Source organism: Amblyomma mixtum, chromosome 6 (assembly GCF_055824585.1).
Source record: "Amblyomma mixtum isolate Tamu chromosome 6, ASM5582458v1, whole genome shotgun sequence".
NCBI lineage: Eukaryota > Metazoa > Arthropoda > Arachnida > Ixodida > Ixodidae > Amblyomma > Amblyomma mixtum.
In genome coordinates this window covers 158,138,362-158,271,251 of record NC_143017.1, presented here as the reverse complement: position 1 = coordinate 158,271,251, position 132,890 = coordinate 158,138,362, and the positions used below count along the sequence as shown (strand labels likewise).

General features: G+C 48.0%; 4 protein-coding genes and 1 pseudogene across 5 annotated transcripts; 3 read left to right on the top strand and 2 right to left on the bottom strand.

Moving 5' to 3' along the window:
* The first annotated feature begins 20,764 nt into the window (after window positions 1–20,764).
* LOC149340953 (trypsin-1-like) lies at window positions 20,765–86,254 on the top strand. Of its 2 annotated transcripts, none has more exons than XM_089549887.1 (8): window positions 20,765–21,362; window positions 67,902–68,029; window positions 73,052–73,222; window positions 74,908–74,984; window positions 77,236–77,336; window positions 80,748–81,016; window positions 82,553–82,710; window positions 83,727–86,254. In XM_089549887.1, exons 2-8 carry the CDS (start codon window positions 67,903–67,905, stop codon window positions 83,883–83,885), a joined length of 1,062 nt encoding a protein of 353 aa, XP_089406013.1. In that variant the 5' UTR covers window positions 20,765–21,362; window position 67,902; the 3' UTR covers window positions 83,886–86,254. The 2 variants fall into 2 exon arrangements, with proteins under 2 accessions (XP_089406013.1, XP_089406015.1); XM_089549889.1 differs by having other exon boundaries at window positions 67,902–68,167.
* A 1,299-nt stretch (window positions 86,255–87,553) lies between these two features.
* On the bottom strand, window positions 87,554–100,411 carry LOC149340952 (uncharacterized). Its single transcript, XM_089549890.1, has 3 exons — window positions 100,238–100,411; window positions 91,192–91,345; window positions 87,554–88,712 (listed from the first exon to the last, which is right to left on the bottom strand). Exons 1-3 carry the CDS (start codon window positions 100,241–100,243, stop codon window positions 88,060–88,062), a joined length of 813 nt encoding a protein of 270 aa, XP_089406016.1. The 5' UTR covers window positions 100,244–100,411; the 3' UTR covers window positions 87,554–88,059.
* Window positions 100,412–100,898: 487 nt separating this feature from the next.
* On the top strand, window positions 100,899–118,442 carry Hmg-2 (High mobility group protein 2). The gene is made up of 8 exons (XM_089549886.1): window positions 100,899–101,230; window positions 101,314–101,369; window positions 102,328–102,534; window positions 104,129–104,246; window positions 106,110–106,156; window positions 108,624–108,708; window positions 111,707–111,922; window positions 116,650–118,442. Exons 1-8 carry the CDS (start codon window positions 101,170–101,172, stop codon window positions 116,790–116,792), a joined length of 933 nt encoding a protein of 310 aa, XP_089406012.1. The 5' UTR covers window positions 100,899–101,169; the 3' UTR covers window positions 116,793–118,442.
* LOC149340951 (5.8S ribosomal RNA) lies at window positions 107,832–107,993 on the bottom strand (annotated as a pseudogene).
* A 2,544-nt stretch (window positions 118,443–120,986) lies between the features above and the next one.
* LOC149340949 (trypsin-1-like) lies at window positions 120,987–128,460 on the top strand. The gene is made up of 7 exons (XM_089551212.1): window positions 120,987–121,038; window positions 122,686–122,789; window positions 123,797–123,891; window positions 124,406–124,484; window positions 125,583–125,766; window positions 127,051–127,187; window positions 128,043–128,460. Exons 1-7 carry the CDS (start codon window positions 120,987–120,989, stop codon window positions 128,202–128,204), a joined length of 813 nt encoding a protein of 270 aa, XP_089407338.1. The 3' UTR covers window positions 128,205–128,460.
* Window positions 128,461–132,890: the final 4,430 nt, after the last annotated feature.

Here is a 132,890-nt window from a genome sequence, read left to right as displayed (position 1 = left end):
AAACACTCAGACAACACTCAACAAAACCCTGGCAGAGATGTTCAAGCGGCATCCTGATTTCAAATGGCTTTACCTCCGCCTCATCTCCAGAAACGGCTCAGCTCCAGGTTTTTACGGGCTACCTAAAATTCACAAACCTGGCGTCCCCCTTCGGCCAATTGTAGACTTCACCCTGTCTCCTCTCCGACGTCTCTCTGACTACCTGCACAAGGTACTGGCGCCGCTCGCCGGCAGAACACCCACGCATGTACAGAATTCGCGGCATTTCGTCCAACTTGTCTCGAACCTTACCGTGGAGGAAGACGAAAGCCTAGTCTCGTTTGACGTGGTGTCGCTATTTACCTGCGTACCGGTTCCCCTTGCTGTGTCCGTTGCTCGCCGCGCACTCGAAAACGACCAAACGCTGCACGAGAGAACTCCACTCAACGTCGATGAGGTATGTCGCCTTCTCGACCTCTGTCTGCGCAGTACCTTTTTCACCTACAACGGAGAATTTTTCAAGCAAACAACCGGAACTGCTATGGGGGCATCAATTTCAGTCACAGTGGCTAACCTAACCATGGAAGACGTCGAAAGCCGGGCCCTCTCCTCCTTTAATCCCAAGCCAAAGTTATTCCTCCGTTATGTAGACGACTGCTTTTGTGTGGTGAAAACCTCAGAGATAGAAAACCTCCAGAGTCATCTAAATTCAGTTGAACCGGCCATACAATTTACTGTTGAACATGAACAGCAGGGCAGCCTGCCTTTTCTGGATGTCCTACTTACAAGGCACGACAAAGGCCTGCAGTCCTCGGTGCACAGGAAGCCAACCCACACAGGACGGTACCTACATTTCGATTCGAACCATCCCATCCCGCACAAAGCATCTGTCGTGACGTCATTACTGAAGAGAGCCGACTCCATATGTTCCTCAAGTGAAGATAAAAGGAAGGAGAAGAACCGAGTCATTTCTGACCTCCAAAAGAACAGCTACCCAAGCTCATTCATCCGGCGCATTATCAGGAAACAAGAAAGGCAAAACAAAATCCGGTCTATTATTTCCTCAGACGCATGCCAGAAGCGGAAACGTGTTTGCATCCCCTACGTGAGAGGCGTGAGCGAGACGCTCGGTCGCATTCTCGGAAAAGAAGGGGTGCTGACAACGCACAAACCGACCAGCACTATCGGTCGCCTTCTCCCCCGCCCAAAAAACCGGCAGCCCAGAGAAAAGGCCCAGGGCGTCGTGTACAAAATTCCGTGTTCCGTCTGCCCGGCGTCGTACATAGGGGAAACGAAGAACTTCGCGGAAAGGATGAACCAACACAAAGCGGACGTCCGTCACATGAATCGTCAACGCAGCGCCGTGGCCGAACACTGTGAAGGGTGTGACCACCCAATTGACTTCGACAGCACCATTGTATTGGAAACGGAAGCTAACCCACGCAGGAGGCTTCTACTCGAGTCGTGGCACATACAGCAAACACGAGAGAATGTTAATCGTTCCCTGGGGACTCTCCCCTCATCCTACGTCCATGGGCTGCGGCCATTGACCCGCAGGTCCTCCACACAGGGGCTTAAAAAGCCAAGCTGCGCTCGCCCGTAGTCACACCGTGAAGAAGGGGCCGAGCCGGTCCCGAAACGTCGTGTTTTTCCTGTATTTTACTTGGTTGGCGTCACTTACCTTCTCCTAACATTAAATTTCCCAACCAGACAGACTTCTGTCGAATGTTTTCTTTTGAGTCTATACGCCAAGACTTCGGCATCGAGACCATGCAGCTAGTGAAGCGATACGTCAACATCACCAAGAGTATTGCTGTCTTCCGGACACATCTAAACTTCAACAAGACCTGCAAGGAAAAGGATGTGATACCCGTGAGCCTTCGCCTAAAGCGCCCTGTAACCACCGCAGAAGGCCTACGGCTGGTGTCCAAAACGGAGCAACAGTTATTAAGTGCGCGGATACACGAGTGCCATTCCGTTCTCCGCAAAAAGGAGCTGGACCGGTTCTTCGCGCGCCGCCAACTAGAACACAGGATGCCTGAGCTCTTCCCGCGGGTGGACGCCTTTGCCACGGAAGCGGCCTCCACTGCAGCCAACAAACATCGTGAGTGTCAAAACAAGAAGTTGTTTGCCCTACAGCAGCGGCAGAAGAAACAGCCTGACCCCCATAACTCTGGCTTTGTAAAGAACCTCTCCTCCCGTCGCTTAACACCGCCCGAATCCTCTGTTCTCGCAAAAGGACATGGATTCAACATATCATCTGGTCCCGCCCTCCCAAAACTAGTCGCGGCTGTTGAAGATGCGATCCAGCACCTGGAGCCGCACGTCAGGGAAGAGGTCCGCCTGAAAGCGATTGGTGTCATCGCCAAGGTACCCCCCAAATTTCCGAGCAATCTGTCTCAACTGGAACGAAAAGCCCTACGCGGTCTCAGGGACGACACCGACATCGTCATACTCCCGGCAGACAAGGGCAACTCTACAGTGGTGATGGACCGACGCGACTACGAGGAGAAGGCGTCAGCCCTTTTGAGCAGTGGGGCGTATGAGAAGGTTCGCAAGGATCCGACTTCAAACACTCAGACAACACTCAACAAAACCCTGGCAGAGATGTTCAAGCGGCATCCTGATTTCAAATGGCTTTACCTCCGCCTCATCTCCAGAAACGGCTCAGCTCCAGGTTTTTACGGGCTACCTAAAATTCACAAACCTGGCGTCCCCCTTCGGCCAATTGTAGACTTCACCCTGTCTCCTCTCCGACGTCTCTCTGACTACCTGCACAAGGTACTGGCGCCGCTCGCCGGCAGAACACCCACGCATGTACAGAATTCGCGGCATTTCGTCCAACTTGTCTCGAACCTTACCGTGGAGGAAGACGAAAGCCTAGTCTCGTTTGACGTGGTGTCGCTATTTACCTGCGTACCGGTTCCCCTTGCTGTGTCCGTTGCTCGCCGCGCACTCGAAAACGACCAAACGCTGCACGAGAGAACTCCACTCAACGTCGATGAGGTATGTCGCCTTCTCGACCTCTGTCTGCGCAGTACCTTTTTCACCTACAACGGAGAATTTTTCAAGCAAACAACCGGAACTGCTATGGGGGCATCAATTTCAGTCACAGTGGCTAACCTAACCATGGAAGACGTCGAAAGCCGGGCCCTCTCCTCCTTTAATCCCAAGCCAAAGTTATTCCTCCGTTATGTAGACGACTGCTTTTGTGTGGTGAAAACCTCAGAGATAGAAAACCTCCAGAGTCATCTAAATTCAGTTGAACCGGCCATACAATTTACTGTTGAACATGAACAGCAGGGCAGCCTGCCTTTTCTGGATGTCCTACTTACAAGGCACGACAAAGGCCTGCAGTCCTCGGTGCACAGGAAGCCAACCCACACAGGACGGTACCTACATTTCGATTCGAACCATCCCATCCCGCACAAAGCATCTGTCGTGACGTCATTACTGAAGAGAGCCGACTCCATATGTTCCTCAAGTGAAGATAAAAGGAAGGAGAAGAACCGAGTCATTTCTGACCTCCAAAAGAACAGCTACCCAAGCTCATTCATCCGGCGCATTATCAGGAAACAAGAAAGGCAAAACAAAATCCGGTCTATTATTTCCTCAGACGCATGCCAGAAGCGGAAACGTGTTTGCATCCCCTACGTGAGAGGCGTGAGCGAGACGCTCGGTCGCATTCTCGGAAAAGAAGGGGTGCTGACAACGCACAAACCGACCAGCACTATCGGTCGCCTTCTCCCCCGCCCAAAAAAAAACCGGCAGCCCAGAGAAAAGGCCCAGGGCGTCGTGTACAAAATTCCGTGTTCCGTCTGCCCGGCGTCGTACATAGGGGAAACGAAGAACTTCGCGGAAAGGATGAACCAACACAAAGCGGACGTCCGTCACATGAATCGTCAACGCAGCGCCGTGGCCGAACACTGTGAAGGGTGTGACCACCCAATTGACTTCGACAGCACCATTGTATTGGAAACGGAAGCTAACCCACGCAGGAGGCTTCTACTCGAGTCGTGGCACATACAGCAAACACGAGAGAATGTTAATCGTTCCCTGGGGACTCTCCCCTCATCCTACGTCCATGGGCTGCGGCCATTGACCCGCAGGTCCTCCACACAGGGGCTTAAAAAGCCAAGCTGCGCTCGCCCGTAGTCACACCGTGAAGAAGGGGCCGAGCCGGTCCCGAAACGTCGTGTTTTTCCTGTATTTTACTTGGTTGGCGTCACTTACCTTCTCCTAACATTAAATTTCCCAACCAGACAGACTTCTGTCGAATGTTTTCTTTTGAGTCTTGCAGCACTGCACGGCTTGTGTACGAAGAGATGATTGTTACTTGTGCAGATAACGTGAATGTTTAAATTTTATGGTTTATTTTTCATTGTTTGGTTTATTGGGGTTTAACGTCCCAAGGCAACTCGGGCTATGAGGGACGCCGTAATGAAGGGCTCCGGAAATTTTGACCACCCGGGGTTCTTTAACGTGCACTGACATCGCACAGCACACGAGCCTCTAGAATTTCGCCTCCATCGAAAATTCCGCCGCCGCGGCCGGTATCGCACCCGCGTCTTTCGGGTCAGCAGCCGAGTGCCGTAACCACTGAGCCACCGCGACGGGACTGACATGAATGTGTAAAGAGAACCCACATTATGGCAGAAAGTCATGGCGGCCGTGAAGCTAGGCGCCACACTTAATTCGCCTATCTGTATCCAATGTCCAGCTTCACCGATAACATATATGACAAATGCTCCATTTTTTTTTTTTTTGAAGGGGGGGGGGGGGTGGCTGAGTCTGGAGGATTATTCTGAATCTCATTTTCGGCTGTCTGGGCAGCGAGATGATCCCCTGTAGCTGATTAGATGACTGATGTAGATGATCCGGGTCCACACTACAGCTGCTAAGCAACCTTTGACCGCCAATCGAATAGTTGGCGCAGACCTAAATGGACGCGGTGGCACAGATTCATCATAACCTGAACTCGCCGATCGCGCCATCTGTAAGTCAAAAGCTAAAACACTCGCCTAGTAGACCTTCGAGACACGCCACACTGGCGGCGCGCGAAATGAAGGTCACTCCTGCGGGACGGGAATCACAGACACCGCTTTGAAACGGACTCAGTGTCGTTCCGTCTTTTTGCGTCAGATGGCGGCACATCGGTTCAGCGATGCTGGAAGTGGCGGCTATGTGTCTGCCTCGCTATGCAGTTTTGAGTACACCACCTTGCGCGCTGCGCAGCCTCTCCTTACGCCGAAAGAGCAAATGTCGTGCCAAAGCTCGCGCGGCTCGGAAGGAAGACAACTATTTAAATGCTTTATCGCCTTCTGAGGAATGGCTGATTAATTAACTGATGAATTAATGAGGTCATGTCATCGCCAGTCAATTGACCCTTGATCCCTCATGCATCTGCACAGTCGAAACATTTAAACTTACAATGAACAGCTTGTTGGTTCTTTTCCGAATTATAGTACGTCTCCTTTCTGTAGCTTGTTCATTTTGCAGTTCCGTGTGTTAAACAAAATACATTTTGTCATCACTACGCTAATCATTGCGAAGAAAGGTGTCACCAAAGATTCCTGCATAACTATAGTCCGATACAACTCAAGAACGAAGCGGCAAATGCCTCTCAAATGAGACCCTCCAGCCAACGGCGCCGACCAATTGTCATGACGTCGTAGTTAATCCAATTAATACGTGGTTAATTCCTTTGCACACGAAAGCCCCCTCCGATACCACGCTAGCAGGTGCACAGAATCAACCACGACGTCATGACAATGGGTCGACGCCATTTGCCGGACGGACTCCTTTGGTGGCATTTGCTGCTTCGTTCTTGAGTTGTGTCCGATTGAAGCAGTGCTGACTGCTCAGCTACAGTTCATGACTGCTGGGAGTAGTGGGATGTGAACGAGTGCGAATAAAGCACTCGGTTAAAGCGAGATGGAAGAGGAATATGCGCAATTCACTGCGAAGACAGTTCTAGTGTCACCGCACCGGAAATTGTCGGTAGGAGTCAAGCCTCCAGCCCAAGCGACGAGGCTCTACCCTCACCTTCGACGTCCAAGCACCATCCGGCAGTCACCTCTCCACTGGAGCATACCCTATAGCTAGGGGCTGCCCATCCACCCAACACCACCCTCGACTCACTCAGCCCACCTTCATCCTCCGGATAAACTTTGTCGTGAGTGTGAAGCCTCGGCTTAGAGTAAAAGCATTAAACTAATTGTCGAGGATAAATCGAACTGCATGCTTTCGTACAATTGTCGCATAAGATGTCTAATCGCCCCGTATTTTTTGCTTGTTTACTTATCCATAGGGCAGGAGAATTATTACAGTGACAATTACATGAGGGTTACCACAGAACACTTATCGTCAAAACCTCTAAAGAAAGCGAAATGCTGCCGGCTTACGTTGAAATGCGTAGCTAATAGTTGAGTTTCCCCTTCACGTGGCGATTTGAGGAAACATTTGATTATGATGAAATCGGATTTCTTGATGGATTGATGGTTCGGACTCGCAAATATTCACATTACTCGACGGCAGGTAAAGAAGGTTAACTATTTATTTACACAAAAATAAACAAGAAGACACGAGCGAAGAGAAAACTATTTACAACATGACTGAACCGTTGATTAGACGAAATCATCCCCCGCTTAAAGGTGCCCTGCGATGTAGATATAGCATGGGGTCTTTATTCTTTGTATGCAGAGTAAGGGACATTGTGAGTCCTGAACGCGCAATGAGATCACCGGAATCATAATATTTGATATTTTAATCTTCGCTAGAAATGCTTGTTTCGAGCCGATGGTGTCTATTCTAGTTCACTATAATGGTGTCGAAACGCGGCGGCCATTTGCGGCAGCGGAAATGAGGTGGCATCCAGATAGGGCGCAGCCTTTGTCATTGGTTGGGCGTCCAGTTTGCATATTGTTCCTTTATACTTGCTAAAAGGATCCAAAATAGTATGTCTCTGAGTACTGAAAGCTTAGCGCATGCCACAAAAACTAGAAAGAAGCAGGGAAAGCGAACGAAAACTAACAAGAATAAAGCTAGGGGTGACACATTCCATTCCGCTTCAAACCTTCGTGGCGGCCAGCGCTGTTCAAAAAACTTAGGCTCAAACCAGAAAGCGCGCGCGTCGAGACCGGCCGTGACCATACCAAGACGGCAGCGAAAAAAAAAAAAAAGCCAGTCGACACACCTTGCCCAAAATTGGGAAAAGAAAGGCCGGACAGGAGACGGGAGTCCAGTTTGGGGGGGAGGGGGGCTACTGCTGACAGCCTTCCAGTCCGACTAAAAAAGAAACTTCGGGGAGCTTCCTTTGTTGTTAGTCACCCCTGCCCTGATTACCGCGTCGCGTACACAGGGTAGGGACCCTACACAGGGGGAAGACGCCGTAAAAATGCAGGGCTGTCTACAGCCCCGACAAAGCAACAACTGCATGCACGCTTCCGCTGCGTGTGCGCTAGGCGCGGTTCTGATTGGTAGCGCCCAGTCTCGGTACTGGGTGAGTGAAATGGGCGAGTGAAATGCGTTTTCGTCTGAGCTTTTCATTTCGAATTTTCAGAGTGGAATAACTTTCGTTTGCATGCTCCGAATTCAATAATTCTTTTTGCTCTGGTCTCTGGAAAGAATTATGAATATATGATGAAACAGGCGACACTTCTCGCCAATCGATGATCAGGGAAAGGAAAATAAGGTTCCGTCAGCTAATCAGAGACTGGGGAAATGATGTCAGCTAATCAAATGCTTGGGAAAGGAGAGGTTCCGAGCACACATACAAACAGCACTGAACTCGCTGCATTCCAAACCTCTCCCTTCCTCTTCGTTTCCCTTTCCGCGCACGTGCATACGGGGACACACGTATGCCACGGGAACAATCAGTGAAGGTTCCTTATAAAAAAAAAACGAAAAAAAAACACGGAAAAACGGAAGACCCATCTGCGCCGCATCGCGTACCGATCGGCCACCGTACACCTGCGTCCTCACAGTAATCCGCAGTGAATCGAGAAGGTAAAAAAAAAAAAAAAAGAAACGTCCACTGGCCACAAACACGGCGACTGCAGGCATTCAAACATTGTACTGCAGAAAGCTGCGCGCTAGTAAGTATCTGTGGTGGGGAGGCAAGACGGAGACAGAACAAGCGCTCTGGCGACCGTGCCGCCAGCAACAATAGAGCAGCCACCGAGTCTCCGTCGTGCGTCCGCGGTTCCACGAATTCGATAACCCTTCGACCGGGGACAGGTGCACATGCCAAAGTCTCACTCCGTGCACTGTGCTGGAGGCTGGATGGCGCATCGGAAAGTTCAGCGAACTTCACACTAATCATTTCAGAAATTGGACTAGAGGCTGTGTTGCACTGAACTGTTGAGTGAGTACTAATCGCCGCGCAAGTATAAAAAACCAGATCTAAAAACCAATGAATCAGCCATAAAATACGAATATCAACAAAATCAAAACCAGATCGAAAGTCGCAATGATGCTCAACTAAATGATATGAAGTTCGGCAGGATGCATGGTAGGGCGATTTAGTGTATACCGAATTCAGTGAGTTGGGATGCGACGTTTACAGGATAAGACGTTTACAGGAGAGAGTCGAAAGTTCTTCTAAAATAAAACTGTTTATTGGGCTGACCTGTGTCCAGAATGGACTGAATGACTCGGCGGCTGCGAGAACAAGCATGCTCGGCAGTCGTCGAACAGAACGCCCGCCGCTCTCGGCCGTGCTCCTTTTAAAGCTGATAGCGAACTTTCGAGATACAGCGTGCAAAGTTACTACAACATTCTGGAACACAGTAGAATCGTCTCCGCCTGGATGCGATCAATCGGGATAAATCTGGTCGCATCTTCCATCACAAACAAAGCGGTGAAGCGACGTGCCGGAAGTTTAAAAGATTGAACAAACGAACACTACTAAGATTCGCGGCAATACGGAGACGACAGGTTGCACTAAAACAGTGCTAACGCATTTATTTCCCCCCGAAAATCAGAATCCCCTGTGCAACACTTCCGCTTCCGTTCAAAACTGTCGCTTTGTACACTGCTAAACCATTTATTCATTATCACACTATAGCTATAGCTATTTTAAGTGCAGAAGAATCTTGGAGTAAAACGTTGTGGGAGTAATAGCTCTTCATACAATAATTTCAATAAGATGTCCTGTCAGCTTTTTTTAGCCTCCCTTTTCTGAAACATGCTTTTCGAACTGTAAAAGTTCCTCTGAAATAGGCTCACGATAACGCATTTTCGGGTAGAAATCAGGTTTAACCTGACTTTTAATAAATATGCTTTGAGTGCAAGAATGGGGTAAAATCAGGTTTTACCCGAAAACGAAGGGGCCTGTATTCCCTGCGGAAGTCAACTTCTTCGACTTCTCTCCAGCTAAATAATCAACTGGGTCTACCTCTATGCCTCGCTGCTCTCTATCTACATCACGAGGTTACCCCTCTCCCCCTGCCCTCCACATCCCCCTACCAATTTTCAGCCGCCGCTGTGACTCAGTGGTTAGGCCTGTGCTCGGCTACTGACCCGAAAGACTCGAGGTCGATCCCAGCCGCGGCGGTCGCATTTCGATGGAGGCGAAATGCTACAGGTCCGTGTACTGTGCAATCTCAGCGCAGTTAAAGAATCCCAAGTTTTCGAAATTATCCGGAGTCCTTTCAGCGGCTTGCTATGCTGTAATCATTGCCTTTGGTAGTTTCTCGCGGACCTTCAATATCCTCTGTCGCCTGCTTTCGCCCACCTCGTAATTGTTTTTTTCCTTACAGGATGTTCGTTCCAGAAACTGCAGCGCCAGGACGAGACGCTACCTTATCAAGACACGTGGCGGCTTCTTTCGCAAAAACTATATCGGGGAATGGGAGGACAGACGCAAGGGAGGAGGAGAGGACTTGATGAAGAAGGCATTATATCGCATTGCATGGGTGAGAGTTTCCTCTGCGGGAAGCGAAAGAAAGAAAAACCGAGGAAAGCTTCGGTAATCGTGTCCTGGAACGGCGCCACGGCGCCCGAGACATGCGCCAAGGTCCGCCCCAGATTTGGTGGTGGTGAAAATATTTTAATGAAATGGTTTAGGAGGTTGTAGCCGTGGTTGGAGCTCTCAGTCCGGAACCCCATTGGCGTAGGCTGCTGTCCGGGCTCTTTCGATGAGTTGCTTTTGACTCTTTCCGTCCGAGCTGGACAGAGCTGCCTCCCACCCCTCCTGCGTTGGCTGGTTATTAACAGTGATCGCCTGATTTCGTTGGCAGGCCCATACCATATGGTACAGGTCCGCCTTCTCCCCGCAGAATTTGCATTGTGAGTCAAATGACTCCGGGTCTATGGCATGCAGTCTTCGTGGGTTGTTGTAAGTGTTGGTCTGTAGCTTTCGGAGGTGTTGTTCCTCCCCTTTATCTAGTGTCTTAGCCGGCGGAGGGTAGACCCGACGGGATAATCTTAAGTGCTGAAGTATGTCATTGTAAGTTAGTAGTGGGGTAGGAGGTTCCACGGCATCCGCACTGGGTGCCCGGGGGAGAAATGCTCGGGCTGAGGCATGTGCGCTCTCGTTCCCTGGGATGCCCTGGTGACCTGGTACCCATATTAAGTGTTTGTGTGTGGGTTGGTAGCCACGGATGTAGCTATCTTGCAGGATTTTAGCTGCTAGCGGTGCGACCCTGCCCCTGAGGTAATTGCGATACGCTGTCTGTGAATCTGTGAGAATGTATATTGAGCTAGTGTGTGTTGCAGCTAGAGCAATCGCCACTTCTTCCGCAGCCAGTATGTCCTGGCTAGCCAGTACTAGTCCGTCGACTGTTGTATTTTGGTGCACTACCGCGACGGCCGTCATTCCCTGCTCGGGACCCGCAGCATCGACATAGAACACGCCCTCGCGCCCGCCGTAGTGTCTTTTCATGGCTTCGGCTCGTGCTTGTCGTCTTGACTGGTGAAAATCAGGGTGCATATTCCTGGGTAGTGGAGCTGCCTTGAGTTGTCCTCTCCATGAGGCTGGGATGTCGGTTTTGGTGTCTAGCTGTCGGGGGCAATTGATGTTTAAATCACTCAGGACTTGTCGGCCAGTTCGAGTTGTGGAGAGCCGCACCACCTGCGCCGTAAGGTGTGCCTCTATCAGCTCATCGATCGTGTTGTGCACACCCAGTCGCAAGAGCCGGTCCGTCGATGTCGCAAGAGGGAGTCCCAGGGCCTTCTTGTAGGCAGTTCTGATTATGATGTCGAGGTTTTTGATGTCACGCTTCTTAAGGCGGAGGTAGGGCGCTACGTAGACGACGCGGCTTACAACGAAAGCCTGCACCAGTCGCAGAGTATCGTCTTCTCGCATCCCCGATTTGCGCGTCGTTATCCTGGCGATCATCCTGGCGACTTGCTCGCTCACGAGCCGTAGTTTCTGGAGGGCAAGAAGGTTGTTGCCGTTGTTATTTATGTACAGACCCAGTATCTTCATGGTCTGAACTTCCTTGATGGGTGAGTTGTCTACGCGGATATTGATGGTGTCTTGATTCTTGCGTTGACGGAAGACTAGCAGTTCGGATTTTTCGGGTGAGCACGTTAGTCCACACGCCCGGGCATAATTTTGAACTGTTGTCGCCGCGGTTTGTAGTTGTTCTTCAATCATTCCCATACTTCCCGTGGTTGTCCAGATGGTTATATCATCAGCGTACAGGGCGTGGCGTATGCCCTGTACCTGATTGAGAAGAGGTGGGAGATTTAGGAGTGCAATGTTGAAGAGAAGTGGGGATAGTACTGCCCCTTGCGGAGTGCCTCTCGTGCCCATCTTCACTTGCGTTGTGTGTTTTGAGCCGGTGCTGATGTTGACGGTTCTGTCCGTAAGGAAATCGCAGATGTACGAGTAGGCTCGCTGTCCGCAGTTCATGCTGTGGAGGTTGTTGAGGATTGTGGAGTGTTTGACATTGTCAAACGCTCCCTTGAGGTCAAGTGTTAGAAGCGCTCGGTTACTGTTTGTGCGTGCGGGATCAATGACTTCACGTTTGATTTGCAGAAGCACATCATGGGTGGACAAGTGTGCCCGAAATCCAAACATCGTGTGTGGCAGTAGCTCATTGTCCTCAAGATAATTGGAGAGACGGGTGTGGACTGCCTTTTCCATGAGTTTGCCTGCACACGACGTGAGGGATATGGGGCGCAGGTTTTCAATGCTGATTTTCTTGCCGGGTTTGGGAATAAAGTGTACATTGGCTGTTTTCCATGCTTGTGGAATGGTGCCGGTACGCCAACATTCGTTTATGTAATCCGTGAGTTGCTGCAGAGCCTCCGTGCCGAGGTTGGCCAGAAGTCCGACAGTAATTTTGTCTTGTCCCGGGGCTGTGCCTCGGCGCATATCTGCTAGTGCTGCAATGATTTCCTCTGAAGTGAAATCTCTGTCTAGGTCTTCGTTCGGTTCCCCACGGTACTCCTTATTGTAGGGTTGTGGGTCTCGCGCGGTGCAGATATAGCGACGCGTGAGTTCATCCACGAGTTCATGATCCGTGCCTTGAAAGCTGTGTAGGGCTCGATGCAAATTTCTGTGTTGTTCACTCTTCGCTTTCGGAGGGTCAATTAGGCATCGCAGAAGGTTCCATGTAGCCTTGGTGTCTAGGCGGCCTTTGAGGGATTCGCACTTCGTTAGCCAATTGGTGCGAGCGAGGTCCCATGCGTATTGGTCTGCTTGAATAGTAAGCTTGGCTATTCGAAGTCTTAGTTTCCGATTGTGTCTTTGTTTTTTCCACCGTTTTATAAGACTACGTCTTGCTTCCCAAAGGTGTAGGAGGTGGTTGTCAACAGCTGGGTGGTCCTCCGTGGTGGCAAGAGACTTTGTGAGCTTTTCTTTAAGGTCGAGAATGGAAGCCGCCCAATCTTCGTAGCTGGTTATTTGTTCGGATGTGGTTAGTTTGGTGTCCTTTCTGAATGTCTCCCAGTCTGTAATTCTGGCTTGCCCTCGTGGTTTGCTGTGCTTGTTGCTTTCGAAGATGGTCTGCAGCACGTAGTGATCGCTGCCTAGGGTCTCTCCTGTATTGAGCCACTCATAGTTGCGGGCATTGCGGACGAGCGTGAGGTCGGGAGAAGTATCCCGCGTTACGCTGGTGCCGACTCGCGTCGGGTGCTGCGGGTCCGTGAGTAGGGTCAGGGCCATGTCAGCGATGGCGGATGCTAGTTTTCTGCCTTTCGTGTCTTCCCTGGGGTATCCCCATAGGGGGCTAGAAGCATTAAAGTCGCCAACTATAGCTAGGGGAGCTTTTTGGGCTTCTCTTAGGGCTTTAAGAAAGATCACGTCGAAGGCTACGCGGTGCTGTTTGGGGCGACTATATATATTGAGTATATAGGTGCCCTTGCTGTTTCTGTGCTGTGGCAGTATTTTTATGAAGGTATATTCAATGTCGCTGTCTAGATTAAGGTCTACAGTTATTGCCGTGCATGATTTGTGGACCAAGATGCATGTCGAGGGATTTGTTTGATGTGTTGAGTATCCTCTGATCTTAGCCTCCATATTCACTTCTTGCAGGGCTATTATTTGCGGCGTATCGGGATGAGAGTCTATGTATTGCTGTAATGTTTCCCTCTTCCGTTTTAGTCCCCTGCAGTTCCACTGTAGGATAATAAGTTTATGTCTACGTTGTGGAGCCATGATGAACACTAGAAACTTGTGCCTCATCATGTGGTGCGCCCTCAGGTTGTAGATCTGGCTGAGTGCTTGGCAGACGACGAGTTCCCATTTTACCCTGCAGCTTTGTGCCTCTGTTGTGAGAACCATCTGATAATTCCTGAAGTTTGCGGTCAATTCTGATCTCCTGCGATTGCATCCTTATTAAAACTGGTTCGAGGTTTTCCATCATGGGTTTAATAACTGATTCGAACATACTTTTGATTGTCGTCTCGATCATAATTTGTAATTTATTTTCAATGAGGTCTTGAATTGTTTTTTCCAAGCGAGTGATGCGTTCCTGGGTTTGGGGGTGCTCTGTATATTGCTGCTTTAGTGCCTGCGATGGTGGTGCCTGCGGAGTTGGTGCCTGGTGGGGTGCGTCTGGTGTAGTTGCTTGCCTCTCGGGGGTGCCAGCATCTAACTGGTGTGGAGACGGAGGGTGTAGCTCTGCCCTATCTTCTTCCATCGGACATGCCTGTTGCGTCGATGGAGGTAATGTGTTGTTTGGATTGACTGCGATGACTAACTGCTGTTTCAATGTGCTATTTTCTGATTTTAGTTGTTCAATCTCTGCTTTAAGTCGTTTGTAAGCCAACGCTTCGGGGGAGGAGGCAGCTACATCTGCCCAGCTCACCTTGCTGCCGTTGCGCTGCTCCTTGTTATGGGGTCCTGTTGTCTTCTCGGCTGGACGACTGCCGTTGTTGTGCGACACATTATCGGTAGTCCCAGGTCCATTGCTTGAAGAGCGTGAGCCCGGTGGTGCTGAGTTGTTGCTGGACTGGTCCTGGTGGGTCAGTCGGTCCCCGCTGCTCGATGGACCTCTGCTGCCGGACCGGTTCCGAAGCCTGGATCTTGACCGGTGGTTGAATTCTCCTGTCTTGGGCTTGGTTTTTTGTGATGTTCGGTACTTGTACTTGCACTGATTCGACCCCATGGGATGTGGACCTTCGCAGACCGTGCACTTGGGTTGGCAGTCGTGGGATTCTGGAACATCTTGCTGACCGCACTGCGGACATCTTGACTTCGAAGGGCAAGGGCAAACATCCGCCCGGTGTCCAAGTTTCCCGCACAGTGCGCAGGCTGGCGTTGTTTTCTTGTATAGGCGTACTGGAACCGCTTCACCATAGTAGAAGACGTGAAACGGAACCTTTCTTCCTTCAAACGTGATGGCCGCCACGTTGGAGGAACCTAATTTTCTCACGCTCACCACTGGTGCGTCCGGGGAGCGAAGCGCGTTCGCGATGTCTTCGTTGGAAACCCTCGGGTCCACTTGTATTACTCCTTTGCAAGTGTCGTCGGAGGGGCGGAGGTAGGAGTACACTGCCTGTGCCTTGTCCCCAAGCTGAATTTCGTGAATTGCCAGGATCTTTCTGATTATTTGGGCGTCTCGCACCCCGACGACGATAATGTTCTGTTCCCATATGGGCCAAACGCTGAGCTCGGCTGAGCCCTTGTCGACGCCAGCAGCAATGTGCAAGGCGTTTCCGACCGCGTTGCTTCCCCTGAATTTGCTGAGATCCAGCGTTCCTTTAGGTTTGATTATGATCACTGCATCTTGCTTGTCCAGACGCGGCTGCGGAGGAGGCTTCCAACGCTTGACTTGCGTGCGGGGCGTCTGCTGCAGCGGCGTATCCCCTGCCGCGGTGACGCGTCCATCTGGCGTTCGACCTTTTTGCCGTGCCGAGTGGTTGTCACGGGCTGATGCGCGTTCCCACTCTTCTATCTTGCGTTGGATAATCGCCTCCGTAACCTTGTCGAAAACTGGGGTTTTCGCCTGCGGCATGGTGACAATCTGCATCCCCTCCGGGTCGTATCCCATCAGGGTCGTCATGGTTTGCGGCAGAATTTGCCCGCGGAGCCGCGGCGGGCAGCTGAGTCGTGGCCTAACTGTTAGGCTTAGCAACTCGCGCGATCCGCTTGGTCTTCAAATTCTCGAAGGATTTGAGAAAACGGTCCCACCTGAACAAGGGTGGGTGGTCTCCTCGTTGTTCTGGAAGTGTAGCCAGATGGTGTCGCAGCGCTTCGGCAAATGCTTCGGGAAAGGATCATAAAATTCGGCGGAGCCGACGTGAGACACGTCCGCTCTTCCCGACTGCTGAGGCGCGTCCGCCCCAGATTTGGATGCACGCGTTCAAGCGCACTTTCAACGCGCAGCACAGCGATGGCGGGGCGTGGCGAGGCGTTGTCGATCGGTGCCGCAGCCCGGAGAGTCGGCTCCCGTCGACAGCCGCTCCCTCTCAAAACTCCTGCGCACCGCGGAGGGCCTCCCTCATTTCTGTGAAATCGCCGTCGTGTACACGGGGACCTGAAAAGACACTTTGGAAATTCTAAAGTGTGCTTGGCGAAAGCCTTGTGGTCAACCCACTGCCGCTTCCCCGAACCGCTTGGCGCGGAATCACTGGGCCGCTTCGGAGCCATGCGTCCTCACTCGACTGCAACGAGACATCCGGCGAAGGAGCGGCGGTGCAGCTGCCACCGCCGACGCGCGCGCGCTCGTTCTACCGCTACTGTGTGACGTCACGGTTGCTATGCACAGCTGCGCTCCCAACCGGCGTGCCGGTTGGGAGCGCAGTTCTAAGGAGGGGAGGAGGTTGCGCCGCTGCGCGGAGGAGAGGCCACAGTTGGCACGATTCCAGCGCACGGACGGACATCGCGAGCAAGGCTTTCGCGTTTTTACGAAGGTGAAATCGGCGCCTGGCCACTTGCCACGATGGGTTTCGGGTGTGGCTTCTGGCTCATCAGCGTGAAGGCCTTATTTCAGTACACGGTCGCATCTAGATGGAGGCGAGGCACGCAAGCACTCATTCAGTACTCCGGAGCAGTAAAATGAAGGAAGGAAGGAGGGGCGGGGGGCTTTGCGTTACCCCAATAAGCTCTAACAACCCTTATCTTTAATAGTTTTTCCTCCTCCTTCTTGTATTGCACTGCTTGGGATTACTTTCAATCAGTGGGAAGTCACCGGAGCCTCAATGCGCGAAGCTGCTGTCTTCACGTCTGCTGGGTCAGTGCTGAGAGTCCAGAACATCCGTGTTCTGATAGTTCGCGGCGCATGACCCCTCGCGCGCTTTCTTTCTTAACCATTGTCATGTCCTTGGTCCATTGTCATAAGACATTTCGTTGGTACAAGTCCACTGTGCATTCCATGAGGAAAGAAGAACATACGTGTAAAATCATCGACAAAAGTTGGGAAAAAATGCAGAGAGAAGGTGCACCATGGTGTCGTATAAATTATTGCCTGAGTGTCAAAGATTCCTGCGGCTCAGGGGTAGAACGGATTCCCTTACCGTTTGCAATGCTGTGGTCAAGCACTAACGCAGGTGGCTACAAGTACTCTTCGCTATCTTCCGTTGAAAAAAATCACTGCTGCTCCATTGTTAAGTTTTTTTGCCCTATTTCCCCTTTTGAGGAAAGGGCGATAACGACAGGTCTTTGTCGTCCTGCTGGTTCGTGTTAGGCATTTTTTTTTTTTTTGCTTGTGGGAGTAGACGGCTAAGGCGAACCCTGCAGGCATCGGTTCTTTCCATTCTAAGTAAATCCATGTTTACTGCATTTTTTTTAGACGTCGGCTTTCCTTTTATTTTCATTTTTTACTTGGGCAGTGCACGCGGGGAAACGCAGCTGCTGACATACCTCTTTCTTCCACATTCCCCGGAATGCGCAAAATACGGGTGAAGAGTGAAGTTTGCTTCGCTCACGGTGTGGCTTCACTTCGCTTAGCTGAGCGCGGGCTACCGACGGACCAGCAGGAAATTCTGGACAGGTGTCTTCCAGAACAGGATCCGGGAAGGGGAGTGACAAAGAAGTACTGAACAACAGCATTTTTGGAGCCACCTGCACTGGCCACTGCGGGTTCTCTTTTATACAAGGCAGTGCGAACAGGTTGTCCAGTTTTGGTCTTCATGAGGCTGTGACATCTGTCTGTGGAAACCCCGTGCGTCCAAACGCAGGTGCATATTCTGAACGCTTGCAAGACTCCCGTTAGCTTTGCACTGTTCGCAAGTGTAGAAATTTTACTTGGGCTACCTTGTCGCTCTTCCAACTTCACACATACGCGGTGGAAAAAAGGACGACGACCTAAGAAAGGTGAAAACGGACAGAAAAATCAGTCCAACATACTGAATGTCAAGTGTAGAAGCTTGAGCGAGTTGGTGGCAGATTATTCTTAAAAACAGCATGAAAAAGACACTGACGCAGAGAGGAGGAGAGAAAAAAGGAGCAATTAAAAAAAAACATTGTTATGATATGGTTACTCCTTTTTCTTTATCTCCTTTTTTCCCGCTTTCGTGCCTTTTTCTCACTGTTCTCTTGTTTCTTGCGCAACCTACTATAAAAGTAGGCTCCTAGCTTGGCCATTGATAAATTGGTTTTTGAGGAAAGGAAATGGCACAGTACTGTCTCACATATCTCGGCGGACACCTGAACCCCGCCGCAAGGGAAGGGATGAAGGCGGGCGCCCCGTGCGTTTCGCCTCCATCGAAACGCGCGCCCGCCGCGGTCGGTTTCGCACGCGGGTACTCCAGCGCTCGGTGGACGAGCGTCTCAACCAATGAGCCACCGCGGCGGGTCAAATTGGCTTCGGGGTATCTTGATGGAGGCGAAACGCAAGAGGCGCCCGTGTGCTGTGCGATGTCAGCGCCCGTGTGCTGTGCGATGTCAGTGCACGGTTGGTTGGTTGGTTTATGGGGTTTAACTTCCCAAAGCAACTCAGGCTATGAGAGACGCCGTAGTGAAGGACTGGAAATTTCGACCACCTGGGGTTCTTTAACGTGCACTGACATCGCACAGTACACGGCCCTCTAGAATTTCGCCTTCATCGAAATTCAGTCGCCGCGGCCGGGATCGAACCCGCGTCTTTCGGCATTAAGGATTCCCAGGTGGTCGAAATTATTCCGGAGACCTCCACTACGGTACCTCTTTCTCTCTTTTTTTTTGTTTCACTCTTACCCTTCCTCCTTTCCCTCACGGCGCGGTTCAGGTGTCCGCCGATACATGCGAGACAGATACTGCGCCATTTCCTTTCCTCAAAATTCAATTTATCAATTAATCTGTAACAGCCAGCGTCTTCGCTTCGGCGGACGTGGTTGTTGAAACGCGCGTCTGTCCTTTCACGCTTTCCTCGCATAATTTTTAACTCTCCTCTATCTGCACGTGGCAGCGGTGGTGGCTCGGCTCGAGCCAGTCGGCAGGCCCGTGCAATTTCATTTTCATCCTCGTTTCAGTCGCAACAACAACCATAAATCGCCAGTTGTATACGTCAGCGCTCGTGTGTACATCTCTTCTTTGCGTGTATTTTTCGCGCTGTTTTAAGACTGACTAGCTAAGTTCAATCAGGAGATTTGCTCAGGCTGGTCAGAATATCCATTTTCGTCTTCCATTCCGGCCCTCATCCATTGTTGATGGCAGATTATGAAGATGATGGTGCTAATATGCATCACGCAGAGGTTTGCACCGTGCCAAACATGAACAACCAGAGTAACCAGCAGTGAATTCTTAATTTAAGACAGCAATAATGGCGTAAACTACGAGTTCCAGGCACCTAATACCGCTCAAAGAATCAACAAGGGAGTTCGGCAGAAAGCAATCTACGTGAAATAATTATTTCAGGTGGGTTTTTCGATAAGAGCTGGAGCTTAACAGGATCTGGAAGGATCTTACATGTCTGAAAGAGGAAAAAAGGAGCGAAGTGAGAAATCATATGGCCAAAATTGGTTTGGTTTGGTTTATGGGGTTTAACGTCCCAAAGCGACTCAGGCTATGAGAGACGTCGTAGTGAAGGGCTCCGGAAATTTCGACCACCTGGGGTTCTTGGACAAAATTATCGAAATACTCCACTCCTTGTACATGAGTGCGTTTGTATCCGCTATGCACCCTGGGCAATCCCCCGCCGTGGGTATGTGCCATTAAGCCTGAGGGCATCATCATCATCATCATATGGAGAAGAGGGCGATATGTGTGTTGGTCATAAGGCGGACGCTGTGTGTGCATCAACGTCATGCTCGTGCAATTTCTCTTTGCATTCCTTTCTTTTTAAACATGTGAGACCAACTTCTCCAAACGTTTAATCCTGGATAGCCTCATAATAACAAAGTGCATAAAAAGAAACGACCATTCATTGTGCAGGCAACAAAGTGACAGCCCCGCTTGCATGACTTCTCCAGTTCCCCAGCGGGCGTTTATTGAGACGACGTACTCGGCCAACACCGGCTCCGTTTGCCAGGCCGGAATTTCCTCATAGAGCTATTGCTCTTAAAAATAAAAAAACTAAAATAAAATACACCACTCCCCCCCCCCCACTCCCGCCCCCCACCAGGCAACAGCGAGCCACACAGTCCACTGATGTGCTAACAACCCTGTCACGGTCGATTATCAAAACCAGGCCACGCGCTGGGCGCATAAAATCAAGCCGTCCATACTCTACTATACCACTTATCCATAAGCGTTATGTAGCGGGCAACCCTCACCTTTCCCGCCCCTTCTACGAGACAAGGCGGAGAAACAGCAAGACCAAAACAGCGCCGCGTTCCGTTCCCTTTCTGGCGGTGGGCCGGTTCGCGGCCATCGCTCCGAGTGCCGGCCAGCGGAGAAAATAAGAACGCCGAACAATAGAATCTGGACGCGAAGATTAACGGCCGAGATGGAAATGGCCGACCTTGCATGAGAGCAAGCACATCCAGGAGAGGGCCTCTAGCAGCCGTTGTAATAAAACGATGGCCGCGCACAGCTCAGCGTGTCTGACAAAAAAGTAACGAAGCAGCCCCGGTTATATCGCGATGTGGAGGGGGGGTCAGCTCGCATCGTAACCTCGGCACCGCCATGACAGAATGGAATGAGATGAGGAGCTGAGGCGCTAAAGCCAAGTAAACGTAACGCTGTGAGCGGAGAGGGGGAAGAGACGACGAGGAAGAGGGTGGCATTGCAGATGGGGGAGGGTGAGGGAGATGCACCTGGGCCGTCGAGGAGGCAGCTCCTCTGGTCGCCGTCGTTGACCTGGATTCGCGAAGTGGGAGGCTTCCCCCCCCCCCCCACCCCTACCCCTCCTCGCTTGACCCCCCTCTTCTTCCCCCACCTGCGCCGTGACGCGATCGGCGGCTCTACCAGCACAACTCCGGTCGTCGCGCGGCGCGCCGGAGCGTCTTGTAGCAGCAGCGTCCTCCCGCGGCCAGAGCGAGCGCGTGCACTTGACCGAGTGACAGGAGGCGACCGGTGGCAGCACTAACCCAAATCCTGCCCGCGGCGGCGTAGTCTCCTCCGCTGGCGACGTGTTTTCAGTGGGGGGTGAAGATAGGCCGGTTGCGTCTACTCCACGCCGTCACCGGCTCCGCTCCTCCTTCATAGACGACGTCGTTTGCGGCGGCTGCTCCCCTTCTGAGTGGCGTGCGACGATCGTTTTTTGAAGTCGTGCCTCAGACATTCGCTGGCTGCCCTGCAGCGAAGAAGGAGAAGGGGATAGCGTTTTCTTTTGCTCATCACCGCCGGTCGAGGGACGAAGAAAGTGCCGCTTGTGTGTACTCGGCCGCCGCGGTGCAGATCGGCCGTTCGGTTTCTTCTGCATCATCTTCGGAGTCTGCTCTTGTGGGGGGGTCAACCACGTGTCCTGCACAGTGCGACTCGTTCCCCAATTTGCGCGGCAGCCGGTGCTCTAGCCGCCGTCGCCGCTATGGCTGCTGTGCTCCGGACGGCCTGATACGTTGGTGTGACTGTGGTCCCGCTCTCACTGACTCTCTGCTCTTCATGCGTGCGAGGAGCCGGCGGAAAGGTGAGCCGACTTTGTTTGCTTCACTGGATGTTTACTGGGCCTTCTTTTGACGTCTTTCCTTTCTATGGAGGCACCGATATGAGAGACTTTCTCCCGAGACTAAAGGCATCAGCGCCCCGGTGTGTCCCAAGCCGACAACTCCCTCATTATTAACCTGATGCCAACGGCAACGTTGTACTGGTGGGATTGAGCCATAATGGGACTATAGGCTGTGAAGTCGGAGCTATCGAGAATTTCGGTCCAGCTGTGCCTGGCAATGGGTGTTGGGAGAAAGTACAGCACACCCATCTTTATCAAATCGCCTGGGGGTTGCAGAGGAGATGCGGAAGGGGGGGGGGGGGGGGTGAAAGGGTCAGAAGTCCTGGAAATATTGCTTTTTTTTTTTCACAGTAATGGACAGCACGAAAAATGAAATCACGTGTATAGACGCGAGCAGGCTTGTCTAGAACTCTGGGACAGCGACCGGCGGAGCAAATGATGCAATATTTTATTACAGTTCGTGGTTTTCATCGGTAATCCTTGCGCTCAAGCGCTGCCGCATAGCTACAAGGCTGATAGAAGTAGAAGCGCAGTGCCCGCAACAAAGCAATTGTGATAAGATTTCACGTTATTTGCATCGTAGTACACTGCTTCAGCGCTCTACAGAGGCGTGTTCACCTCTATAGGCACCCTGCACCCGCCAGGCACCGCCACCGTCGATGCTGCGTTCAGCTCCCCCGCGCGGCCAGTACCTCGTCCCTGTCAGGAAGGCTCGCCCCGCGACTTCGAAGGGATGGCGTCTTCTAGCGGCTGCCGCTGTTCGTAGGAAGGGGGGGGGGGGGGGATTTCGACCTATTCTTTCATGAGGCTGAAAAATTCTTTCGAGGAGCGAACGTCAGGAAAAGAACGAAGCTTTTTGAAGCAGGCCATGTACACAACGTGAAAGAGGCGGTATCTTGCGACGGGAGCGAAGCAGCCCGGTGCACTGCGCAGACAAGCATCCCTGCGCCACCGAAAACCATCAAATTAACGCTAAGAAATATTTGTATCTGGTGCCTGTTACCGCTGAACTCTCACTCATTTTTTTTATGTAGCTGTAGTTGCAAGGCAGGCATCGCAGGCAAATGTAAATGCTCTGCTGCCGTTGCCGTGTTTTTGGAGCGGTGTGAAACGCTCTCCAAAACGAGCCACCCGCAAGCCTGTAGTGTTCCTGCATTTAAATAAACTTACCCTAAACTTTCAAAGACGGCCAGGCGGCATAACATTGAAGGTAAATATAAAAGTCCAGTTTTTGAGCGAGCGGCCCAAAATTGACTTCATAACATTCTCGTCTGCCGCAACTTCGGTGTTCGATGTGAAATGCCGTGTTCAAACTACGCCTTGAAATGATGTACCCATGGCGTAATCTGCCGCTCATATTTTCTAATCTTTCCAGCAACTGCCAGATCCTTATCGTTGCAACACGTGTGTCAGTGTTTTGATGATATGAGATGTCCAATGAATGAGCTTTTGCAAGCAGAAAAGGATGCAAGCTGCGGCGAAGCGCCTGTGCTCACTGAAACTCCTGCGGAAAACAAAACTTTTTGACTGGGATTGTGCAAAAAAGGAGTACCCCAGCTATTTCATGCAGGATTCTTGCAGAATGCGTGTGCTCAAAAAGCGGGATTTCATTGCAAGCTTTGTTTGATTTCTACACATTCAGTACAAGTACCCTAAATTTTCGACATTAGCATTGTACTAAATTATCACCCAGTCGTTCAGACGTGGAGGCAAAGATTTATCAGGTGCAAGTTACCGTTGCCCCTGAATACTTGCCTTTACTGTCGAAAAAGACGCTGGACGACAAGGCGCAGTGGAAGCGAGCAAGGATTCCGCGCATAACTGGAACTAAGGTAAACGATTCTTTACTGCGCAAAATTTCGGCTTCTTCCACAGGCGTGACTGCGGGCGAGTTATGCGTGGCTTTTCAAGACCACATATTGTTTACAGCCATGCATGAGTCAAGTAAGCTTCTGCACGGGTTTGACCACTGCTTGACCAGAAACCGCGCGTGCGTGTTGCCCGTCGCGAAGGGTGGGCAGTCTCCCAATGTCGCGTCGGAAATCCACAAAACCTTGTCCCAGGCGAATTTATATATGCATTATTGCATCCTGCAACACAGCAGTGTGTCCTGCTGTTGTTATGTGCCATTTTTTGCTTGGTAAGGACGCCCAAAACTGCTTCGGGACGGCGCGCGCAGCACAGCGGGAGCTGTCGGGCTGCCCCCGCCTTCCTGACAGGGACGCGCGCGCCGCCGCCAGTGGCGCGCGCGTCGCGCTATACACAAAACCGCCAGAATTTCTGGCCTGCCCAGGGGCGGAGGGACGACGGCTGCACTACGCTCCACACCCTCTCCCGTGATTTCATCCACTATGGGGACCACCTGTACAACGATAATCCAAGCCCGTATCGCCAGCTCCGTGTCCCATAGTTTCCTTAATGGCTCAAGCCCATTTAAGCAGCGACTGTAACTCGGGCAATTTTCTGTTCTGGCGTACCTCGACGCCGATTCCAGCAAATGTGAGGGGAAGAGATACGGAGTACTGGTGAATCTGACGACGCGTACTATTTCCGGTATGCCTACTTGATTTCGCCGTAGACAACTGAGATCACGGGTTAAGCGATCGTTTCAGCACCTTTGGATCGTTTCGGCCATGTGGTACTCTGAGTAAATCGTTAGCGGCAAGCCGAAAGTAATGCTTTCACCACAAACAAAGACAGAGCCGTGGTATGACTGCTGCGCAGCAGACAAGTTACTCGTGCTTTCACGCATGTTTCTTGCCCCCGAAGTGACATTCGTGTGATCAATGTTCACAGTGAGGTTTGTATCCCAATGTTACACCCTTGCGATCCAGAACCTGTCCAAGTCAGGCGCATAATTCAACTACTAATTACCTTGTCTCGTGCTATATTTATCATCATCATCAACCTGACTACTTGGTTCTCAGGTGCGCAGAACTCCGCCCAGCCCTCCCAGAGGGGGCAGCAGCGGTCATAGAGATAGCGCTGGGATTTACTGGGGAGGACGGGCGAGTGGATGGGAAAAGCGTGACATTGACGAAGGGGAGGTTGGAGGATTGGTGGCGGAAATCAAGGGAGGCGTGAATTCCGAGGGGAAAAGGATAGACAGATTAGATATTGTAAGAGCGAAAGGGAAAGAAAGGGAAAAGAAAATTAAATTAACAATGGGGGAAGTATAGGCTAGGTGGCGAAAGCTACCGCCCAGTACAAAGGGTAAAGCCATTATCATCCATCCATCCATCCATCCATCCATCCATCCACTGCAGGGCAAAGGCCCTTCCCATATCTCTCCAATTAACCCTTTCCTTTGCCTTCTCTTGGAATCCACTCCGCTACCCTTATGGTTATCTTGTCTTCGGATTACATGCCCTGCTCAAGCCCATTTCTTTCTCTTGATTTCCACTAGGATGTCATTAACCTGAGTTTGTTCCCCCACCCACTCCGCCCTCTTCCGATCTCTTAAAATTACACCTATCATTTTTCTTTCCATAGCTCGCTGCGTTAGCTTATTGAAATCGGAGGTTCAGTGGAAATTTCCTCTGTACGTTCCAGTGTACAATACCCCTTAGAAGCTGATGGGTTTGTGATGTAAGGTTCATCATGAATGTATCTTTTATTGATCACTGCTATGCTTAGCGTTTGGTAACGAATCTTTGAATCTCTCTTGGCCGCCGAATTCATGTTGCCAGCGTGCGAAGTCTCGAAGGAATTGCAATGCTTTCGGCGTATAAGCTTTTCCGATAGTTGGGGCAGCGATTCATCACACTGCTTAAAACATGAATACAGCGTCGCGATCGCAAGAAAACGATATTCAGATCGGATGATGGCTGTCTGCAACGCTGATCTCAAAACAAAGGGACCTGTGATACTTACGTCTGGAACATATGAGATAATCTGGCTAAAGACATAATGAAAGTCAGTACATTATAAAAGCGCTAAGAATATTTTTGGCTCGTTTAAACGGCGGTTGAAAACAATTCTGTGAAAAACGCGTAGAACGCTTATCAGTGCGTTTCGATAAGAGAATACTTCTTGGTAAAAGCTAGGAAGAAAGGTGGGAATTAATATGTTTCCTTGTATTGCATCTTTTTACTGTAAGCAGACCTTCCGCTTCACATGAAAATTCCAACGTTAGCGTGACATGCCAGAACCAACAAAATGCGATCAAGAAACACTGGAACCTGCTGTTGAAAATTAAAACGCACATTTCAGCTTCTATTTCTACAACTATGCAGTATTATTACGTTCAAGTTCAATGTACCACCAGCGTCAACCCAAAATGCAAAAGAAAACAAAAATATTAGCTGCTGTAAATACACGCAAGGCGTACTAATCGGGCCATCGGGGTGAAAATCAAACGAATTCACTAATATTCAGACCTCCTCGTACCACTACTGTACCACGGATATGCACCAAATAAAATCCTCAAATAAAATCTTGTTTTGAAGCCCCCATTGCAAATGTTTTGTTCGAGTTTCATTAGACACTGAACGCTGGTCACATATCAGAGAAAGTGCTGCTTTCTGACTGGTTACGTCACATTCGGCTTAGGCTTTATCTCGTGCATAAATAGAAAACCAGCCTAATGCTTACGTTGCGAAGGTGATCCTCCCCCTCCCCAGCCCATATAAAAAAAATAAAACAATAAAAGGTAAACGGAATACGATGTTAGCATGAAAGCTAAATTAACAGGCAGCGCGTGACAGTAGCAATTAATGAAAGCGATGTAGCAGGTGCGCACCTCTGCTGCACTTTGACGAAATGCTTTGGTTACATTAACGATTATACGCGAAATCGCTGCAACGGGAATTAAGGTCGCTCATAATCCTCATGAAATAGTGACTGATCGTCATGCTGCCGATTTTGCTTCGAACATACGCACTGAAAATTGTCCTGACGTACAGGGTCAATCACGCTTAGAGGGAACACGGCTCCGCGACGAAGCATCACGTCGAGGTCCCTCTTCACGTGCGCCACTCTGCGCATTGGTTCATGAACGGGCTAGATGCAAGGGCACTTCGCAGGTACGTGGCCACGCGGAGCCGTGTTCCCTCTAAGTGTGATTGACCCTGTACGTATTAGGTACGTCGAAACAATAAAATACAGCTAGGCACCCAATATTATCTAAATTCCACTGAATTATAACTTGATCAGGCAACTTCGAAATATATGATAAACCGCCGAGCACGATAAATGGTAATTTTCTCTTTATTCTATGTGAGTAGAGCACGCAAACGGAGCATTTTTCCTCGCCCTTTGTAAAAGGATATTTCTCCCATTTCGTTAAAATTACGGAACGTCAGAGGCGCATGGCGGCCAGAGGGCAAACCGGCAGCTAAAATTAGTGACATTCCCTGCAGCGTGTGTGCAGAGCTGAACGTCGGAACTGTTCCACTCGCAGTGCGGAGCGCTCATGTCACTTTTTCCACAAACTTCTCGGACACCGGTGATCAGTTATAAAGTCAGAGTGGCTTAGCCGACAAATATAACTTGCGTCCCTTTCGTAAACACGTGACTATCCAAAACGCCGGAAGGGAAGAAGTCGCTGCATCCACTTCCGGCATATCGCCCATTCAGGTATCGCCGAAAGGAACGTTTTCGAAAAGGACACAAGTTGGAAAACGGAACCAGCAGTGAGTAATTCACAGCGAACTCACCTGGCAGTAGGAGTGCTGTGTAATTATGGGCATACACACGAACTAACAAATGTATGCCGTCGCCATCTTCCCGCCATGCGGCTTCCCTATGTGATCCCGCGCACAGAAAGCTTGTAGTCTATGGGCTACGAAAACTGAGCTCTGTTAACTGGAGCCTGGAAGTGCTGGTATAATTTTTCGTGCAAGCAAAGCGGCGAAGGCACCCCACATTCACAAAAACGAAACAAAAAATTAATTATACGAAGCAAATAAATCTCTCACACACATACACACAACGTTCAGGAAAACAATTGCCATAAGGTTCCAGAAACGTCGAGAAACAAGTCGACTCCCCGAACCGACTCGGTGGCATTTACAAGAATCCAGTAACCGGTTTTCTACCCCACAACTCGAGTCAACGCCGCCCTGTCGAGTTCATGTAAACGCCGCTAGTAGAGGAACAACCCACGCGTCTTCGCAGCTGCAGTGAAAGCGCGTTCGCTCCACGCAAAGGGACTTCTCCCAGTCCATCGCCCACCGCTTCCCAGAACACAAACAACGGCTTATCCTCCCATGTTGTCACCACCACCAGTGAAAATGTCGTCTCGGTTACATGAATGCGACAGAAGTCGACTCCAGTCAGGTTTTTCAGGGAAAGAGCAGGTTTCGATAAGGAAAGGCGTGACTCGTCCTCTACTCTCTTCCTCGACCTTTTGCAGTTTCCTTCAAAATGTGGACTCGAGTCACTGGAGGAACGCTGCAGAAGGCCCTTAAAGGAGGCATTCCAGCCAATGGCGTCTACCAACTGTCATGACGTAGCGGTTGACCCCTTTTCACGCAGGCACTTTCCAGTCACCTTCGATTTCACGCTAAGAGATTAACCGCGACGCCATGAGAACCGGTCGATGCCTCACTTGTATCCGAGATTTTTATTGCACGGCGCATGTAGCATTGGTATGCAGTCGTTGACAAGCTTCGTCTAATTCTTATTATGAAAGAAAAATAAAAAAAAATGTCATCAAAGCAGTTCTTCAAGCTCTCTCTCTGCATTGCGATGAGACACGGCGCGGAGGAAACGGGACAGAAATGAGGTACACGGACGAGCGCCCGTCCGTGTTTCCCTTGTGTCCCGTGTCTGCCGATCTGTATTTCATCGCTATGTCACCAAACTAGCCCCAGACCGGCACCTTTGTGAATTTCATTCTGTATTTAACGCAGTTTCACGACGTACTGAAGCGGACATTCAGTTAAATGTGCATAGTAGACCACTAAAACTCGGTTTTACTGCAAGGATCTCCGAAACAAAACGTTTCCGAAAGTGCAGGGCGAGACGACCGAGAGTAAACAGACAGCTCTTTTTCCGCGTCTCTGGCATCCTGAAAATCATGAATGCGTCGTCTAGAAACATTGCAGCACGTAAGGAACAACGGTGAAGGCGAGGCACATTGTTGAAAGCAAGCGCCATGCCGTTTCTCGTCTTATACCCGTGCCACACGGACAGATTTAATGCAATTAAGTGCTTACTGCCTTAAGTTTTAATGACATTCGTGCGGTTCCACACGCGTAAATTTAATGGCATTAGCCTTACTGCCATTCGCGACCTACTGAGTTCGCCACAACTCATTCGCCCGTGCAATGCGTACTCTCGTTCCCATTCCACACGCAGAAGAGCATGCAGCTTTATAAATAACAACTTCCTAACTAGTAGGAAATGGTTAATTCTTAACATGAGGCATCTATATCGCATTTTCGATCCGAAGAGCGCCATTTTCACCAGCCTTATTGACAGTTACTCTCGACTTGTGTGATGACATGCGAGTTTATGGCTACTTTTTCGACGTGTAAAGCCGGAACAGCCGTATTTTCTGGAAAATCGTTTTTACATTAAATTTCAACAAAATTCCCGATGTATTGTGCCCATTAGCAATGTTTATATTCAGATGAAAGTTTTGACTACCTTGCAAGCGTTATCGTCATCGCCACTTTCGATAATGGCATTAAATGTGGACGTGTAGCACCAACTCCGAAAATAATGGCATTAACAAACTTAAGACCTTAAGCATTTACTGCCATTTCTTGTGCGCGTGTGGCACGGGTATTAGTCCTTATTCTTGGCGTGCTGCTGCGTTTCGAAATGGCATGTACCACCAGCAGGCTCAAAAGTCCAGCTATTTCCTGCGTTTCCGCCCATGTATTGTCCCCATCATCAGTATCCCGTCAGTATATCGCATCTCCAGGCATTGCATGCCACGACGGGCATCAGGAAAAGTGCGAAACACTAAAATCAAGCGAGCCGATCAGTCAAACAAAACAAGCAAAAATAGCCCAAGGGCCAGGATAGTGGTTCATCGTCCGCGAAAGGTCAGCGCGCTGTTCGGCCACAACGGAGCACTCGCCGCACGAGACCTCCGAACCATACCCCGCTGTGCCGACCTCACTTCTCTGCTGCCATGGAGAGAGAAATACCGTTATATTGCGCGAGCGCCGCGGGGGTAGGAGGACATTTGTTAGGTTGGGGCAACCAGAAGGAAATAAAAATAATATGCCCCTGCCTGCACCGCGTACGCACAACAGGCTGGGGGTAGGAGGAGGGGGAGAAGGGAGACAATGTATGCAGCGCACGCGCATTCAAACGAGCAAACGACGAGGAGGATGAGAAGGGCAAGAGATCCATTGCGGTTCAAGGTCATTATCCCTTTTCGCAGCGTAAACCCGGCACAACACTGCTTCGCTGGTACGGAGAAGGACAGCGAAGGCAAACGAGAAGGGGGGGGGGGGAGTGCTGGGCCGGCTGGCGACGGCGACGAAAAAGTGGCACAGCGAAACCTTTCGGAAACGCGGCGAAGCTCCTCCACCGTAGTCCAGCCTCCGAAGAGAGGTAGGGCCTCCGACAAGTGCAAACGGCCCAGCGTGCGCATACTATGCAGCCCTCTCGATGAAGAAACAGAAGCAACATCACAAAAGGACAACCGTGAAGCAAAAAACGCACGTGCAAGCGAGCGGGAACAGCAGCCGTGAACGTTACGTGGCAGCGAGAAGATAGTCGCAAAAGTACGAAGGAGAGAGGGAGGAGGCGGGAGAGGGCACTCGGAATGGTTTCAGTGGGGCATCCGCATATAGGTCGCTGCCGCTGCCGCCGCCGAAAAGAAGACTGTGCGCGTTGCTTTTACAAAAGGAAGCCCCTCTCCTTCGCCCCAGCGTGCGCCTCCTGTTCGCTCTGGTCTGGATTTCACGCACGAAAGCGGCTTCTCCCCGACTGCGGCAACGAGCCGAGTCCGCCTTCGCTTCTGTGCGCTCGGTCCGTCCGTGGGTATCGCATACATCTGCGCCCGCAGTCGGGGAGGCGGGTCTGTCCGTGTAGGCTATTCGCCACAACGAAGACGTGGCTACACGCCTGTGCAATTTTCATGTCCGTGCCATTGTTTCGGATTACCGCTGCTGCGATACGCCCAACGATCAGTGAAATTATTGCGTTTGGGAACAAAACTAATGTTTTTACGGTGCAAGGATACACTACAATTTGAGGCACGCCGTTGAGGAGAGCTCTAGATTAATCTCGGTGCTTCACCCGCTGCGATGGTTCAGTGGCTTTGCAGTTAGGCAGCTGAGCACAAGGTCGCGGGATCAAATGTCGACCACCGTAGCCGCGTTTAGATGGAGGCGAAATTCAAAAATGTCCGTGTGCGGCGTGATCTGTGCACTTTAGACAACCCCGGGCGGTCGAAATTAATGCGAAGCTCTCCGCTACGGCGTCCGGCACAGCCCGCGTGCGTGGATGGTTAATGGCTAATTGTCAATAGCAAGACTGCGGGCTAAGAAGTACGGCGTAGTGGAGGGTTTCGGATTAATTTTGGCTACTCAGGAATCTTTGACTTGCAACACATTGTCAGTACACGTACTGGGCAGCTTGCATTTCGCCGCCATACAGAAAGTTCGTCAGCACAAGGCCGCAATAGATGATGGTGTGTAGGCGCGTCGAACAATGAAGGATGTCCGTGGTAGACTTTGTTCATCTGGCGCGGCCCAGTAGTGGAGAGTTATAGACCATTTTAAGCATTCATACAGAGATTACCTGCTCTCTGTACTAGATGACAATTTTCCCATCACTACAATGGAACAGGTAGGCTGTAGTGCGCCAATAGCATTGGTTCTGTGCGTCATTTTTATTCGCCGATATTAGGGCCGACTGCTTGCGCTGTTCCTAGGGGTCGTGGCATCAAGAAGTGTTTACATGTTCTTGATAATCACTTCGTTTGCTGGCCGTCAGCAAATTCCTTCCTTGGGTGAGGCGTTTATCATTAGGCGGGTGACATGCAGCGTGGGATTAATGATGGCAGTTTAATCCGTTATCATCACCCTCTTTATTGTGCAACAGTAGCCGCCAGGCCGCGGCTCATCTTTGCAGCCCAAATTGAAGGGAAAAGAAGCATGTGACGTGTGCGACACGTGATCAGGGGGGTCATATACTTGCGCAGCAGAATTACGGTTTTGAAAATCTAGAAATAGGTATAGCTATTACTGATAGATAGCTGCAAATCTCTCATTACAATAGGGCCCCTAACAGTAATGGTTGAGAAGTTAACTATTAGATATCATTTAATGAAGTCAGTAATTAACCTGTCTCGCCTGTCGCTTCGGAGAGTACTGTACCAAAGAAATGATATGTCTACATGAAAAAAATGTACTTTCATATATTAATGAAAATATTCGCTGAAAAACAGCGGTATGTATGATCCTATTTCTTCCTCGCATAATATGCAGTCTTTAGAAGCGCTTAAGATTCGTGTACTAACGATGTTCTCCCCTCTCTTGTGCTAGTGATTCCATGCCTGCACCACTGGACCGTCAGAGAGGCATGTGTCATTTAAGGGGCTGTCAGGAACGCAGCGTTGAACAATAAAAGTTAAAGTTGTGAGTTTTTCAGCTAACATAGCGAAGGAAACGTGCGCCATCGTTTTCTAACTAATTCAGGCCTCCTCAGTTCACACCACAAATAGTAGCCTCCGCCGGTATCATCGTGTCATATATGATATCATGCGGATACGTACAAACTCATTGCCATCGGGACTATTTCTCGCACCATTCAGCTTCTATGGCCCGCTTCTATGGCCCGTATTGCAGAGGGCTGGCTTGGGAATGCCACAGGAGAAGCATGACGGCTGAGTTCGTTCGAGTTCTTTTTCGTTACATCTTGTCAAAGGTGTTAGAACTTTATTCCCAACTCATGCTCAAGTGACTTGATAGGTGAAAGAAAAAAAAACTAAGAATTAACATAATCTGAAACATATGTTCTGAAACATAAGCTGAAACACAGAAAGCGAATCTTATTCTCTTCAAGCTGTAGTCGCGTGAATGGCGGTATATGATGCGTCTCATTTAAGTTATACGAACAGAGGGAACAAAACACCTTGTTTGTTTTCTGTGTTCTGCCTATCAAGCTGGTTTTGTTCTGTGCATATAACTTGACTGCAAGTTCATGCCGCGCCGGCCTCCTACGGTCAACAGTGTTGATAAATATATGTGTAAATAAGTACATTTTTCTCCCTGTTGTGTTGCGAAGAAAAGCTGCAGCTGCAGGATATCCATTCCCTCCTTCCTCCCTGACGAAGTGTGCAGCACGAAAAGTTTCTTTTTTTATTTTGCATCCGTTCATAAGCTTTCGTTCGACTTTAACCTTCTGCATGTACCCTTGTCCTAGTCTTTTACCAGATAATAACCAGATCAAATCCAGCCGAACTTTGACGCGCCTATACGCGTCACTATAAAGCTATAAACCGAGCCGCTTTCAGCTAAGCAAGAGCATAACGAGAGAGCCGCCTTAATCCGCTCTAACTACTTGCCCCTAATCTTACGACCACGCTGCACAACAAAGCAGCGATCAATATAACCGAAAACCAAAACGAAGGCAGCGCGCTGTCAGATGTTATACGTGCATGTCAACTGGTTAATGCAACAAGCCTCACCACCCCTCCCTCCCCTTTAGCACCGCGGGTTCATCGTCTGAACCTCCTCGTTCGACCTTCGAACGCCATCGTGGAAGGGGGGGGGGGGGGGGGGGGGGGGCGGGCCGAGGCTTATTCTATAAGCGAAAAAGGCAACGCAGTTTCAATAAACAAAAGCTAGCTGCTGCACTGCCAGCGACGTGAGCGGGAACCTCGCACGCGAATCAACCTACTCCACTTTTACCGCCGACAAAACGCATCACACAGCCAACGCGCGCTGTTATAAGCGCGTCAAAGCTGTCCGCTCCAATTTGATTTACCTTCTTTTGTTTCTTACCTCGCGCACGCGCGACCGGAGGCGTAATAAAATAGAAATACAGCCGTAAGATGGCGCCGTGCGTTCCCCATCCACGAATTCCGTGCAGTGCTACTGAAGACGCGCTCGTCCGAAGAGGAACCATGCTCTACGCGCAGGAAGGTACGAAAGGAAAAAAAAATGTAAGAAAAGCAGCGCAAGTGGACGGTTCTTGGACGATGGCCTCACAGGCCTACATTGTTTTGAATCCGTAGAGAATTCTACAGCTGCCACGGCAGAGCTTTCTTTTATTGTTTCTGTTTTCACGACAAGGAAACGCATGACTATCGGGCAAAGAAGCCAAGCGAGGTGAAGTTTCTCGTTCATCACTGCGGCGCGGCCTCTGCCGTAGCTTCTGCAGTGCTGCACGCAACTGTCTGAGATGCAGCGCAGATACGGCTGCGTGCACCGCGCGCTGTAGTTGCCGCACATCGATTCATTTGCATTCAGCCGTGCGCGCAGTCGTTCTTTTTGTATTATTATTATTGCGTGCCCACGCAGACATGCTAAGGAAGAACGATAAACACACTCACGAAGAAGCTTATCTGGGACAATCTTTATTCGCACATTCGGCAGTGGAGGGCCGTTTTTTTCTCGCTCATATTTTCGTTTCTGAGTTTTCCCTGAACTCGTATTTTTTTTCTTTATTTCCCCTCTTTTTCCCGCCCTCGTGACCAAGAGGAAAAGCATCCGCGTTTCGACGGCGAGCTGCTGTACATCCTAGCAGTGGTGCTGCTTCTGTAATGAATGCCGCGGAACGTCATAAAGGTCTATTAGTAGCGATACGAACTAGATTATGCAGATGCAATTGCTGGACTGACACTGAACAAGAAGCCGTAGACGTACCAAGAATATGTACACGGTCAACGAAACGAAATACCAATGAGGACGAGCGGTATCCTGACTAAAAAAAGCTCCTGGTCTTCCTCACCCGGAAGATGTAAGGCATGAGGAGTTTCTTCAGGCTCTGGAGGTCTCGTCTTACTGACGTGAGTTGACCGTGGCCACAATCGGTCTTAAACGCTTGATTCACCCGTCCCAGAAATGGGTACACCCTCTGCAGCCCAAAGACTCCTTTTCTTGAGTTTTCCCTACTATAATCGGATACAACTAAAGAACGAGATGCACCTAAAAGGAGCCCCTCCAGCAATGGCCTCAACGGATTTCCATGACGTCACGACTAATCTGTGGTTCATCTCCTGAAACACCAGGTCAATCCGTGGTTAATACAATATGTCAGGCTGGCGAGGTTAATCCGTGTTTGATCCCCTGTAACACTTACTAGGTTATCCGGGTTTAATCCCCTGTCATGCCAGTATGACAGGATTAACCATGAATTAACCTAGGGTGTCATGGGCACTGTCCTGCTTTTGCGGGTATTTGTCGCTTCGTTCTTGAGTTGTTTACGACCATAGATGGAAGTGCTCTGAATCTACCAGGACCTTACAGTCTGTGTTTAGAGACTCTTGCTAATCTTGTACAAACACGTTAACATGTATGTGCGCTGTCCGTATGCATACGATTCAAGTAGTGTCATCATGATTGAGCGGTAACAACTGCAGCGGATTTCCTTGCCCAGGAGAGAGAGAAAACAGCTAAGAGAACAGACGATGCAGGCACACAAAGATTGGTTTGGTTTGGTTTATATGGTTTATAGGGTTTAACGTCCCAAAACGACTCAGGCTATAAGAGACGCCGTAGTGATGGGCTCCGGAAATTTCGACCACCTGGGGTTCTTTAACAGTGCACTGACACCGCACAGTACACGGGCCTCTATAATTTCGCCTCCATCGAAATTCGACCGCCGCGGCAGGGGGCGAACCCGCGTCTTTCGGGTCAGCAGCCGAGCGCCATAACCACTGAGCCACCACGGTGGCTGACAAACACACAAAGTAGTGCGCATAAAGCCTATTAATGGTCCGTGAAACCATGCTTTCTATCTTTTTTGTCAATTTGTCTTTTTGTTCATTCCACAAGAGAGCCAACCGGACTTAAATCTGGCTGATCTCACTGTTTTCAATTCCTTAGATTCCTTTCATTATCTCTCTCTCTTTTGTTCAGGAAACCGTGTGTGGGACAGTGTCAGAGGTTGCTTCGAGAGGTTTTAATTTCGCGAATAAGTTTATGGCTCACCAGACGTCATCTCTCTCCGCTTATTCCTGAGCATTAATGTTTCTTTTTGTTATTCACACTGTCTTCATATTGTCTTCTGCATTTGTGACCGGCCAACTAGCGATTGACTACAGCGCTGACCAAATCGCTATATGTTTACCATGTCTTAATGTGGGCTAGTAACTTTCGGTATGTGGTAGAGGGAGGTAACTTTGCGTAGAATATGTTTGCTTCAGATGAATTCTTTTGGACTTTGCTTCACTTCATCGGGTGTCCTTGCCCTAATTGGGGAAATTTTGATGGCACAATCAATTATCATTCGTAAGCAGGCTAAAAAAAAATGGCACGGCAGAGTAAATAACAACCCTCCGCCACCACAGCAGGAAAAATAGACCTAGTTACGCTCTAATTATGTGTCAGGCCTTCTAAAACGCGCACGGGTTTCAAGGCAGGCAAGGTTGTTTGGGGGCATTTCAAGCTGTGTTTTCGTTGGTGGCAGACCACCTCCCAAGCGATACCCGTAACGGCAAGCATGCTGTTATATAAGCACGGAGGCAAGTATATAAACTAATGATGGTTATGTATTTCAATGGCGCAAGTTGTTTTTAGTCTACACAAGGCGGAGGTAAAAAAATAATTTTCCTAACATTTCAGCCCTCAGAAGCAGAGCACCAGGCCAGCGGGATGCTAGTATACCTACTGAGAAACCGCTGTGTACCAGGAGGCACTGGGGATCGAACCTCGCACATCCCGCGTGCGAGACAGATGCTCAAACCTCTAGGCCTGCTCTGAGGTCTCGTATATAAACTATGTATACAGCACCAAGTCGTGAATTGAAACTGAAAAATCTTCAAATCCACATTATCCGTTCAAACGATGAATCTAAGAAAGCCTGCTTCTTGCTCAATTCTCACAAATACTTTCGGTTGCATCATCACACTACTCTAGCTGCCTGCTATGCTTCTTAGCTATATGCTTCTCTGCTATGCTTCCTAGCATAGCGGATACGCACACGCGCAGTGGCCGCCCCTGGCCCCACACACGCCACTGCGCCGCGCAAGAGGCGTCCGGCAAACCGTTATACATATCGCGTGTTGCGGAAATATACGCGCCCCGTAAAATGATTCTTTCAGCTAAACGGGCTCATTGTTCGAGCTCACATTTCGCACAGAAATGGCATTTGGTCGGCAGAATTGTTTAATACCACGTTTGCTTGGGGTACCTACCTGATTCGAACAGAATAAGTCGGATATTCACATCGTCTGCGGCGACGACGAAGGAAATTAAGCCGCTCTGTCAGCGATCGCACTGGTGGCGCCATCTCGTTTGTTCGCCGCGAAGTTTAAGCAAATGTGGGGGATGTTTGCGGGAAGTTTGAAGGCTCTCTTTCAAATGTTTTTTAATTGGTCACAAAAAACGCAGTTTGGCAAAAACTGCGCGAAATTCGCAACGTTTCGAATGCCTTTAGCAATAAATCTTTTCGAGCTTCGAGTGTCGTCTGCTTTCGTCTGTTCGCTACCGGTGCGGTTTGATGTCGTACACTGCCACAGAATAAACGCTATGAGCGCTCTGACACCCTCCTGAAAGCATTTTTGCATTATGCTATCTGTGTAGATACCATTTGGTTCTCCTTTATTTGCAGAGGATCGGGTAAGGAGTAGCGGCGGTGCGTTAGCTCCCACCAGGCAGGATTTTGGTGGCCCTGATAAGGGCCGTTTCGCGACTTGTTCTTGAGATCCTGTGCAGCTCAGACGTCAAAGTGGCCGCCGTTGGCTTGGATGCACCTCTCCAGGCGCTCTTCATAGTTTCTGAACACGTTTGCCCGCATTTCATCAGTGATCTGGTCAAACGCGTCCTCAATGCGGGCCTTGAGCGCAGCGATGCTCGTCAGTGTGCCGGCGCTGTATACAAGCGATTTTATGAAGCCCCAAACAAAAAAATCGCACGGGGTGAGATCAGGTGACCTCGGAGGCCAGGGCATGTTTTCGGACCCGCGGCCCATCCACTTGCGCGTGAAATTCTCATCCAAAAAACGCCGAACCTTTGAGGCGTAGTGCGCTGGGGCACCGTCGTGCTGGAAAATGCACACCTCTTGCTGCATGTGTCTTTCGTTCAGTTCAGGCAGAACATCGTTCTGCAGCAGCGACAGGTAAGAGTCGGCAGTGACAGTATCACTGAAAAAAAATGGTCCTACGACCCCTTCTCTCCAAATCCCGCACCAAACTGCCACACCTGGAGAGTGAACAGGACGTGTTGTTGAAAACCTGGGGTTTTCCCGGGACCACTGGCGCGTATTTTGCCTGTTCACTGCGCCGTCAAGATGGAAAATAGATTCATCAGTGAACAGTATGAACTGCAGATGTCCAGGGTCTGCAGCAATTCTTCTCTGTTCTGCGCGACAGAACTCCAATCGTTGTGCCAGGTCCTGGGCGGTAAGCTCTTGGAGCACGCGAACTTTGAAAGGACGCAGCCCTTTCTTCCTAAGGTGTCGGCTCACTGTTGACGCTGTGGTGCCGAATAGCAAACCTGCGCGTCGGCAGGAAAGCCGTGGGTTTGAGTCGAAAGCGCCCTCAATTGCATCAGCAATAAAACTCCTGGAGCTTCCAACATCGCATCTTTTCGTTCTTCCGACAGTTCCAGTTGACAGAAACTTGTCGACCCACCTTTTCAGAGATTCTCGATGCGGCGGTCGACGATGGAACTCCGCACGAAACTTCTTACGCACGAAGCGCATGGAATTGGATGCGCACATCCATGACACGGCCATGGCCTTCTCTTCGTCAGTGTACGGTCTCATTTGTCGGTAGTAAGCTTCCGTACTTTACGAAAGAAGGCAAGACTGAAAGCACAGACTCAGAAGCTGCAGTCGGGAGCGAACAGACGAAAGCAGACGACACTCGAAGCTCGAAAAGATTTATTGCTAAAGGCATTCGAAACGTTGCGAATTTCGCGCAGTTTTTGCCAAACTGCGTTTTTTGTGACCAATTAAAAAACATTTGAAAGAGAGCCTTCAAACTTCCCGCAAACATCCCCCACATTTGCTTAAACTTCGCGGCGAACAAACGAGATGGCGCCACCAGTGCGATCGCTGACAGAGCGGCTTAATTTCCTTCGTCGTCGCCGCAGACGATGTGAATATCCGACTTATTCTGTTCGAATCAGGTAAGTGCCCCAAGCAAACGTGGTATTAAACAATTCTGCCGACCAAATGCCATTTCTGTGCGAAATTTGAGCTCGAACAATGCGCCCGTTTAGCTGAAAGAATCATTTTACGGGGCGCGTATATTTCCGCAACAGTCGATATACTATAATATGTCTCGGCTATGCTAAAAGTAGCATATTTAGGGGTAAAAGTGTTACTGAGCGCGCCGCGTATACCGCGCTTATGCAGAATATACGAGTAAATGCCGTGCTAAAACGTTCTCACTGGTCTTAAAGAAAGCGTGAACAAGACACGGACGCAGTGAAGAGACGCACTCAACAGCGCTTGTGTGTGCAGGTGCGGACAAAAGTGAACAGAGCATGTTATTGTCTTCTGAAATTTTAAGGCGAAAGCCTTTAATGTCTCATCGTTGTAAGCAGCAGTTGTCGACAGAAATGTCACGCTTTTCAGTTGGTCGAAACGGTCGTGACGTCATAGTGCACGAATTTCAAACGGGTCCAATTGTACTTTGGCTAGTAACCATGCAACCAATTGAAGGGATCGTATAGTGATGCTCCAAGTGGGACTGAGCTTAGTTAATTGCTTAATTACTCAATTAGCCTAATTAACTTTTCTAGTCAGGCCATATAAATAAATAAAACCGAGTAGGAAATTGGTCGAGCTCGGGAATCGAACCCGGTTCTTCGGCGTGCGAGACGAGCATGCTATCCACTCCGCCATTCCAGCTTTTTTTTTCTTTATTGCATTTTCACAACGGGTACAAAGAAGTAAAACTTGTCAGCAACACTTGCACTGACACAGCAGGTTAGAATTTTTTCTGTTCAACCAAGTCATCCAACACATTTAACCAAGTTGGCTGATCAGGCAGTGCCTGATACACTTCCCTCAGACGTATGACACCTTCAATGAAATGCTCGCGTGGAGATCTCACAACTAATTCTGCATTGTTGAATTGTGTCCTTGTTTTCCATAAACTATGGAGGCCAAGGAGCGTAATAGTGTCATAAGGGATGTCCTGTTTTCCTACCGCTAAGAACCTGATGCCATGCGGGTGTAGCGGTAAATCTTTCTTTAATGTTCTTTGAAGCACATCCCAGAAAAAAAACCGCATCCCAACAATCTAAAAAAACGTGATCCCAGCGCGATGGTTTGGAATGAACAAAGGCGCGTCTAGTGAATACGGTGTCTTCGCTCACTCCCATCCTCCTCCCTTTCCTCCCGGCGAGGTTTAGGTGTCCACCGAGGTATGAGAGACAGATACATTTCCTTTCCTCAAAAACCAATCTTTCGACGAGCGAGGCGTAGAACCGAATGGGCGATGACGTTCTATGAACTCCCTGGCAGCGTTGCAAGACGCTGTCGCGTTCCACTCTTAGGGGCGAAGCTTAACATCTTAACCACACATCAGTGACCACACTTTAGGTCAAAAAAGTGCCTCCCTGAATTTTGACGGCTGTCCATCGAGATATGCGAGACAGTTACTGCGTAATTTCCTTTCCTCAAATACAATTTTCATTTTCTTCATTACGGGCCCTCTTTGGCTTCTTTCACTCCCACTTCCTCCCTTCCTCTATGGTGCGATTCAGGTGTCCACCGAGATGACAAGAATTACTGCGCCCTTTCCTTTCCTCAAAAAGCGTTGCGTTCAAAGGGCAAGGCATCGCGCCGAACGGGTGGTGGCGTTCCGTGGACTCCCTGGCAGCGCTACAACACGCGGTCGCGTTCCACTCGTAAAGGCGAAACTTAAGCGTCATTAATTAGCACTGAATTAGTATTCAGGCATTAATCAGTAATTAAGCATTAATTAGTGATTTGTCATCACTTAGTAATTAGTACTCGATTATATGTGACGCCACCAGTGCCACAGAAGCAGCGAAAATTTCTTCACGTCCAATAAGGAACCCGTGGTTGACTATAGAACGGAAAAGTGTGCTTCGTTTACTTACGTCCGCAAACTGTACGGCTCTTCTCTGCGTCCGTGTCTTGTTCGCGCTGTTTTAAGAATAATTTACCACCAGCTCGTCCAAGCTTCTACATTGTTCAAATTGCGTTTGCGCCTTGCGAATTGCGCAAAGCTCTAGCCCATTTTTCCTGCTGCACAAATGCGGCGAGCTGAAGACAGAATATTTATCTCCTTATTTATTGTCAGTCGACTCAAGCACGTACTGGAGGCAGTATCACGCCTGACTAATCGGCTGATGGATATTGCAGCAAAAGCCTGCTTTCAACGGTTCATTCAGTAAAATATGTCTCACCCCTCTTCCTGTGTCCTTCATCACACTGAAGAACAGATAAATATAGACGATAAAACGGTCGCGACGTAGTACGTGGACGGTATTTTAAACAGTACTGAAAACGATAAGAGGGCGTCCGCGGCGGTCGATCTTCCGACAAGCAAACTCAAAGCCGTAACGATTTTCGCGCGCACCGACAATCGCCCCCTGGCGGAGAGCCGTCGCGTGTACGCAGTGTCGCCTCTGTGGCACCATTGTGCGTCAATAATTCAGGCCATCTCTGCACGCTGCGTTCATCGTACGCCGCCGACCGGAACGCAAATATCGCCGCTGCACACAATGAAGCAACGTAACAGGAGACCGTCGCCATTCCGGTCGCACCTCGCGGAACCATGGAGCGTCGAGATAAAGCCGACCGCGCAACGTCCTTCTTTTTTGCGCTTGTGATGTCTCTGTTCTGCACTGTGTCTTTCCAATGGCCCCTTGTGCTCGTTCCGTAGGCCCTGAGCCCAGTGGCACAGAGATGAATGCCTGAAAGGAGTATGGACACCTAATTTTGGTGGCATGTTCTCTTGTCTACAATGATGCGGAAGACACTACTACGCATGAATCACCATGTGGTATTCGCGTGCGACCACGAAAAAATTTATAATCGAATTTCTTTCTCGTGCTGTTTCGGTTTCGGTTTCAAGTGCCGAACGATGGCCGTGACGTCAGAGTGTGGCTATATGTCACATGAGGCATGGAAAAACGTCGATATAATCGCTGCTTAATCGTTTTAATTCATTACAGTGCTGAGGCCAGCCTTCTTCAGGAGCTGTAATGACAATGAATTTGGAAGCAGCGATTATATTGCAGTTTTTTCATGCCTCACATTTTGATGTCAAAGTCCTCATTCGGTTGTTGATACCGAAGCAGCACGAGTAAGAAATTCGATTACAAATTATTTAGGAGAATACCAGGTGATAATTCATGTATAATAATGCCTTACGCATCATTACAAACAAGAACACGCGCACCCAAAAGTTAGGGGCCATTTGGATCGCAGCAATAAGCAGGGCCCTGTATAGGTTGGAAACCGAACTTTACTGCCACGCCAACATATCCAGCACGCTTTTCAATGCACATTAGTGCGTACCACTGGGAAATCCTAAAAGTGGCCGAATTATTCAGGGACGCAAACAGCCTCCGCATCGTTCACGTGGCACACAACGCCATTCACTTCCTCGTGCTTGTATAGCACGAACGGGGCGTCTCGAAGGACATGGGTCTCGGGGTCGAGGAAGGTGTACTAAGCTGCAATAAGCACGGAGTTCGACACAACGCGTGCCGCTTCCGGTAGTTCGCCGTGACTACCTTTTCTCTGTTCCTTGCTTCTCATGATATATGGGCATACACTGCCGGACACGATTGGAGCAGAGCTCGGTGTAGGAAGACAGAGAGCAGCGAACGAGGGAGAAGAAAAAAGAAAGAAAGAATGAATGAAGAAAGAACGCTAGTGCTTCATCGAAGAAACACGTGCATGCAGTTGCAGCACGCACCACACACAAACACACATCCAGGCATAGTTTTTGCCTCCACGTTGCTCGGCCGCACGCTGTACACCGCACTCAGGGTTAGCGGGTCACGGGAGAAAATTTTTCTCCGGTCGGCCTCTGAAGGGAACCTGGTCGCTGCCCAGGCTGCGGCGTGCGTTCGTGGCTCCGCAGATAAGACGCAGGACCGGATCCGTTTTGGAGCGAGCCACTTTGTGACACTGCTGACCCACACGTTCGCGGTTGCCTCTGCGTGCGCTTGTCTCGCTGGGTAGCAGCGAACGCTTCGTGCGTACACGTATATACAGCGTGTACGCCTTCGCTCTGCAAGCGACAGCTCTAGATATCGCACTCAGCGCGGCCAGAGTGAATGTCGGGTGCGAGCCTCTGTATCTCAGGGTCCCTTCTTCGACGGTGAACTTTCTAATCTCAGGAGTTATGTACACGCAAGAAAGTGCGCGGAGGGAGCGAGCGTAAATATATGAGGGTGAGGCTATAAGTAGGTCCCTGTAATACGGGACGGCGCGTCCACGCAACCGTGACCTTGACATGTGACCGTAACCGAACTCCTTTTCCTCTTAAACGGAGCGCTCCGAACGACGCGAGACGATTGGGAGGTCGTGGGTTACGGGGTCTCCAGATTACGATGGACGGGACGCACGCTTCTCGTTTCTTTTTGGTGGATTTGTGGGTTTTTCCTTACGTTTCTGTACAAGTGTGCTTTGTGGCGCTGCTGCACGTAGTGCGAGGTCAGGTGCTTGCCAGATAACGCTTTGAAGCCTTGTCTTTTTCTAGAATGCTCTGAAAGAATAGGAGGTTCTCGCCTGATGCGCGAACGTAGAAAAAATTCGAGCGAACTTTTCGTCCTCACGCACACATACAAACAAAATGAGGGCCATACAGTGCCACACTCCAGAGACTATTGGACACCTTCTTTGCGAGTGCCCGAACTATACTGCTGAAAGAACAACATTGGAGGCGACCGTGAAACGACTGGACTCTCGCTCTCTCTCTGAGGAAACTCTTCTGGGCGCCAGGACGAGACGTTCTTATTGGTGCCGTGTGACAAAGGCCCTGCTCAACTTTTTGTGTGAAACAGGCCTGGATACTCGTCTGTGACCGCCTGTGCACAGCCTACATGGTTAATGACATGTGTGTGACTAACCGCGATGCGAGTGCCAGCCAGTGTGGTGTGTGTGGTGTGTGTGTGTGTAGACATCACCCGGGAAACTCATTGTATTATGCCATCATCAGCCTTCATTCGCACTTTCCTTTTCCTCCTCTTCCCTTTCCCCTGTGTGGAGTACTCTGTGTGCTCTCTGGTGGTGAGCACACAAATTGACGCTTATTTTTCGTCCTGCGAAGTCTGTATATACACTCGGATACAACTCAAGAACGAAGCAGCAGATGCCCCTCAAAGGAGCCCCTCCAGTCAATGGCGTCGTTCGATTTTGATGGCGCCGCGGTTAATCCGATCAAGACATGGTTAAACCCATTTTATTTGCCACCCCTTGCTACCACATGTCATGCTATCAGGTCCAAAGGGATCAACCACGAGGTCGTGAGAAGTGATCGACGCCAATTGCTGGAGGGCCTCCTTTCAGGGCCATTTGCCGCTTCGTTCTTGAATTGTATCCGCCTACAGATATAGCGAAGTAGAGGAATCAAGGTGGACATTTTTTCACTAAAGAGGGACACTCCTTAAAGGAAGTCGTTTATACAGTTTAGATACTCATTTCTTTTTCATTGAACAGAGGATCCTTTCCTCTGCCCACACATTTCGGGCAGGCGGTGCTTGTATAGCGAACTTCGCACAGTGTTATCCGAGAAGGCTAAACACTAGTATATGCACCCTTCGTACTGCGGCGCTGCATTGCTCACCAAGCAAATCGGCACTCGGAGTAAAGAACAACGTGAAACATTTTCTGCCGTAACCGGACAAAATCTTTACACTACTTCTTTCAGCAGGAAACTGTGAGGGCTTTATAAAAGGGGTCACCCTCAGGATATGGACGCGCGAGCAGCAGCCGCCCGCATTAGAGCTGTCGTTTTCTGGAATACGATGCAAAGGGTCCTCTATCCGCACCATTCAACGCTGACGCGAAGGCGAAAAGAACCGTCTTCATTCTTGGAGCCAGTTCAAATTCTAGAGGCCCGTGTACTGTGCGATGTCAGTGCACGTTAAATAACCCCAGGTGGTAGAAATTTCCGGAGCCCTCCACTACGGGGTCCTTCATAGCCTGAGTTGCTTCGGGACGTTAAACCCCAATAAACCACTAAATCATCAAAAAAAGCTTGACCTGAAATCTAAACACGTAACTCTGCCTCACACACAATGGTTATTACAACGAACGAACAAAGGCTAGCCAAAACTAAGGTGCGGCGCAGGTTGCCTGCGGACCAGCCAGTTATCGCACAATATATTACCCGTCATGTTCTATAGATAAGATAGGATAGAGAAGTATGTCTCACAGAGAACACTCGAGAAATTGGTCCAGGTCCAGGATATGCATGTGTTGCGTAGACAAGCACCGTTGGGAGAAGTATATGTCTGCAGGGTTAGTTTTATGTGCTTGCGGGCCACTAAAAACAACAGCCATTAATCTGCTCCCCCCCCCCCCCAACCTTCCACCACCACAACCTTGCCAACTAGCTTCCCAGAAGGTCTACACCGTTCTCTCTAAGCGTTTATCGCGTTTGGGTCGCGGGAGTAATCTTAATCTTGGGCACACGGCGTGCGACGCCCTTCAAAGAACAAAGGCGCAAGAAGTACACCTGTACGCATTAGCGCACGCATAAAAAAAAAAAAAAATCAACGAACTTAGCGGCGTCACGTACGGTCCGTTTACCAGGCGTGGTTTTCTCTGCAGTTCCTGCTTTCTTTCTCTCTCTCTCTTCGTTCTTGCGAGTCAATCGTTGCTTTTCGTCTTCCTGTTTCTGGCTGTGGCCGCGTCGAGCACTGCAAACTGCCGCCCTCCGTCGCCCCGGCGATTTATGCTCGCAAAAAACAGCGCAACCTCCCACTGTGGTAGGCGTGTGTAAGCGTGAAGCCCGCATCGTTGAAACGCCCGGCAGTTCGTGAAACCGGTTCACCGCCGTTTGCACACCCTTGTCGGAAGCTGAGTTGCCCGAAAAAGGGACCTCCCGGTTTCTGCCCTAACCTCTTGCTAATCCCTTGCGGTTTCATGCCGAAGTATTGTACAACGCGTTTCTCGTCGAAGACGCAATCCGTGGACTTCATTGCAGTAGGCGAGGACGTGAATTAGGAACTTGGGTTGCATTTTATGGGTCACGAGTACCATGTATAGCAAGCGCTTGTGCCCTGAGGAACGCTGGGACGGAGCGATTTACAGATATTTTCTTTCCATACAGTGGCAAAGGAGAAAAAAAATATTGATAGGAGCTTGTGCTGTTCGCCTCGAGCACCAGAAAACGGAACAAGCCTTCTTTTGGCGGCTACTCTATAATAACAGTTGGATGAGATGGATGGATGATAATGGCTTTACCCTTTGTACCGGGCGGTAGCTTTCGCCACTTAGCCTATACTTCCCCCATTGTTAATTTATTTTTATTTTCCCTTTCTTTCCCTTTCGCTCTTACAATGTCTAGTCTGTCTATCCTTTTCCCCTCCAAATTCACCCCTCCCTTGATTTCCGCCACCAATCCTCCAACATGGACACTGTTGTCGATACGATAGAATAACTACACCCGCTGTATTGAACGGCGGGTAGCTGCATATGGACACTTGCCGCAGAATTTAGTACAATTTATCGTTCTTGAGACCCTCCAGTGAGGGCACGTTGAAAGTAAAAATGCTTATCTAGCCAGTTGTTTATAATTGTAAACAACTTATTCCCTTTTACTCTCCTTAGCTTCAATGGGTACTCAAGCTGTGCATTATGCATTAATAAAACACCGCATTCGAGGAAACCAAAGAGAATCCTAAAGGCGCATTTTAGTTCCTCGTGTTTATGCATATTTGTCTGAGCATTGTTCAACATTTGCGTCTGCATTAATTAGGAGTGCAAGTTTTTATGGGATCGGAGAATAAATAGCATTCGGCAGTATCACGGACTCTGTCAATAATCGCTGAATGCCACGTTGTCAGATGACCGTCCATCTCTGTCGAACTGAATCGCAGTTGGGAACTCCGCGATAGTTCGCTTGCTTTGAGGTTAGTGGGATGAAGTTACTTGGTTGAAGATGGACTACTTCTTAGCGAAACACAAAGGACAACACAAAAGGGTAGACGGGACGAGCGCTAACTCACAACTGTTTATTCGAAAAGAACTGCGTACATTCTTGAAATCGTTCATCACGACAAAGAAACAAAACATCATATGGGTGTGGTCAGGAAAAAGTTGTCTCACGCACACTGACCTGTCGCTGATGCAATAATCAGCCCTCCTTCGGGTAAAGAATGCTTCATGGAATTCGCGTGCCACAACATCGCGACTGAATTCTGCCCATCGGACAAACTATGGCGCGCGAGCATGATCAGCTATCAAGAGAGAACGGAGCAAACTTACACCTGATGAAGCGCTGCAATAACTGTAAGCATTGCGAGCCAAAGTTGACAGATACAAAGATCTTTGGCACAAGTGATGTTGGCATTTGATCTCCGCTATGCATTCCTTATCGAAAAGAGTGCTCATGAATGCAAGACATACACATGTGTGATGTTTTGTTCGATTGTTACGATGAGTAGTTTTAAGAATGTATATTTGTATGCTCTTTCTTTCCGAATGCACAGTTGTGAGTAGCGCTCGTCTCTACCTTTTTGTTTTGTCCCATATGTTGCACTATGAAGTAATACCCGTCTTCATCCACGGTAGTTGTCGCTGCCGTGTACCACCATCCAGTTGTGACTGAAGTGAGTTGCCGTTGGCTTTATAGGGTAACTTGCATTGCCCGTCTAATAGGAATATACATGACGCCTCCAGCGTTCGCGACTGCTGCAAACCTGTATACGGGCGCCCCACTGCGCCCTCCAGTGGCGCTGGTGCCTGCCCCCAGCATCTGGTCTGTGAAAATGAAGGTCAGGGAGCCACAGCGTGCACCAACTTACGGAGAACGCGCCGCGCCCAACGCCGAGTGCAAACGTGCACTCTGACCTTCCCGTGTAAAGCGCGGTGTGTACAAGGCCGCGCAATTGTGCTACGACTTGCGTCCCCCATACATCTGAGCGGTGCGTCGAGGATCCTCCCTGCCGCATCATCTGGGTTAACCGCACGCCCTCCCATCCCGAATGAGAAACTGGACTGTGTGTTTGTCTCTCCTGCTCGCGTGAGGTTATTTAGAGGGCGCATACGAAACGACATTAGGCTGGCGGCAAGGGCTCGCAAACGACGTAGGTGGAACGCAAAATCATTCCCTTTAAGGTCCCGAGAGGCGGAGGAACGCGACCTTGATCCAGTTTCGAGGACATTTTCATTGCAGCGGCAAAAGGCAGGAAACAGATGGCTCCAGCAACCGCAAAGCACCCCAAAATCCGCGCGCTCCCTGGTGATGGCCATTGTGGCAGAGCGGGCAAATAATTCCTCCTCCAAACATTAGCGGTGCGAGGACGGCGATGCGCAAACATTGCAGCCACGCTCCATTATCGCTAAACGATTCGTTTCGGCGTGAACGTGCGGGCGCCAAGGGGTGTTCTCTCTCTCTCTTCCTTCAAGCGCTCTTTTCTCTGGCACAGACCAGCTTGCGGCAACTCGTTGCGCTTGAGCCGAGATGCCGTGGCCGCGGTTTAGCGACCACTTCGCGTTCAGCTAACATCGGTTTTTAAAATCCCCGGGAAGTATTTTTGCAAGGCCATACGCGACCTGGCAAAAGATGTGCGCGAAGAATGCTCAGGCTTGCGGCAAGACATATAATGGCGATGCTATATACGGCCCGGCGACCGCACTGAAGACACCAGCGGTGTGAGAAGGAACCTTTTCAATTTTTGTTTGCAGATACCCTCTACCAGGCCGATTCGTTCTGTGAATTTTATAAGTTTCCGCCACTTAGCAAAAAAGAAAGGGTTATACTATAATGTATAAGAAGCAATGAAAGCGTAAGAAAAATGAGAGATAATATTTACAACAATCGTATACAGTGCGAAAGCATGGCGTAAGAATGCAGGTGCTGCCACTGGTAGAATTTGAGCGATCCATGTTGGTATCGGACAGACAGACGAAAGCAAGAAGATTTTGCTCAGGTCAGAACCACCGGATTAGTGCTTTCGTGCAAATATATTATTGATTTATTTCTATTAGTGAGGGAACGTAGTTGAAGAATCATTTGAAATCGAAGATAACTTGACAAAGAAGAAGAGAACAAGCTGCCGTGGGAGCCGAACCTTCGACCTCTGCATATCGCTTGAGGTGCTGTGCGAACTGATATACAGCCTACTATAAAAGATTTGGTGGCTTCATTCGACTGGGCGTCACCCTGAACTGGTGCGGTCCAATGTCTCTGAGCTGCGTAGGACGTGCTTTCAAAATGAGCTGGCGAGACAAGTCAGCCCTTAAGGACTTGAAACGCAGGGGGGTTTAGAGCCATCTTAGCTTTAAATGGACCTCTTCAGGTCGAGTTAAAGCAGCATGAGAAACCGAAGTTGCGCGAAGTTCGCCATACTGTCAGTGTTTTAGCCTGCACGTGTATGCACGTATACTGAGGCCAGTGGGTATCGACGATCTTGACGGTTTTAATCTGGAGACGCTTCTTTGCAGTGAGTTTCTCAAAACCTCTTCTCCTTTCCGGTCTAGGGGATATTCAAACGGCACCGCGAGGATGTCGCTTTGCTGTGACTGGTTTTATTTGTTGAGAGAAAAAAAAAAAAGAAGTAGCTTTTCACTCTGTGCCATCGGGGGATGCACATTTGGCGCTTCTTTTCTTTCGCTCTGCTTCTATTTTTTTTTCAGTTCTATCGTTTTTTATACATGCTCCTACTTAAAATCATTCAGAGACGCGATGAAATTGCTTTACAGTTTTGTTGCCCTTGAAAACACGGTGAAAACACGGTTGTCTAAGCGTGATCACTTGATGAAGTTGATGAGTGACTTGCTGCTGCTTTCGTGGCGATTTCGGTTCAGTGCTCTCAGCGAAAGCCTGAAAGTCCAATCATGCGGAACCCTTGATTTTAAACCCACGCAAGAAAGCCACGTCACCGCGGCGTTTTGTTGTGTTGTGGTATGGGGCAGTACGTTACGGTACGGTATATATAATGATATGGTATGTTACATGTAACGTTATGTTATGGTATATGCGGGGGTCCTAACGCCCCAAAGCTCCACGTTAGCTATGAGAGACTCCCCAGTGAAGGGCTCCGGATTAATTACGTACAACTGGGTTCCTTTGACGTGCACAAACAACGCGACGCACGCGGGCGTCTTTTGCTCTTCGCCTGCATGGAATGGCGGCCACAAAAGTCAGGATCCGATCCCAAGACCTTGGGCTCAGCAACCGAAAGTCACCACCAAGCCACCACGCCGGATCCCATGGCATTTCGAGAACGCTTCACCAAGTCCCAGTGAGAGTCAGCGCTGTCCCCCAGAGAGTGATGGCCGCTCCCACTGCGTAATGGGACGGTGATTCCCACAGTATTTCTGTTGATGTTCTGTTCTTCCACACAGCGTCCTGATCTCCGAAGGAGTAGGTCACCGAAGTTTAAATGGAGGCAGCGTTCAACGAACATTGAGAGCACCCATGACAGCGCAGTGTTTCAAGCGTCAACGCCTTTACGAGTATACCATCAGTCGGCGTCATCCGCGTAACTCAATATTCCACGTCATATCTGACACTCGATCGGTCTCCGCCACGCACGTCTCGCCCCTACTGCATGCTCACGTTGCCGCGCGAAGACCTTGAACTTGGCACGACGGAGCCCCCGAGGCAATTACCGACCGCCGCCGCCAGTGGGTGGGGAGGCCGTCGGCCGTATCTAGAGCGGAGAGGCCACGCGCTCGTATGGTCGCCCGCCGAGAAGGAAAGTGGTCGCTGTGTGCAGCCGCCGGTTTTCTAGTGCGGAACCGGAACAGTAGCCGCCGCCCGCCCGCCCAGCCTTTGTCCGGTCGACGCTGACAGCGCGGTAGACGCTACACTGGCGTGTTTGCATGCGTGTTACGTGCCAGGAAGATGGACGAAGGCACATCCGTTTGGCACGTGCGGCTGCAGGTGCGCACAGGCACGCAGACGGCCATCACTGCGCCGCGCTGCGCTTCCGGGATTAACGAACTTCGCCATTTTGCGTACCGCCGAGGGTAGCTCCAAGTTTTCTTAGAGCCGCATACAACTCGAGAATGAAGCGGCAATCAAATGATGCCTTCTAGCCAATGGCGTATGCCAATTTTCATGTTAATCCCCTTTCATCTGCCATCCCCTGGAGATAATCCCTTTAATCTGCTATCCCCAGTGATGGGAGGCTAGCTGGTCTAAGAGGATTAACTACGTGTTTTTGTCACGAGAATCGGTTGACGCCATTGGCTGGAGGGCCCCCTTTGAAGGGCATATGCCGCTTTTTTCTTGAGTTGCAGCCGACTAGCTATGTTGGTTCGGCAGTAGAAATCAGATTTAAAAATGGAACCTTTTTTTTCGCCACTGTATTCAAACTCATAACATCGCCAAAATGAACTATGTAATCAGAGTTTAAAAATAAATGGAGGTCTAGCTCTGTCCCGGTGATCCGCGCGAAAAGTAAATAAGACGAATAACTGTTCTGTGCGGCATTAATTGATTCCGCCCAGTGGCTGCGACGACAGGCGCGATCGAAGTCGTAGACGACAGACAGGCAGGCGGACTGCTTATTTTCCGGACATGCGCCCGCAGAAAGCAACTCGATGGCGGCAATGGAAGCAAGCGACCACACGCCACGTTTACATGAAGGCCAGAATGCGTCTTGAGTTGATTTTTCGAGAGAAAGAGTGAATATTGAGAAGGAAAGGCACGACTCGTCATCTACTCTCTTCCACGATGTTTTTGCGCTTTCCGTCAAAAAGTGCACTCGGGTCGATTTCTGTCGCATTTACGTAAACACGACAATACACTATAAACAGGCATCACAGGGTTCCTTGAAACGGTGTAGCGTTGTCTACTGCGATGCGGTCCAATTACATGTCTGTGGTATCTGTTTAGAAATATTCGGTTTCCAGGACAACGCTGTTAACTGTACCTGCTCCTCACACTGGCTGCAAACCGTGAATGTGGCGCTTCCACCCGCGTTGTAGAAATTTCTACAACGTGACTGAGGATGGCTGCAGGCTTAACTGTTTTAGGCCTGTAGTTCGGCTTTTATCGTGCTCCAATATCTCCGCGTAGGGCGCGCGCGTACACTGATGGAGCAGGGCATAGCGCATACTTGGCTCGCGATCAACGTGGTGAGTGTTCGGACTCTGCTCATACATACGTGTGATGCGCGTTCCTTCGGCCGGCACGCGCTTTTAGCGGCGCAGAGGCTGCAGCGTGATGCAGAATCTCTCGCCGCAAATGGAGAAGACCTTTGCGGAACCGGTACGCGCACCCTCATCCTGGTGAGTGCGGCGCGCACGCACGGAGCGCCGCGAGAGCGTGACTCGGCCCGTTCTGGCCCGCGCTGGTGCCTTTGATTGAGCAGGCCTTCCAGTTCCTAGTGGCCACGCCATACCAAGCGTGCTTGACAAACGGTCGTGCGGTAGCTGGCCTAGAGCTGTGCACGGGCCGCAAATTTCAGCCCGCGCCCGGCCCGAGCCCTACACTACTGACGGAGGCCCGGCCCGGCCCGACACTGAAGAAACCTAAGCCCGCCCGGGCCCGGCCTGAGTTAAGGCCCGGCCCGGACCAGGCCCGACCTGCAAAACTGAAATTGAAGTGACGATGAAACAGAAAGAGACAATTTAAGGAAAATCAGTTTATTTCAATGTTTTTAAAATGCTCGGCTCTCATGGTCTAGATGAAAATTAGTGAGTATGTGCAAACACGGCGCATGTAGAGAGTTATCACTCCAAGTTATTATGTAAAAACAACAAATCGTCCATTGATGACGGCTTGAGGCAAGTACGGCGCTCCTGCATAATGAACCCGGCAGCGCTGAAATTTCTCTCGCTGCTTGAACTGGTAGCCGGAATGGCTAACACTTTCTTGGCAAGAAGAGAAAGCTTTGAGTACGTCGCTGCTTTGCTTCTCAAAAACTGATAGCTCAAACTCTGAGCAAGGTGTCGACTCTGTGGCCAAGTACTCGCTCGCGAAGCCCGGCCGGCCCGTCGGAGACAAATATACCGTGGCCCGAGCCCGGCCCGGGTGAATGGACTTCCGCAAGGCCCGAGCCCGGCCCGCGGGCCGGGCCGGGTACGGGCTTTCGGGCCGGCCCGAGCCCGTGCACAGCTCTAAGCTGGCCTACGTGCTGCTCGACTTGTCCGCACGAAGCAAGCTTGGCCAGGTAATACATGGGAATCAGGCGTACGACGACTCGACGAGAGAGACGTTTCGAGTGGCCTCAAACGCACAACGCCGTGCACTTCGCTGTACCTGTTAGATATACACGGTGCTATTTGAAGAAGGCCCTACTGCGGATTATTGTGTGCAGAAGCGCGGCTCTACAGACGAGCTGTCGTCGGCCAGCTATTACCTAACACGCTGACATAACCGGGACTCACAGTGGGCAAGACGGTCTGATGCGCTACAGTCGGATACAACTTAAAGGTGCACTGAATAGGAACTTGAACTCGTATTTTTACCGCCGGAACTCGATTGACACGTTCCGGGCGTTGTTAGAAACTTCGAATTTGCCGCGTGTGACGTCCTTCGGTTTCGCGCATGCGCAGCTGTGGCAAATCTTGGCTCCGACGGCTCACGCGAAGCGCGGCTGTGGTGCGGGTAGTGAAGCTTTTCGCTTTAAAATAAAAATAAATATTAAATGAACAGATTTTTACTTTCTATTTCAAGTTACCCTCTTGGCCCAGAGGGCATTACAGAGGAGGAGTGATGCAGTGGAAAAAAAAAACAGTGCAACATACGTAACAAACAGTTCGAAAGAATGTAACAGAGACAAAAAAATTAACAGAGGCTAATGTTATGGCACAGTACTTCGGGAAAGCGGGATAAATAATAAAAAAACGACATATACAAAAAGACAGGCAAAACTGAATACAGGCGTGAACAGGGGATTATCCCCGGGGCTCGGGGGGTAACAATCTAAAAACTAAACAGAAAGCACTGACATTGTATGAGAAACATAGCTAATGAGTGGCAACACTCGTTAATGTTGGTCGCTAAAAATGGAGAAGAAAGTAGATAACAATATGAAACTACATAAAACACACAACAATATAACTGAAAACTTTCAAACTAAAGGAGTTAGAACAAAAAAAACTTCTATGCTTTGTAATGTAAGCATAAGTTTTTCCTGAAAACTTGTTGCTAGCCGCGGCATCTGCCATCGAAACCTGAAGCACCTGAGCTGCGGCTCGCGGGAATAGAAGGACAGGAACAGGGAAAGAAAGGGGGGAGCGACAGAATAAAAGATAAGGGTAGGGTGGCAGTATATGCACAAATACAGGATATTAAAATAAGAAACGTGGGGTGCTGCGCGGCCCAAGGCTGTCGAGAGTGCGCGGGCGTGCAAATTTCGTGGTGAAGGGGGAGCGGCCGATCGCGGCCCACGCGATGAGGTCTTGCTAGTCTTTCGGCGCTTTTATCTTCGTTATTGCTTGGTCATTGCTGTAATATACCTATAAAAGTTCAGAAATACTGACACCAACAAATATTTATCAGCAGCCCATCGTTTCGGGACCAACTCGCTCCCTTCTTCAGGGGCAACTGAGAGATGAGCGGGCAGTAGCTTCCGCCATGTGCTTCATCTGACACGCGCCTCACTGAAGGCAGGTCCGCGACGAAGGCCCTTCTGAAGATTTTGTTCGAGACAGTCCTAGATACCCATCTGTGATACATCATGACTTATAGCATTTGCACTGCATATGACGCACGTGCATAGGCTTGTTTGCCGGGACGTGTGTATATGCTAGAACCCGTCTCTACAACTGCGCGTCGATTGCCCCACTGACATAGCGAAATGAATGCTGGAACCCTAAGTCCAACGTCGCATTAGCCTTCGCCGCCTTCTTGGCCATCTCGACCAGGTACTCCTGGTTTGCAAAGTCCGAGCTGAACAGCAAGGCTTTCCGCTGTGACACAGCGAAAGCTGCATGATCATACGCCCGGGTTTGAAGTATGTTTCAGTAGTCGGGGTTACATGGCAGCGACTGTTTAGATTGGAGCGCATCGGAGCTTTCGCGACGGTGGCGCCGCCTTGTGTCGCAGCTGGAAGTCAAGGTGCTGCGGCTTGCCCCTTCCGCGTTTCCGGTTTCTCGGCGGCTTTTCGAAGTCGACGACCTCGCGCTTACAAAGGCTCCTGAGAACTACGTCAGCTATGTTCGGAAACGCCACTACGCGCTTACAAGTGCTTCTGCTCTTGTCCACGTGGACGCTACCGCGAACATCGCCGCAACATTTTGTCCGTTTGCCAGCGCACGTTGCAGCAGGGTAGTATGTACGAGCATCGCTTCTTCTTGGACTGTTAGCGAATGGTCGTGATCAGCAAATAGAATCGCCTCGATCCTTCAGTCATTACTGCAGAATCATTATCTCAGTACACGTCATGAAGTAATTCATAGCAAGACATAAGTAACGCAGTCTTGTTAATATAGTTAAGCGCTTCTCAACACTTCAGTGCATTCTGAATTTATCGCGAAGAGAGTTCATTTTTATTGTCATGTCCGTTTGCTGCACACCTGACTCTTAGATATGTAATGTTTTAATAATGTTATTATTTCTAGCTTACCTTGTTCTTCTGTGTTCTCCTCTGTTTGACTTTCTGACACGCAATCCGTGAGTGCACTATTTATACTTACCATTTGTTTTTACATTTTATTCGCCTACCTGCTATGGCCTCTAATGAGACTGGCAGTATTGAAAATAAATAAATCAGAACTTTCTTTTTTCTTCAAGGGCTATCACTGCCTGAAACCGATTTTGACAGCATTGGTTTCTATAAAATCTTTTTTTTTGCTCATTTTGCTTGCTCTCGAAGCCATTAGTTCCCGTACCTTCCCATTTTTCTACATATAAAATTTACCGCGGTTTAAAAAATATACACATAAAATATATTAATACGGAACTTAGTAAAATGGTCCTGGAAAAATCGTATCAATTAGACCATCGTTTGGTAGACGATTCTCCACTTCACGCAGCTTGAAATAGCTACACAAAGTAAGCACAGCGTCCTCGTGCTTTCCTCTGCCGGTTCGCCCAGTCCGCTGGAAATGCTCACCGCTCCCACAATCCCTCGAGCCCCCCCCCTTGCTTCTCTGCGACGCACTTTTGGGTTATGAGAACAAAAGTAACTGCGCAAAAGGACGGGACAAGAGAAAGAGAACCACACGGGACAAACGCAGACTAACAACTGATTTATTCCACCAACTCCTCTTTCCTTCAGCGGCAAAGCGCATGCGCACCAACCACAAAAACAAAAAACAGAAGCGACACTCATCTCGTGGAATCAAGGAACTCGAACTCCTTGCGGTACAGGTGTACTGAAGGATCGCTAATACACTTATCAGGCCCTAACCTCACGATTTCCAAGGCCTCGATAATTTCTCGTTCTTTTTTATCCCTCGAGCGTCCGATAATCTTAGTCCTTAGTCCTCTTTCTCTTGTCCCGTCCTTTTGCGCAGTTACTTTTGTTCTCATAATGTCGTACCAACTAGCCCCTCACCGCACTCTTCTAGATTTCACTTTTGGGTTTACGTACATGTATGTCTGGAAGACGTAGTCCGGTCGTCTCTATTGTCCGAGTCACCCATTGTATTGACATCATCGTCCTCCATTTGCACTCGGCCTCTCGCTTTCCTTCCCTGCCCCTTTCCTACGTGTGGAGTAGCAGGCTAGGGTAGGGTCACGTTTCCGCCGGCCAGCCTCTCTACCTTCCGTCTCGTTAAACTTGACTTTCTCTCTCTCACACACACACACGCGTTTTTTTTTTCTCCTCGCGCTGTCTAGCACGTTGGGAATTCTCAGTATGAATCGCCACGAGCCAGCTGGGCTTGCTGTTATTTTCCACAACATACATTCTTGTTGCTATACAGACTCAGCCAGCTGCTCCGACGGGGCTGAAGCCCAAATTCCAGTGACCCAAGCATGAGAGAGAGGGGGGACACGGATCTCCGGTTCTGCTCAAACGATTTCTGGGCGCCCCAGTCACAAGCAGAATTCTCTTGAATGCTGGGGAGAGAGTGTAAGTGGAGGAGCCTGAACAGCGCCATTTTGAACTGCCCGAAGGCGTGCCAAAAGCCGCATGGAAAGAAATGCCATTTGAACTTCACTCGAAAGTGGGCTTGTCCCCGAGATCGGGCGGCCCGGACACGAGGACATTTTTACCATGGGAAAACAAAGAACTGAGACGCTGGCAGGATATTCCGCTTAGTATGGTCTGTGGTCAATATCAGAGCGACAGGCGCAACTGAATCAACCGACGGCACTGACGGAACTGACTGAAGGTAATTCTCGAGAATTCACACATAGATGCTTTGTACTTGTAAATATGCAGTCGAACCTTGTTATGACGAAGCGGTGCATGCTAGCAAGCGGTGTTACGTGCGAAGCGGTGGGGAAGGTGCATTCGCGCGACTGACCTTTGGCCCGCGGTCCACCGTGAACCAGGAGTCACGTGACGTTCCACTTCCGCTCCATGTGGTTCGCGCCTGGCTCGCGATCTGGTGAACGTAGCATGGGGAAAGACGATGTGCATGCCTAAACCTCTTATCGTCACATACAAAAGTGAAGGTCGAATGCGAGCGGCTTTTCTCCGTACGGCGCCCATGCGCGGACCTCGTGGAACGGAAGTGGAACGTCGCGTGTCGCCAGGTCCGCAGGACGATGAGTCATCGCGTGAACAGACATTTGACGTTTGCTCCTGCTTGCCGCCATCTGCAGACGCGACGGTCGAAGAAAGGGGCAAGGTGTAATAACGCCACGAGCGCATAGTACGGCCCTCACCCGGCGTCGGCTGCGCCACTTGTCTTTGCTTTTTCAAATCAGCGATGCTGACCACTGGTCTTTTGCTTACGCGTCTCCCGCAGAAACTTGCATGATTGCATGTGCAGCCATACGTGGGCTTTACGGAATCAAGTAATAATCGGGCAAGCGTCGGGTTTAGCCTTGGACATCACGATTTTCTTTACTGCGGTATTGCTGACGACGTGAATCGCAGCCGACCCCTCGGTAAAATATAGTGAACAAAGAAACCGTTCTGGGGATGTGGTCAATTTCTGTCTATTCCTGCCTCGGTTTTTCTATTACGCGTGAACAGCGTTCGGCTGTTGACCATTGCGCAAAGCTCCTAACCGTATAACAAGCTTCATTGCTTGCTATGGGTGACATGGGATGTCTGCGTTTTGTGATGCCTATTTACCTCTTTCATGTATTGCGCCGTGGCATGCATAACATAGGCTTCACTACTACACCTGTGCACGATTCTGCGAATGATACCTGATGCTGCTCCGCAGCTCAATAGGTAAATAGACTGAAGCATGAAACTTCATGATGTACCTATTTGTTTGCAATACTTTTGGTCGCAGAAGACTAATAATACTGTCAGAAACAGTGACCTCGTTTTCTTTGTTTCTTGTTTGTGTCAATTTTTAATGTCTTTAGTGAGCAAGGAGAGGCGTAGGTATGTGTGACGTGTAACACCCCGAAACCGCACGTGGGCTGAAGGATGCCGTAGCGGAGGGATCCGGATTGAATTCTATCATCTCGGGTTTTTTTACGTGCACTGACATTGCACACCGCGGGAATGCTTTTGCGTTCGCTTCCGTCGAAATGGGGGCGCCGCGGTCAGGATTTGATCACACCACTTTGGGCTCAGTAGCTACGGGCGGCTAAGTGGGTGCCTGTTGTGCTAGGTCCATTACATTTTGAGCGGGCGCACAGTGCGTGTTCACATTTAATCGGCTCTCCCCGCGCCTCGTCCGGTTGATCGGGACGTGCTGCAAAGCTCTGTTTTGTCCCCCTTTCTGTGCCGATGTCTGTTCTGTGCCGATGTCTTTCTGTGGCGGAATACCGATCGTTACTGCGCCTTTCTTAAATCCAGTAAATACCATTTCATGGTCCCTTTAAAAAATTTCAGCTGGTATAAATTGATCAGGGACACTCCACTGCGGCGTACCCATGCGTAGATTTGCGGCGGCAAGTGCACAATTTACGCTCAATGCGGCCTGAATAGCCCTTCTATGTAACAAACAACTTGAGTACTTCAAGTGGGTAAACTTGGCGTGATATGTGATTTCGCGTATTCACAGGATTGAGCACAAAACATTTATAATCACAGCGTGGTGGGCTGTTGTATATAGCCAGGGGCCCAAACTGGGGCACCGCAATTATTGCATCTGTCTACTTGCACAATGAATATCTAGACTTCTAAGCAACACCCATACACCTAAATGCCGAACTCCATGCTAGATATGGTCGCTCAGTTGTAATATCCTATCTGCTCTGTTGAATGCCCGGCGCCACATTTACAAGCGAGCATGCTCAGGCGGAGCTTTAAAAAGCGACACTCGAACCGTGCAAATCTGGCATCCCGAAGTGCAGTTAGGTACAAAGCGTTTTTTACCTATAATCGGGTTGAGTAGGCCTCTGCACCCAGCTGGTCTTCCCAGGTGTGCCGCAACAGCTATCGACGCATCTCAGCCTCCAGGCGCATAGGCCGCGACGACCGTCCATGGGCTCGGCCCGCACCGTCACGGGAGCGTGCACAGCGATCACGATGGGTAGTGCCAAACCACGGCACAAAAGCCTAGTTCTTAGAAAAGCATGTTCGTGCACGGTGCCCACCTCAACGCAAAAACAGAGAACCTAATGTTCACGCACTGATATGCACTTTGTAGGGCGAAATACAGATAAACACAGCTTGAAACGCCTCCGAAAGACGGACACGCCGCTTCGCTGCGTCTGTGGATGGATGACTGGATGGACGGATGGATAGGTGGATGCATGTTAGAAGTATCTTTTTTGAAACGGGGTGGTAGCCGGTGCGACCATGCTCGGTTTTTGCTTTTCTTTATATTTCTCTAACCAACCTGTCAAATTGAACGGTATTATTGGTAAATTTGCCATTTTTGCTTACATGTAAAATAACACTCACTTTTACGTTTGACATATTAAATCCTGAAATGTTAACCTTGTCACCACCCTGCTTTAGAACTAGCAATCTTCCAATAGCTCTTTGCTAATGTCCCTCGCAGTTTCATTTAGGTTACCTGTGTTACCTCCGGTCCCTAGGCCTGCAGGGAGAATGACTGTGCCTGTGTCGACATCTGGATAGATAAAATATATTCATGGTTTGTGCGGATTTACCACGTGTCATCTTCGTTAAATTTCTTTTTGTAGCTTCGCGTTCTAAGGCAGCCTGATTTCGATTTAAAGAGTTAGATTCTGCCTCTTGAGTTATCCTAGATCCATTTCTTCCTGACTTGCCTTTTCCATTTTTTTTAATGCAGGTCTAGCTACCTTTTTTCCATTGAATTAATCCAGTTCTTACCCTATGCGTTTTTGACATGTCCATTAAAGATAATTAGTTATCCGTCCTGGTTTCCTGCATCCTTACTGGTTAGTTTTCTAGTTTTTTTTTTTCGCCAATATTAGTCAATGCTCTTTCTGTACAAATATTCACATACCTTAGCTGCCCACTTGTTATCGTTCAGTTTTCTCAGGCGTTCTTCATATAATGTTTTACTGCTGATCTGCCAACAGTTCTCTGATTTATTTCTAGTGCAATAGAGCAAGGCCTGGCACCACTGTTGTTTTCCAAACAGGACACAGTACTTTATGCCTGTTGTACTTCCTAATACCCTATGTTTCATTAACACGGCATCTCTTCGCCCTTTCTTCCTAGTATTCTTTTAGTGCTTTTCCATGTATATCTGTCATTTGCTTATCCATATCCCGAGATATTTGTATTCTGGCAGCCTGGGAGTCTCATAACCTTGTATTGTAAGTACTTGATCTGTGGAATCATTGAATATCATCAAAGCTGACGATGGCGCTAAATGTCAAGCCTGCCTACAGCGTCTTCTCCACAAGTATTAACCGTATTCTGTATATCTTCTTGGTTATCAGCTAACAGTACAAAGACTCTACTCTACAACCATTCCGGCCTTAGCCCTCTCATTATCATCATGAGCCTGACTACGCCCGCTGCTGGGCAAAGGCCTCTCCCATGTCTCTCCAATCAACCCGGTCTTTTGCCAACTGCGGCCATCGTATCCTGGCAAACTTCTTTATCTCATCCGCACACCTAACTTCCTGCCGCCCCCTGCTACGCTTGCCTTCTCTTGTAATCCACTCCGTTACCCTTAAGGACCAGCGGTTGCCCTGCCTTCGAATTACATGCCCTGCTCAAGCCCATTTCTTCCTCTTGATTTCGACTAGGATGTCTAACACGCGTTTGTTACCTCGCTCATTCTGCCCGTTCCCGGTCCCTTAACGTTACACCTATCAATTTTCTTTCCATAGCTCGCTGCGTTGTCCTTAACTTAAGCTGGACCCTTTTTGTCAGCCTCCACGCGTCTGCCCCATATAGGAGAGTACCGGTAAGATACAGCTGTTGCATACTTTTTTTTTTAGGGATGTAGGTCTCGGTGTACTTGCAATTTGAATTTCCATGCATATTCAACTTTAATATCTCAATATATTTCCTTTAGCAATTACTTTGTCTCTTTGTCTCATGACCGATACCTTCGCATTTAAGTACTGCACAGGAGCTTCCAATTTACGTTGTCGCACGCACCGCTTGTCTAAGAAAGCTAAATACAGAGGCAGTATCTATTTCTCTATATTGGATAATCACGAACAAGCGATCATCGAAACGCCTACCCCTTCTAAACCTGTTCTGAAGTTGTTCACAGTAGCGTGCCCCTCTAGCGGCAGCCAGCCGCAAGTACAGATTTTTCATGCCGAAAAGGGGTGCGGTGGAGAGTGGGGATAAATCCCTCCACAAAAACCTCTTGGGCTTACTTCAGGGAAGAGTTAAGAGCAGTGCTGACTTCGCCTAGCCAGATCAGGTGTGCGGCCTCAGTCTGTGGACAGGCCTGTAGCTCAGTACGTTTTTAGCGCTGCACCGAATACGCCTAATCATTAGTTAAAGGACGCTTGAGAACTAGATCGCTTGTTCTCCGTTGAGGCTGGCGAGTGCAGAGACCACATGCGCTTCTGCGTGTGCGTGTGCTTCTGCCCTGCTGATCCTGCCCCGCAGGGACAGCCCGCGTTATCAAGTTGGGAGGACTGGGAGGTCGTGCATACGTCTCCGGACCCGCCATCGCAGCTTGCTGCGGTGCTTCGGGGTGCCGACGTCATGAACAAACACCGCATGAACGTTCCGACGTAGAGTGGGACTGTGTGGTGGTCCAGGGACCCAAGGGGGGGTCTAAACACACTTGCCACGATAAAGTTTTTCTCTCTCTCTCTCTGCGTGTGCACTGAGCCCAGGAGTCGAACTCGCTTGCCACTTTTTAGGGCATACCCCGCGAAAGCGGCGGCGAGGAAGTTTTACGCATGCGCAGGGCGTTACTGAGAAAAGGCCTATTTTTTAATAAGGCGGATTAAATGCAATCTTTAACATGGTGACTTCGGGTCATGAATTTGTTACAGAAAGTTTGCAGCGCCCTTTGTGCGTGGATAGAGAGAGACGAAGAGAAAGAGGAAGAAGGAAGGCAGGGTTGTTAATCAGAAGGGTGTTCCGGTTGGCTACCCTGCGCTGGGGAGGAGGGATGAGGGGAGTGAAAAGAGAAAGGGGGAAGGGGTAATTCGTATCAAAGATGCGCCTGGAAAATATCGGTAATGATTTATAAAAGTTCTTTCTCTTGAGAAGAATTCGCAAACTGATGTTTGGTACCTGTAAATATGACCGATGAGAATGCACACGCTATATCCAGCGCTTCCACAAAAATTGTGGAAGGGTTAAATGCAACAAGGTTAAATGTTAAGCTGAAAACGGGCTCATAGCTTCTGTTGTGGCATTTGGACATTGCGAGAGCCTCCTTCAGCAAGCTAGCAATGCGGTCAGGAGAGGGAAGGCATCAGAAGAGAAAAACGACACGAGTCGAAAAGAAGCCATTGAAGCAGTCAAACGCTAATTCTGACATGTTAATAAACACTGCCGATTCGAAAACATTATCTCCGACAAAATATCCGCGGCCAGACGGGATTTTCAAGCATACATCGCCTATAGCACTTGGGAGTACTGATCATCAGAAAAAACGAACTCGTGAAATGCAAGAAAAACACAAGAAGCCGGATGAAAGAAAAAAATCTGTCGCCAAGACCCGTCGCACTCTTGTTAAATTAATCGATCGGCGTTCGTTCTAGTGAAACCAGGTTTGCGGACTCACCGTCTTCTCCTTTCCCTTCTCCTTCTCCGTTTTTTTCTTTTTTGTCTCTTGTTGCGTCGAAGCTGGGCTTGCGGTCGCGTGCTGCGTTTTTCCCCAGGAAAGGTGAACGACACGGCGCGCTCTGCGCGGACCGCGCTGACCGACTTTGAGGCGCTCTCCTCCCAACGCCGCTTAATCCACGGAGAAAGCCCGCAGCTGGGTCACTCCCACCCGATTCGGCTGGGGTTTCCCCCCAGCTCCGGACTGGCCCGCGCAGGCTTCCTCGCCGGCGCGCCGGGCAGTCCCCTCTCCTGAATATAAAACCTCAGTGAAAAAAACAATGTCACCGTTAACTCCATCCCACAGAGCCGAGTTCGTCCGCGAACAGGCGACCGATGTAGAAGGAAACGCACCGAGCAATATTTCTTATTGGAGAAGGGAAAGGATTTCGAGTAACAAAAACTGTAAGGGTAGATGTATCTAGGGCACCCGAGGCAGCTGCGTTTGCGCACCTCTGCTCTCCGCTCAGCCTCCTCTCCATCCTCCTTTCGGCTCTCTTCTCCGTGCGTTTGCCGCCGTTACTTGGGCTTGGAGCCGTCCGCTATGGGCGTGAAAATGCGCGCGGTATAGGCGAGACGCCGCTGTGGTGGCTGGCACTGGGCAGAGCCGCCGCCCTGTCCGGGACCTCCTGCATTGGGGCGCCGTTTTGAGGAGGGTGAGTCTTCGCTGTGCTGCTATGGGCAAGGCCGCGTGGTTATCGGGCGCCAGTTAGCTGTTCCTTGCGGTGCTGACGGAACCATATTAGACCTGTAGTTGCAAGTTTCTCGGCGCAGGTCATGTCTGACATAGCGAGCCTGGTACTGATCACGTCACAGATATTGACGACTAAGGTATCCAACTTTCAGAAGTTGGAATTTCAGTGCCGGGCGCCTACTGATCCTGATGTTATGTGGAGGTGTCGTTAGCTTCTGCCACGAATTATGTGAGCATGCGCGCGGTGCACGTGGGCAGCTTGCGCCGCCCAGAAAGAGCGGTTACGGTAAACCTAAAAGCATGTCAAAATGTTAACATGGCCATGTCAGCAACCGCTCCGCACTTTCCTCGCGGTGGCAAAAAAAAAAAAGAAGGTTGCATCTTTTACCACTGCCCACAGGGTGCAAGTTCTCCAAGTTTAAAATTGCACTGGGAACAGAACCCCGAGTGCTCGCACTCGAACGAAACAAGCATGGAAAATGACCACAGAGTGGACCACTACATCGAGTAGAATGTGGGCTAGTACCAACCAACGTCATACGCCAAAGTCAGCGGCATTAAAGATGATTTTGATTGATTGATTGATTGATTGATTGATTGATTGATTGATTGATTGATTGATTGATTGATTGATTGATTGATTTACTTATCGATCGATTGGTTGATTTATGATATGTAGATCAGGCTGTATGTCATTTTTAGTGTAAGGAGCTCCCAAAACTAAAACCCTTCCCATCGCCGGAAGTGGAAATAGGTGCTCTATTGACAAGAAAAAAAAACCACTACGATGGACAACTGTTGTGGTCATCCACTGCTTTCTCATCTCAATCTGTGCCTTCTTCCTCAAAATACAGTTCCGTACAGTTTTGATTTTTCACCACTTATCACGCAACACGGCATCGGCCAACAGTGGTTGATATATTCTCAGTACGCATTGCTGGCTGTGAAGGACACTCGACCCGCTCGGTAAAGCGACAGGCGAGGAGCCGAGAGGTCAACGGTTCGATTTCCTCTAATCGATCAGCAATCCATGATTTCCTTGGCTTCTTCCTCTGATAAGCCCGCGCGTCTGCGGGCGCGCTTTCTTGCGCGCACACATGTGTATGCGTGCTTTCAGAATAAGAAAAACACGAGTCCTCGTTTTGCACATTTAATTTAAAAGGCAAGTTGGTGGTTGTGGCGCAAAACTTTGGTTTTTATGAAGCCAACAGACAGCCCAACAGTTCGCAACCCAGATTCGGTAGCCTTTGAACTGTTAATGGCAGAGGTAGGCAGGCTGCAATGCCTCCCAGATTGTTGTTTACTGGTCACGCAAATTGGGACGCTCCTACACAGTCATCGTAACAGGAATGACCGCGGCTCTAAGCAGCGGACCACGTTCGCACTGCATCGAAACAACGGGAGCTGAATCTTCAGCCAAGCGCGTCGTTCCGCAAAGCTGCCGCTGCTCTAGCGCATCAAAAGGGTTGCGGATGGGAACTGAACCGAAGCCCCATCTCAGCATGGCCTTGAGTGTCTCGAAAATACGGTGCGGTGCGAAAATTAAAGGCTGGGTTTTGTGCAAACGCGACGGCGGCACATTTTCATTCTTTTATTTTTGTACCGTATTTATGCGCTGCTTACACGCAGGGACCCACTGCGACTGACAGTTTGACAGGGGTGCACCGCGGGTCGCGCTTGAATGCGCGCAATTTTGCGGAAATTCTGCGCCACTGCAATAGCGCCCAACAAGCGTATCCGAATTAGAGGGGGACGGTTCGTGGCGAAAAGTGAGAAAAAAAAAATAGAAAGATCTGGTAGTTCGGCATACTGTCGGAATGTCGTAAACATTGTTTATTATAAAGTACCGGTTGGAGGAAGGAAGAGGAAGAAGAGGAGGAGGAAAGGCGGGGAGGTTAATCAGAGTTCGATTGCGGCACAAAATCAGAGCCTTGGGGCGGAGGGTGCCCCCCTTTATCTGTAGGCGGATGCGCCGCAGTAAGTGGAAAACGCATTGTTCCTCCTGGCAGGTACCTCCTTGGAAGGAACCCTAACGCCGATATTCAACAGACTACACGCCAGAACTCCAGCCAGGGATACCGTTTTTCTTTTTCTCACAGATTTGGAGATGTCGCTGCGAACCACGACTTATGGATTACAAAAAAAAAAAAATGGCAGATGATTACGATAGCCGGTAAAGCGAAGTTTGAGCGCAGCTCTTCAAGTATTTTAGTTTTGCCACCCTTCGGGGTCTTACTGTGGCACCCACCTTCAATCTGCCCATTCCTTCGACGCCATGGCATGCTACCTGTCAGGTTGCAGGTGTCAGGGTGACCGTGCTACGCTGACTAGGCCGACGCGTAGTTACAGGTGGCATGTTACACTGCTAGCCACCCACCGGGACGCTCACGTAACATGTAGCTTTCAGGTGACGTTTCGCTCCGATGCTTGGACAACCGGTTACGCCGACGCCGACTACGACGCGGAAGTCAGGAACGGGCGCCTTTTAAAAACGAAACTTTCACTTCGTGATCAGTGCTGCTGATATGCGTTACACGTTGGCTTTGCGTTCACCGCAGTATTGCTTTCGAAACAGGGGTGTCGGCGGCCACTATATCTCTCATGTTTTCCTGGTTGGTGAATGAACCACCTTGCGTCGGGTGCAAGCATTGGGCTTGCTATACCATGTGTAGAAACACATCAGACAGCCCACATCAGACAAACATTCAACTGCTAGTATTTCAGAGGTATAATAAACGCCGGCAAAATTCTCGACTTTTCATTAAAGGGCTTATCTCTCTTTTTTCAGCAGTATAATGCTTGAAAAGTTTCAACACCAAATTTCGCCTGGAAGCTCGAAACAAAGCTGCTCGCACGACACTTTCTCTTTGCCCCTAGGCTCCTCCTTATCGCAGCGTGACCGAGCTCGAGACCCTGGGGGACCCTCTTTTTGAGGGGGCTTAGTCCCAGTGCTACCACGTGTTTCTCTGCAGGGGTTGCCATAGGAATCCATGTATTCTATCAAGGCTAATTTTTTTTCTGTCTACGACTTGTTCCTCTTGTTCAGTTTATGCCTCATCATCAGAGCCTACCGAAGTTGTATTCTTTTTCTTCTACCTTTTGAATAACGTTGTATTTTACCCACCTGGGCACAGTCATGCTCTAACTGAAAACCTGGGTCCTGACGGATGCCGAAGTTCGCGAATGTGTATGTGCCGAAGTTCGCGAATGTGCGAGTGGCCACTCATTCTTCCTTTTTTTTACTTTCGTGACCGCACTTTTCGCGATTTGTTAGGAAAACAGCAAAATGCAGTTATTTGTGGTGTGAATGGAACCCTCAAAATCGGGATTCATACTTATTTCGTCAATAAACATTTTCATCAACAACATAAGAATGTAGAGGACACCTGAGGACAATTACTCGACCTTACGGACGTCGGCTGCATGCGTCAGCACTCACTCACTACAAACAGAGGGAACGCGTGAGAAATCTAATTTGATTTTGACACATTTAGAAGCTGTTCTGATCCTATTTTCTATGTATGCCGTAATTCATAACATGCCAGGAGCCCGGCTCCGGCACGGGGCTTGGTACGAGGAAGGCGCAAGTGTGCATGCGGGTTTGCGCATGCGCATTAGCTGTGATCCCTTAACGAGTGCACCACCGGGACCAGACTGATAACACCGCCTAATGGGAGATTATTACCCGTGCCACACGGCCAAGTTCACTGCCATTAAGTGCTTACTGCCTTATGTTTCAATGGCATTCGCGCGGTGCCACACGCGAAAATTTAATGGCATTAGCCTTATTGCCATTCGCGACCTACTGAGTTCGCCACAACTCATTCTCCTGAGCAATGCGTGCTCTCGTCCCTATTCCACACACAGAAAAGCAAGCAACTTTGTTAGTATCAACTTCCTAAGCAGTAGCAAATGGTTGATTCATTAATCAGTCAGATGAGGCTTGTCTACTGCGTTTTCGATTCGAAGGGCGCCATTTCTACCAGCACTACTAACAGATGCTCTCGACTTGTGTGTTGACACGCGAGTTTATGGCTGTACTTTTGCGACTTGTCACGCAAGAAGCGCAGTGTTTTCTGCAACATAATTTATATATTACATCTAAACAGCATTCCAGAGACATTGTGCTCATTAGCACAGTTTAAATTCAGCTGAAATTTTTGACTACCTTGAAAGCGGTATCATCATCATGACTTTCGTATAATGACATTAAATTTGGACGTGTAGCACCAACTCCGAAAATAATGGCATTAGCATTTACTTCCACTTCTTGTGCGCGTGTGGCACGGGTATGAGACTGGTTCTTCCTCAAGAACGTCGCTATACTCGAGCAGTCCTGCCACAGTCCTGCGCCACTGATTCACCTAACGTTGCTTTCTGCTCTCCTCTGCGCAGCATGTGCCCGGGGCGCTGGACGGCCGTGACGTCACCGGCGGTGGCGGCGGTGCTGGTGACGCTCTGCTGCCTGGGCGCCGCGGGGGGCCTGCCGGAGAGCCATGGCGGCGGGGGCCTCCTGCGCCAAGGTAACAGCGCCTGGCAGCCGGCTACTCCGCTCGACAATCCCTGGACCTCCCCCTACCCCGTGGCGGCAGAGGGACGCGGCAAGGCGCTCGATGTCCAAACCCTTACCAATATCATCAACGTGGCGCGATATATTTTGTGTGAGTTGCTCCTGCCGAGATGTACGCTGACGTGCGCATGCGCCGCTGCGGCTTCCCACTGAAGCATGCACCTGTAGGGCTCCCATCGCGGCGCGCACGTGTAGTCGCAGCATGTGCATAGCATGAACAACTATATACTTCTGCACGCATAGTCCCCTGCTTCTCTGTACTCTCACCAAAACCTGGCAAGTCTAGCCACGGCTGGTGCCAGCAAATTAGAGACCTACAGTATTTCTTGTATTCACTGCATGTCTGCAGGAAGTATTCAGAGAGTTAAAGTGCGATCAGCTGGGTCTGAGGATTAACGGGGAGTACCTCAAGAAGCTCTGACTTGCCGACGACTTTGCCTTGATAGGTAATGGATTGCAGGTAATTATTGATGACCCATACAGGAAAACCGCGACTCTGAAGTTAAATCTGATAATGCCAAAGTACTACTGACTAGTTTGGCGAAGGAGCAGTGATCTGCATGGATATACAGTCATGCCCCGTCAATACGACGCCCGTTAATATGGACGACTCGAACTATGGCCAATTTTTCTGGGGAGCAAACCTCTTCAATGCATTCAAGCCTCGTTAGTATGGAAATTCGCTGTCCGGACACTGCATGCACAAGACAAATATGCACAGAGCCCTCGGGGCCCCTTGCATTTCTGTCGCGTTAATATGAATAGCGATGCGAATCAATTCTCGACTGCCCCAACCAGATGTTTCCTTTTCTGCATTTTGAAAGCAGGACACAGTGAAAGGCCTTTTTTTTTTGTCCTTTCATATTTTACAGTGCCAAGGTGCTCAGTCGACGTTCCTGACTGTTTGATGTATTTCGTGAATTTTTGTGAATAATGTGAATCCACTTTCAACAGTTGCTAGCGACTAAGTACAGATATGTGGTAGCGGTTCATGAGATGCGAAGAGTCGTTGTAGGAATAATGCCATTACGCCATGGAGACGCCATCGCGCATGCGGTGAGACACTAGAGACTTCTAGCTGCGCCGCAATATTTAAGAGATAATGGTGACTGAAATAATGCACTTCGATCTCCCAAGGTTTCGCCTAATTTCTACTACACTGTCTAACACTGTGTACAGACGCAGATCTTAATTACAATGCGGTTTTATTTCCGATTCGGTATTATGGAGGACTCGCTTTATGTACAGTTTCGCTCGGGAACCAAGGTGTCGATAATAACAGTGCGGTTGAAGCTCAGTTCTCGAAGCAATGCGAGCGCAGCAATGCTGGAAATAAATGTATTTGGTCGTGGATCCAAAGAATCAAGTACGCTAAACGCTTGTGAAATTTTGGTGCTCAGTGCGAAGGCGCATTTATTCACTATAAATCGGGAACCTCATTTGAACCACTGCTGGGGCGTTACAAGTCATACTGAGCTCGACAGTACATTTATCTGAACGAAGTGACCATCGTAGATTTCGCTTATAGAAGAGAAATTAATAGGTGAATAGGAGTAAGGATAAGAAATAATTCAGCTTTGATGGAAGAGCAAACTCCAGCAGACATTTAATCTATCGAAAAGAATGAAGGGACATAGGCAGGGCAAATGTAATGCGCAGAACTGTCAACCGGTGGTCTGTTTTAGAAATTCAGAGTGATACCAAGCGAAGGAAAACAAGGTCAAGAAAACGAGGTGCAAAAAACGCTAGGATTTTGTTGAATGTTACGCTGTTTGTCACATATGCAAACGGAAACGAAAGATAACTTCAGCCTAGTGGCGCCTTCTGGTTTTTAGAACGGAAACAATTTTTGTCAACAAACCGACATTCTTCTTCAAGCTTAGGAGCGTCAGAATCTTCACTCGAAATAAAAAATAAAGCAAATTTATCCGTTATAGATTTTGCTGTAGGTGAAATGAGACAAAACGAAAGCCTGGTGCTCGATTTATGACTTGTAAACGTACTGAAAAAACCCAATAGAACAGACGAATTCACTTCAAAGCGAGAGGTCCTGCTTCGAAGAGAGCCGCCATGTTGGAAAAGCTGTTTTAGCGACGCATGATTCGCGCACGCTTAAAACTCGGAAAATAACGTACGTAAAGCGAGCGCACGTTAAGGCTCTATTTAAAATAGAGTTTGGCGCGTGTGTACTTTAAAGCAGGCTATTCCATATTCCAATTTTATACTGGCACTACATTCCGCAGCGCCATAACGTCGCCTCTGCACTCATCGCAGCTTTGGTAGTGCTGCAAGGAACTACTTTTGACGACGAGTACGATGCCAACTTCACGCAAAGGAACCGACCCCTCTCTGGCGTTTAACAATTTAATGACCCCGCCAGTCGCGGCTCGAAATTACAGGATCAAGTGGCTCTAGAGAAAGGGGCGGTTTAGGCACAACGGGTGAGAGCGAAGAATGTTTTTGTACACTAACTGGTCAAAAGATTGCGGTCATTCTAATCGATTACTGGCCGGGCTACTTAGCGCAGTGACACAGCACGCTGAAAAAGGCCCGTCTCCTTCCCAGTTCCTGCCTATCCTTGGCTGCAGAGACACAGGAAGTTCACCGCGATTTTAGGAGAGGTATTCGTGCTGTAAAGAACTCAATTCGGCTGTTGACGATGAGTTTAAAAGAAAAAAAGCTTAGCTAATTAGAATGGTTCGCAACCAACTCGCGACAACTGTTACTGCTAACCATGACAAACTAGCGTATGGTTATTCGCAGGTCACGTACGTACAACTAGTCGCGGTTCTGAACTGCGAACAGATACGATTAAAACTTCCTATTGAGCGAGTTGGTAATTCATCTTGATGTAGAGGTCTATAGAGCAAAGACAATGACTAGAGACGACTGTGTGTGCATGTGTATGTGTGCATGTGTGTGTGTATGTGTGCATGTGCGTGTGCGTGTGTGTGCGTGTGTGCGCGCGTGTGTGTGTGTTTATTGGGGTTTAACGTCCCGAAGCAACTTAGGCTATGAGGGACGCCGTAGTGAAGGGCTCCGGAAATTTCGACCACCTGGGGTTCTTTAACGTGCACAGACATCGCACAGCACACGGGCCTCTAGCATTTCGCCTCCATCGAAATTCAGCCGTGCGGCCGGGATCGAACCCGCGTCTTTCGGGACAGCAGCCGAGCGCCGTAACCACTGAGACACCGCGGCGGTGTGGTTACGGTGTGGTTACGGTGTGTGTGGGTGCGTGTGTGTGTGTGTGGGTGCGTGTGTGTGTGTGTGTGGGTGCGTGCGTGTGTGTGTGGGTGCCGCCTTTCTTGTCTTTGCGCTATAAAACCCTCTACACAAAGAAAAACAGATCTGATATTGGCCCTTTGTTCTGACGTCATCTGTACCTGCAACAATGTTGTCGGGTTTTAGCGACACACAGGGCAGTAGAAAGGATGTTACCCGGGCTAGCGCTATGCTGCCGATAGCTTTGAAGAATCGGAACCCTTGTACAAAGCAATGAGGTTTAATCGAAATCTGTAGGCCCGAATTGAAACTGCCTTTTTTTTTTTTTGCCCCGCAGCGGCAGGAAACGCTGACTGTTTTAATAGTCTAGACGAGCACATAATTTTAAATATGATTAATATGCGCATGCCTGAAACACCATAACTGCTAATGAACGCATGTTCAAATGCGAAGCAAGATTAAAATGCCGCGACCTTCGAAGAAAGCACTATGAGTTCTGGGGATATCTTCTTATACAAAAATGACTTCAACTCTATTCGTCATTATGGACTGACTGATTTTCTTGAAAGTGTAGTAAAAGAATGCGCTAATACGGGGCTCGACAGACAAAATAACTTTTCAGGAAGCTACAGAAAGACGCAGCTCAAGAAAGCAGAGGTAAATGTCCCTCATAGGGAGGTCCTCCAACCAATGGCGTCGACTGAGTGTCATGACGCCGTGGTTAACTCCTTACACTTGCTAGTGCGGTATTGCAGATAGCTGGCAGGTGCGAGAGGATTAACCGCGAAGTCAGAACAGTCATTCGTTGTCATTGGCCATTGAAGGACATTTGCCGCTGCTTTCTTGAGTTGTATCAGACGTTAGCTGTATCATGTATTGCCGACTAGATATCTTTTTGAACGTGTCTCGCGGCTGGAAGAGAGAAATATAGTAGTGCATCTCGCGAGCCCAGAGCGGAGTTTCTAATGCCTGCATTCTACAAAATAAAAGCGCACCATAGGCAACCAGCAGTGCCCAGGAGGCGCTGCAGTTGTCCCATAGCACGCCTAGAAGCAATTTTTTTTTTTGGGGGGGAGGGTAAGAAGTAATAGCGCAGAAAGACGCACGCCAAGTGTGGCTTCGATAGATAGCGTGGAAGAGCACTGCAGGTGCGTCTAAAAAGTGCTTGCCCTTCTGGCTAGGGCCGCTGGGCGTGTATTATAGCGCGGCGACCAATACGGCAAACTTCATCGTATGTTGTCTCACGCAAGGCCACGCAATGCATATTTTGAAGTGATTACTACCTTGCTTTCGGTCGCTTTTCGTCTTCCTTGCGCAGTCCATTATTTCCACTTAGGCATTTGATGCAAGAAAGATGTACTGAAATAGCATTTAGTAAAAAAAGATGCGCTAGGATATAGCAGAGGACAATAGCGGCAGTAAGCGAGTGAGGTAGTCTTTCTGAACACAACGGTTTAACACACCGTCATCGCTACTTCGTGAGAGCAGCACGCATGCGCATCGCGGTATTGAAGCGTGTAAAAGCGAAGTTTCAAACGTGCCTGGCACGGAGGGTATCGGCTTAGTTTGATGTATGAAGGGGCAATAGTACGCTAAAGCTATCCAACGTGTTGCTTGTCTTGACTGCAGTCTTGTGTCGACACAAACAGTGAATATTTCGCAAACCGCCCGGCTATATCCTCGCCCCATTTTTCTGCCCCTTTTTACCCCTTTTCCCTTTTACCTCTCGCCTGGACTGCGCCCCGAGCAGCGTTCCCGCAGAAGTGCTTCTACCGCGGCAACGCGTACTCGTGTGGTCTGGGCATCAGCTGTTGGATCCAAGGCAAGAGACCCGTGGATCTGTGCAACGGGGGAGTCATCTGGAGCTGTTGTGTGCCCAGGAACGCCGAGCCTTCCAAGGCCGGCATGGTCAAGGACGCACGTAAGAACTGCGAGGCTGGCCTTGCATATTGCTGATCGTATTCTCTTTCGCATCCTAAGTATCGAGCGAATTTTTCGCTTCGGCCAGCCGGTTCACGCTGTTAAAGGTGCACTGAAGAGGAATCTGAACTTGTCTTTTTGCCGCGGGAACTCGATCTACACGTTCCTAGCATTCTTAGAAACTGCGACTTATTGCCCTGCATGGCCGATTTCCCAAATTAAATCGAATTAACGGCCGGCTCCCGCCCTTTTTTTTGAATTCTGCCTCGTACGGTGGGCGGAGTCGACCAACGCGTGGAGTGCCTTTCACCCAGTCCCGTGGCGGCTTGCCGCTCTGCCATCGGCGGAGTAATACGTAGTAGTCCGTAGTAGCAAATAGTCCGCGCGTATTTTTATTTCTGCGGGCTTATTTTGCGGCTATATTATCTGCGAATGAAACTATTTATTCATGGAAACCTAGAAAACAAAATAAAGCGAAAGCAAAGCCTCCACGGAGCTGGCTGAAAGGAACTTCACGCGTTGGTCGACTCCGCCCATCGTACGAGGCAGAATTCAAAAGAAAGTGCGGGAGCCGGACGTTAATTCGATTTAATTAGGGAAATCGGCCATACAGGGCAATAAGTTGCCGTTTCTAAGAATGCTAGGAACGTGTAGATCGAGTTCCCGCGGCAAAAAGACAAGTTCAGAATCCTCTTCAGTGCACCTTTAATAACTTGGCAGCGCTAGAACAGGTGGGTTATAAACAGGATAGTTTAGTTTATTGGGGTTTAACGTCCCAAAGCGACTGTGGCTATGAGAGACGCCTATATAAACAGGATAAATAGTTTGCATAAAATAAAAAGCTAAGCGATTGCATGCACATACTTTTCTTGAAGGTGACAACAGCTTCCGTGATGCCGGGATAAATATTTTGTTTCAAACATCACGCAAGCCAATTTTGAACTTCGAGAAAAGTTGGAAGTACAGGTCCAGTTTTATGCCTTTCTACTTCTGTTCTTGTGCTGTCAAGCTTCTTAAAGCCTGAAAATGTTTGAACGGAATGCTGGTGAAGACAAGACAAAGCAACGCTGCGATCGAGTTCACTGCGCAGGGGCACCATAGATCACTTTTGCAGGGACCGTGTTCTTGTATGCAGCACAGCTACTATACTGATGCACCAAACTGAGAGTATGTGTGCACAATCGCTTTGTCTTTCTTTTACCAGACTGCGCTGGTTGTTTCCTTACCTGTGCCATAGCAAAATGCATTTGAGTGACTAACAAATTACATGATATGTCGATGTCTGTAGAAAACCCGAGTCCGCATCTTATAAATACGTATTCCAGGCTTCATGCCTGGCAGGAGAATAACCGTTGAAGGCCAGTTCAGTGCACCATCTAAGTGTGTGAACACTGTCCCTGGAAAGAAAAGTATTCAATACCCAAATCGAGTTACTTAGCATCTGTATTTTGTATTATAAAAAAAGAACATAGCTTTAAGTGTGAAGAAAATAAGCCCCTATTTTGCTTATGCCTCCGAACAAAATGTAACCCCCGCTACAGTACACCGGACATTACAAAATGGAAGTATAACATGGGCTACTTCATGAGCATCGCTTTGACACGAGTACAGTCTTTTGTATTTTGCGGTTATTGCCTGTGCTTTGGTTCTTTTGTGTTTGTTTATCACATTACAACTTCGTTGCAGTGTGCGGCAAAACCTATCTGCGCAATTCCAAAGTGGTTGGTGGCGAAAGCGCTAAGTTTGGTCAGCAGCCATGGCAGGTGAGAGATGATTTCATGTGCTACCCTCCCTCGCTTCGGCTCCTGATTCGCCTCCTAAGCCCCTATTTCATACTGGCCCTGATAACTTTCTGCTGGAATAACACTCGGCAAAGGTCTCAGCATGTCGGGTTAACGCTGTTTATGTTATCACGTCATTGCTCGCATATGTGCATTTTGTGGAGTTAGCTTTTCCACACACACTGATACAGTAGTGTCAATCTCATGTGAAAAGTGAAAGTTCTATTTTTGTCGTAGCGGTCATTACAACATAGACCACCGACTTTCCTGCAAGCGTGAACCTTTCATCCCGGAACACACGCGAAGGCACAGACGCACACACATTCCGCTTTTTCATGCTCAGCATACTCGATTAAAAAAGGAGGTTGTTGACGTAGGGCGGTGCTACCTCAGCACGGCAATGCAGTGCGGCAACTGCCACGTGTTTCAGCACCGCCAGTATCAAGCGAGTGCGGCCAGTGTGGAAAAAAATTTGGCTGTGGCTTAGCTCAGCTATGCCAGGATATACGTAGCGAGATGTACGGTATATCCGACGACTCGAGTTTCTCCCGTGTCCTACGCCGCACAGCGTCGGCTTCGCTCTCCTTGGCCGCCATGACAGTGTGCTCTCTCTCGGTCGGAGGCGAGCGGCGTCGGCGCGCGGCTTCGGCAGCTGTGACGTCACTCGGTGACTCCTGTCGGTCGGAGGCGTGCGGCGCGGCGCTCAGCGCACCAGCTGCGCGGATGTGACGTCACTCGGCTCCTCGCGCATGTGCACAAGTGGCGCCGAAGCCCCACAGCGAGACTGCGGGTAATGAAGCTTTCGCTACAAAAACTGAGCACATCCAGTCGTATCGCTTCTTAAACGCGCCAGTAGTCAGGCGAGCAAACGGAGAGAAGCGAAGGAAGTCGAACAGAAGTCAACAGTCCACACTCTTTCTGGTCCACTCATCAGTGCCATCTAGCGTAGTCAATGACTATAAAAGATAGAATAGAATATTGTTTCTAGAATATATGAACAGTGAATGCGTCACTTCGCTTTCGCTTCCGCCGCTCCCGCACCCGCTAAGCGGGGAAACTTTCGTGCGTCACAGCAGCGCATTCTGTGAAGCCAGCTTGATGTCGAGGAAAAGAGATGAATTAAGGCTGTTTGATAAGATCTCCCTGCATGGTTGGTAAGGAAGATCCTTTATCAAGGATGCTTCAGGGTTATATGAATTAAGAGAAGACAAAGGGAAAGTAGGCACAGAGTACTTTGCTTCATGCGCACATAAGCCCGCACGCAAGCGAGTTCTAGTCACATCAGAAAAACCTGCGCCTAGTTTCCCGTGTGCTACCCTAGTACCGCATCATATTATCAGGCCCGCAACGATCGCATGGATAGTGGGGCCACTGGTTTGCTGATCGCGGTTCCCTATACTAGTCATTGTAACTCGCCGGCATCTAGTGACGGGTGATTGTTATCCTATTGAATTGCTGCGATGTTTTGCGAATGAGACGTCGATGAGGGAAGGATTATTGGCTTCGCTTTCGCCGAGGTGGGCTTTTGTAATATATTATTCCTATAAATGCAGTCTTAGGAGATAGATGAAGCACGAGTGAGCAACGCCTGTTCAATGTTTCGAACGTAGTGCACCACACGAATGGAAATTAACAGAATACATTACAGCAAGGCTTCGAGGTTTTCCGAGCTGTCATAGCGCACAAGAGCAATTGTAGCTGTCAGGTCCTTGCGTCTTAAATTTACGCCTTATAGTTAAAAAAACGCAAAGAAATTACAAAAAAAGAAACTGACAACCTGGCCGCCGCTCAACATGTGAAATCAATGCATCTGGCTTCTGAGCAATCTTTGAAATCAGGATGAGTACTGAGTAGCTAAGTCAAATCTTCTTGTAATGAATGCTGGGAATGAAATCGCCCAGTGCCGGCTTGCGCTCATTTCGTATGATGATATATTTGATTTCAGCAACGTAATACTTTAGATCATAGAACTGTTAACGTAGAAATTGCATGCCCGGAGAGCGTTCTAGCGTTTTGTGTGTATTGTTAGAGGAACACCAGGTCTAAACTAACGGGGCTGCAGTCTTCTTTCATTGCATCCTAGTTTGCACGCTACAAGCCTTCCCCTAGCATTAAAAAGTTTCATCAGTATTTCATCAGGCTACGCGTGGCTCCCCAGATTTCCATTCTCCAACGACAACCGCAGCTGGGCGTTCATACCGAATGATAAATTTTCCACTGCATTCCCTTCCAGGCGGCCGTCGTAAAGAGAAGCTTCCTGTCGCAGAAGATCTCGTGCGGAGGGGCGCTGGTGCACGAGCGCTGGGTGCTCACCGCTGCTCACTGCGTCGACAGGTAAGCGTTGAACGCATGCGTGCTGCTGCTCTGAAAACGCCTCCGCACATTCCATTGTCTTGCACTGTGTTTCCGCACTACGGTGCCCCATCGCCGAACCAACCTGGCAACGAGGAATGAAGTATAGCGTGATTCCGTCCAATAATAGCGCGACATAAAGCCGAGTATTACATGTTTTTTTTTTATGTACTGCTAGCTCATTCTGGGGTTTTCCTGTGTTGACAATGAAGATGTGAGTTAACATCAGCACTATTAACAACAATATGCTAAAAGCTTCCTTTGTAGCACAAGCCTGAGTATATATTTTATTGTATCTGGTGTATTCTACACTCGCTTTCTACTGTATAAGATGTGTGCTTTTAACTGCCACTGCATATATCTTGTGACTTGGGGACTCGAAGCTCGTCAAGTGGAAACTTCCATTTTTTCTTCGAGCCCTCCTTTTCTTGTTTCTCTTACGGAAGAGATAAAGACACTGATTGATTGACTGATTGATTGATTGGATCAATTGATCGATTGGAAGGGTTAAAGAAATTGCAGTGACATCAGAAACAACGTGGTAAGTGGAGGTCACTTGTGGATAACACGCATTCATAAGGTCACAACTACCTTCAGTCAGAGCTCTTTGATCGATCGAGAAGTCCACGAATTAGTTTATTTCGGTGCGCTGACTATAATGCTTCCCGCTTGGACCGGGACTCAGTCAAGGCCCCGTCGGTCATTTTAGCCCGGAGAACGTTCCAGTGTAGAACGTTCTTCTAAAAAACCTAACACTCGCCAAGAAATTGAAGAACAACAGGGTAAAAACACAAAGACGTTTCGGGATCCCTACGGATCCCTTGTTCACAATGAAGACGAAAAACGGATCGGCCGCGTTTATACAAGCGAAGGTCGCTGTAATGAGCATGCGTATGCTGCAGGCATGGGCCCACGTGTCCGATTAAGTGCGTGCGGAGTTGATTGGATATGGAATGACTCTAGGAGTAGGCGGGATGATAATGATTTCTCGGTGGATATGATACTGGCTGCGTCCCAGGCGATAATGTGGCCGGTGCTTTTTTGGTGATCTGCCAAGGCGTTTTCCTCGGTGCGCCCCTTGGCAACGTCATTTTTATGCTCCCTGAGCCGTCTCCTGTAATCCCCAGATTCGCCGATGTAGGCTGCGTCGCAACCCTGGCAAGGGATCTTGTACACAACCCCGGGGTATCTGGTGCGTTCAAGCTTGTCTTTCACTCTCACGAGTTGCTGTCTGAGCTTGTTAGTAGGCACATGACAGATTTGAATATCGTAATCACTGAAGATTCTTGCCAGTGTTTCGCTCACACCAACCGCGTAGGGAATGACGGCTCGCTTCCGCTCTTTCTTCGGTGCCGTGGGGGGATTTGAACATCGCCGTTGCTGCGAGTTTAGAACTTGCCTTGGATAGCCATTTCTAGTAAGTTCTTCTTTTATCCTTTTTTCCTCTTTTCTTCGCGCTTGTGGGGATGAGCATAGGCGTTGCGCGCGTGTGAAGAGCGCTGATGCCACGGAGCGCTTGTGTCCAACCGGATGCGCAGAGGCAAAGTTCAGGTATTGGCCTGTATGTGTGGCTTTCCGGTAGACCGACGTCACGAGGCCGTTCGTCGTGCGCTGTACCAAAACATCGAGAAAGGCAATGCGACCAGAACTCTCCTCTTCCATAGTAAACTGGATGGTTGGTTGGATGGAGTTCAGATGATGAAGTAGTGCAGGCGCGTCTTCCCGTTTCAACACGCAAAAACAGTCGTCCACATAGCGCAAAAACATTTTTGGGCGACGAGAGAAAGAAGCAAGGGCGAGTGCCTCGATGGTCTCCAAGGCAAGGTTGGCGCAAGTCACCGAAATTGAAGCGCCCATGGCGGTTCCAAACACCTGCCTGTAGAACTCCTCGTTAAAAACGAAGTAAGTGCTCTGCAGGCAAAATTCCAAAAGGCGGCATAGGTCCACAGCTTCAAGCGGAGTGCGGTTGGCAAGGGTCTCGTCGTTTTCAAGGACGCCTTTACAGCACTGGACAGCGAAGTCTATTGGCACGCAGGTGAACATAGATTTGACGTCAAAAGACACCATGATGTCGTCTTCTTGTATGTCGACGTCCTGTAACATACTGACGAAGTGACTCGAGTCCTTCACATACGTCTCTGTTGTTCCAACCAGGGGGCGCAGGATGCTGTGCAAGTACCGAGACAGCTTATGCAGCGGGGACCGGGTAAAGTCTACTATTGGGCGTAGAGGCACGTCGGGCTTGTGTGCCTTGAAACGGGAAGACGCGCCTGCACTACTTCATCATCTGAACTCCATCCAACCAACCATCCAGTTTACTATGGAAGAGGAGAGTTCTGGTCGCATTGCCTTTCTCGATGTTTTGGTACAGCGCACGACGAACGGCCTCGTGACGTCGGTCTACCGGAAAGCCACACATACAGGCCAATACCTGAACTTTGCCTCTGCGCATCCGGTTGGACACAAGCGCTCCGTGGCATCAGCGCTCTTCACACGCGCGCAACGCCTATGCTCATCCCCACAAGCGCGAAGAAAAGAGGAAAAAAGGATAAAAGAAGAACTTACTAGAAATGGCTATCCAAGGCAAGTTCTAAACTCGCAGCAACGGCGATGTTCAAATCCCCCCACGGCACCGAAGAAAGAGCGGAAGCGAGCCGTCATTCCCTACGCGGTTGGTGTGAGCGAAACACTGGCAAGAATCTTCAGTGATTACGATATTCAAATCTGTCATGTGCCTACTAACAAGCTCAGACAGCAACTCGTGAGAGTGAAAGACAAGCTTGAACGCACCAGATACCCCGGGGTTGTGTACAAGATCCCTTGCCAGGGTTGCGACGCAGCCTACATCGGCGAATCTGGGGATTACAGGAGACGGCTCAGGGAGCATAAAAATGACGTTGCCAAGGGGCGCACCGAGGAAAACGCCTTGGCAGATCACCAAAAAAGCACCGGCCACATTATCGCCTGGGACGCAGCCAGTATCATATCCACCGAGAAATCATTATCATCCCGCCTACTCCTAGAGTCATTCCATATCCAATCAACTCCGCACGCACTTAATCGGACACGTGGGCCCATGCCTGCAGCATACGCATGCTCATTACAGCGACCTTCGCTTGTATAAACGCGGCCGATCCGTTTTTCGTCTTCATTGTGAACAAGGGATCCGTAGGGATCCCGAAACGTCTTTGTGTTTTTACCCTGTTGTTCTTCAATTTCTTGGCGAGTGTTAGGTTTTTTAGAAGGATGTCATTTCCTCGCCAGACGAGTTTTCGTCGAACTCTGGACTACTAAGTGTAGAACGTTCCTGTGTATAACTGGAGAATAAAAAAATTGAATTGAATTGAAAAAGTACACGCGCGCCATCTCATCTGCGAGATCGTGCTTCCGCAGGACGCCGGCGTCAAACCTGCGGGTCCGGCTAGGCGAGCACAGCATCCGGGACACGACGGAGCGCTTCCCCCACGAGGAGTACACGGTGCGCCGCAAGATCGTCAACGAGGGTTTCGACCGGCGAAACTTCAAGAACGACATCGCGCTGCTCGAGCTGTCGCACCCCGTCGTCTTCCGCGAGCACATCATCCCTATCTGCCTGCCCAAGAAGGGGGAGAACTTCACGGGCGGCTTTGCCACCGTCTCCGGCTGGGGTCGCCTCAAGTACGGTACGTGATGATGATGATCTTCTTTTTTAATGGCGCAAAGGAGTCTTGATCAAAGAGCGCCCAGGCTAAACGTACGGTGCGTGCAGCCACGGATTTCACCGTGGAAACGAGCAGTGTTAGCTATAGATTTACACCGAGATGCTTTCGCCGCTGGCCAACTTGAATAGGCTGAAATTTTGCGTAACTAGAGCGATTTCCCTGGTTTCACGATGGGAATACGGTGGGAACTGCATTTGCTTTTTGGCTCATAATTTTTATTACACCCTTCCGTTATCCCTGCAAGTAAAGCTATTCTGGCATGCCATATTTGACATCGATGTCATACGCGGTTACAGGGGCCCTTGTTTACTTTGTTGCATGGTTTAACTGTATACATTCCTCAATGCAAACAGAGTTTCGTAAGCTGGATTCCTTTCTCTCTGTTCTCTAAGACTCGTTGACTGCGATATACACAACTTCTTCGTAACTATTAAAGGGTCAGTCTACTCGCCGAGATGAGTGTATAAATAATGGCATATTCTGGTAGTCGGCACCCTATAACATCAATAACGAGAGGTCTGCGCCCGGTTTAGGCAGGAATTTATATTTTATTTCGGCGTTAAAAGTCGCGTAAAAAAGCATGGTGGCGACCCCAAACGTTCATTTTGTTCAAGAAAGTGGTAGTCTTTTTTTGTAGAAGCATAAGTGAATATACTACGTAGCATTTGTATGCCCCAATGTCAGAGAAACGAACGTTTTGTTCTAGTAAACTGTAGAAGGCGTACCACTCGCTTTTTCTGTAAATCACATGAATATTTATAGTTACACGTACGCAAAACGCAGGCACATTCCCACATTTAGTTCAGCGTATGATAGCAGAGACGCAAAAATAAACTCAGCCTATAGTGGCGCCATCTGGTCGTCAGGACGGAAACCATTGCTGTAAATAAACCGGCTCTCCACTTAAGCCTAGGAGCGGCAGAATCGTCACTCTAATTATTAAAATAAAGCAAATTTACCTCTTATATGTTTTCTTATAGGCGAGATGAGACGAAGCGAAAGACAGGCGCCCCATTTATGGCCAGTGAACGCACTGAAAAAGGCAGCAACAACGAGAATTCAGTCCGAAGCGAGAGGTCCGACTTCGACGGGCGCCGCCATGTTTGTCACCGCGCGGCGGAAATCCAGATGGTTGCCAGATGAGACTACCATCTCATACAGATGTGTTCCCACATTAATAAATTCTATTTTAAAATGTTCTACCGCACTCCTTGGCACCACAGCTGGCTAAACGGTAATTTGAGTAAAGAGCTATCGGTTGCCGCAAAGAAAATATGGTCGATAAAATTCAGTAGACTGACCCTTTAACGCTTTAAAACAACAAGGAAACATACACGTGCCCTAATTTGTCTTCTTCATCGGAAAAAGGATCCAGAACAGTGACATTTAGAGCACCGTGATCTCGAGGCCATAGTCGTCCTGTCCAAGCAGAAAATACAAGCTGGAAATACTGCTCTAGTCACGACTTGCGAACAAACACTCGTGTCTTCTTTGCAGGGCAGTCCTACATACCCAACGTCCTGCAGAAGGTCAGCGTGGAAGTGCTCGAGAACGAGAAGTGCAGGACGTGGTTCAAGGACAAGGGACGCAAGGAGCAGATCTACGACACCATGCTGTGCGCGGGTTACCAGGAGGGCGGCAGAGATTCGTGCCAGGTATGTGGGTGGCGCAAAAGTTAATTTCGTACGGGTCACTGCTGGCAAGGTCACCAGTAGCAATACCAGAACAGTGTCTTAATTGCAGTTGCATTGCATTGCAGTGTTGCTCAGTGTTGCCATTGTTAACACTCGCAAGTTAAGGTGCATCTAGACGACAGACCACGGACCTGTCCGAAACCGTGGACGTGACGTCTCGTGAGTCACGTGACGTCTCACTTCCGGTGTGTGAGGTCCGCGTCAGGCCTGCCGACCGGAGCGGGCGAGAAATGCCAAAGCATTTTTTTTCTCCATTTCTGTTCTTTTGCCGCCTGCAACTAGAATGAGGGACACCGGAACATGATACTCTGTAGTAGTAGCGCAACCAGACGAAAGACAAAGAACAAGGAAACGGCGCTCGCCTGTGCTGTTTCCTTTTTCTGTCTGTCTTTCATCCGGTTGCGCTGCTCGTATTCTGCTGCTCAGCCTTGCCGATAGACCAAACAGAGCCGTTCCCGACGGCGGCCATTTTCTGCCGACTGGCGCACTGCGTTGATGCGGGAGCTCCGCCACCGCGCCTGCGTGATAGCCGCGATCTTCTGTTTTTTTTTTTGGGGTGGGGGGGAGGGGGTGGTGGAAGGGGGGGGGGGGGGGGGGGCGCTGTATATTCTTGCCGAGCATATTTCCAGCACGCCGTTGTGCTGTGGGGAGTTTTCTGCGTTGTCATAGAGATGAAATCGGTGCGGTATTCTTGTCAATTTGTCGGGCGTTCAGCACGCACTCGATATATTATTGTCATCTTGGTGTTCTATCATAGAGAAGCGATTTTGGACAATTGAAAGCATTAGGTGTACGACTAGCATGCAATACCAATTCCGGTAAGTTAAGTACATGACGCCAATATGGTTAGAGTACCCGAAGTCGCCGACTTCGCTGTGATGACTGAGCGCGCTTTAGAGGCGATCAATAAATAGCACGACAATGGAGGCCACTCCCAATTGTATTTTTCTCAATGCACGCATGCCCTACCTTTACAGGGCGACTCAGGTGGTCCGCTGACATTCAAGAAGGACGACCGCTTCTACCTCATCGGTCTTGTCTCGTGGGGAGTTCAGTGCGCGCTACCTTCCCTGCCGGGAGTCTACACGCGGGTCTCGGAGTACGTCGACTGGGTCGACATCTACGTCAACAACTGAACGTGTCTTCCGCACAAGGGCGTACGGCGCGATCATCGTCACGGCTGCGGCGAACCCGTCACGTGTCGGACTCTAGTGCAGCGTGAGACTGTTGCGTGTGACTGTGATAGACTTGCAACGAAAAAAACCTGAACAGGCTATGAGGCTGGCAAAGCCAGGCGCTTAATTTTTGTAGAATGAAGCTCTAGCTTTAAGTCCATAGGTCTCGCTGGACCATCGTTTGTAAGAACTGTCATGGAGAGAACGGTAGAGTTTCATTCCACCTTGAACTTTTTTTTATAAGAAAAGCCATAAGTATTTTGCAGTACATATGTACAGTATCATTCACGACCAGAAACCGCCAAAGAAACTTGCCCGAAATTAATATCTCGTGCACATAATCAGCTATTTCAGACAAATTTGCGCAAACGCAACTCATCTACGACTGGTACGTAAACAATTCCCTTGGTTAAATTCAGCGGGCTGAAGTTTCCGCAATTAAGGCTCGTGTATTTCAAATCCAATTTTATCGCTTTATTCAGTAAACATATCTGGACCGACGGAGGACTAGCTTTGGCTTCAGTGGATGACGTTTGAGTCAGGACCTAGATTATCACAGTCACAACCAGTGATACGAACAGTGTGCAAATAGCCTTCTCCGTTTCCGCGTACGCACCGGACAATTCGTGACCAGTGACGCCTGAAACAAGCCCCAATGAAGACCTGAACAGTGGTAGCGAAAGCACAACAAGCAGCACAAGGACGAGTTTGCTGCGCGGCAGCCTGTACCAAGGACACGGCAATCGTGTGGTTCTTCCTGCCGGCTGTGTAAAAATCACTCGCCGTTTTTAGGTGTACAGCACTTTTTTCCAATTACAGCTCTCGTGCGCCGACAGAACGGCCGTGTGACAGCGACAGAGCCAACCAAGGACAATGCACCCGCAGTGCCACCCTGTTCCTGTACATTATTTGTAGAAATACGTGGCACGACTGTTTTTTGCAATGCTTCACTTACCAGGCACTGCTTTCGCCAACAGAGATTGCCTGATGTTCTGTGCAATGCGAATGCACTGCCCTCTGTAAGTGAAGAAATTAACGTGTTTTTGTTGCTCTTCGTTGGTGTTTGTTGTTTAAGTTTGTGTGTAAATACGCGACTTAAAAAGAAGTGTGTTTGTGTGCGACTTACGTCGCGCCAGATGGCACTGACGCTGAGAATAGTACGATGAGAATGGAGGCAGTGCTGTTGGCGCAACACTGTTTCGCGTGCTTGCTGCGTTCAACCGTTTTACAGAAAACTGACCCCTCTGCACATATTCTGACAGCTGTCGCATTCTGGCTACACCCTCACAACGCGAAACACAACTTTCTGGCACGCCTGTGTAATGTTGCGACTCTGCTCGGAGCCAGCAACTTGTTCAAATTATTCGCCCGCGCTCCACGTTTTAAGCGGCGCAGGCAGCCTACACGAGCACACGATTACAAATACCTATAAACGCGGCAATGTCTCAAATACCAAACCATGATCCAAAATTATGCCTGGCCTCTCAACATTTAGTGTCACCATGCGTATTGTGAACAAAGCAAGAAATTTGCCAGAGTACCACCAATTTTCAGTCTTACTTTTTTTTTTCATTACAAGAGTCCTGCTTGATCACAGAATTGTCACGAAACTGAAATACAAGGGTAAGGGTAATATAAAGTAACACTGCCTTGCTTGGTTTCTATTTTATTGCGCGCATAAATTTTGCAGACTTACCCAGGGGGTTTAAAAGAGTCTAGAGAAGATGAGCAACGTCGATGCATTCTGCTAACTGTATCTGTCGTGCAACAAGACTTTACTCGTAAGGCGCAAATAACGGTTGTAGGTTGTACGCTCACTGGGCACTCATTTCGCTCGGCAACGAAGCTTCCCCCTCACAGCAATCGTGAGAACACATTTTATACCTGCATAGCTGTTTCGCACTTCACTTGCTTCTTAGCAATGCAATGCATGTACTTTTACGAAAGGCCTGGTTTTTCTTGCTGTTAAAGCGTCGAATTTGCACAAGATCATTCAGGTCAGCAACCTTCTTTCCGCACACGTGCCAAAGAACGAAGCACTTCATCAGATGCCATTGTACAAATATCTCGCATGATTGCAACAGGAAATTCAAGGATGCCAGAGGCCGCGCCTTGTTTTCGTTTCACCGCACTGATTTCTGTCTACACCTTCAGCGCAATTTCTTGCCTACTGTGTCACCGGGTGAGCTGCCCGATTCGACCTCATGCGCTACCACTGCGGGTAATCGGCGCATGTTCATCGACAAGAATGTGCTAAGTGTGTTTCTTCACTGTAAATAAATTTGTTTTAATGCTGTAGCATTAGAAGTTACCATGAAGGTGAAAACCGTCCGGCGAAAGCGGTGGAGTCTGTATGAAGCTTCCACCTGTAGGCAAGTGGAGAGACAGCAGTCACCCTCTCCACTTGTAGGGGAGAGTGATACCTAGTACTAAGAATGACTCAGCAAAAATTAATAAAAGAAGCGATTACGAATAAAATTGAATGAGTATGCAATCAGAATTATATTAACAAGAATTGGCGAATTGACTGGCGAGGGAAAGAATACTCCATTTCCTGCGCATTTATCGAATTGATCGTTCCTAAGCTTTTTTTACTCTTGCATGAAGAATACAATTCTTGGTGGTCAGCATTTTCCTGCTGCTCTTCAAGATCCGCGTAGACAAAAAAAAAAAGGAAAATGCGCTCAGCCATTAAAAAGTTTTGTGGCTTGCATTATAAATTCGTAACAGATCTAGTGGCATCATGCTAACTACCGAGCAACCTAAGTGACCGATCAATATTGCAAGGGCATCAGCACACCAATAACTTTACTTGAAACTAGTAGCAATAACTTGAAGAATTAGTAAAGATCCACATATGCTTGTGCAGCTTTGGTAGAATAAACGAAATCCTGCGGGTGAGTAACGAATATTTTAGTTCCTGTTTTGGTTTACATATACAGGTAGCGACAACTGACGCAAAGGTTTTGTGCACGGTAATACGCCTACCGCCACAATGAGCTCAATGGCCACAATGACAGAGGCGATCTCTTAGCCTTGGTTTTATGTTAACACTTGCCAACTCGAAAAAAAAAAAAAGCTCTAATCTTATGGAAGCTTCAACGCTCTCGCGTTAAAAACTCACGGTAGATCCCGGGGTTACTGGAGGTTACCATATTCTAGCGAAACATATTGTAGGTTTTTCTCTCGTTCCTGATTACTTCCACCACGTTTGGCAGCCATACATTTCATTCCGGTGCAAATCTATTTTCAAGTTCGCCAGCGCGCATGCGCAGAACGCACACGCCCCTTTGGGTCTTTCTCTTGCAGAATTAGCGGAACAAAGACGAAGGGCAATGAAGAGTAGACGACATGGGCAAGCGGGCGACGGTAACCCAAACCGGCGGAATAGCGTGGCATGGTCAGGCAACATGGCGGCATCTTCGCCGTTGCCGCTTCGTTCTGTTTCGCGTACGCGGCAAACCGAACGCCTATCATTCACATATTTACACGGCAAAATGATAAGCTTTACGCCTTAGCAAAACCTGCCCTATAACGGTCATTACCGTACTTGAGGACGCAGAAAACTCATTGTCATCGCCCCGAGCAAACTTTGTTACCAATTTTGTAGATATGTTTACAACGGTGTGGTCAAGCCTGCTGAACTTTATTCAATACACCCTCATGGTACATCAACAGCAAAAGTTAAAACATAGGACAGTTATGAAATGTGGTTTGGTCTGGTTTGTGTTTAACGTCCAAAGCGAATCGGGCTATGAAGGACGCCGTAGTGGAGGGCTCCGGATAATTAACCACCTGAAGTTCTTTAGCATTTACTGACATCGCACAGTACACGAATGTCGAGCAACTGAAAGATTCGCTAAAGAAGTGGACATGAGCTTCGTAGCGCGGTTAGTTATGTTAAACAGGAAGAAAGAAAAGGCAAGAAATGAGTGACAATACGAAAGTAATAAAAAAGAGGCACTGCACATTCAAAGAAGTTTCGTTCCTCTAGTCGAGAACCTAACGAGGTAAGCTGGCAAACATCCTACGCTGGAAGCGCACAGTGACTTGCAACTCTCACTTACGGTGGACGCCTGGATCGCGCCATAAGGAAAGTGTGGATGGGTATGGGGAGTGAAACATGTGCCGTCGTTCATTCATGGAAATGATGGCTGGAGGAAGACGATGGCCCGTGAAACACGACGTTGTGCTTTGCTTGGAATACATCCTCCATCAACCTGACCTTTAACATGTCCCTCTTCATTGGCTCAAGCTGACGAAGCTCTTGGGCGAGCATCATGGCGAAGTAAAAGTTTTCGTCTTTAGTGTCGTCTGCCGGATCCCTCCAGGATGTCATTGGATGAGAAGGCTCTACCTCTTCACTCCTCAGCTCGACCCTCTCAAACTGCCTCCTCCATTTCTTCTGCGGAGGTTCCTGCGACAAAACAGTCAGTGCTTCGGCAGCGGTGTTGCTCACGCTGTCGAACGTATCCTCGGCAGGCGACTCAGGCGCAGTCTCCCGGCTGCAGCCGCCAGGCTCCGGAGCATCGTCAGCGTCATTACTGGTCTCGTCCGTAACCGTGATGGCGTCCGTTTCGTCGTCACCTTGAAGATCGCTAGTCAGCGCGGTTGCCGGAGAACGAGGATGGTGGCAGCGTCTGAGGAAGGTCATGTCATCGAAGAACTCCCACATTGAGCAGTACGGCAAGCCGCCAGCGCCGACCGACTTCTTTGAGACGGCAACCTTTTGGTTTTCTCGAAAGAAGTAGGTTCGCAGGTTTCGAAAACGAGCTTTGGCTTCCTCGGCTAAAAAGATGGCAAAGAGAAAAAAAATTACGCTCAGAGTTAATTCACCAAAAGGAGGGAAAACGGGATTAAAATGAAGCGGGAGGCGTTAGATACTTATGGTTTTTAGGGTAAGGCTGCACTCACAAGAACTCACAAGAACGATATCGGCAACGCAAGGTGTGCTATCACCGGAGATGCCAAATGAATTTAAGGGGATGGAAACACCAAAACCATCGTTGTGTATTTTTGCTTTCGAATGTGCGTGAGACATTAATAAACAAAAACCACCACGTGAAATTTTTTCTTGCATGCAGTTTCGGCAGTTGAAAGACTTGCGACGTCTCGACTGAACACAAGACCACGTGAGTCATATCAAAAGAGAAATATAATAGGTACTCGTTCTCTTGCTAGTCCTTCAGCTTTTCAAGTAGATTAGAGTAAGAGTTTCAATGATCAAATTCTTTAGGGAAAACCTGCAAGGTGGAGTAAATTTGTAATAAGGGACCAAATTACTCATTGGCATCCTGGCATTCCCCTAAAACATTGGACTAACGCTATTCCCGCTTCGAGTTACTGATCAATTCGCCCTCGCCCTGACATATGCTAGCCGTCCCGGTTAGCTCAGTTCAGTAAAAACAAAAAAGTACCGGTTAGCTCAGTTGTTAGAGCGACTGCTCCGGTGAAGAGGTGGTTCCGGGTTCGAACCCCGGACCAGGACTAATTTTTCTTTAACTACGAAGTTTCTGTGGAAGCTGTACAGCTTTCCTTTGTAGCCGTATGGCTACGCTTGGGTGGATGCCAATGAGTAATTTGCTCTCATATTATAAGAGTTTGAATGAATTAAAACGACAAAGCAGCGGTTATACCGCAGTTTTTGTATGCCTCGTGATATCATACTTGTGACCTCGCAAACCCTTTCCAATAACTGAAACTATAGAGGGAAAGGAATCCAATTACAAATTATTTATTAAGCGCTGACGATTCCATATCGCGATCCGTGTCGTACGTGATGTTGCAGTGTCGTGCGCATCATTCCAGGGCAAAAACAAACTAAAAAATTTGGTGTCGCCCCACTTTTAAAAATGTAATCAGGGAACAAAAGTAGTTTGCATCTTGTGAGGAACTGACTGATTTGCTGAGTAGGACGCACTACAGATTGCGTGCTCTCTCCTACAAAAATGACCTAGCGTTCAGAAAAAGAGCAAACATTTTGCATGCACCATACTTAAAGGGTGCCTGAAAAGGGTGTTGGAGGTCAGCTGTAAAATGTTTGCATTTTGTACAGTACAGGCCACCCAGCGTTCATGTCGCGTACAAGACCTAAAAAGCCAGCTGATCATTTACAAAACAGTTTTAAGAACTACCGCTCCCGCGCCTCGCGGCGACCCGCAGTGCCGAGCTTTCACCCGAATCCGCGCGCATTGCGTCATGTAGCGTTCTTTACGTCAGCAGCGGAATGCCATAATTGGTTCGCCGCGCCAGCGCCGTCGACGCCAAACCAGTTTAGGAGGCGTTGGCTCCGCCCCCAGGGGAATTCCCACGCGCGTCAGCGGAGGGGCCGAGAGAATGGAGCATGGAGGAAAAAAAACTGAGGGAGCATGACGTCACGCGGCCAGCGTTCGCAAGCCGAGTGTTTTGAAGTCGTTTTCTCCCTCAGTTTTTCGCTCTCCGAGCCGGTCCTTTATGTTTTGATTCCGGTATGTTTTAGTGCGCGCGTATGCGCGACCCGCGGCGCGGGCGTCTACAGCAAGGAAGTTGATCTACAGTTAAGCCTGTTTCACATGACAGCGAAAATGCTAGCGAATCCTGTCGCCGCGGCGGAAAAACCTGTTTTTGAGTCGTCGCTGCGACGAGCGGCGAGGTTTCAACAAGTTGGAAATTTTCGCTGCGACACGTCGCTCAATCGCTCAGTCGCTTGCATGTGAACCGGCCTTTAGTCTGCCGCGCTAATCGGCGCATGCGCGCGCGCAGCGGGGCTAGACTTTACCGCACGCTATCACGTGGTGCGATCACGGGGGGACACACTCTCCTTTTTTTGCTATATCTTTACTTGTTAAGACTAGGCTTCAAGGTTGTCGCCGGACGCTCCCTTTTTTTTCCTCCATGGAGTGGAGCCGGCGGACCGACATTTCAGCGTGAAAGGAGAGGGAAAGGCGCGAAGATGCGAAAATGGAAATTTTGACTACAAATAACTCAGCTTCCACAAAGCGCATCAAACAAATTTTTGCTGGAGGATATTTGTGACGCTGCGTCCTTTAGCATTCTAGGCATATCGCATCTTCGTTGAGACCCCCTTTCACAGCCCCTTTAACAAGAAGCAGAAAATGTTTTAAACTGCCCAGTGTGAGACTTCGTTGTCTGAAATTACAAGTCCTTTTGTGCCTCGCGGTAGCAACCGACGCATAATTTTTCGCAATTTTGCATTCCAGAAGCAAGCCCCCTGTAATCTGGCAAAAAGTGTACGAATATAGGCTTAAGAAAAAGATATTTTACTTACGTGTGCAACCAATGATTGCAGAGAGTGTGGCCAAGTGCTTGTCACGAAGCATCCGGTTTTTGTACAGCTTGTGCCTAGGATTGTACAGGTTCTCATGTTCACGAAAGAACACGATCAGTGTTTTCGTTGAAGCTGCTGTCCAGGGAAACTGTTTCTGAAAATAGTTTGAAAACAACAGCAGCAGTGCACAGTTTGCTGACAGTGTTACATTTGCCAAACATAACATGCAGGCACATCAGTCCTCCCGTCACTCAAGTGGACACTATGCCTCGGGCTCGCACACAATCGGCTTCGCACGTGCGCACACGTCAGATTTGCGCCCGTAGCTCTCCCGCCTTCTCTTTCCTGGAGGATGGAATTCACGGCAGATGAAGATGATGATTACTGACATTTTATTCGGTAAAGAGCGGGAGAAAAAGCCGCGACCACGAAGGTGGGACCCTTGAAAACACAAAACAAAATGAACAAAGTGCGAGTGTCGGTTCGCTAGCCAGAGCTTCGACAAGACGAATTGTCTTCGTCAGGAGCTGGAGGAGAGAAGACGTTTCAAAGCCCTCGGTGGTGGTGGTGGCAAACTTTGTTCAGTAAAGGGCTTTGCCCCCTATGAACTGGTGGGGCTTTCAGTCCAGGGCTCCTACGGCCTCAGCTGTTTGCTGCGCCCGTTGAACCAGTTTTTTTGTTGGTGCCCTAGGCTTGAGCTGGACAGCACGGCCTCCCACTGCTCAGCCTGTGGGTTTGGGATCTTCCACGCAACGATTCCTTGTGCGCCAAGCCACGATGGCAGCAGTCAAGAGCGGCATCCTGGACCAAGGATCGACCACGGCGCCCAGTGACCCGTAAGGGTCACGAACACCAATTTATTTAAAATAAAGTTTTTTCCATCCATCCATCCATCCGCGCGACATGCGTGCAAGCCCACGTAGTGTGATACAGTGGGTAGTGTTCCCTGCATAGAGGGCATGTGTTTGGGTATATGTAATGTGATGTGCGTCTTGCAACCCCCCAAACACTTTGCTTTTTGGACAGTGGGTAAAGCGTGTACGAGATCTCAACTCTCCAGTTCTAGATGTTCGCAGCTGCTGACACAGCCAGCCTATAAACACGACGGCCATTAGAGAGTTTTAGTATAGCGTACGTAGACATACGCAAAGGCATAGCGTACGCTATAAAATAGCGTCAGTCGTACTGCGCATGCGCCAAACGCTATTTCAAACCGATGGCTTACGTACGTTCGCGTTACGTACGCTATTTTTCGAATTTAGCGTGCGTGGTCTTGCGTACGCCAAGAAAAATAGCGTTGTCAACATAGGCAAAATGCAATAGCCAGGCGGCGCCGCTGTCGCGCTGCTTACAGCGCCGCCACCATATGTTTTTTTTGGTACTGGGTAGGCGGTCGTTCTTTGCGGCGTGCATGCCCAGTAGGAATTTGAAAATGTCGGTTGTTTTATATTGCGGATTCAAGCCTATTGATGCCATCGGTGTGTATTTTCGGCAACCGGAGCTCTAAACAGGATGTCGCCTTTACGAGAGCAACCATGTTCACTCAGTGAAGGAAACGGACGGAGCTGAAATTTCGGCGAAGTGTCAGTCTCAGCGGGGCAAACACGTGTACGACGTTCAACTTGTGCATGTACAGTGCATGTGTAAGCAACCGTCTCGCCGCTTTGCATTGGTAACTGATCTGGAAAATAGATTTTGAAAAACATAAAGGGACAAAGTTTAGATGCACGGGACCCGTGATTATGTGAATTTTTCCCGTAGCGTGTAATCGAAAGCACAGTAAACAGTGGTGGGTGTACAGAAAGAATTGCATCTATCGAGCCCAGACTGAACGTCCAAGCAACCACACAGTGAGCCTCTTTATGACTCCCGCGGTATCGAGGTGTTTACAGCTGAATTCAGGTTGTTAATAATGTTAGGGCAGTTTCATGTATGACCTTGCTTGTCGGGAGCTAACCGGGATGCGTTTCAGTGGTACTGTTTTCACCACGGACAAAGTGTTTTGAACATATTTTTGTGTTGTCATTTGGGCTGCAGTTGAAGAAGTCTTCACCACTAAAATATAATGCAACCAAATTTGTATGACACAAAGCACTGCAAAATCAATTCACCCCTTAGGCAAAGCATGGAAATCTGCGCGAGACGGGCAAACACATAAGGGAACGACATACGGGAGTGGGACCTGAATTAATCACCTGCGACTCACCCCGCGAGGCGTGCTGCCTTTAATTCATGGTACCTCGACACGTACGCGCTAACGTTGAGCGCACGTACTTGAGTACCAGTATAGGACAAAACCGCGACCAAGAGCCCTGCTTTCGAACGCGACGAATCCTGATTTGAAGACCGTTGTTCTGACAGAACCAGAAAACGGCTTCTCAACGCGGGAGCGCGACCGCAATTCGACGATACCAAGCAAGAGAACTACTAGCGGCGAATTTAATGAACGCTCAATATTATAGCTTCATTCAGCCGCTCCACATTTATACTTTTTTTCTCCTCTTAGCTTCACGTGAATTATAACACCAGTGCAACTTCCTTGACACGACGCACTGCGACGATCCACTTCAGTCGCCGGGTTGACCCGTACGGCCTTGCAGGGAAACGAAACAGCTTCACGTCTCCGTTCCCTTCTCGGGTATGACAGTCCTTCACGCAACAGTATCTCCGGTTGTTTTTTTTCCCGAGTGCGACCGACATCCATGGCGTAGGATGGCCGAGGTAAAGCTTCCAGAAAATCCGCAAAGCTGCACAAACTCGCTGTTTGCGCCTTCCTCAGGAAGCAGAGCCGGTCGGGCCGCGCCGAGCTGCCTACTCAGTGCTTGTCTCTTCGGCCACGAGACGGCGCCACATGTACCTGCAAACTACACTGCAGGTTGCCTATGGCGGCACCCACGTCGCCCGCTTCGGAGAGAAGATGTCATGTTATTGGGTTTTTAGGCACATTCGTTGCCGTTGAATGGAACGTGTGATATTCGCTTTGCCTCCTCTCGCCGACAGCAGAACGAATAAGTGATAAACTTGCCCTATTTTGGATTCTGTGTAACGATTCCGTCGTTACTAACCCTATCACAACACCGCCGACTGTGGATTGGCTTGATTTGGATTTTTATGCCAAGATAGTCTTAGCCTTGCCAAAAGTAGCCGTTTCGGCCGTTTCGGCTGTAGGGCAATGGGGGTCGGAGAGAATAGTAGTACATACCATGACGCTCTTAAAAAAACCTTGCTCGGTTCGATTACCGAAAAAAATTTTAAAAAAAGCTAGGCCATGCCTCGACTGCGCAGTGCGCGACTCATCGGGGACGCCATGCAACGAGCTATCTACGTGATACGACTTGGATCAGCTTGGCCAATGCATTGGCTAACCGCGAAAAATACGACACAAAATGTTTTCACAGTATCACACCAGATGGTGCCACCGCGGCCTTAGCTATCGTTGCGTTCGTGCGGTTCTACGGTAAACTAAAAGTGTTCTTGCGACTTCCACAGTAACCTCCCGCTAAATGCTTGCGTATAGCGTACGTAAGCGCTCATACGCTATACGCAACAAGGCAAAAGAATCGAACAGTTAGGCGACACAGCAGGCAGCGTTGTCCTCCCTGATCCCGCGCTAATAAAAAGAAAAACTTCGAACTTTTCGGTCTACAATAAATTACCAGGAATTCGGGACGGCGCACAGCCAGGGCCGCTAAGCGTAGTAGCGGTCTGTTCTGCAGCCACTCGGTCATCCCCCCGCCCCTTTTTTTTCCTTACGTCACGGATAATGATAACGCGCTGTTTCTGAACGTTCAAAGCCGTGTGGCTCTGTGAGGAAGCCTGTGCAAGCGCCGTGCACGGTGCACGGCGCTTGTCCCGAATTCCTGAGAATCGTTGCGCCACACACCCATAGAGCGCTTAGTCCCAAGTCCACAGAACATTCCCAATTGCAGCAACTTATAACCGCAAAAACCGCGCAGTGACGCAAGGGATGAAAATGAGAGACGAGACAGTAAGGGAGACAGAAAGGCCGCAGAATCGGATACGACACGCAACAAGGCAAAAGAATCGAACAGTTAGGCGACACAGCAGGCAGCGTTGTCCTCCCTGATCCCGCGCTAATAAAAAGAAAAACTTCGAACTTTTCGGTCTACAATAAATTACCAGGAATTCGGGACGGCGCACAGCCAGGGCCGCTAAGCGTAGTAGCGGTCTGTTCTGCAGCCACTCGGTCATCCCCCCGCCCCTTTTTTTTCCTTACGTCACGGATAATGATAACGCGCTGTTTCTGAACGTTCAAAGCCGTGTGGCTCTGTGAGGAAGCCTGTGCAAGCGCCGTGCACGGTGCACGGCGCTTGTCCCGAATTCCTGAGAATGGTTGCGCCACACACCCATAGAGCGCTTAGTCCCAAGTCCACAGAACATTCCCAATTGCAGCAACTTATAACCGCAAAAACGATGCCTACAATAGAAAGATCTAGCATACCGGAGACGTACTAGCGGAGACGTACACCGGTTTTAAGGCAGCTGCGCATGCGCAGGGGAAAATGCGTGGCCAGGTAGAAACAGGCAGGCCAGGCATGCGCAACAAGCGTACGTAAAACCGGTATACGTCTCCGGTATGCTAAATCTCTGGGGATGCTAAATGCGGTATGCTAAATGGGGATTAGTGGGTGGATTAAGGTGGAAGAGTGGATCGCGTTAGTAAAATACCATATAATCCAGTGGAAGATGCTGGAATTCTCAAGTCCTCAGATTTTCAAATTTAGCGGTGCAGAGGACGTCACCATCTTCTCGACTAATCAGGAAATTCCGTTACGGAGTGTTACGTTTCGCCTTCGTCGTGAGAAAAAAATCGGCGCGGTTGCAGTGGAATACCGATGAGTCACGAAAGGCACGCGGGGTCAACGCTTGAATTAGCCACGGAAGCGGCGTCAGTCATCCACCCCGCAACTGCCACGGACGGCAGTACTTGACATTCCAAGGGGCCCGGGTGTCATCCGGGTCCAGTCATCAAGTTTGACAGCAGCATACGTCTTCCAGGAAGAAGTGGTCAGCGACCGTTTCCCCTACACCGCGCGGACTTGCGCGTGCAACCACACGTGCGACCCTGCACATGCGACCACATGAAAAGCACGGGAACGCTCCAGGGAAAAGTCCAGGGAAAAGAAACGATGTAAAACTCGGCGCCGAGTGCGGCCGAGTAGCTCCTGACCATCGAGCTCATCGTCATGTAGCTTTGCTCTCACTCAGCTCCGTCCTAACTCTGCCCCGGGACCGGACGGCATTTCCAACAAAACTCTCCGTAATTTAGATGACCCGTCCATTGAGGCCCTCACTGCCTTTATGAATGATTGCTGGAGAGAGGGTACAATCCCCGCAGCATGGAAACATTCACGCGTGACTTTCATACCGAAGCCAGGCAAACAACTAGCTCTCGAAAACCTCCGCCCCATCTCCCTAACTTCCTGTGCTGGGAAACTGATGGAGCACGTCATTCTCAACCGTCTCAATAATTACGTTGAAGATAACCATCTCCTACCTCGCTCCATGTTTGGCTTCCGCTCAAATCTCTCTACGCAAGACATTATGCTCCAGCTCTCACGAGAGATACTGTGCCCCTCTACCAGAGCGGGCACAAAGGCTATTCTAGGGCTTGATTTAACTAAAGCATTTGACAGCGTCTCGCACCGAGCTATTCTCACTAACCTCTCCCTATTAAATCCTGGTCACCGTACCTACGAGTATATACGTACTTTCCTCTCTGGTCGTACAACTGAACTTAGCTTTGGCTCTCTCCTCTCAGACCCTATAAACCTCGGTAGCAATGGCACCCCCCCAGGGATCCGTTCTCTCCCCATTTCTTTTCAATGTCGCCTTGCTCACGCTACCTTCTAAATTAGACGCTATCCCCCGGCTATCCCATACCTTATACGCAGACGACATTACCCTCTGGGTTTCAACAGGCAACGATGCTGAGGTCGAATCCGCACTTCAACAAGCGGTCGATGTCATTGAGCGCCATGTAGCCGCAGCCGACCTCTCGTGCTCCCCTCAGAAATCCGAGCTGCTGCTCATCCGAGGTCAACCCGTCCTCCACGGCCATCCTCCCATCTGCATTACTGCTAGTGGTCAGCCCATACGCGAAGTATCCACCATTAGGGTATTGGGGCTCCTCATCCAGAGCAATCGGAAAAACACCGACACTCTAGCTAAACTTACAGTCTCTGTATCGCAGACCATTCGTCTAATTCGTCGCATTGCTAATAAACATAGAGGCATGCGAGAGGCTGACCTCCGACGTCTTGTTCAGGCGTTTGTTATCAGTCGCCTCACATATACCCTCCCTTACCTCTACCTTAGCTCCCAGGAACAGGACCGCGTTGACTGCCTTATTCGACAGGCTTACAAGGCGGCTCTTCATCTCCCCCACCGGACCCCCACGTATAAACTACTGGCATTAGGGGTCTACAACACTGTGACGGAGCTCTCGGAAGCTCATCTCACTTCTCAGTACGAGCGTCTCACTCACAGCTCCACGGGACGTCACATACTCGACAAGCTTGGAATACGCTTCGAAACAACCGCACCCGACAGGGTCCAGCTTCCACACCATATCCACAGTAACCTTATCGTTACCCCTCTTCCTAAAAATATGCACCCAGAGTATCATGTCGCTCGCCGCAAGCACAGGGCTAAGTCCACGGTGTAAGAAGTAGGCTAAGTCTCTGCACAAAAATATTTAACAGATCAGACAGCAGTCTATGTCGACGCCGCTGAATACCCCGACCGCGAAGCTTTTTCGCTCGCGGTTGTAAACTACTGTGGACGGCCGCTAGTTGCGTGCTCCATTCCCGTCAGATCGCCTGAAGAGGCCGAGGAGGCGGCCATAGCCTTGGCGATGGTCTCCACCTCTGCAGAAACCATCTTCAGCGACTCTAAATCGGCGATTCGTAGTTTCGCCAAAGGCCGGGTCTCCCCTGTCCCCCTCTCTCTCCTCCACTCCACCAAACTTCAACTCCGCCCGATCCAATTGATCTGGGTCCCTGCGCACTCGTCGCATCCAGGCAACGAGGCGGCCCACAATTATGCCCGAGGATTCGTCGACCGGGTTGTGGTGTCGCCCGTCCTGCGGACGGCGAGAGATCGTATGGTCACATTTCATGACATAACCATGCACTACCGCTTAGGTAGAGTTCTATATCCCCCCGCACATAGTTCTCTCACCAAACCCCAAGAAGTTGCGTGGAGGCAACTCCAAACGAACACCTTCCCCAACCCCGCGATATATGCCCGCATATACCCTGGGGTCTACTCCCCTTCCTGTCAAATGTGTGGCCAACATGCCACTCTATCCCACATACTGTGGGCTTGCCCTCGGGACTACCCCCCTAGAGGCTTGCAGCTCTCGAATCCAGACCAGTGGGAGGCCGCATTGCTCAGCTCCGACTCGGACACACAGATCCGGGTTGTGACAAGAGCCCTAGAAGTCGCCGAACGCCACGGGCTCATGGCCACTTGATGGGGCTCTAACCCCACACCGTCAGATACATCTGTCGACGAAAATAAAGTTTATCCTCCTCCTCCTCCTCCTGCTCCTTGTTTTGAGACTCTCTTACTGAGACGTTCTCTCAGTTGCTGTTTTGTATATAATGTAAATTCACTTGTATAAAGTTCTTCTTGTATTTCCCTTAACCTCGTCTCCGACCTTCCTCATCCCCTCTCCGGCACGACCATGCTACCTGAGCCGTAACAACTGTTGGCAGCGGTGGGGTGCTGCTACCACGAATCGTAATAGGAGAAACCCGGTGGTTTTTGCTAGAAGACAATCTAATGCTATCCCATAAAGCTCCTAGTCCAACCTAATCAAGAGCCCTGCACTGCATGCACTCTTCTTCTCTGCCTCCTTTCATTCTCCTCCCATCCTTTCCCTCACAGCGCAGTTCTAGGCGCTCCCTGCGTTCCCCTGCATTTCACCCGCCAACCGCCGCGGAGGCTCACCGGTTAGGGCACTCGCATACCCAGCCGGAGTACCCGGTTTGAACCCGACCGCGGCGGCCGGATATCGATCAAGGCAAAATGCAAAAGGCGCCCGTGTGCTGTGCGATGTCAGTGCACGCCAAAGATACCCAGGTGGACGAAATTATTCCGGAGCCCTCCACAACGGCACCTCTTTCTTCTTTCACTTCTTCCTTCATCCCTTTTCCCACGTCGTGGTTGATGCGTCCACATTGGAACTTCAACCTCGTCACCTGTTCTTTCACCCTCATCTTCCTCTCTTCCGTCACGATGCGGTTGAGGTGTGTACCAAGAAATGAGACAGTTATACTGTACCATTTCTTCAAAAGGCGAAACGCAAGAGGCGCCCGTGTGTTGTGCGATGTCAGTGCACGTTGAAGATCCCCAGGTGGTCGAAATTATTCCGGAGACACCTTTCTCTCTTTCTTCTTTCACTCCCACCTTCCTCCCTTCCCTTACGGCGCGGTTCAGGTGTCCGCCGAGATATGCGAGACAGATACTGCACCATTTCCTTTCCTCAAAAACCAATTTACCACTAATAGATGTGAGACTGTTACTGCACCCTTTCCAATTTTCCTCATACTCTTGTGATCAGTACCGAAGCGTCAACATAATGTCCGGCAGATGAATTGATATCAGTGATAAGGCAATGGGACTGAACCAACGCCTATACATAATTTACATTAAAGAAAAAAAAACCCGTCCATTGCTATCCACGCGGAATGTATAAAATTAGCATGTTTCGCGCGGCACAATGCGGCAAGACATCTGCAGCCGTGTGGCGGCAGAGGCGCAAGGGCTTTGACCCGCACCGGCGGCGCAGCTTGGTACTGCATGCCAGCCGATCCGCTGGTGCGCGCACGCCGCCGCCGAGTCTACACTTGTCATAGATATTTCATTTCGTTCCGTCTTAAGAGCTCGAAAGCATTTCATAGTGAACATATAGTTCAAAAACGGGCAACAAATGTTCTACAGTGCACGTGCTGTGGGTTTCGCGTATGCCTGTGTGCCGAGAACAGAATAACAGGCGCGTAATTGAGCGCAAACTCACCATCATGTCTTGCAGAGCAAGTTTTGAAGCCAAGCGCAAGCGGCAAACCTGTACTATGCTCTAAACTATTCCCGTTATTCTTGATCAGGGAATTGTCTACAGCTTAAGCATATCATATGGCTAATGATGACGCTACTTTTACTAGTATGACACGCACGCAGTCCACTCAGCAACGTCAGCAACAAGCTCGAGCAACTTGGTCTAGACGCGGCTTCGTACTTGCACATCACTGCTGACAACTCGCTTACCGAGAGAAAAACGGCGCGAAGAGAAAGTCATTTAATACACTACTGCAGTTCATGTGTTAATTAAGTGCTCGATCGTTTAACGGGTATATCACAGCCACTGGAAAACAAGAACCCCAGCTTTTTGTTTAGAATTTCGCTCTTCGAACATCTGTCACTCAAGCAACCAGGGAAGTAACTAGGGAACTCCTAGGGAACAACTGGCGCACATTGGCGTGAGCTCGAGTCGACTACGGTTTAAAAACTTATCGATATCGACATAAAGATAATATAAAGTTGCGCCTAAAACTGCTTATTTGTGGCCACACATGTCCTTAGTGTGTATTTGGGACTTGTCATAGTACTCGCCGGTTTACTTTGGCAACTTCGTACTTTGTGTCAACTGTCAGCACTTCGTATGGCTTGCGCCTGTGAGCCAAGCTCATCCAAGTCGCGGTCGCCAGGTGTGCGGCCGTATTGTGTTGCTTTGGGTTGCTTGGTGTTGTGTGCCGGTGTTTACAATCTCTTTGCATTTCTCGGCGAATTCTCTTCCGTTGAAGTGTTTTGGCTGTACTAGCTACAGTTGGCTGTTTTACTTTCTGTATCTTATGATGGGTTGCAAAGCGAAGCCCAGGTGTTAACTGGACTGATTGAACGGTCGCGCTTGGGCGGTTTGTGGCTTGCATATTTTGCGCATATACGGGTGATATGGAAAAGTCACCGCAGGCAGGGACTGCGAGTGAAGAACAGTCAGCGGCGGAGTGTTCAGGTATCGTGCAGTTTTCGCACTTGGTGTGGCTGCGAAAGTAATCGGGTGTGAATGAAAGTTTTGCTGTAATTGTCCCGTTTCAGCTGCAGGCAATGATAATGGACCCGCCGCAGCCACGGAGAATGCAGAGCCGAACGATGTACGTGAGATCGTGTTTGAAAACTTGGGATCGTGTTCGAACCTTGCTAATTAAAGGCATGCATTTGTACGCTCACGTTCAGCCCTCAGTTCGTGCTTATTTACAAACTATGTGAGGAGCTCTGTAGGTTATATGCGCAATGGCAACATCATGGATCATGACGCTGATGACAATGAGAAAATACTAGTGGCAAATCCTTGCTTGCTGGGATAAGCGTTATGCTGGTGTTCATGCGCCAACCTTGAGGGAGGCATTTTGCGATGGCTAGCGCCCCTTCTTTTTCCTTCCCTTCCTGAGGAGTGCCTTTTCCTCAGTGAACCGCACCACTGCACATATTTCCCAAAGCAGGATGGTTTCCTGCAAATTAACATTATTTTCTTATTGTTCGTGTTGGTGCAGCAGCCTTAAGCGACGACCTAGCACATTTGCTATCCTCCGAACATAATTGACCGATTACTAAAAGTCATGTATTTGTTCATTCAGAAACGCTAGCATAGGTTTCGTGGTGGCTTGCTGAGAACTTTCCAGCATGAATCAGAAAATAGCCGTTTTCAGCAGCCCGACATGAGCCACGAAAGAAAAAAAAAAGCACTTTATTGCATGCTGATCTTGTTGCCATTGCATTTGCTTTGTGCATTGCTATCAGTAGTGGGGATAGTGCAGATTTTTTCAGTATGAACAACATATGAAGACAGCTGTGAAGACAGTTGTCCTCTGTAATGGCAAGTATAGGCTGCAGGGATGCCTAGGGATGTCAGCATTGCTCTTGGCTGCTGCTGGACATATAAAATCTTTCTTTGGAATGCCTCTCAGCAATTGTTTCCCAGTACAACACATAGCCATTTTGCCTTTTGTTTTTGATTCCAAACTCTCATGTATTCGGCTGCACCTATACAGAAAGCCTGACTTAAAAAAATCATGTTTTGAAGAAATAGTTTTACTTCTATGCTGTCTTCAGCCAAAGAAGAAAACTAAATGGACTAAAGGCAAGAGGAGGAAGAGGGCTCGAGATGTCAATGCCCCGGAGAAGCCACTCACCGGCTATGTGCGTTTCCTGAATGACCGGCGAGAAGGTGTCAGAGCAGCAAACCCCACGGCCAACTTTTCAGACATCACAAAGATCCTTGCCAATGAATGGAGTAAGCTGGGACCTCAGGAGAAGCAGGCAAGACAATTCTTCATTTCTGCACGCCTCGTCTTTTTTTTTTACTTTCGTGTTGAAAACTACCGGAGAGGTGGTTCATTTTATTACAGGCAATTTACAGCTGTCGTTTTGAATGCTTGAAATAAGTGTCGCTTGTTCATATGCCTGGGCATGTTTCCATGTGTGCTGTTCATAGTGTGCTGGCGTGTTATGTCATTTGTTCAATTTGCATTGTTAATAGGCATATTTGTTGTGTTCTTGTTAAGTCAGTTTCACTGTGTTATTGGTGTTGGTGGACTCATCCAAAGTTATCATGTAAAGTAAGCTTTTGGCATTCACAATAAAAAAAATTTAATCTCTGAGGTTGTTGGTACTAAAGATGTTTTAAAAAAAGTTATAACATTAACAATTCTTAATGGTGAAGCTGTTTAAATAGCTGTTCATTCTCTACTGTGTTGTTCTGGAAGAGACTTTCTGTAAATCTGTGGCTCATAATAAATACGCAAGTTAGCACTGAGGATTATTCGTTGTTTTACTTATGAATATGTGTTGGGCTTTTGTTTTCATTTGAGAAAATTCAGTGGAATTGTTTCGGTGTGTATTCCAGAAGTAAATTTTCGTTTTTTCTGTGACTATTATTTCCCAAGGAATAATTACCATTTTTTTTTTTTCAGTGATGTATGTAGCACCCATCTGCGCTCAAAAGTCGTGTATAATTTATGTTGGGTGTTTGTTAGCAAGAGTAGTTACAAATGGTCATGTTCAGAGTAGTGGCTGCTATATGAAATACCATTGCCGGAAAAAAATATACTACCGTGAAGTTAAGTGATTGGGTGATAAGTAAAAAACATAAATTCAAGTTTATTTCGAAAAGCTGGGTCATGCCAAAACACATATAAATGAAGACAAACAAAAAAAAAACAAGTAAAAGCAACACACACACACTCTCCACTTCGGCAAGTGGAACCAGGCCTTCTTTTTTTTTTCACATATCCTCACATTATTAGCTCTGGTAGTGAGCTGGTCCTAGCCCTGAGGCTGCATGTAGTAGCCCATTGTTGATACGGGTAACCACTGTGGCTTAATTATTCTGTGCCATTGCAGCATCTTGTGGGTTTTCAGGCAGCCCTGTTTTGTGAGATTTAAAGCAGATACAGGTTCGCTATGTATTCTTACACTTGCGTAGTGTATCGTATGGTAATCTATTTTTTTTCACCACAGCGAGCAGGCATCACAAGTTCAAGGTTCTGCGGCAGTTGTCATTAGTATTCGCACGTTGTCTGGCTTACCCCATGCATGTGTATATTAAATGACTGTTGCTTTCATAGGTTGAGGGTCACTGAAACAGGGTTTGTTCACAAAATCATGTTGAAGGATTTGTTTAAGATTTTTCGAATGCATAAAGATGAGTGAAGCCAGGCACCAGGCTAGGAAATGCTTGTGGCTTGCAGAAACTCTGAAACTCTTGTGTGTTACTGTCAAATGTGAGCCATGGTTTCAAGCATTGCGGATGGGTGCATTGCGTCTTGTGGGGGGCCGTTAATCTCAGTTTTTTGCTCAAGCCGTGCTGGTGCAAAAACCGGATGAGGCATGCCTGGTTTACTCTTTCGTGCAGAAATACCTGGACGAAGCTGAGAAAGATAGGGAGCGATACTCAAAGGAAATGGAGCAGTATCAGCAGACAGAAGCCTACAAGATGTTCACCAAAAAGCAGCACGAAAAGAAAGCAAAAGGTTGGTGTCTATGGGCTTTTTTCAGTTGTCGTATGCATTCAGTGGTAGAGTCCAGAATGCTTCATTCAACTAAGCCAGCATGCTTGCATGGGGGTGGTTTCATGAGAGGAGCACCAGAACATGAATAGTACAGCCTGCCATTTCTTACAGCTTCCAGTCATCTGAACTAGTCTCATAAGCACAGGCACTGAAACTAATGCGAGCTGCACATTTGTCAGTGGTATTTCAAGTGCTTGTAGACATGAGGCAGACAATGGAACCAGTGGCTAAGATGCTTGTTCAGAATTACATCATGACACAGCTGGGGTTCAGAATAGGTGCCTGCTTATTTCTTCTCGCAGCGCAGCTGTTAAATGCTCATTCCTTGGGTTGAGCATAAGTATTGCTGATGTAAGTCTTTGGCATAACTAGTACAGCAAGTGCAAGAGGGTGGTTACTGCGGTTACCAACGAGAAAGCGCAAGGGAAGGTTTTGGGGGTGTTTACCGCAATAGTGAAGGATTATGGCATGCTCCATCTGCGGTGGCAGCTGTGAAACACGCCACCCGATGAGAGGCACCGTTGATGGTGGTGCCACATGCTTGGAGTGACAGACTGGGAGAAGTGCTATTCGAAGAACTAATATATGTGAATAACAAATAGAGCGGTCTATAGCTGTATTTACTGGGCAGTTTTTTTTAACGTTTAGAAACATACAGAGAGAGATACGACAATGAGGTCTGTGCGGTTGGATTGTGGAGCAAGGCGGACATTATGTACGTGATAGAGCTCAACTAAAAGATGATTACTTAACTAAAATAATGAATCAGCTTTTTAGTTTATGGTTTAAGGCCACTGATTACATGATGAGTTTAAGGCCATCAACAGTGAAGGCAAGACTAGTTTCTTAATTTTCTGAATCGGCATTGAGGTTTGAAATATTCAGTGTCAAAAATATGCTTTTGCAAGCTCATTGAGTTGGCTTTCTCGCATTGCACATATACAAAATGGCGTCACTTGTGCATACTATCATCACCGAAATCACGCTTTCTTCTTCGCCTGCATTAGTTGCATTAGAAATGTGAGCAACGCTATTTTGTAATTGGGCAATGCAAGAAAGCCAAATCAAAGATCTGGCGAAGGTGTATTTTTGATGCTTGACATTTCAAACCGCAATGCCGATTCAGAAAATTAAAACACTAGGCTTGCCTTCGATGTTGATGCCCTTGCATTTTGCGGTATAATATTGTGCTTTGAAACCAAAAATTAAAAAGTTGATCAGTTAAATTTAGTCAATCATATTTTTGTTGAGCTCTATCAGCTACATAGTGTGTGCCTTGCTGTACAGTCCAGCTGCACAGATCACACCGACATATCCCACACTGTTATTAATCACCGACATGCGCACGCCTCTCTCAAATTCTTTACTTTAATATGTCGTAGACTCGAAATGCCTCAACACTTACACGGAAAATTTGAATTAACGAGTGCCGTTATCATCTGGTGTGTTTATTTTTTTGCTTTTAATTGCCTGACCTTACGAACAAGCCAATATTTGTGCTCCTTTTTGCTTTTTCCTCCCCCTCTTTCACTTCACAGGTGTCTGAGGTTGCCAGAAATGAAAACAGCTATAAGCACCAATGAAAAGAGGAATAGGGCATACAGAGTGGCAGCTTCTTTCTTTTTCATTTGTGTTGTTTAACTTTATTCTTCTTGCTGTGAGCACCACCTAGCTCACGTAACTAGCTCACGTAGCTCACGTAGCTCACATAACTACAGCCTTGTGGCTGTAGTTATGTGGTGGTAGTATTCAAGATTTGTGAAGCCAGCCAGCAGAAGAATGCCTTTTACGCTTCAGTGACTTTTTGTTTTTCTTCACATCTAGGTGATGAGAGCAGTGCAGCAGCAACAACAAATGGGACTACAGCCGATGTGAGTCTCAGTTTTGTAACAATTTTTATGTTTCGCTATATGCTTTCAGAGTTCCCTGACTCACTTTCAAGGTGACCTAGATCTCTACAAAAAATTATTTATGGCTTGAAAAGTTGCCAGTATTTTTAGACATGTTGAGGGACTCCAAAACCACCCTTGTTGTTTCCTCTGTTTGCTTTAGTCGTTACTGCACTTCGTTTCATTAGAGTGCTCTTTGAGGTGCCCGAATAAATGAAATTCCACTGTTGGCCAGTTTCCCGTGTATCTAGCAAGGAAAGCATTTACCGTACACGAATATAATACGTTTTTTTTTTTTTTAGCTCATCGGTTTAAGAATGCCTCTCATGGTATTTTCTGAGCTAAGGTACAAATGTAATGAATTTTTTCTGGCTGCTCCTAAGATAGCTACAGTGAGCTTCACCACCAGACTTGTGTAGGAGAAGGCAACTCTCGCACTTTTTTACCTCGTGCCACATTTTCGTCCTGCAACTCATCGGGTCTTCGAGAAGTAAGAATCACATGTAGCGGTTTGATATGCGGCTGGTAGGGCAGATTGCTCGGACTCCATTTGCGCCTAGAAAGTAGTTCACGCTCAGTGAAAATTATAGCCAGAGGGCTAGGACACTGAGTGCTTCACAGCTTCGACCGTGATTCCCAATGCTAGGTTTTATACCACTCTTTGCTATCGTCCAAACGCTCACTGAGGCTTCAAGAAGAAGCACTGATACGTGGAGGAGTAATATGGCTTTGTGGGCGCAGTTTTTCCACAGCCTCTGCAGCGTTGACTGCTATGTATGAAACGGGAGTACAGCTACATTTGTGAAAGAATTTTGGTCATACTTTCCTGCGATAAAGGTTGATGTTTATAGTAAATAGTTGCAAGTTAATGGTCATCTTGTGCTGTTCATCATTTGTAGATTGTGTGGGTAGGAGTGCTTATTTAGTGATTGTAAAGACCAGCAGCTTTTGGAACAAGAACTACTTAAGTGAATTGTGGGGTAGAAAGAAACCCTCACATATTACTTTCCTATACTTTCTTTCTATTTATCTGTACTCCATATCCTAATTACACGATTTATTGAAGGTCGCTCTGTCCTCTCCCACTTTGCATGTTTTCAACTAGTGATTGCTTTCTGCTTGGATAGGGTGGAAAATTTTGATATTTCATGGTGGGGCTTTAACGTCCCAAAGCAACTCAGGCTATGAGGGAAGTCGTAGTAAAGGGCTCTGGAAATTTCGACCACCTGGGGTTCTTTAACATGCACTGGCATCGCACAGTACACTCATCTCTAGAATTTCACCTTCATCAAAATTTGACTGCCATGGCCGGGATTGAGCTTGTGTCTTTCAGGTGAGCAGCCAAGCGCCATGACCACTGATCCGCTACGGTGGCGACATTTTGATATTTTGTAGTGGGAAGATATAAAATTTGTATTCCATTTGATGTAAACTTAGTGCACGTTAAGCTTTTTCAATGAGGATACTGACTGGAGCACATAAGTCGGTCAAGCGTTACCCAAACAAAATAATTAAGAAGTAAAGGTGCAGGGGCACAACAATGAAACGCTTCAAGTTTCAAACAAGTGTGATCTCGCATTGATATTCGGTAATCTTTAGGGGTGCGTGAATGTTCAAAATTCGAATATGTTTGGTATTTGGTTCGTATTTGTTTTCGAGAAATTGATATTCGAGAATTTCCAAATAATTGAAAATGCGTAAATGCGAAAATGTGTGGTCGAAGAACCAGCGCTCAGTGTGACCTGCAATTCACGCCAAGTCTCGCAGCTGGCTGCATTCTACATCGACCCGGGAACCTAGTGATTCACCGCTTAGAGTTGTGCGATCAAATACTGTGCTGACTTTCATTAGTTCGTCCTTGGCAAAACCACAATATCTAATTATCCGATGATCGAGTTTGAAGTTCCAGGAAAACAATACAAAGGTCCTGTTCCCTTTCTTCTCTGTCGTTTATCGCATGGACCGATTGCATACCAGTGCCGCTAGGCTTGACATCGTGTAAAACTCTGCAAGTGGACTCTCTACATATATGTTCTGTAAACAAGATGGCCGACAATGTGCTCCAAACAATCACAACGTGAAAGTGTGCTTTTTTTTATCCTTCCATCATAGTATGTTACATACTCAATGTCCACTCCCATGGCATTCGTCCTGTCGCCTTCTTAACTCTCTGAGCGTGACTTCTGCCGTCCCGTTTTGGTAAAACTATGATATGCGGGAAAGCCTACTAGTGGAATTTTGTGTGAGTCTCCCGAAGGGGCAAGTTGAGATGTCACAGCAGGGCAAGTGATTCTGTAAAAATCCTGCCTGTTGCATGCATTGTAACGCATGCACCACTAAAGTGGGCATAATGGTCGGCATGACGTTTCTGCGCACATCATGTTTTTTATACGGAGCTGACTCAGTCTAGTATCTTGCGCTGCAATATTGCCGCTTTGTTTGTGTACAGGCAGGAATTGACGACAGCAAAAAGGACGAAATTCCTGGCTTTGACATCCCGATCTTCACAGAAGAGTTCTTGGATCACAACAAAGGTCAGCACGAGGCTCTGCCTTTGGAAGTTGATTGAACACAGCTTCCACAGCATTCTTTTTTTAGTGCTCAGTTTTAAAAAATTTTTGATTGGTGAATAATTAAATGCAGTTGTTCATGCATAACAAGTTCCCTTCGTCACGTTTTATTGCAAGTGTAACCACATTGCAATGTTTGTTTTGTTCCTCAGTTCTTAGTGTTGCGTATGCTTTCAAAGCCTGCGCAGTCATTTCAGTAATAATCTTCAACCTTCTTCCTATACCTCTTTATTGTTTGTGTTCTCTCTGTGCTAAACTATGCTTTCATCCTGTGTTCTCATGTGAGCACTGGATGGTTTGCATTTTGTGCTTAAGGCGAGTTCAGTTAAGATGAATTTTCACAGCGACCACGAACCATGGCGACCCCTTCTAACGGCACTCACGGGGCGTCCGCTTGGCACTGCCAAGAAAAAAAATGAAAATGATGAAATGTGAACCCCTACAAGATGGCTTTTGTGCACCTTCACAAAAAACGGCGGGGAAGCCGTCTTGCGGGAGCACACTTTTTGATGCAAACTTCTTGCTGTTGTGGAAAACATAGGACACTCCAAACACAAATATAAAAAATCTTCTCTGCAGTTGTCACTCTGAGTATAATGTAAAGAAAACTGAAAACTGACTTGCTGTCAGAGGAATCACCGTGTGACATCATTAGTGGCAATGGCACTGTAGTGAAAAATTTCACTTATATGCAAAAAGTAGGGCATAAACACAAATTTGTTGTTGCATTTGAAAGCCTGCACTGGCCGTGCCTGGCAACTTTAACTGGAAAACAAGACCCTAAGCAAACCTCACTCACTGGCTCGAAGGAAATGTAGTTGAGCAGGAGTGGTTACCTGATTGCAGCTGTGATTTAGCTTACATTACTGCCATTTCACTGTAGTTCTTGCTGTTTGCGAGTGTGGATGAGTCAAAGGCAGCACAGTATGTATGCAGTAGGCTGAGTTAGTGCTGCAGGCAGCTAGTGCTGGGGCTCTAAATATAGCAGTAGGATGCTAACAGTGTGTTGCAGCATTCTGATTATACATATGTTGCAAAACACATGGAACTCTAGCGTGTTGTGAGCGTGGTGTGGTTATCACTGTGGCAAGTTATTAGGCTATGTCTAGCTCTATGCATGGAATCCAGTGTGTTGTACTCCTCGTGTTAAATGCTTGTGCCATGTGGAGGTGTTGGGCTTGTTGACTGCAGTAATGGATATTACAGTAGAATCTCATTAATTCGAATTTACGTTAACTTTTGAGTTATACAAATTGATGCTTTTGCCTCTCTTTTAGTCGAACTCCTCAAAATTTGGATGAATTCTTGGTCCCCCTTTAGTTTGAATTATTGAAATCAATGGCATACATTATATTTCCATTTTTAATGTGAGTGCCTGTCTTTGGAGCCAGTCCTTGTGGTTATGGTTTGACATGACCCAGCTCTAGGCACTTTTCGCTTATGTTTTGGAAGCAAGCCATTCGTCACACCTTCATTCAAGGCAGCGTGGTGCACCGGATACACTTGCAGAAAAGGCGCCATTGTTGTTACTATTGACACTTGTTATGTTAACCGTCCATCGTAAATACACAGGCATTATCAGGCTTACTTGGATCACATAACCTTATGTGTTGCAAAACACATGGAACTCTAGCGTGTTGTGAGCGTGGTGTGGTTATCACTGTGGCAAGTTATTAGGCTATGTCTACATTCTTGAATGTCTGTCACTGCCTCATTGGTTGTAAGTCTCTGCTAGACTTGTTCACCTACGTGGTTAATTCATACAGGCAAACTGGCACGTTAACACGCAGATGGACGAGGCATTTGAAAGAATGCTTGAAAAGAATTGCTACTTATGTTTACCACTCAAGAGAATTCGAAAAAAAAAAAAATTAAAAATTGGAACAAATGCAGCACTTGAAGAACAGAAAAAATGTAAATAATTAAAATACTCAGCAAGATTGTCTACGCACGCATGCACGCACACCCACACACACGCCGAATAGTTCAGTTTGCTTGGCCAGTGCCTATCTAAGTCTGTGGTACCGGACGCTCATTAATTCAGATGCATCTGGGCTCACACCAGTTTATCCAGACATGCTCTCAACCGGAGATTGTGTGCGGTATGAACAGCACAACATGCGATCGTCCAAATTGTCCACTTCGAGTCAAATATCATGTCAGAGAGGTGCCTGCACACATCTGACATGTGCATAACAACAGGTGTGACGACGTTTGGAAGGCCATCACAAAAAATTATGCTTCCACATAGCTTTGGTTTCCCTTTCCTGACTTTCGCCCCAGGCCACGGTGATGGTGCTCCGGCCATGCATCTGGAGCATCGTTGGTCTCATCTTCTCACCCGAACGCAACTCGACTTTCCGGCCGCTTTTGCGTCAACGCTTCTTTCTCTTGTTTCTGTCCTTACGTAGCTTTTTTCAGTTCTTCCCACTCACTGAACCTGTGTGGCCTTGAAATGCTGTCCGCAGTTTGTGGGGTGGAGCCTCTCCGCATGTGACATTGCTGCTTGTTAGGAGGCTCCACTGCTACTGCGTCGTGCGTCGCATTTTGGAGAAGTTCCCTGTTGGCATTCCCGACATTGTGCATGTATTAAAGCATCTGACGGCACTGAGAAAAATAGTCATTGTGATGCAGTTTTCATCTCAAAAGCAGATTACCATTGCCCAGGTTTTTCCCAAATAAATTTACTGTAGTGCAAACTGTTCCTGCCTGTTTTTTGGGGGTCATTAGTTAATTCAGACCTTTGGATAATTTGGACATTTTTTGTCTCTTGGAATTTGAAAGATTGAGGTTTTACTGCAGTTAAATCACATCAACAGCAAAAAAAGGCTATCAGTGAGGGAAAGAATGTTCCATTTACGAAACATCTTACCTGCCTATCTGTGCAGCACTGCCGAGGAACTCAGTTACTGGCAGGGTTGGGATATTGTGTAACATTCCTGCGGTAATTCTACATTTCCAGGGTGTGAGGCAGAACTGAGACAGCTGCGCAAGTCCAACACTGAGTACGAGGAGCAGAATGCCATCCTCAGCAAGCACATAGACACCATGAAGGCAGCAATTGAGAAACTTGAAGTGGAGACCGTCCAGCAAAAGAACAACAACCTAGCCCTGCAGCAGCACTTGACAACGCTGCGCTCTAACCTTGCAGCAAGCTTTGCCAGCCTGCCATTGCCTGGTAAGGCCTGTTGAATTTGTCAAGAAAGTTTTCTTTGCAATAAGTATGTTTGTCTCAGGTTGTGGGTCCAAATACCAGCCATGGCGCTGTATTTTGATGGAAGCAGAACGCAAAAATGCTTGTGTACTGTGTGATGCGAATACATGTTGAAGAACCCTAGGCAGTTAAATAAATACGGAGCTTTCTGCTATGGTGACTGTCGTAGCTCGCATGCTACTTCAGTGCATTAAACCACGCAGTTACCCACCTACGTAAGACTGTTTCATTTTTTCATTATGTTCGTTAATACTACTTAGCAAAATTAAACTCCTAGGCATTAGTTCCAGTAGTTTTACGCTTTAGGTTTTCCCTATAGCGAATGATGCTGCCACTTAACTTAAAATAAATGAGAGAAATGCCTGCCTCAGCAAGCAGTGAAAAAAAAGAAGTGTTGAGATTAAATTTGCCTCCCATCATTGAACATAAAGCAGGTTTTGGGCAGTGGTAACCATTGAGCAACCGCTCTTGTGCTAGGGCTGTTGCTTTGTTTTCCAGCACTGACTACTAAAAATTTCCTTGATTAGTCTAGAACCAGCAAGTACACATTCAGAGAACGAAGTGGTGCACTGAATACTTCTTCATAGTTACTGATGATAACCCATCCACTTGTTGACTATACTGTGGTATTTTTTGATGTTTTAAAAGAACACGTGGGACAAATGGAAGTTGGCCTTTGATCTTAGATTACCATGCCGTAGTGACAAATGGACTTCTTTAATTGAAAATGGAGCTTTTACGAGTTTTAAACGGCCAGGAAACGGAGCACCGGTTTTGCCACCATTGACTGTTTCCACATGCAAACTCCTGTGATGTAAGCACTTTTTCATTTTGAATCACTGACCGTAGCTACACTGCTATTGAGTTAATTCCAAACGTTGGTCACGTAGTCCTTTTCAGTCTTGACACTGTGGGTTTGAATGGAGTGGAGACAAAAAAGAAATTTTCCATATTTAAATTCAATATATTCACCTAAAATTGAGTCTTTTGCTGCCACCAAACATCAACGTAAGCACAAAAAGCAGAGTCGATTTTTACTGGAAACAAAATTAGATGGAGTTGTCCCGAATGTATTCTTCTGGCAACTAGCAGATGCAATGTGTGTGAAAATTATATGGAGCTCCTTATTTGCTGGCATCAATAAAATGGAGAGTTGAGCTAGTTGGTACATGTTTCTTGGAAAAAACAGCGCTAAACGAAAGGACAACGAAGAAGAGTACAACAGGACCGGCGCTGACTATCAACTGAAGGCTTTATTAGGAACAACACGCAATATATACTCCAATGACAACCAAGAACGCATGGCAACACCAAAAGCTTGATCCAGGTGATTGATGTATCATTGTAGCTTTTGGTGTTGCCATGCGTTCTTGGTTGTCATTGGAGTATATATTGCATGTTGTTCCTAATAAAGCCTTCAGTTGATAGTCAGTGCCGGTCCTGTTGTACTCTTCTTTGTTGTCCTTTCGTTTAGCGCTGTTTTTTCCAAGAATTTGCTGGCATGCAGATATGGTGAAATTATGCTTATCCACAACAGTAACAAGAGTGTGCTTGAATAGTTGGGGCTTCTCATTTGGATAAGACCTCATGTGAATACTCTTATATTAGAGTCCACACCCTTTATTATCGTGAGGTTTGCAAACGTACCACGTTAGGGGTACAACTAAGAGGAGCCGGATGTATATTTCCTCCACTTGACTACTCCATTCAGCAGCTTTTTGGGCCTTCTACCCCCTCATAAGGAAAGGGAGTGCCACATGACATCATGACTTCATTATAAACATTTATTTGCAGCATTTTTTCTGCCTCGCTATGTCTTAAGCGGGAAATTGAGGGTTTGGTATTTCTCAAAGCACTCTCCTGTGTGGAGGCCAGGCTTCGCCTCAGACGTCTTGCAATAAAATAGAGTTTGCCTTCTGCCTTCTTTTGATGTGATGTGTCAAAGGAGGCACATAGTTTTCTTCGTCACTGAAGTAGTCTTCACTGTAGAGAAAACAACTTTTCTCAAAACACAACTGGTGGAATGGAAGCCATGCCACGATGTTTTTCGCTCCACTGTAGGGCCTCCAAGACGACGTGATAAAAATATATTTCTGCATCAGTATGATGCTGCCATTCCTCAGAAGGAAAAAGAAATAGCTAATCTACAGGCTGCAGCCATTCCCATGAGATGGTGCAGCCATGTCACTGAAGAAATGGCACAAAATGTCGCGTTGGTCAGTGCTTGTCCGCTGGCTGGGTGGGCGCTTCTTTGCTGTCAGGCAGTACCACACAGATAACCGGAAAGGATTAAAATGAAAATGTTGGAACGTGTTTGAGGAAGTCACTGTTTATGTCATTGTTGCTGTCTGTATACCGGGTGTTACACCAAGTACTTTTAAAGATTCCTAAAAATAGAGTTCAGAATAGAAAGAATTTTTTCAGGAACAAACTTCAAGCCACTGTGTATGTCACTTACTATAAAAAGCATTAAAGTTATGTAGGTAAATAACTAAAATTTTCTAACTTTTCAGATAACATACTCTGGTGGTTAGTACCAAGGGGGAGTTCAAAGCCATAGACAAGACTATTCCATATCAGTGTTTGAGACAAAAAAAAAAATGCTCTAAAGCTCTACAGCGCGAGGAAATGTAGCGCTGTTTTTTGCATGAAAGCGAAACTGACAATTCAGCTCAGCGTCAGCTGATGAAGTGTGCAGTGCCCACGGTGCTCAGTGCGGACTGCTTGCACTATTGTACCACATCGTGCATATTGTTTTGCTTTGCTGCTTGGTGCGAGGAAAAGTGCAGTCATCGCTAACTGCATGGTTGTTATTTTTGAGAACGACGAAGCACATAAAAGTGTGTGCTTGGTACAAGGGAGCAGGCAGATTGAACTTAGCATTGTAATCATTACAACACTTCATCAGGAGGCGTTGCATTTTTACCTTGCTTCGTGAGCGCCTCATGTGATCAGTTTCGGCTTTGCGTGATGAAAACCGCTGGATTTTGTGATGCTGCAGAGGTTTTATCGAGGAGACTTTTTTTTTCTTTTCTGAAACTCATATGGCATCGTCTTGTCCACGGTTATTTACTCATTTTGGCGCTAACCACCAGACACTAATAATAAAAAAATGATTAGTGAATGTTAGCTAGCTACCTAATAAAGAATATTTTTATAGTCACTGAAATCTGCTGCTGCAGTTGACAGTTGAAACTGTTGAAACTGCACGAGCATTGATTTCTTTCTTGAGCAGCTTAACTATATCAGTGAAACAGCTGTGGTGAAGGGAAATTAAAGGGATTTTGTGGCGGTGTGTTAGAGGAACAGTGAGGACAATGCCATCCAATTTTTATTCTTAGTTAAAGTGAATTCAGTGGCTCTTTCCCGCTCTGCTGATATTTGCCTAGCAGCAGTAGATGCATTCATTTCTGAGAGAATTGCATTTGAGAATTTTCCCACCACCCGATTCAAACTTGTGACATCCCTACTTACAAGGACTCAGTGATCACTGTTTTGAAGTGAATGGCAGTGTAGCCTAGCCTCTGGGATCTGTGTGGAAAACTGTGACGACACACTGCAGTTTACCTGCGAATTCAGCTGGTGATGTTGGCAGCTGTATTTCATTTTTTGGCCTTTCCTAGCTTATAAAAGCTTCATTTTCGGCGAGAGTGATCTCTATTTGTCGCTAAAATGCAGTAATTATCGATACAAGCCAACTTCGTTTTGCAGTCAGTGTCCCATTAACCCATTCGCTTTCAAAGATGCTGATTCACTATCCTCGCTTTAAAATCATTGCTTTAAATGTGCATCAGGAGACCACGCCACATGCTTGGTTGGTAATTTTTGGATCATAGTTTTCACGCCACATGACGCTAGTTGCTTACTAGTTACGAAAATATATCGCAGGAAAATATAAATTTCTCTGCCACTTCTTTGAAACATGACCGTGGGTTCATGGGAAGGCTGAAGTTTCAGGAGCTTAGAAATTCATGTGTTGCTTTTTGGAAGTGGTGGGGTATGCAGTCTGCAAGTAGCCTAAACCTTTAGATGATAGTGAAAGCAGTGAGAGGTACTTTGGCCTGAGGTGAGGATTAGGGCTCAGAGACTCTGAGCCTGCTGCTTCAGGTATAGCTTGAGTCCCGGCTTGAAAATCCTAAAGCGTGCAAGTATTCATCACTGGCATGTTTTTTTGCTGCCGAGAGGAAAGCTTATCTCGTCGAAAAGATCATTCATGTGGCTGTCTTGCCCCTATACAAGACCACCAGTAGCCAGCTGTAGCTCCACCCGAAATGCATCTGGAGGCTTGTCAGTCGAACCGTTTTTATTACTAAATACCTCCGAATCATGGCAGAGCAGAAAGCATTATGCAAATGTTTGGTATACAAAACCCAGGTAAACACAGCGAAAGCTGTTGTGTTTGCGACAAATGCCACTTTGCACTTTACACACTTGACTGCTTTATGATCTTTCACAAAGAAAGAGGAATTTTACTTGCTCTGGATTTGCGGTTGTCTTGACAGCTGAATAAAACAAATTTCTCGCCTGTCACATCTTAAGTGCGATTTATTGCACAACCAAGGTCTTATGTCCTCTCGGACAGACCGTGGAAGTGAATGGGTTAAACATTATGGGATGTGTAGTATGCATTGTGGCAATAAACAAATAAATAACCACTTGTTCACAATATATTTTCCTTGCAACTATCGCAGGAACAAACGAGACAGCAACATTGGAGAACATCGACAGCTACATGGCTAAACTTCACACGCTCATCTTGGATCGTCCACAAGAGCACGAAGCCTTGATTGCGTCTGTTCGAGAGATAGCCAATCGTTTAGAATACCAAGGATGAGTACACATTGACATCGTGCCAGAGTTAATGAACTTAAACCATTCAAACACTGTACATAGGAAATCACACATTACGAAGTTGCTTTGCTTATACAAGGGATACATCTTCATCTGCTCTTGTGCATGTCTTCATCCTTATATTTTTCATTCTTTCATTTTACCCGGTTGAGTGTGTTTTGCATAGGATGGTACTTGCAGTGTCTTGTCCTTTTTAGTTTAGAACACTGTGGTACTGAGCATTAATCATGAAAAACTGTATTGTTTGCACTCAGTTCTTATGCAGCAAGTAACCATCTTCTTGGTGCACTAGCTGTTCTGTGCTGCAAAAGAAATGCACCTTACTTTCTGAATGTTTATTGAGTGATGTACCTTTTACTTTTTTTCTGAATGAATGAAATATAATTTACTATAAGAATTGATAAAACGATTGTACTAAACTGCCAAAAACAGCTGCACTGGCCTCTACTTCAGAAAATATGTTCACCTGAGGCAGTGGTGTGTCTTATTGATGACATAAATATGCTGCTTTTCTGTAGATAGCTATTGCTGATGCTCCTCAGCTGTTGTTCATTGCTGTATAATAAATATAAAAAGCCAGTTCTTCTGCTTATGCTAAGCACAAAAAGGAAAGCATGTTTTTTGGGTGTGGTTGGTACCTTCCCTGTTGTTGATGTAAAACATGGAAGAATAAAAATGAGTTTGAGCAGTAAATAGCACCCTGTAGATATAGTGATTTGCTGTTAGTAATGGATAATAAAATTAGCAACAAAAGTTTGCTGTTTGCATATAAATGGCCAATCTGGCATTTGTAAGCTCAAACTAGCCTCTTATGAATGCAAAATATGGCATGCAGAAAATAGCATTGTCTGTGAACAAACTGTTGTAACAAATATTTTGCTTGATTTCTGTACTGATTGTGTATTGTGTCAGATCATTACACCTCTACTTCGCTTGCCCGAGCTTGCCATATATTTTGCCAGAAACAGTGAACTTCACTGGTTTATTCTTGAATGATGAAATACACATTTGATTCTTTGTGGCATGTAAGTTGAATGCTTTTTTTTAATGCATGCGCAGATATCATCAATGTAGAGGTACTGAAGTTTATAGCGTTGTGTACTGTTATTAAGACATCAACTCGCATTGAATTCTGAAGCACATGCAGAAAGGGCAGCATATATATTTTTGATTCTGGAGGCACAGTTGAGCTCAATGCAGCTTGCAGTGTGTAAGCAGGTGAATAGTGTGGTTAAGTTAGCAGGGAAACTGTTGATAACCCTTCCCTTCATCATTCGACAGCTAGATGTATGACTTATCAGCGGCACTGAGCCTGCACTGCATCGTGCAGTGAGCTCTGACCACATCTTGTGTGTTGCTGGTACGTTGAATGCAACTGCATTTGTTGGCTAAGAGGTGACCTGCAGGCATGACAAAATGGTGACTGCAGTAATGTGCTAATGTGCATTGCATTGATGAGAGATTTTTGAATCTGACCTGCTAGCATTATTCGTATCTCAAGCTTGGACTGACACCTTCATGACCCATGCTTTTTAATATGAGCACTTGTGTTAGTGTGACTGTCCATCCTCTGCTATGGCTTGTTGCATAGTCTTGTAAAAGCAGCATGCAATAAATTGGCAATCTGAGCATTTCCCCAGTGTTTCTGTGTTGTCCTGGAACAGATTCTGACATAAGTGTTTTAAACTCAGCTTTTGTAGTTATATGTGCAGAATTTTTCTCATTAAAAATAGCAATATAGTTGTGAACGGTACATGTTAGATGACTTCGTGCAAACTGCAGATACTGCTGCTCATCTCACGACATTTTCACAGTTAATTTACTGAAGTTTGAAGTTTGCAAATCTATTTAGCATCTCTTGTTTTCTATGCCGTATACATTCAGGACTCAGTGTTTAATATTCTCTAAACTTGCAGAGGTCCCAAAAGCGTGTACCAATGCCACATTAACCGTTTTCTTTCTTGCTCATGTTGTGATGTATCGCAACCATATTCTTTAAGGTCCACAAGCAATCCTTTTCTTTTCGTACAGTTTAAAGGAGTGCTGAAATGAATTTTTTTTTTTCTTTAATGAAAAGCTGTTAGCAAGTACTCATGGTGTCTGAGTATAACCGAGGTGGTTTGCTACTTTGGGATTAGGTGTAGCTGCAACATCGTTCATTCTGTTTACATGTTTAATTTCTGCCAAATAACATTGTCTCAGTATGGGAGATCTTTGGTGTGGTCATCATGGAGGTTAACAACGGGCCAATAGGTGACGCTGCCTGTGGCGACAGCCAAGTGTTTCTTGTGACCTGGTGTGCTTGGCTGGGCTGAGTGGTTGGTTGATGGTGTGTTACCATGGGAGGCTATTGTTGGGAGACTGTCACTGACGAAAATCGGGCACGCCGGTGGACATTCAGTTTATGAGAAGCAGCACAAAACGAAATGGGTCATCAACACAGCACTCGTTCCATTTACTTTGTTCGTGTCTTGCTGCTTTGTGTGCTGTTCTTGATGAAATGAATGGCAGGCAACTTCCTGTTTTTAGCACAGGCTTCCCTGGTGTGTGTCATGATCTGACATCTGGCACAGGAGGGAGGTATGCAGAAGCTTTCACGTGTGGTGAGTCAGTTATCAGTGGAGAGTCCACGCATACGGGTGGACCTCTTCCGTAATTGCAAATGGGGGCTTGTTTAAGCATTTGTTGCTGTTGTTCTTATGCCATTTTCGTAAAAGTCATTTGTCCCATTGATTATTAAAGTGTCCGTCCTCTTGTGGAGATCAGTGGTCCAGCTTTATCATTTTCCATGTCAATTGTTACAAGGAAAAGCTGTGCCCAGCCTTGCAAATCTGTGCGCATACACAGGGGTTGCTGCAGCCACGCTTTTTCACACGATTGTCAAAACAATGACAGAAGCTTGCGAAAGCAAGTAATGTTTGTATTTTATATTTCCTAAACGGCTGCAATTCAGGAGAGTGTACAGTGATTGATAAAGCACTTGGGGTCGTGGAACTGCCCTCATGTTTCGAGCTGAGGGTCCTCACAATTTGTATTTCCGTTTTTTTTTCTGTTGTACATGTGCGCGCATAGAAAAGGGAGGCGGGCACGTGCATGACGTACCTGATGGGAGTCCTCTTGTTGGGATACCAAACTTGTTTTCTGTATTTAGGTGATACAGTGGCTGGGAGAAAAAGACCGTGGTGTCACGAACATGGAGTTTCTAAATGGAGCAGTGTTTATGTTTATGCTTAATATATAGTGACATACTTGCGCAGCCCAAAGATGTTTCACACCATTGTTTTGCTGTCATCGCCATCACAATTCGCACCTCTTTGAAGTGCACCTGCGCTGAGCCAGTGTTCGGCTGCTGTGAAGTGAAATGCTTGGGAAATGGATCCATGACTCCTCTTCGTGGAGACCAAAACACTAGTCATGATGCCGTTTGGCCTAGCTGCCCATGCTCCTCTAAAATAAAATCATCACCATCATCTTGAAGTACCATCACCATCAGCTTGACTACGCTCACTGCAGGACAAAGGCCTCTCTCACGTCTCTCCAATTAACCCTGTCCTTTGCCAGTTGCAGTCACCCTATCCCCACAAACTTCTTAATCTCATCCGCCCGCCTAACTTTCTGCCGTACTCTGGTACGCTTGCCTTCTCTTGGAATCCACTTCGTTACCCTTAAGAACCAGCGATTATCTTTCCTTCGCATTACATGCCTGCCCAAGCCCATTTCTTCCTCTTGATTTTGATTAGGATGTCATTAACCCACGTTTGTATACACTCGAAGTATACACTGCCGAAAAACATGCAGACGGCGCAATGTCCTTTTCATACCTGTGTGCGCGATCGAAGTTTCTGCTGAAAAAATAAGTACCTAAAAAACTGGCGCTGATTTCTATTTGCTGTACTTATGGCAATGTTGAATTTCCTGTCCACAGGACTTGTTGGTTCAATTTATTGGTTTAACAGAATTCCAGGAGTAATGTCGGAAGACAAATACACGTGCACATGTGCATCCTCTCTGGACCTCAGGAGTCTAGAGCTCTGCGACCCGCATGCACCCGCTTGCCTGTCTGAAAAGGTTGTATGTCTTGAGAATCGATGGACACAAGCTAGAGAGACAGTATAACTCTCGCCGCATCTCTCACAGGGCCCTTTGTTCCTCAGTCATATTCCCCGAAGGAAGCCGTATGCCTGCCCTGCGCTTTCTGCTTTGGTTGGCGACTGCCTCTTTGGCAAGCGGTGAGTGCTAGTTTAGTTTTGAACAAAAATTGTGACAGGTTTAAAACAACTTCCATCAGCAACAACAGCAACAAAAAACTGCAACCCTTGCCCAAACTTTCTTGACGAGGGCAGAATTTGAAAATCATGATGTTTAAGACTCTTAAAACCTCGTGGCTTGTGGTCGATGACCGGCCTGTAGTTACTTGTAACGATGACAGAGTGGCCTTTACAAAATCTCTAGTAGCTTGTCGCGGTTCTCTGTCTCAATCTTTTTTTTTGCTTTCTTAACACATGAACTACGCGAATAGAATTTATGCGGGACTGCGGCGCCACTTCTTCCTCTTCATGATACAAACTTTGTCCTAACGTCTGTGTGCTGATAGCACAATGGTTTAGGCATAGGCAGCGTTGCAATTAGTAAACGAAGCAACGGCCTGGCAGGACATATACTACGCCTCCAAATTTTCAACACACTAGGCGACTGCAACTAATCTCGTGACCATGTTCATACATGTAGACTGCACTGACGTCGAACTGGCTGCCATGCTAAAGACTAGAACGGTGGAAAGTTGCGAATTTAGTGTTCTGGTTAACCTCTCAGTCTTTCCTCTTTCTCTCTCTCGTACAATACGCTTATTGCAACTTGCTTCAACATGCACTGCTACTTTCTTGTGCGGCTACTTGTGTAAGACTGCTTCTGAAATTTTTAAGAGGCCTGTGGTCTCCTGGGGCCAGTGTTAAGGGATATAATTCTTTTGGACTGCGACGCATAGCCGGGTCAATTACCGCGCACCTATATTTCTGGTGCAAATGGAAACCTGCTTAGCAGGAAATAGTAGTACGACTGATTGTCATCGGAGGTGTCCGGCCGCGTTAACTGTTCTTTTCCCGACCAACCAACCCTAAGAGCCTTTCGCATTTGCTTTATTTTCGCATACTATCGACGCGAGTGCACACATGGGTCACGCAACGGTTTAAAATATTGCATTCATGTGCACATGGCTTGACTGCTTGTGTGAACGAGTGGTCCTTACGGGAACGAGCCACAGCCGCGTAAAGCCACCGAACGAAGGGAGAACAGAGAGGAAGTGTTATGTTCTGATTGTCATTACCCGAAGTTAATTTAATCCGTCTGTTCCAATCGGAGTAGCTCTTGGCCTAGTTTTTGCGTCGGTCGACGCCGGTGGTACGCGTAGAAGTCCACGAGGACAGAAGCGTGTCCATGGCGTGGGCGGTGTTCCGGGGCACATAAGATGCAGTTCCGGGACAAGCGCTTATAGTTCCCTTAACTGCACCATGTGGCGCATGGCTTTGAACGTTCAAAAACGGCGCGTTTACATCATATGTGACGTAAGAAAAGAAAGAGATGACCAATTGGCTACAGAGCAGAACGTGATAGGCCGTTAGGCTTAGCGGCACCGGCTGGGCATTGTCCGAATTCCTGGTAATGTGTGGAGCCCTCTGAAAGGAGCAGAGGGCAACTATACCCTACCACCGAGGTAGTGGTTGAAGTTCAGTGGCTTTTGTTTCAAGGGTCGTTGGCGTCTGTCGTCGGGCGCGTACGTGCAAGCAGTGCATGAATTTGTATTAATAGGATGGCCTGAGCGAAATAAACAATACTGAGGCTTCGTTGACGATGCAAGCTGACTAGTTGCTAACTTGAAGGTGGCTCCGAGGAACCCGGATGTGGCGTCTCTGGAACGCGGCGGTTCAGAGACGACAGAATCGTGGGAGGCACGGAGGCTCAAGACGGCCAATACCCTTGGCAGGTAAGGGCGTTTCTTTTTAGCGCTTGAGGTTATCAACAACAAGAAAAAATATGTGCGCACTGATACATGTGAGGACAGTTTCGATGAGAAAAGCCATTATCTAAATCGGTTAGAGAGGACGCATGGCTGGGTGATCACGTGGAGGGCGTATAGCTGATTCCGGAACAATACAGAAAGGTGGTTAACCGAGACACCCAGTGAGAATATATCCGCTGCTGTCTGTACGTTGCGTTTCAGAAAGCAATAATGGTCCTGTACACTCCAGCTTCGCGCTTACAAGCTGTTGTAAGAAACTGGACAAAGCGATTTTGTGTTCATGAAGCACGCGCTCCACCATAGTCGGCTTTCTTGAACAGGCTACTGCGTGCATATTTCCGCATTCTAAGCGATGTAAAAACGCGGCGCCCTGTGCTGTCTTAGTCCAGGGTAAAGAGTCGTAGCGAGCTTTTTGATAACGGGACTAACGCGCGGGAGAGTGGCTTTGGGCGAGACGGAGAGAGCGGAGGTTAGATATACGCGAATGAAGTAACGCAGCAACTGGTTAGTTTCATTTTTTAACGCACATGCGGTGTTACCGGCTGCGCAGTGAAACTGCGAGAGATAGACGAGCACAACCTTTATTCGCAACTTGTGATCACGCGGGTGCTTCTCCGAAGTCCAGGAAACCACTGTTGTAGACAGCCCTTCAGACTTGGACGATCAGCTGTCGCTGAAGGGGAAGCTTCGTGCGCACCAGCCTCACCTCCAACTGTTCATGGCTGATTTTCTCGCTATCGTGTTTTCTTAAGTTGTTCGGGACAGTTCCATAGCATGTGGATGAGGCCGGAGACCTCCCCGTAGGCTGGGTATGCGGTAGTCGGGTATTGTTCTGGCCAGATTCTGTCGTACCGTATACTAGATCTGGAAGCGTGCGTGCTTGGGTGTTTCTTCATGTGGCTTCTTGCCTGTGCTGTGCTGCGGGAAGCACAGCGTTAACCGCGAATGGCGGCCACTTTCCCCGAACGCAGGTGTCTCTTCAGAGAAAGAGGGACGACTTCCACTTCTGCGGAGGCAGCGTCATCGCACCTGACATCATCCTGACGGCAGCACACTGTGTTGAATCGTAAGGGCAACAGTGTCCTTTAGTTACAGAAGCTTAGTTTTCATCATGAATAAATTCCGCGTTTCTTTATCCTGCAATCAACTATGGAGAGGCAACTATCTTGATGTAAAAAAAAAAAGCAAGAGGTGAAATCTCGCACCTGCGCGACAGCCTTACTGCAAGAAAATAAGTCTAAAAAAAACAATCAAACGATGTGCGCTAACTCAGTCATTTCAAGCCTCGGCAAAACGAGAAGTGTGTGTACAAATAGGTTTTTTGAAGGGCTCTTTTCAGTCGCATTTTTCCTCGCTACTACTTGTAGCAACACAAACAAACAAACAAACAAACAAACAAACAAACAAACAAACAAACAAACAAACAAACCATTTGCCATGGCAGTATCCCGAGTGTGCTTCTTTGATAACCTTTTTATTAGGTACGTTATAACAGTGAGACATGAGTTGATCTAAAAGTATGCAAAACAAAAATACAATGCGGTGCACATTTGTTTCCTTTCCCTTACGTTTGACACCAGTTCCACCCCGGACGTGCTTTCAGTACAAGCCGGTCTTCTGGACTTGACAAATCCGCCCAGCTACAGTCAGAGACGTTCGGTGAGCACTTGTTACTTGTCTCTTGAAAGTGTACATAGCGAAACTTAGACTGGAAACGACAATGAGGTATATCTACTCTTCGCATTACGGTGCTTTAAGAGCAAATCTTTAAGTCAAATGCAAGAGTGCATACCAGAGAGTGCTACGACGTCTTCTAATGAAAAAAAAAAGGATATTTGCATGTAGAAAAGAAGATATCAGTGCACGTTATTGTGCGACTCAGTGCATGAAACGGCGGAGATTCTAGTGCGGAGTCAACGCGGAGGTGGTTACGAGCACTTAGGGGTGTGCGAATAGCACTTTTTCGAAATCAAATTGAACACGAATAGGTTAGCTTCGGTGCCATCTCGAATACGAAGTGCAGCTGTCGCCGCTCCAGCGAGGATAGAATTAGCCCCGAAATTGTTCGAGTACGAACCGACCGAATCGAATACTAAGCGAATAGTCAAAGAACCGAATCGAATCGAATATTTGCATGACTGTTGGCTACCTGTTCGAATATTCACGCAAAACCTTGATTCCTGCGAACTGGCAAAATGCTAGAGGCGGCGCTTTGTCATGCGCATCGCGAGGTTACCTTTCGCTGCTGACGACGACAAAGAACAAGCTAACGCCACATACCCAGAAATTCTGGACGAGAGCTTTTTCAAAGGGGGATAGTTTATGAATGCAATTTTTTTCACGCATCTCAAGATTTCACTATAAGAATCAATATATCCGCAGATGTTCCCTCGGCAGGCTTGAATTTTTTTTGCAATTAACATTTTTGCTATCGTCAGAAACGTTCCCTGTTGGTTTTCCATGGCAGTCTTTACTCGATGCAAGCGATGGACAAAATTTGGAATAAATATTTTGCTGCCCATCGGAAGAATGGACCATTACCTTCAATATTTCCACAGCAGTACCATACAATATTCCACAGTTGCCTCACAATTACAATTGATGTTCAACAATCCTGGACTTGTATAAGCCATGCCCCCTTCGTTCTCGGCAATATCAGCCAGCTGCCAGAATCCACCCCTCCCACAGCCAGAAGAAATTACCGAAAAAAATTCCTGCCTATGTGCCTGTAATAAACTCGTGCCCACACGTGCTCAGGTATCGCGGATCGTCGTGCACGAGTCCCACAGTAACGTGCACAACGACATCGCGCTGCTCAAGCTGGAAACCCCTTTCGACGTGGCCGCTAGCGAGGGTCACATCAGCGCTGTCTGCCTGCCTCCCGCCGACTACAGGCTCAGGGGTCAGGTCGTCGTCACCGGATGGGGGGCCACCCGAATGGGTGAGTGTTGAAAGCCTGGAAATTGCTTTTTTTTTAAATATTGTTCGTATTTTTCCGTTTATAATACAGATATCTTGTATTCCGATAATCGTGCCACGAATGCGTGAGGTGATGTGTTGGTTTCTGTTTTGTTGTCTTGTACCTAGTTCTTATATAGGCTGGCTCAGAGCAATAAAACACAGTTGTTAGTCAGCGCTTGTGTTTGCGTTCATCTCGTCTCGTCCTTGTTACTGCTGCGCTGCAATTTTCCAGTATCTTGTATGCCTTTTTGAAAAAAACCTGACGCGACAGCACTCTTTGCGAAGGTTATTTCATCTCGTTAAAGACCTCCCTTTATAGAGAGCTGTATCGGGGAGGCCTTTCTGTTGCCCTACTTTGTCTTTAGGAAACAAAATATGAATGGCATTATTCCTCGTTACTGTTACGTACTATCGCGTTGGAAAGAAACGCGAACAACGCGGCGCCTACAGGCTCCGCTGTTCGATTTTCTTTTGATCCCGCTTTTACCGACATGGCACGAAAATACGTTAGAGTCGTCCTGGAATGTATCATAGACGACTGTAGCGTATTTTGTAAGGCACTATAATGGATATATCAAAAGTAATGGACCATTCCTCTGCTCTGGAGCAAATTTTTTTTTTAAAGTTTCTCCACCGATCGCATCGAACAGTTAAGGCTGCCATAGCAAACCAAATGGGGAACGCTTTTGACGACAGCAAAAACGTAAATAGAAACAAAAATGCAAGACTGTCGTCGGGTGATCTACAGATATATTGATTGTTATAGTGAAATCTTACATTATACGAAAAAAATTGCGTTCATAAGTGGGTTCCCGTTCAAAAATGCGTTTGTCCAGAATTGTTAGGTATGAGTCATTCTTACACCGTGGTATGAGTACGTGGTCCGTCCAGTTACAAAGCAGACCCACGAGATGGCGCCATCTGCCGTAACGGCATCCAGTTCAGCCTTGGGATTTGGAGACCACGTGGGACTTGTAGTGAGAACTGGAGTGAGACCTCTCGGGAAAAGGAGTGGTGGGCAGGTTCAAGATATCGCTTTCACCCGGGGACGGGTGGAAAGTGTTGGAGATTTTTGCATTTTTACATCAGGTTGGGGGGGAGTATGCTGCGAAAGTGGAAAGGAAGACCTTCACCAAACACAAGTAACGCTAGCCAATAATTACACAAAGTGACCGAGAATTGCATATTCGGCACTTGCACGCGAACGCGGCCATCAGTGATAAGACAGAGCGCTATAGCACTCCATATAAGCGCTTTCGTCCAGGTGGACCGTCGTCACCGACTCTACGGACCGTGACCGTGCCGGTGCAAGGCCAGTTCGCATGCACGGCGTCGGGCCTGACCAGCTACAACTCAACCACCATGTTCTGTGCCGGAATTCCTGGCAGAGACTCCTGTCAGGTGCGCCTCGTTCGCACCTTTTTTTTTTTTTTTTGCCGTCACCTACACGTCTCTTTGACTCAATTTAAAGAACAGGAAGGCAAGGAGGACTTCTAAATAGGGTTTTAGCTTAGAATTAGACTCACTCAAAGTCCGCAGTTCGCCTAATAATCATCACATTCTCAATCGTCAACAGGTGAACGCGAGAGTTTTAACTCGATAGATTTAAGGAGCTCGGAGGGTTGGAGTGAGGGAAAGGAAAAGGCTTCTTTCGCCACTTTCGGGTGAGATGACAAGCATCATAACTACGAGGGCGCATAATTATCATTATGCGGTGACAGTGTGTTGGTATTAGGTCTTCTTCTTGTTTTGCGTTGTCTCTCTTCTACGTCTAATCGTCTCTTCATATTTTCTTATATACTTTGCCATGTATTTCTTTGCTCAATAAACGTTCATTGCTGAGCTTTGCTGAGCACACTACTGAGCACTGTGCTGTCCTCTTCGCTGAATCATTCGTAGTTCTTCCACTTTCCGGCCTTTCCCTCCTCTGCCGTACAAGTAGAAAGGCGAATTTCCCTCTTTCCACTTCGCCACCTGCCAACCGTGACAGGTGGAAAGTGTACACAACACAACGCCGCTGTACGCCGGATACTCATCTTCACGGTGGAACTTCCAGTGGTAACGCATTAATAATACAAGAGGTGATGTCTCGGCGAACACATCAGGCTAGCACAGTTAAATGCTTTCAACAAGACTGCGTCCTCTTACCGAAACTACAGTGATCTGTAGGATAGCACGGAGCTCAGGCTCACGAAATTTGAAGTCTGGAAGTTCTATTTATTGAATTGCATTGTCTCGTCCTCCTTTTCCTCGCAGGGAGACTCGGGGGGCCCCGCTGTGCAGCGTAACAGTGGCCTGTACGCCCTGGTCGGCGTCACCTCGTTTGGTCTCGGATGCGGGATCTTTCCCGGATTCTACACCAGGGTCACCGCATTTATTCCTTGGATCGCCGAGAATATGGCTGCGCTGCGCGCTTAGCCCGAAGCCCGAGGGGCCTGCTGCAGTACTAGCTCTCTAACTCACGGAGTTCCGCTTGGACAACGTCCTACAGGCGCCATATTTTTTATGACGAGCGGCACCTTCGGTTGAACGTAGCGTTGAACAGTTATTGGGCTCTGGCATTAAACTTCGACATTAGAGTCCTTGTGGCATAACTGTACCGTGTTGATGCCTACCATCTCGTATCAATATCAGCTTTTACCTCCAACACAATAAACTTGATTTCGAACGCTTGCATGGTTGGTAACTTTATTGCGGCGTATCGACGTCGCTGAACATATATAGTGACGCTGCGAGGGTTTATTTGGGGTGTACAGCAAAATGTGCTAGTATACCGCATGGTTCGAAGACGAAAATGTTACCTCAGCTTTATAGCTACTTGGTCGATTAGTTAGAGCATTTTTACGCGTGGAAGCAACACATAGCTGGTTCACGGAGAAGAGGAAGACCCCGGGATAATATCGACAGCTAGAAGTTATTTAACATGAATGACAATGTTTTCCGCTCTTCGAAAGCAAACTGGGGCTCTGAAATGACGGCAGAAATAATTATTTGGAATGCCTTGTTACTGCCTTAGCCTTCACAGTAAAACAAACAGAAAATTAAGGCACTCAAGGAATTATTAAAGTCGTATGGGAAAAGGCGCAGCTTATAACTGGGGACATTACGTTTGGGAAATATACAGTCCAGCCCACTTGCAGTGGTCGAGCGATGCAGTGTTACTGTCAAAATATGTATTGGGGCAATGGAACTGTGTTTCAGATACGAGGTATTATCTTACGATACGACGCCCAGCAAGCCACTCTGCCTAACGACGTACTAGACTGGCAGCACAGCTTGGTTAAAGCGAACTGGGAGGCACTACAAACTCGGACCCACAGTCGAAAAACTCGCTCTTCCTTCAGGAGCTGCGACCGGAGAGCGTCTCCCAGCCCATATGACACAACACCTCTCCACACTGTCTCTCTCTCCGGAAAAAAAAAACAAAAAAAAAAAACCGGAGACCCGACAAAGCAATAATACAATAAAGACGAAACTGTTTACCAGATGTGGCCGTCAAAAATTTATGCCTTGGGAGGCGACGCTTGCGATGGCGTAAATCACAGCAGTCTTCTCGTTATCGTCCCTGTGTGCACAAACAGGGACGACAGCGACTGCGAAAACGTGAAAGGATAACTGCTGCGTGTGCGAGTACCAGTGGAGTAAGAGCCGAAGTACCGAACGAGTGGTGTGAAAAATCCGTCATCTTAGTACTGTGGGACGGTCGGGGTGGCGGAACCTGGCTTGGGGGAGGGGATCCTAGTCGAGCCCCTGTAGGTTTTCCCTGTCTCAGACGGTCGGAGATTGCCCACAAAACGTTCTCTGTGGTGTGGGAGTACGCTCGACGCCGAGGGCCCACTATTGGTGGACTGAGTGCTCGCCCTTCAAGGAGGCCTGAAAAGGAACTCAGGATCAAATCAAACCAAATCTGGTCAAAATCCCTGCTGTCCCCAATCCCACCTAAATCTCATAATAACCCAATCCAACTTCCAATTTCCCATCCATTTGCCCATCCCTTCCGCTACTTCCCAGGGGAGATCAGGGGACTCTCCCCGGGTCCGCTCCCCCGGTTGTGGGTCGCTACAGTAGCATTTTCCCTTTTATATTATTTTTCCACCCATGGGTGGCGAAAATATATTTTGCCTACGGGCCTATTCTTTTATTTTCCAATTGGGTTAAGCCTGTTGTGCGTACGCGGTGCAGGCAGGGGCATATTATTTTTATTTCCTTTTTGGTTGCCCCAACCTAACAAATGTCTCCCATCGGGTGCGGGCAGGGCAATTTTATTTTTATTTCTTTTTAACGCCCTTTATATGTCTCTCATCGGGAAGCCTCGCAAGCCGCAGTGCTTTGAGATCTACGTTTTCGTACGCTACAGGCACAACACAGAGGCTTGGATGGCAACCGACCTTCTTCTTATTTTTTTTTTATCCGACGAGTAAGTCACGGGGCGTAGGTTTAAACTGGAGATAAGGACGACGCACGACTGTTCGCCGAGTGGCTGGTTTAGTCAGATCACTATGTGACGAGAAAAAAAAGTTCCTGTTCGTTGTCGTCAACTGTACGGCGCGGCACGTGCTGGCCTGACTGAACGCGGTGAACAGTTTGCAACCCACATGATACCAGCTGCCGTGAACGCTTTAACCACGATTAGTTATTGTACGGGAAGGACTTTATCGTTTAAACCGAGAAAAGAAACCGATAAAAGTATGCCCAATCCAGTGTTAAAAGTTGGGTTTTAACAGAGGAAGGTCAATATTCTCGGCATGCAGTGCATGCATAGCTAGTTGTCTGTTGAGTTCGAGTTACACAATGACAAAATAAAAAAAAAAGTTACTAAATAGAGAAGGGCCGCCGCGGTGGCTCAGTGGTTATGGCGCTCGGCTGCTGACCCGAAATACGCGGGTTCGATCCCGGCCGCGGCGATTGAATTTCTATGGAGGCTAAATTCTAGACGCCCGTGTACTGTGCGATGTCAGTGCACGTTAAAGAACCCCAGGTGGTCGAAATTTCTGGAGTCCTTCACTACGGCGTCTCTCATAGCCTGAGTCGCTTTGGGACGGTAAACCCCATAAACCAAACTAAATAGGGAAGCCAGGGGCGTGACGTGACGTTGATATTGTTGGGAAAAAAGAGCAGTTGTGAAATTTGAGAGAGAGAGAGAGAGAGAGAGAGAGAGAGACTCTTTAATGAAGAGCAGAGAATTTAGCCGGCGTTTAAAAATCGCTGGCATGCTACTCTGCGTAGGGAGGGGAATTTGGGAGATAAAGACAGAAGGAGAGCAGAGTGGAAGAGGTAAAAAAAAAACGAAGATAAAATGCGGTCATGAAATGGGTACTAAGGATGCAATGGCGAGAATTGATGTAACCTATGGAGTGATGGAGTGCATAGTCCGTCAAATGGGCTGACGAAGTTCACTGCATGAAGAATGCATGAAGGTGACGTGCAAGTGAGTTTAAAGCTTATCAAGATGTCCAATGTCTTTTAAATATGTGAATAGAAAAGTCATTGCAAGTCTCTGTTGCCTAAGGCAGGCTAAGGGACCTAAAACTTTGTCCATTGTAAGGGGCACTGAGCAGAGCTTCTGCATGCAATGTTCATAGTACGCACGCTCGGTAGTATGTGCAGGGCACTCAAGCAAGATATGCTCCACAGTTTCTATCGCGGCACAGTTGTCACAGTGCGGACTGTCCATTTGTCTAAAACGGTATCGTAAGCCGTTTGTATATGCAGCATTAAGACGAAGTCGATGATAAAGTGTTTCCAGATGTCGAGGAATTCTGGGTGAGAGTCTTGATCTAAGATGTGGGTCGATTGAGTGAAGAAATTGGTACTGATATGTCGGCAAACTCCAAAGCCGATACACTTCTTCGGAAGCAAAAATTTTGGCCACCTGGGACGCATCAGATTTCGTAAAAAAAGTTCTAATGTATCTTCGATGTTGATGGCCCTTACGGGCCGCTTCATCTGCTTTTTCATTAGCCTGAATGCCACAGTGAGGATTTGGCTTACACGCCTTACATACCGGGTAGCATTATTTCCTCACCGCCTGCTGGAAGTACTGTTTGTTCGCTATCATCACCCGCTTTGTGCAGTTTAGTCGGTTAAGTAGGTTTATCAACTGCATGCAAGACACTGACACGAAACCATGCATTGGAACCACTAAAAAAAAAATATGTTCTAACTACCGCGGTGGTTGAGCCGCAGGTGCATCGCTGCCATCGACACGCCAGACCACGTGATGCCCTGTCCTCGCTCTCATTCCAGCCCGACAACCCAAAGAGAACTGGTCATCGTAGTTCTTAGAAGTTGATTGGTTCATGGGGGTTAACGTCCCAAAGCAACTCGAGCTATGAGGGACGCAATAGTGGAGTGCTGCGGATAAATTCGACCACCTGGGGTTCTTTAACGTGCACTGACATCGCACAGTAGACGGGCCCCTAGAATTTCTCCTCTATCGAATGTGACCGTCGCGGCCGGGATCGAACCCGCGTCTTTCAGGTTAGCAGTTGAGCACCATAACCCCTCAGCCACTGCGAGGGTAAGTTCTTACAAGGGGACACGTGCATTTTTGTCAGCCAGCCATCTCATTCAACTTTCGTTAAATTTTAATAATGATCGCAATTATTTCTACAAACAGAGCTCCAAGTAATACCAATTACTGATAAATAAATTGTTTATGTTGAACAAAAACGATGAGACAGACCCTAAGCGACTTTTCAGCACACAGGATTGCCACCATAAATCACCGAAAAAAAGTCAGTGATTTATTCTTCGAAAATAATATTAAAAAATGAAAATAAAATGGCTTTTGAGGAGAGGATATGCGGCAGTAATTGTCAAACCTCTCTATGGACAGCGGAACCGCGCCGCCGTTAGGGAAGTGCGGAAAGTGGGAGAAAAAGAAGGAATAAATAGGTGCCGTATTGGAGGGCTCCGGAAAAATTGGAGAGGACATTTGAGCTCCGTCGTAAGGGTATGACATGATAGAGTAGTGGGTTAGGCTTTCAATTCCGAGCAGTTTGACACCTTTTAACGCACTTTTCATTTGTTTTAATTGTTGCGATTAATTAATTAATCAATTCCAGTAGTGACCGCCTAAGGGAACAGAATTTATCCTTGAGG

Bases quoted from the DNA above. Each gene is read 5' to 3' on its own strand.
- LOC149340953 (XM_089549889.1), top strand. From the start codon at position 67,903: ATGTGCCCGGGGCGCTGGACGGCCGTGACGTCACCGGCGGTGGCGGCG. The intron at 73,223-74,907 runs GTAAGAACTGCG...ACTTCGTTGCAG, and splicing joins CGGCATGGTCAAGGACGCAC to TGTGCGGCAAAACCTATCTG. The intron at 82,711-83,726 runs GTATGTGGGTGG...CTACCTTTACAG, and splicing joins GCGGCAGAGATTCGTGCCAG to GGCGACTCAGGTGGTCCGCT.
- LOC149340949 (XM_089551212.1), top strand. From the start codon at position 120,987: ATGCCTGCCCTGCGCTTTCTGCTTTGGTTGGCGACTGCCTCTTTGGCA. The intron at 123,892-124,405 runs GTAAGGGCAACA...GTTTGACACCAG, and splicing joins GCAGCACACTGTGTTGAATC to TTCCACCCCGGACGTGCTTT. The intron at 127,188-128,042 runs GTGCGCCTCGTT...TTTTCCTCGCAG, and splicing joins CTGGCAGAGACTCCTGTCAG to GGAGACTCGGGGGGCCCCGC.
- Hmg-2 (XM_089549886.1), top strand. From the start codon at position 101,170: ATGGAAAAGTCACCGCAGGCAGGGACTGCGAGTGAAGAACAGTCAGCG. The intron at 104,247-106,109 runs GTTGGTGTCTAT...CTTCACATCTAG, and splicing joins GCACGAAAAGAAAGCAAAAG to GTGATGAGAGCAGTGCAGCA. The intron at 106,157-108,623 runs GTGAGTCTCAGT...GTTTGTGTACAG, and splicing joins CAAATGGGACTACAGCCGAT to GCAGGAATTGACGACAGCAA.
- LOC149340952 (XM_089549890.1), bottom strand. The intron at 88,713-91,191 runs GTAAGTAAAATA...CCATCTTTTTAG, and splicing joins TGCAATCATTGGTTGCACAC to CCGAGGAAGCCAAAGCTCGT.